This window comes from Urocitellus parryii, chromosome 2 (genome assembly GCF_045843805.1).
Source record: "Urocitellus parryii isolate mUroPar1 chromosome 2, mUroPar1.hap1, whole genome shotgun sequence".
Classification (NCBI taxonomy): Eukaryota; Metazoa; Chordata; class Mammalia; order Rodentia; family Sciuridae; genus Urocitellus; species Urocitellus parryii.
The window spans coordinates 39349296-39493474 of NC_135532.1; the positions used below are offsets into that span (position 1 = coordinate 39349296).

At 36.9% G+C, this 144179-nt stretch overlaps 3 protein-coding genes across 5 annotated transcripts; 2 read left to right on the forward strand and 1 right to left on the reverse strand.

Annotated features, from left to right (window-relative positions):
* The first annotated feature begins 13721 nt into the window (after window positions 1–13721).
* On the forward strand, window positions 13722–28951 carry Med4 (mediator complex subunit 4). The gene is made up of 7 exons (XM_026393692.2): window positions 13722–13863; window positions 17274–17340; window positions 20470–20640; window positions 23087–23144; window positions 24752–24838; window positions 26267–26398; window positions 28239–28951. Exons 1-7 carry the CDS (start codon window positions 13739–13741, stop codon window positions 28409–28411), a joined length of 813 nt encoding a protein of 270 aa, XP_026249477.1. The 5' UTR covers window positions 13722–13738; the 3' UTR covers window positions 28412–28951.
* A 7487-nt stretch (window positions 28952–36438) lies between these two features.
* Nudt15 (nudix hydrolase 15) lies at window positions 36439–44994 on the reverse strand. Its single transcript, XM_026393693.2, has 3 exons — window positions 44792–44994; window positions 40909–41105; window positions 36439–37649 (listed from the first exon to the last, which is right to left on the reverse strand). The coding sequence occupies exons 1-3, from the start codon at window positions 44950–44952 to the stop codon at window positions 37510–37512; spliced, it is 498 nt and encodes a 165-aa protein (XP_026249478.1). The 5' UTR covers window positions 44953–44994; the 3' UTR covers window positions 36439–37509.
* A 25785-nt stretch (window positions 44995–70779) lies between these two features.
* Sucla2 (succinate-CoA ligase ADP-forming subunit beta) lies at window positions 70780–116625 on the forward strand. Of its 3 annotated transcripts, XM_077792529.1 has the most exons (12): window positions 70780–70902; window positions 75469–75649; window positions 80893–80992; window positions 81150–81312; window positions 95308–95436; window positions 97770–97908; window positions 107562–107723; window positions 107818–107960; window positions 110821–110941; window positions 111388–111476; window positions 115219–115305; window positions 115863–116625. In XM_077792529.1, exons 1-12 carry the CDS (start codon window positions 70813–70815, stop codon window positions 115935–115937), a joined length of 1479 nt encoding a protein of 492 aa, XP_077648655.1. In that variant the 5' UTR covers window positions 70780–70812; the 3' UTR covers window positions 115938–116625. The 3 variants fall into 3 exon arrangements, with proteins under 3 accessions (XP_077648655.1, XP_077648668.1, XP_026249484.1); XM_077792542.1 differs by lacking the exons at window positions 115219–115305; window positions 115863–116625 and adding an exon at window positions 111852–111941; XM_026393699.2 differs by lacking the exon at window positions 115219–115305 and having other exon boundaries at window positions 70781–70902.
* Window positions 116626–144179: the final 27554 nt, after the last annotated feature.

The window sequence follows — 144179 nt, forward strand, 5'->3', positions numbered from 1 at the left end:
CATAGCTTGGCTATTGTGAATTGAGCAGCTGTAAACATTGATGTGGCTGAGTCACTGTAGTATGCTGATTTTAAGTCCCATGGGTATATGCTGAGGAGTGGGATAACTGGGTCAAATGGTGGTTTCATTCTCCAAGTCTCTTTTTGATAATCATTGGGATTACCATATTGCAAAGCAGTTGATCCATACACATGAACACATGTGATCACTCACAAGTTATATTTCTCATTTTAACTATCTTAGCCGGGTGTGGTGGTGCCTGCCTGTAATCCCAGAGACTCTGGAGGTGAAGACAGGAGGATTGCAAGTTCAAAGTCAGCCTCAGCAAAAAGCAAGGCACTAAACAACTCAGTGAGACCCTGTCTCTAAATAAAACACACAAAAAATCATTTTAACTATCTTAATTTGCATTGAGGAATTATCTTATATAAAATAATTACTGTTTCACATAGATTTTTTTACATTGCAAGAAAAAAAATCAAGTTAGCTTGTACATAGATGGGAGAGGCCACCGCATGTGGGGCAAAACTGGAGACAGGGATCAAGGAAATTCATGAACATGAACCTTCAGGCAACTGAACTTAGAAAGTTGCCAAGAACCAGGCCATTTCTAGAAAATGCCACTGACCCCTCCTTTCCTCTTTTGTGGGCACTTGGCCTCTTCTTCTTACTACCTTTTTCCCCCCAGACAGTACTCCATAGCTTTTGTCTTGCTTATAGCATTTACATATTCTTGGAAGGACTTCTTTATAAAATTTGGTTTATGTAGACCATCGTGGCCTCTTCAACTTTTCTCTGCATCAATTTCATTCCAGGTAATTTTGTTGGCTTGGTTTCCTTAGAAAATTGGCTCCAGGTTATCTTTTTAAGCCTTAGATAAATATATGTATAATCGGCCTACTTTGCTTCATCCCTTGGCAAATATTTTGATCAAATAGCTGTCATCTCTCACTTGAATTAGTACAATACCTTCTAATGTCTTTTGCAAACACTATCTATCCTGCTCCCGTTAGAGATTTCCTATTGTTAGAATACAGTTAGCTGAACACCCTGACAGGACTCCTCGGGTCCTCACCTTTTGACTTGGTCCCTGGGCACATTCTAATTCCCAGCCTCACTTCTCGCCTCTCAAGCTTGCACTCTGCCTCCCACCACAGTGGAATCAGTTCACTTGTGTAAATACACCAGGTAACCTCTCTCATCCCGTGGGAGCCATTCCTTCCTTCTGGAAAACTTTCCATCTTCCTTGACAACTGGCCTTTTCCTAGGCAATCTTCAGCTCACCTTAAGCATCCCTTACTCCAAGAAGCCTTCTTTCACCGGGTTCCTTGACTGTGCTGCTCTGTGTTTCCAAAGCACTGCGCTCTCCCCATCATCTCAACATGATTCATTTTGTCTGCATTTAGCCGTCAGTCTTTTGGGTAGAATGTAAGTTTCATGATAACCAGGACTGCATCTGTCTTGCTCACGGGTCTATCCCTACTAGATCACAGGTACTTAAATATTTGATAAATGAGTGATAAATAGCCCAGGTCACTGGTGCTGTTAGATATTGGAGTGGGCAGTTCATGACAAATATGTGTTCTTTCATCCCAACTGAGACACCTTAAGCAGATCAATGAGAAGAGAAGCATCCTTAGCAGGGGCTATGACCCTGATAGGTAACATGATCAAAATGTTTAGCATTGGAATCTAATCTGTTTTTGTGAACTGAAAAAGGTGACCCTGGATGTAGAAGGACTTTATCAGGCTGTAGGCCTCTCATGAAGCTTGACTCAGAGCAACCTACTGCCCTCATCCACTTTCATTGTAACAAGAAAAAAAAGACCAATCCCTTGCGATGATCTGCAAAGGCCTCTGTTTAATGCTCGCCTTGTCCCATCTACTCTGGCTTACCCTGTCCCAGCCTTCTTGTTTCCTCACAAACCCCCACATCAACCTATCCAGAGCCTTGGGTTCACTCTGTTTGGAACTCTCCTCCTTCGATCATGGGACAGCGAGGCCCTCCCTTTCGTCCCTTGGTTCTTAGTTAAAGCACCATAGTCTTATTCAGCTTTTTTCACTGCTGTGACTAAAAGGATCTGACCAGAACAACTGTAGAGGAGGAAAAGTCTATTTGAGGGCTCACGATTTCGGAGAGATCAGAGTCCGTAGAAGGCCGGCTCCACTCCTTGGGGCTCCAGGTGAGGTGAACATCATGGCGGGAAAGTATGGCAGAGGGAAGTGGCTTACATGATGCTCAGGAAGCAGCAAGAGAGAAAGAGACTCCACACTCCAGATACAAAATATATACCCTATAGCCATGCCCCCAATATCCCTCATCCTCCAAACACACTCCACCTGCTTTCAGTTACCATTCAATTACTCACAGCAGGTGATTAATCCACTGACTGAGTTAAGGCTCTCATAATCCAATCATTTCTATTCTGAACCTTCTTGCATTGTCTCACGCATGAACTTTTGGAGGACACCTCACATCCAAACCACAACAACTGCCTCCTCAAAGAGGCTTTCTGCGGCTACCTGATGCAATGTGGCCCTCATCCCTTCATACCATTTATCACAAACTAAATTGATCTGGTACGTTCTGCCTCCCCATTAGAAAGTAGGAGGATAGGGAATTGTTTGGCTTATCCTCTCCTGGAACATCAGAATCTACAACTGTGTGCTTAGGACCACGGTTGCTCAATAAATACACTGAATGACTGAATAAATGCGTTCAGGAACGCTTGTGCTCAGAGTTGGGCACAAACTTTCTTTCAATTTGAGCTCTCTTCAATTTCTACCACCACATTCAGTTTCTTAAGAGCAATGCAAGAAAGAGACAGTTGATCTAGGAGTGCACAGCTCTGCCTGCTAGAGCCTCTTGCAGAGTCTGCTCTGCCCTGTGGAATTCTCCCTCACCTCTCCCCTGCCAGCCTCTGACCTTGACCCTTTTTCATGAGGGCTCAGGACAGAGGAAGTCCCAGCAGATTTTCTTTCTCCCTTTTCCCTGGGGCCACCCAGGTCTCAGAGGACATGCCAAACAGAAATTGTAAGCATACCAAGTATTACCTGAAATAAGAGAGGATGAATTAGAGTTTTATAATTTCTAGACTTTTTTTTTTAAACCTCATTGTCCTTGATGATGAATATGGACCAGGCTCTTCATTCATGCTGGGGATATAAAATTTGCTGACCAAGGGCTGGGGATGTGGCTCAAGCGGTGGCACGCTCGCCTGGCATGCATGCTGCCCAGGTTCGATCCTCAGCACCACATACAAACAAAGATGTTGTGTCCGCCGAAAACTGAAAAATAAATAAAATTCTCTCTCTCTCTCTCTCTCTCTCTCTCTCTCTCTCTCTTTAAAAAAGTGGTTTAAAAAATACAGCATCCCTTAAAAAAAAATTTGCTGACCAACACCTTAGACTGCAAACAAGCCAAAAAAGGCACAGTTTGGCCAACAGATTCAAATATGCATCTGACAGAGCACTCACTTGTCAAATGATGTTTGTGTTCTGTAATTTCACCACTTTACTTTTAAATCCATGCTCTGTGGGTTTGGTGTCTGAAGACTTAGAGAAGAACCATTGATCTAAACTCTCTTTGAAATTGTAAGGTTTTTGTTGAGGAACGTCAGTCACAGTGTCCTGCCAGAACCTGAGAAATACCTCTGGGGTGCTTTGCCACAGCACATTGGTGGGACAGGAGCATTGTGTCCAAGCAGATCTTGGAAATGGATTGCCTGGTCATCCAGCAAGTGAAGCATTTTGTGTTTGTCTGGTTGAGAAGAGATAAAAAGCTGGATCAGACAGAGTGAACTGCGGCCAATGTTTGGCAAGGACTTTCCATGGAAAATAAAAGGTCTTAACAAAGACCAAGGCATGCTATTTCAGATCTCCTAGGAGAGAGAATTTGGTGTCTGTAATTAGAAATTTTATATCAGGTGTTACATTCACGACATGGGCAGACAACTTTCTGGAAGCCTCACTGCTGGGGACAGGGAGTCACTGTGTGCATTGCTGCTTTGGGGGCTGCCCCAAGGGAAGAACTTATGGGGAGGTTTGAGAACCAGACCTGGCTGAGGCCCAGCATGTCGAAGAGCAACATGTTATCCAAGAAGAGGCAAGGGCCAAGCACCAGAGAATCTGAAAAGACAAAGAAGCCACTGTTCTGCTCTGATAAGTGCCAAGAAGCCTGCTTTAACCTTATTGCATTTACTCAAACATGTAGCAGTAAATTCATCTTTATGCCTTTAATGGAAAAAAATCTGGCCAGGGTCAGAGTCTGATAACATGAGTTTGGATGCATTTGAAAGTAAATAGAAACATGGTAAATAATAATGATATAGTTATTGAGAAGGTTAAATGGGTTGGGAATTTTGTGGTTTTGAGGTGGATTCAATTCTTCATTTCCTGGCACTCCGATGTTTATCTCTGTGCCTTTGTGAGGGGATATAGTGACTCATTTGCACATAGGGTCATATGGTACTTTCTGGATGGTGATAAATATTCAGCAATAAGGTTGAGGCAATCTAAAGCAAATTTTGCCAATTGAACTGCAGTGTTTTTTCTCATAAAGCATTTTTCTAAATAAAATCAAATCTGTAAACATGTATCAAGCATCTGTCTATCCTCTAAGAGGCTAACACACAAAACCAAACAGATTTGAAATGCAAGGAAATGAAAAACAAACCAGCAACACCGAGATCATAGTCAATCTTTTCTGAATTGTCTCCACAGAGTTAGAGACAGGAAGTAAACTAACTTACTAATAGCCCAAAGGGAACTTTTTTCTGGGAAATCTCCCTCAATATAGCCAAAACAAATATTTTGATCTGGAAGAAAACAAAGGTTGAAACGAATATAAAATTGACCTTCACATTAAGATGCTAGATAAGTCAAACCACTTCAATAGGAAACTACTAACGCTTACAAGGTAGTAGGTACAATTTGTACAAAGTCAAAAAGATATGAGTGACATCCATAGAGACAAATTTAAACATGTATTATTCTATGCAAAATAGGTATTATTCTATACAAAATTTTTTGTTTCCTGATCTTCAAGCCTCTGTAGTGGCACCCCCTCCTCCACAAAAAATCTTAACTGGGCTTTTCCAGAAATCTTCACTGTGGCTGATTTTAGGACTGTCAGCAAAAGAGTCTCTACAAAAGAGTTCAATGTAGATAACCTTTCAGTTTTCCTGTTGTCCTGTTTTACTTGGCCACTGGCCGGGAAGAAATCGGCACTCCAGTGCTGGACACCCCCTTACTAGTTTTTCACAGACGTGTATCCAGTATAGTACTTTGTAGAAATGTATAAACAGGCCTCTGGCCTTGAGATGGGCTTCACAGAGATGTCTACATTTCTAAGATAAGAGAAGTTACCAATCGGGCTCCATGGTCACAACTGGCAGAGGAGGAAAGAAAGGGGAGAAGAAGCTCTCCCCTTCTCAGGTGTTGACCTTGAAGAGTTAACTTGCCCAGAAGAGTGAAAGAAAAAGCTGCTTTTATGTGAACTTCTACAGACTATGAACTTCTGAGCCCTTCCCCTTACATGCTGGGTATAAAAATTTGAAACTACCTGAAATCAGGGTTCAGGGGATTGATTGATTACAGCAAAAGCTGTGCCCTCTGAACTTGACTGCAGCCAAATAAAACTGTTTCCTGCTATCTTTAGTGCCTTTCTTTGTCCCTACAACACCTCTATTTTCTTTTCTTTTCTTTTTTTGCTATTGGTTAGAAGTATTGGAGTGAGAAGAATAAAAAGTTATTGTATGTGAAGTTCATGAATTTGAATTTGGTAAAGTTTGTCATGGATTTTGTGTCCATAATATGAAGAAATGATGGATTTGTATTGTACTCTGACAGCACTGATTTATTGATCAATGAATGCGGAGAGCAATTAGTCTCCACATTAAGTCCCTGAATCCAGAAGCATCTTGAAGGCATCAAGCCTCTTGGGACTTGTCTGAGGCCATTTTGTGCTGCAATAACCAAATACTATAGACTGGGTAATTATAATGAACAAAAATGTTTCAGAGAACCATTCTGGAGGATAGGAAGTCCAAAATCAAGTCCAGTCTCTTGACACATTTGAATGAAGAAGTGGAGGAGATATTTTGATTCTCTTGCTGATGTTGATTCCTTGATCTAGTCCTTTTTCTTTCTCTTCAAGCTCCTCTTCAATGCTTATCCCAGTGAACTTCCATCTCAAAAGAGTTTTTGCTTCTGTTCCTTGAGGAAGTCTTTCTTGACCACTGTAGACTTATTTAACCTCTCCAGGCACAGCACTTACTGTGGTCCCTAGCACATAAACACAGCTTATTAAATATTTACTGAAATAATAAGTGAATATATCAAAGGAGGCCAGTGATGATGTACATCTTTCTTATGAATTACTGGCAACTGGGAAGTTTTTAATGATGCTCAGAAATTTTCAGGGAGAAGATGAAACTATTTTTAGGTCTGATTAACTCTCAAATATCTTTTCTGCTGAAACCACACCACAAATATTTAAAAGGAAGGAGAAGTAAAACCTAAACTGTTTTTTTTTAATGTCAAGGAACAAGTATGTAGGGAGTTGAAGGCAAATGCTCCACTTACTGCAGGGCTAAGAATTTTAATTACCACTGAGCAATTTTGGACAGTGGGAGTTTTTTTGTTGTTTTTGAGAGGAGGATGGGGATTCTTCTGATGAGAGCTGCAGGGTAACTAGCTGGCAGGGTAAAGGAGATCCGGGGTCTTACTCAGATGGGGAACCTTCTCAATGCAGAGCAGCCCCAGTTATATTTAGCCAGGATAACTTGGTTTATGAAAAACAGTTCAAATGACTCGCTTTGAGGCTTTATCATTGATTTTAAAATTGGATTTGCTGCTTTAAAAGACAGCAATTTCCTGGAAACCCATCCTTTTCCCTGGTAACTTTTTGATGGGTGATAGATACATGACTTCAGAAACTGTAAATGGTCTTTCTTTATATAGAAGCTTGATGCGGAATGGAGTGATGTTTGCAATAGTGGGGATTGAACCCAGGGGTGCTTTACCACTGAGCTACATCCCATAACCCTTTTTATTTTTCATTCTGAGACAGGTTCTCATGAAATTGCCCAGGCTGACCTCAAACTTGCAATCCTCCTGTCTTCAGCCTCTCAGAGCCACTGGGACTTCAGTAATGGACCACCAAGGCTGGTTTGAATAGGGTGTTATTTTTACCTGGGATTAGAGCTTTTGAGGCCCAAGCCTTGAGGTAGATTCTTAAGGTTTTCTGTTTCTTGGAGAAGGGAGTTCATGAATGCAGTGGGTGTGTTTTCCTTCCCTCACAGCCTGGCAACCAGAAAGGAATGCCTAATTCTGACTCTCCGCCTTACCCTTGACCTTGAACATGAACCTTTAAACTGAGAGCTGGCTCAGGAAAAAACATCCAGAACAGAAAAAAGCTTAGATGAGCTAGTGTTTCTGGAGTTACACGGTTCTGGGACAGTGCCCACCACCACAGCTGTGAAATATTTCATTTTGGGTTGAGGATGTTACACATTTTTGAAAATTGCTTTTAAGAATATCAAAATATATGAAGGAAAAGCATTGAAAACAAGGTTTTGTTATTTAGAGGCACACAATAGGTAACCATAGATAATCATGATCTGTTTTGGGTGTCTTTTTATTCTCTTTTGTCCTGGCCTTCAGTGATTTCAGCAGCTCTGTCAACAACAAATTAATATTTATTAGTGTCCAGTTGGTTCACTATTCACATGCAGTAAACACACTCTATGCAGTAAAACAGCAGGATTTCTGAGTCCAGTGCAAACATGGCAGCCTCTGGGCACCGGCACCATGCCAGGGTGTTAGTACGTTCTGTGCTGATATAATATGTGCCTGTTATAATGGACAGAAATTTATTTGGCTTATGGTTCTGGAGGCTGGGAAGCCCAGGAGCAAAGGGCTATATCTGGTGTTGCACACCCCCTGACAGAAGAGTCTAGAAGGGCACACCTGCCAGAGGGAAGGGGGCCACTCCACAATGACTAACTTCCTCCTGCAACAGCAGAATTAATCCATTCGTAATAGCTTCTAATCACCTCCTGAAGTTCCCACAGTTGCAGGGGTCATTCGTTCGTGTGCAGAACAGACAGCAGAACCTGTGGGTGCAACGTGTGTGGCTGGGGGGCGTGTTGAACAAGATGGTGACAGTCTATGGAAGTCTTCTTCCCTGATTTCATCTCTCTCTTTTTTTTTTTTTCAGTGAATCAAATGAAGCAAGATCCTAAATTGAGAAAGGGGAGAGGAACTGAGCTGCCGAGTGTTTGGAGAGAGGCAACAACATGAAATCATGTCGACGACCGTGGAGAGAAATTGGAACAAGGACACACAAGTCTGATTACCCAGTAGCACTATGAGCCCCCTGGAAATTTGGAGTTTAGAGTCCTGCATTTCAGGTATGACTAGGTTTTTAGCAGAAGGGGTCCAGGAAAGTCTTAAGAAAGGAGGATCTGAATTTGGAACCATCTAGATTTTGTGTGTGTATGTGTGTGTGTGTGTGTGTGTGTGTGTGTGTGTGTGTGTGTTTGCCAGAGATTGAACCAGAGAGTATTTAACCACTGAGCCACATCCCCAGACCTTTTTATTTATTTATTTTAAAAAATTTTTTTTAGTTGCAGTTGAACACAACACCTTCATTTTATTTATTTATTTTTATGTGGTGCTGAGGATTGAACCCAGAGTCCCGCACGTGCTAGGCAAGCGCTCCAACCCTGAGCCACAACCCCAACCCCAGCCCCTTTTTTTTATTTAGAAACAGGGTCTTTCTGAATTGCTTAGGGCCTCACTAAGTCGCTGAAGCTGGCTTTGAACTTATGATCCTTCTGCCTCAGCCTCCCAGATCACTGGGATTACAGGCGTGTGCCACCTTCCAGATTTTGACATTCAATTTAGGAAGAATTGCAGTAAGCAAGACACATGTAAATATTTACCTAGGGGCAGTAAAAGAGTTCATGTTCAGAATGTGGGCAACCTTTACCTCTCAGAGGAGACAGTGTTATGTCCACGTTGAGCTCTCTGATTATGTGTATGATTTAGCAGGTGGGTCATTGTTAGATTTTGATGATTTAGAAAATGTTTACCAACTTTCTTGGAGTTGAAGTCACATGGCAACCAAGTCCCAAAGCAGCCACTCTATACTTAAAGGTCAGAATGTTCCTCTTGGTGGAAGAGTCTAGCCATTAATCACTTGTGGACACATTGTCTAAGTCCTCAGGTAGATGATATTTTAAGAATAATAGGCCTAATCTCTTACAAGTGTACACTGAATGTTCTGTTTAATCATAGAAGCAAGCTCAACATAAGCTATCATGCTTTTAGATTTCTCCATTTACTAAGCGTCTCTCCCCATAGGCCCATTTTATTTTACCTCTGTCAAAGAGACTGGCTTGTGTTTTTCTCCAGCCATATTACACTGCATTGGTACAGGGCTGTTGGAGGCAAAGCTGCACGTTACCCAGTGTGTGGTCTTACTAAGGCAGTAAGACGAATCAAGATGGGGCAAGGGAGTCAAAGGAACATGCCAGGCAGGGATTAGAAATATCCAGATTCCTATAACATTCAATGATGCCATATTAGCCGCTAGGTCTACCCTAAAATAAATCTCACAGCCTGAGTGGCTTAAGCACCAGATATTTATTTTCTCATGTTTTGAAGATCAGTAGACTAAGATCAAAGCATCATAGGTTTGCTTTTCCTGAGATCTTTCTCTTTGGCTTGTCCTTATAAGGACAGCAGTCAGATTAAACTAGAGCCCACCAGACAGGCCTCCCTTTAAATTAGTCACCTCTTCAGAGGTCCTATCTGCAAAGTTTTCAGACTTTTCCATACACTGTAAAAAATGCATTTTACATTGGCCCTAGTACATGTATACACAAATGTATACCTAAGAATGTTCCCACAGAGCCGTGACACATATTCTGTATCAGGCATTTTCTGTTCTCATTCGTTTTATTTTTAAAAATCTCTACAGCAAAAAAACAAAAAACAAACAAACAAACAAAAAACCCAAAACTCTACAGAGCCATTAGATAGAAATCTTAAGCAAGTAATAATTACATAGTTGTATGTGATAATAGCATAATAATGTAAGCACTGAGTATTGATTTAACAACAACAACAACAACAAAATGAGTCCTGCCTACTGAGAGAATAGAGGAAGAAAAATGGGACATGGAAATAAATACATTTATAAGTGTTGAATAGAGATATAGAATATATGCATATTACTTAAAAATATGGGAGCAAAAGGTAAAATAAAGTTAAAAATATTGAGAATTGTCTCTAAGATAGGATGTGATAGGATGTGATGTAGCAGGTTAACTTTTATTTTCGTTAGAAGTTTTTGAACACAATTTGCTTTTTTTTCTTGCCAAAGTTCAGAATCATTTATTTGTTTATTTTAATTTAAATTTTTCTTAACTGACATATAAAAACATAAAAATTATGCATATTAATGGGATAACAGGTGATGTTTTTGGATCAGTTTACCGATATCTCCATAAATCTTTATAATTTTTTTGTGGAGAAAACATTTAAAATATTTACTGCCAGCTTTTTGAACAATTTGACTTTTAAACTATGTGTACATGTATTTGAAGAAAGTTAAAAATAAAACAAAAAACTTATACTGGATGCAGCTGTCTATCTTGCTGATTCTTAGGGACTGGTCTGGTTGAGTTTCTGCTTGCACCCCCAACTCTCTACCAACTATTTGTAGCTTTTCCCCCCAGCCCTCAGAATACCAAGCTGTGCATTTGACAGTGTTTGCATTTGGATGAGAAGTTCCCAATCCTTTCTCAGTACATAAAGACGTATTTTCATTAAAAAGAGGTCAGAATAACCAAGAGGACAGACAGCTAGGGGCATGACAGATGCCTAAAATCCCAGAGACTCTGAAGGCTTAGGCTGGCAGATTGAAAATTTGAGATCAGTCTCAGCAATTTAGCAAGACCCTGTCTCAAAATAAAAAATAAAAAGGGTTAGAGATGTAGCTCAGTGGTTAAGTGCCCCTCAGTTCAATCCCTAGTATCAATCAATCAATCAATCAATAGCATAGACTCCAGGTTTCATTCACTGTACCTCAGCTGGTCTCTGAATCTCTTTTCCACCACTTCCATTATTTGAATCACAGGGATAATAAATGTACTTATTTCATAAGAGTGTTATGAAAACTAAATGAGTTAATATTTTAAAGTACTTAAAGCAGTGCTTGGCATGTTAAACAAATAAATTTTCACAAGAAGGGATTAGCATCCTCTTTGGATGTATAGATTAATACTTTATACTTGAAGTTACTGTGAATTCAGGAATGCTTAACAAAATAATTAAAATTTTGTTAATCACACCAGGATCTGTGCAAATTGCATGAGAGTTTATTTGTGGGAGATGCTGTTACTTTTCAGTCTGTAGATACTGTTCAGTGTGCAGATGAATTTGCAATAAATCTGAGGAGGCCTGGAGTTCATAATACACATACATCCTCCATATACTGATCCTCACTGTCTGCAAAGTAGCACCTGTAATTGGTCATAACTGATTCGACCCTGCCCTGAATTTTTATGTGGAAGCTATACCAATATGATCTCTTCTCTCCCTCTGCAAGAAATGTGGTCCAAGATGAGCCTGTAAGAACTGAGTAAACAAAACCAACTCATACTGTAGGAGTTTGGCATCCTGGAAACTTAACATAAGAAATTATTGACTAGGATACTGGTAGGATAATGCTCAGAATGCAATTCAAATTAAATAAGTTTGTATTTAATTTATTCCATTGCCTGAGAATTGACTGCATTAATAGTGGAGTTGGCTCAGAGCAGAAGCGGGGGATGGTCAGCAAAAAAAGGTGTCTATGGGTCTTTTGCATTGTTTAGGGGAGAAGGCACCTGACCTATGAACCCAAACATTCCATCTCCTTAACACAAATATCCATGCACTGTGAAGATACATGGACTAATTACTGCATCATTAATTTTTTAAACTGTCTTCATTTATTCTCATTCAAGTTCATTAGACAACATGCTAGTGATAACTGGCTTTTCCCATATAGGTTTGTCTAAGAGAAAAATGTGCTTAGTATTATTACTTTTCATTTTCATAAACTAGCATTCTGGATTATGCAGCTGTTACCATGAGCGAATTTACGCAATGAGTCCCTTAGGGAACTGTCAATTATAGGTGCTCAGAAGGAGTCAGCATTTAAATGAAAGATGATAGGGTGAGACTTGTGTCTGTAGGTGGCATCTTCATCTTGTCTTTTATAACAGCAACATAGCCCAGGCAGAAACCCTAACTCTCAATAGAGTTGTAACTCTGGGTTTTCATGGTAAGGAAAGTTCCCTACTTCATTGATCTCCCCAGGAAAAGTGTGCTAAGTGTATTTTTAGCTTTGACACCCAGTTCTGGTTTTAAATCGGTGCTGTATCAATTATTTACATTTTTCATTAACTGCCACTCACATACTATATTGACTCATTCAGTTGAACAATCATCCATCAATGATCAAAACATTTTGTTGGGAGAGGTATGGGTACAGAGTTGAATCATAAAAATCACAGAAGTGACAGGGCCAGTAGTGCATGCCTATGATCCCAGTGACTCCTAAGGATTGTAAATTAGAGGACAGCCTCAGCAATTTAGTGAGACCCTGTCTCAAAATTAAAAATGGGTGTTGGGGCTGAGGATGTATCTCAGTGGTAGGGTGTTCCTGGGTGGTTCCATTCCCAGGAATGAATACACACACACACACACACACACACACACACACACACACACACACACACACAAAATACCCGTTGAAGCAAACTTAGTGTCTATTGTCAGATATATGGATAAGCAAAATATGGAGTGTATGTGTGTGTGCATGCGCGTGCATGCATACACACACAATAGAATATTATTCAAACTTAAAAAGGAAGGATATTCTGACACATGCTGAAACACAGATGAACCTTGAGGGCATTATGCTAAGTGATATAAACCAGTGAGAAAAAGATAAATACTGTGATTCCACTCATACACGGTTCTTAGAGTAGTCAGACTCATAGAGTAGTGGCTAGGGGGTGTAAGGAGGTTAGATAGGGGAGCTGGTGTTTCATGAGTATAGAATTTCAATTTTACAAATGAAAAAAGAGTTTTGGGGATGGATGGTTGCTTAACAGTAGGAATGTCTTTAATACCCAGTTAGCACTATATTTACAATGGTTAACGACGGTAAATTTTATGCCACCTGGGTTTTCCTGGGGGGTGGAGGGGACATGGTTCCTGTTCTAAGGTGCCTACCGCAGCCTCCCAGTGGGGCCCAACAGGAGGGTTGGAATAACATGATGGAGTTACAGACTGAAGAGAGGTTAATACGGAGGAGACCCATCTCATATGAAGAAACTGACGCAAAAGGTAGACAATTAAGTAATTCCCTAAGATGCTTAAAACCTGTTGATCAGAAACCTCTTATTGCTGCTGGAAAAACAGAAGTCCCAGGAGAACCAGCCCACGCTGTCTCCTGGTTTTGGTCCAGCAATTACTCCCAGAATTTAGATCCAAGAAGCCCTCCCTAAACCAGCAGATGGCGCCGGCGCCCGCAGTGCACCTCCAGAAGCAAAGAGGGCGCTCTGGCCTGGCCTCTCTACCCCTCGCCTCGGCGATCCTTTTTTCCGCTTTCCCAGCGTGCCTCTCGCGGCGCCAGCGCATATTGCGCATGCTTCGGTTACTGGCCCGCTGGAACATGGCGGCTTCTTCGAGTGGAGAGAAGGAGAAAGAAAGGCTGGCGGGTGGCTCGGTATCGTCTGGCGGTAACAGCACGAGGGAGCGGCTGTTGTCTGCTCTTGAAGACCTGGAGGTCCTTTCGAGGTAATGTTCCGGCCTGAGAGCCCAGATAGAGCAGGTTCCGGCAGTGGAGGTGCTCAGTGTCAAGAGGGAGACAGATGTGTAAACAAGGACGGGCACAGGGGCTGTTGTTAGAAGAAAGATGAGCACAGGGACCGGGTACCTGCTCCGGCCGTGGTCAGGGCAGACTTCCTGGAAAGGACTGCTTGGGAAGAGTTCGCCAGACCCATTAGGAGGCAGGGAGATGGCACAGCAAGTGCCGAAGCCTGGAAACATGAGTTTGCCCGACGTGGTGGAATTTAAAGTTGTTTGTGTTGGCTGAAGTGTTGCCTGTGTGGCAGAGATAGGAGATAAATGGGATGTCATTGTCCATATTCGTTTACCTTTCACGATAAACCTTTCAAATTGGAGGCTTTCTTAACGGCTTTATTTTAACATGGTTGTTAAATTGCATTACTTCTGTTTCCAGATTTGCCCTTTCATTCCTATCCCACTGTCATGCAGGCCCCTAACAGTTTTACTTGCTTTCATACTTCTGTATTTTATTCTTCTGTTATAACCAATATTAGATTGTGTGTTTAAAAGGGCATCTCATATCACTTTCCTACTAAAAATGATATTTGGTAGAGTACCATTGTCCAATGAGCTGAAGTGCCAATACCTTAGCCACAGATGGACTGAATATGGTTATATGCACTGGTGGTCTGATAAGACCATAATGGAGCAGAAAAAAATTTATTACCTAACATTGTAATGCAAAACTTTACTTATATGGTCATCATGATGCTGGTGTAAACAAATCCATTGTACTGCTGGTTATAGAAAAGGATATCACGCTTATCTACAGCTGATATCTATAGCTGATAATGAAAAGTAAAGGACATTGTTACTGTGTATTCTTTACTGTCCTTTAGAAACCATGTTGATAGGAGTCCTGAGTTTTCCACACCAGGCTCTTAATTATTTACCTATAATTTACTTGAAGTGTAGTGCCACCAGTAAAATAGGCTCTAAATTCTATGTTAATTATAGTCTCTGGGGGAAGGTTTCTGGATTCTAATTTGTTATGCCAGGAATAGACCTTCTTCCTCTGTGTCAGGACAGGGCTCTTACCTTCACACCTATAACCAGAGAATGGGCAGGGAAGTTCCTTCAGCTTGTTTTCATAATTAAGGAGGACAGAAGTTTTTTCTTTGTCCTAGGGACTGCTATGGAACAGCACTAAATCTTAGCTCCCCTACCCCCTGACTCCTATGCCTAAGGTGAGCCCTTGGAAGACTTTCTATAAATGCTTACTCCCAGATTTGCAAGAAAAACAGGAAAAGACTTATTCTCCATTTCCCACTACACTCTCCCTTCCCTAATTACCACTACTGTACCTGAAAGCACCTCTTATGAAGTTATCATCTATTACTCATCTCTGGGGTCCAGCAAAAGGTTGATATAATTCTTCATGTAATGTCACTTTAATTTATCAGCAAGTTCTGTCAGCTCTGCCTTCCAATTATATCCTAATCTGTCCGTGTTCTCCCCATTTTTATTACTAAATCCTAAAGGTTACACCCTAGTCAAAACTAGTATCATCTTTGCCTGCAATACCTAACTTGCTTCCCATCCTGGCCCTATTACGGTCAATTCAGTGGTTGTTTACAAGTATAAACCAGGTCACAGTTTTCCTTGTTTAAAATGATCCAGTGTCTCTTTGCATTCAGAGTGAAACACTAGTCATGTACCAGTACTATGACTATAAAGTCCTACAAACCTACCTTTTTTCACTTAGTATCCCTCTCCTCAGTGTTCAGAGGATCTTTGGGCTACTGAATTAGCTGTGTCTTCTGTTCAGTATTCTTTCCTCCCAGAGCTCAAGGCTGGCTCCTGTCATTTAATTCATATCTTGCCTCAAAAAAAAATTCCCTTAGAGAGGCCTTCCCTGACCATTCAGTTTAAGTGTCCAACTCACCTAACACTCTGCTTTATTTTCTATTCAACTTTTATCATTCTGGCTTTATTTCTGTCTTCTGTATTAGAATTTAAGTACTATTGTTCATTTTTATAACCTAAGCATCAAGCAAATGCTTGGCACATAAATATTTGATGAATGAGTAGATGAATGAATGAAGACTTTGCATTTCCATATCCACTTTTTTCACTCATTAATTAATTCATACACAATGATATGGGGAAGTAGTGGAGAGAATTCAGTTTACTTGGCACCAGTCAGAAAAATGGTATGAAGCTAGCAGGAAAGGAAGGCAGGTAAAAATACTGTGGCAGCTAAGGAGAAGGTTCAAACACTAGGTCTAACCAGAGCAGTGTCAGGTAGGTAGCCATGAAGCTGTCCTCTCTCACATAATTTTGAAAACTCCCAAATATCAGAAAGTTTGAAAGTAATACAAAATATCACCTGTTACATTTTTCCTAATTTCATACTAATTTTCATATAGGAAAATTGGCATATCTATTAAGATGGAGTTTTTAAAGATTTTTTTTTTTTAGTTGTCAGTGGACCTTTATTTTGTTTATTTATATGTGGTGCTAAAAATCGAACCGAGTGCCTCACACATGCTAGGCAAGGCTCTACCACTGAGAGTTTTGTTATATGTAAGCATCCTTCTTACCTCGTGGATGTTTAGCTAGTAAATTCAGTTAAAGTGGAGAATCATTAAAAAATGATTCATGCATTCCTTAATTGCTTTGTTTTACTTTAAAACAAAAACTTATGTTTCATTGCTTATCTTTCATATAAGACAGGAGTCAGAAAGCTCTTTGGTAAAGGGTCAGATAGTAAGTATTTATTCTTTTTCAGGCCATATGGTCCATCCTGCAGACTACTCAGCTCTACCCTTGTAGAGGGGCAACAATCAAGGACATACATAAGTCACTAGGCATAACTGTCTTCCAAGAAAACATTGTTTACAAAAACTGCAGCTTGCTCAATTTGGCCTGCAGACCTCTGATGTAGGTGTTTTCCACTCATAATGCATTGTCCACATTTTCTACTTGGTTTTCTTTGAAGGGAAATGAGAATTTAGCCTTTCATCAGGCAGACTTTCCTTGAGCTTTTCTGACTTTTCCCTGGTTCTTCACAGTTGTCCTTTGCAAACCTCTGTCGAATCTTTATAAGCATTCAGCTTAGGTTTAATGGAAAGGCTTCTTTCTATTCATAGTCGTATTTTATTGGCATTTATGTAATGGATATATATAACTGTGGCAATAAGTAAAACTTGTATAAATAAGTTAACACACACAGCCAAAATCTTGGTGAGAGCTCAGTGCGGCTGGTAAGACATAGTCACTACAGGGCAGCAGCCATGAGTGTCCAGCATGCTGTGAGTACATTGAACCAACTTTGTTGGCTTGAGAGCAGTTAAGGAAATTTCTATTGTATTTACTTTGCCAATTTTTTTTTTTTTTTTTTTTGGTTTTTGTTTTAGGGAACTTATAGAAATGCTGGCTATTTCAAGAAACCAAAAATTGTTACAGTCTGGAGAGGAAAACCAGGTAGGTGGTTTCTTTCTTAATTAAGAGTGTGTGTGTGTGTGTGTGTGTGTGTGTGTGAGAGAGAGAGAGAGAGAGAGAGAGAGAGAATTTCTGTTTCCCATCTTTGGTTACTTTGTGTGGGAACAGAAGGTTTTTCTTGAAACCTTTAATATTTCCTTTATATCACATAAGTTTAATTGTGCTTAAAAATATTTTATTATTTACCCTTATAATTCTAGTTATAGATTTTTATTTTGTCTTTTGAATTAGCCAACAAAGATTTGTTAAATAGAAATTTAAATAATTTGTTAAATCAAAAGGAATGTTCTCATAAACTTAGCTCTTTATTGTATGCATGATTCCCTTTAATGCAACTTGAAAATGAATGGAAATACAAGAGCATACAACTGTAAATACAGGTTATTTTGTGAGTGTTGAATTTACAGGTAGTTTTTATTATTTTTTTAATACTTTCCAGTTTTCTTTAGTGCAAAGATTTTTTTTTCTGATTCTGAAATGTTTTAGGAGGTTTAAAGGAATAATAAAATTTATGTTTTCCCCACAGTCATTTTAAACAGAAAATTAATGGGGAAGATTAACCTTCTTTAAAAAGAGGTAAAAATATAAGAGGAGACAGTATAATAGACGGTATAATAGACTTCCCCATCATCTGCCTCATGATTATCTTTGTTTTATCTTTCAGCATGCTTTGAGGGCAGAGAAATTTGATGACTCAATAGAGTAGTGTTAGAGAACCTGTTTTCTTTGAGGGGAGAGGGAATTCAGATAAGGCCACAAGTGAGAGAACCTTAGGGATGCAGTATTATGGTTTTTGTTTTGTTTTTAGAAAAAGAAAAGATTAAACACATTTATTGTATTAAGATACCTCATTTCAAATAGTCTTTTAATAAATACCTATGAGATTAAGTAGGAATTTAACCTCAACCCCTGTGTGCAGCAAATGAAATCTAAGTCCTGACTTTATTTCCTAGGCACTTATTAAATGCTTGCTATGAATCAGGCACACAGAGATTGTTCAGAATGCAATCAAAATAGAACTAAGACCTGTATAATCAGCACTAACCTTCTTAAAGTTTTTAAGGAGTAGCAATTCTGCCAATTGTTTTCTTGTACTTAGGACTATGGATTACTGTGTTATTTTCATTGAAACTTGTAAATGTTAGTGAGGCATATACCCATTTGAGAGTTTTCTAGCCACTGTTTTATTTGAATTTTTATAATTTCATATAGAACCTTAGAGTTAGAAAGGATCTTAATGATCTTCAGTTTAACCTCCTGCAAGATTGAGCTCCAGGGTGAACAAATGAACTAGTGGTTATGGGAAGTGGAACTAGAACCTGGGTTTTCTGACTTTAGTTGAATAAATTTTCCCTGCTGAGCAAACTGAAGAGAGAATGTTTTTCTCTAGTAGCATACAAATTAGGTCAAACTGTAAACTTCTTGAAAGTTGTCATGGAACTAATGTGTACTATTTGCTTTGATAGAAATGGAAACTTAGCTTTTACCTCCTGTGACTTGGGAAAAATGGAAATTATTGGTCTACTAGATACTATAGTTTATTTTATTTTTTACCCCAGAAAAAGCTTTAAGTTGTTATTTGAAATATTCTTAATACATGAATAGAATTTGCAGCTTAATTTTCTGACTTTTATTGGTAGAGGTTCTTTAAAATGAGAGGAATTTGATGTCAAAAGTAACTTGAAAAAGCATGCCTGCAGATATTAGTCTTCAGTGAATTTTTAAAAATAGTTTAAAAATTGATTTTGGATATTTATTTATTTATTGGGGGTGGTTGTAGATGGATAGCATGCCTTTATTTTATTTGTTTATTTTTATGTGGTACTGAGGATTGAACCCAGTGCCTCACATGTGTAAGGCAAGCACTCTGCCACTGAGCTACAGCTCCAACCCTGATTTTGGATTTTTTTTTTTTTTTGAAGAGAGAGTGAGAGAGGAGAGAGGAGAGAGAGAGAGAGAGAGAGAGAGAGAGAGAGAGAGAGAGAGAGAGAGAGAATTTTTAATATTTATTTTTTAGTTCTCGGCGGACACAACATCTTTGTTGGTATGTGGTGCTGAGGATCGAACCCGGGTCGCACGCATACGAGGCGAGCGCGCTACCGCTTGAGCCACATCCCCAGCCCTGATTTTGGATTTTTGATAGCCATTTCCTTTCTGAGGTTTTATTAAATAAAGTAAGACTTGCATCTTAATTCTGTAATAGGTAGTGATGGCAGTAACTAGCCTTTGCCAAGCTCTCTGTATACTTAACAGAGACCCTTATATCATGAGTTCTCAAATAACTTATGTGATGGGTACTACTAGTTTATCCCTTTTTCTAAGCGGGGTAAGTCTGAGGAGGTAAAGTCTCTCGGGCTTGGAGAAGTTGGTGACTTTTCCTAAGTCACACTTGCTAGTAAATGAGAGACTAGAAATTGAACCCCAGACTTTCTGTTTTATGCATTTTAACCTTCATAGCCTTTTGCCTTATCCATTTAGCACCTATTTATGCACATAATTACTGTACTTTGAAATTACTCTTTTTTAGACCATATTTATCCTAAGCAGTTATTTTTTTTTCTAATATATATTCATACAAAGTATAATTATAAGAGTAAGTTCTTGGTGCCACCTAAAATCATCTCAAATACCAAATAATGGAAGAACTTCATTACATTGTATTTTTTAAATATTTTTTTAATTGTAGATGGATACAGTATCTTTATTTATTTTTATGTGGTGCTGAGGATCGAACCCAGTGCCTCATGCAAGCAAGGCAAGTTTTCTACCACTGTGCCACAACCCCAGCCCATCATTACATTGTATTTTAAAGAATAAACTTAAAATTTTTTTTCTTCTCTGGGAAATAAATAAACCTGCTTATTTTGGCATATTGCTAGTTCTGAAAGACTAGTTTTACTTTGCGTGAAAGAAGATCAGAAAAAGTAGAAAATCTTGATATTAAATCTGCTTCCCAAAATAATCATTGGTAGGCTATTTTTATTATTAACATACTGTTTCAGAGATGTTAAAATTTTATAGTCTGGCTAATTCAGGAATGGATTCTTTGTCTCAGTGAAATGTAGCCTTTCAATTTTCTATTGTCTGATTCAGTCAACTATTACATGACAGGTCCTGGAATTATTAATTCACCGGGATGGGGAATTTCAAGAACTAATGAAATTGGCACTTAATCAGGGGAAAATCCATCATGAAATGCAAGTTTTAGAAAAAGAAGTAGAAAAGAGAGACAGTGATATTCAGCAACTACAGAAACAACTAAAGGAAGCAGAACAAATACTGGTAAGTTGGCAGTTGGTTCTTAAAGAGAAAGGGATGTTATTAATTTATTTCTGAAAAATAGCTCTATTGTAAGTATTCTGAAGAGCAAAAACCTTGACTTTCGAAGTCTGAAAGTGACATTCTGTGAGTAAAGGCCATTATCATTTCCTTTTATACTTACTATTTTCAGATAGTCTGAAAATTAGTAGTAAAATTGTTACTTTCTAACTACATTTTCATGATTTAAAGATTTCATAATATTGAATTGTAGAAATGAGAAGTTTTACTTTTATCCTGGTCTAATGTAAGTTTTAATTGTTAACAGGCTAAATCTGCAGTTTTTAAAATATTTCAAAATCAGTAAAATATGTACTACTTTCATAAATTTCATAAATTTACATTAATTGATTTGGTCTTCTATCTTAAACCAGGTGGGATTTAGATAATCTGTGAAAGATGTTTAATCTTTCCTTTGCTATTCTTGGCTACTATTTTGAAGAGGCAATTTATTTGCTGCTATTATTATTTATATATATTTTTTAGTTGTTGATAGATTTTTACATTATTTATTTATATGCGGTGCTGAGAATCAAGCCCAGTGCCTCACACATGCTAGGCAAGTGCTCTACCACTGGGCCACAAACCCAGACCTTATTTGCTATTATTGGTCCAGTTTGTTCACTAAATACTAACTAATGAATTGCAATTTTATGGTAATACAGAAACAGCTGAGTTTGATTTTCATATGGATCAGTCATTGCTGGCATTCTTATCACTGTCGAACCCCTTCAAAAATGTGTCAAAACAGATTCCAGTATGTAGTCTGAGCAGTTCAGGGATAACTTAACCAACCCTACTGAAGAAACACCCTCATGCTTTTTAAAAAAATATGTCTATAATGAAATCTGTTTTTCTTTTGAAAGTAATATTTGACTATCAAAAGAAATTATAAAAGTACAGAAAACTGGAAAGAAAGAAAAATTACCTTTAATCCCACAGCTTGTATAATGCCACCATTCACAGTTTGACCTATTTCCTTTGAGTTTCAGTTGTATTTGGTATTTTACCTTATTGTAATTAGCAGGGTGCTGACAGATTTTCAAGTACTTTTTCTTGCAACTTGAATGTTCATTTTCCATATAATTATATCCTTTTTGTTTAGTTTTTAAATTTGTGTTATAACAAATGTTTTGAGGAATATCCTTGCAGATAAAGGGTTTTTCAGAATTTTGGATTATATTCTTTTATTATTATTTTTAATATGCTAGGATTGAACTCAGGGGTGCTCTACTCCCAGCCCTTTTTATTTTGAGACAGAGTCTCACTGAATGCTAAGGCTGGTCTCTAACTTGGGATCCTCATGCCTTAGCCTCCCAAGTTGCTGGGATTTATAGGCACACCCCACCATGCCTAGCTTGGATTTAATTCTTTTGATTCGATTTCTGAAAATATGATTATGTGCACAAGTACCATGAGAATGGATTTTTTTGGTTAGATAATTAATAGCAACTCAAATTGAGTACTTAGGTATTAGTCCCTATTCTTTTCATTTTATATGCATTATCTCAATCTTCGTAACAATTTATGCCAGTATTCAAATGAAGAAAAACAGGAAATGAGTAATTTGCCTAATGAGGCTAAAAAAGGAGAAGGGAATTAAACCTAGATCTCTCTGACTTCATACTTTTTAAAAATACCTTTATTTTATTTATTTATTTTTATGTGGTGCTGAGGATCGAACCTAGCACCTTGCACGTGCTAGGTGAGCGCTCTACTGCTGAGCCACAACCCCAGCCCCTGACTTCATAACTTTTAACCACAGTGTTTGTAGCTGAGGATATGCATATATTAGCTTAACTTTATTTTGTCTGTTGGTGTACCTTGGGTGATGAGGTATTGCTTTTGTGATGACAGTCATTAAATATTGAGGTGATGTATAAATGAGTAAGAAAATTAATCCAAGAATGTTGTTTGTAAACTAGAAAAACTTAACATCTATCCTTCAATTAGGTGCAAGAATAGGAATTCTGTGTGTGTGTATTTTTTTTTTTTTTTTTTTTTTTGGCTGGGGATCCAACCCAGGGCCTTGTGCATGAAAGGCAAGCACTCTACCAACTGAGCTATATCCTCAGCCCCAAGAATAAGAAATTTTTAAATGCATGATCTGTGTCTCTTTTGCAGAGATGATAAATGACAAAACAAATTAGCAAATCATTCAGTTTACACCTTATTTCTAACAACTATTTGTGTGTGGCAGGCTGGTTCATGAATATAATATTTCTTATAGTAAATATAACTACCTTAAATGATATCAAGTGGTGTTTCAGAATATGAAGAATAAATTTGGGGGATTTTCAAATTTAGCAGATTTTTCCAGTGAATATAATTGATCTTGTGAATTAAGCCCAAAACTATGCCTGACAAAGGTGAAAATAAATCATACTTCTTTTAATGTTGTTTAAATTAGGCAACAGCTGTTTACCAAGCAAAAGAGAAACTCAAGTCAATAGAAAAAGCAAGAAAAGGTTAGTACCATGGCAAGACTGGATGACCTGAGAAACCGAGTACTTGTTTCAAGAAGCTGATGAGAATATTACTGGTAATCATTTGCTGCTGTTGAAAAGATTCCCAATAAGTTTTCATTTTAAAGTGTGTGATATTCTACCACTGTAGGAAGCATCCTTAGGGAGGTAGAAGTATCACATCAGATGATAAGAAACAATAATAGAAGGCAATTTATGGCTGTATATGCAAATGTACAATAAATGGTGTATAAAATTGTTGAGAAGGAAATGAGAAGTGGGATTTGAATTGGATCTTGGAGGGCAGGATAGAGAGAATGAAAGAGAATGTCCATTGGACAATTTATATTGGGATATTTTGAAGTCAGAGCTAGCAACAGCTTTGAGATGTAAGCCATATTTAGTGATGTAGGAGCCCAGAGAGCCTTCCTGCCCTGGCCTCCCACTTTGTTATCCCTCTTTCTCTTTCTTTAAATATTGAAGCAGAAGGATCTCAAATTCAAAGCCATCCTCAGTAAAAGTTAGGTACTAAGCAATCCTAAATACAAAATAGGGCTGGGGATGTGGCTCAGTGGTCAATTGCCCCTGAGTTTGATCCCCAGTACCCCCTCCAAAAAAGTCAAATTACTTGCCTTTCGTGACTTGTAAACTTGATTTACATTTAATCACCTCAGATTTATTGTCTAATTTTCTTTCCTCTTTCTTTGGGAACTAACTTTCTGACTGTTACATATGAAAAAAATAGCTAATATACTGTGAGAGATGGGCCAGGCTTCTCTAGTAGGAAACAAATCTCCAAAACAGGTGATTGAGACTAACTTTCTGAAATCTAGTCCATAGTTTTGAGTTATTTTTAGTCCTCAAAATTTTCATACACTTACACAGTTACTTTGTTAATGGAAACAGATCTAAAGTTTATAGAATGAAAAGTAAGTTGCTCTAACTTCTCAGAGGTAGCTGCTGATGATATTTGGTGTGTGTATTTCCAGATTTTTTTCCTAGATCTGTGAATATGTATAATAAAAATGCAAATACACACATGCACATATAATAAAAATAAAAAATTAGGTTATGCTATACATATTCAGCAACTTAACTTTTCATCTAATAAATATGTTGCATACTTTTCTCTGGGTCTGTTCAGAGCTTAGAGCCATGTTAATCACAAAGAATAGTATGAACTGTCTGCTGATTTCATAGCTTAGATGACATTGGGAAATGAAACACTGTTTTCTCAATTTAATTTTTATCCACTGTTGCTTCCAGAGTAATGATATTTGATGGTAGTTAATAATTGAAATTAAATTATTGAGCATTATCATAGTTATTCTCCCAAATTTGTTTCTGTCAGTTGATTTTGCTGAATGAGTAATCTTGTTCCTTAGTTTGAAACTATGTGTAACTGTGTATTACTCAAACTAAGGAACAAGATTACTCAAGATAACATGCATATGTATGTGCATATGTCTGTAAATAAAATTTGGGAAGGCAGCTAGCTGAGATTATTCTATTTTCAGATATTTTAAGTATGATATGTGACTATTGTACATGTATTTCTAAACTTGTATGTTTATTAGACTAAATGGTCACATTGTCCCCTTCACCCTCAGGTGCTATCTCCTCTGAAGAAATAATTAAGTATGCACATAGGATCAGTGCAAGCAATGCCGTGTGTGCCCCACTGACCTGGGTTCCAGGTAAAAATACTTCTACTAGTTGTATGTGGTTTTGAAAATTTTTAGGAGTCTGAATACAAAGGTAGATTTAAATCCAAAATGGGTTTATCCTTAAAAACATCTGCTAATGAAGATGTTTTCATATCTTTAATGTCTTATAAATAATATATGTCTTCTAAATTTGGTTTTCTATAAAGCCATTTACACCAGTAACTGTATTTCTTCTCTTTTTTTTTTTTTTTTAAAGTAGCAGGGCACAGTAGCACATGCTTATGAGAAATCCCAGCGGCTTGGGAGGATGAATCAGGAGGATCTCAATTTCAAAGCCAGCCTCAGCAACCTAGCAAGGCCCTAAGCAACTTAGTGAAAGACCCTGTCTCAAAATAAAGTTAAAAAGGGTTGAGGCTGGGGCTCAGTGGTTAAGTGCCCCTGGGTTCAATCTCTGGTAGTTAATAACTTAAAAAATACAGGTTAATATGTGATGTTTCTTAAGCAATAGATTTATATGCTTATAAAACGTAGCCTGGCCAGAAGCTAATTCTTAAGAGCCGTTAGGATTTCACAAAGAATCTAGTCTGAGAAACTGACAATCTCAACCCTCTTACGTGCTAAATTTAGACAAAGCGCTGAGCACCCAATAGCAAACACAACAGGCCTAGAAAGAGCTGGAATAATTAGAAACAGCAAAGAGAGTAACAAGCTGCAATTACGTTGGCCATGGATAAACTATAAGAGATTTATGGTAGAGCTTCTTTGGAGGAATAAGAGTGTTATCTCAACTTCTGAAATTGATGTTTTACCATGATAAAAGCATGAAGGGAAATACAATTTTGGGGGGGAGTAATCTGGAGTTGGTAAGAAACATTACTAAAAAGTTGGTCCAAATCTGACCCTGTTTTTATCAACCCCAGACTGCCATTTAGTATGCTTTCATAATGGGAATGGCATTGCTCCTGATAGTCTACTAGGTAATTATTTTAAATGACAAGATCAAAAAGATAGAAAAAGGTTTTAATTTAGACAGCCCTTCCAATAAACATTTGAGTCCTTCCTATCTTAAAAGTATCCTGATTTCTTCTCCCTCAGAATATATATCTTTTTTTTTTAACTGGAAAACGCAGTTAAGAATTGAGAGCAGTATAATTTTCCTAAATTGTCATTTGGAATGTTTTCTAAAATGACTATCTTCTCATTTTGTTTCATATAGATAATGGTGTATTCTCGGGAAGATTCAGAGAAGAAACCAAAAACATGTATTTTATTATGCTTTCAATGGCAATTGATAAGATGACCTCATTCCAAAATTTAAAATGTAGCTTGAGTTTTTTATTATGGATCAAGGAAAATTAATACTTCAACAAACATTAATTGTTTACATTAATAATTATATACAATTATTTATATATAAAATTATATATGATTGAATTAAAAGTAGTCTTTAATTTTTAGGGGACCCACGTAGACCATACCCAACTGATTTAGAGATGAGAAGTGGATTATTGGGTCAGATGAACAATCCTTCCACTAACGGTGTGAATGGTCATTTACCAGGAGATGCCCTTGCAGCAGGCCGACTGCCAGGTAATGTTAATCAGAGGAATGTTTTCTAACAGACTAATGTTTTTCAGAGATGACAGTGATGGGCTGTTTGACTGCAAACATTTGAGATTCTAACCAATTTATTTTGATAGCTGGTTCTCTGCCAGTTTATCCTGCTCTCTGCCTATTCCATTTTAAAGACTCATTTCTACATGGAGCTTATGAAATTAGTCTTAGCTGTTTCTCTCTCTCATCTGTTAATATTCCACCACTTTCCTCGGGCATTAGACCTCTACATTTTTATTGTTATTGCTCTAAACATTATTTTTGTAGTTGTGAAATAGAATAATAAATACATATTTTGTAGATAACTTGTTTGATGTAGCAGAACATTGTAAAGTGGGAAAAGTCAAAAGGAAAAATGTATCCTTTCTGAAGCAGTCACTTTAAATATTTTTATTTCCTTTTTTAAATCCCTAGATCTTTGCACTGTTTTAAAAATAGTGCTATAGATACTGCTTTGTTTGCTTAACATTACATTTTAAGGATATTCTTACGTTATTAAAAATGCTTTATATGCATTATTTAGCTACCTAAAGTACAAATTTTGGGCAACTGTGCATATATTAATCTTAGGTACTCCTGATCTTTCTCACTGTGATTATACTGGGTTATATGCCAGTTACAATCTAGTAACTGGAGACAAACCACACCAGTTATTTGAGGAAGGAAAATTGAAAGAATTAATAACTATAGCAGGGTATTTCTAAGTTGTCAAGAGAGCTGTTTTTTCTTTTTTTTTTTTTTTTTTTTTTTAATAAGTACAGGAATAACAGACATGGGGAGCTGCTGCCTCACGTAGGCCCAAGACACAGGACCTAAGGAAAGGACAGAGTAGGAGAGGTTTTAGTACAGCTGTGTCATTCTGTGGCAGAGAAGTCAGATAAGGTTTTTGAGACCAGCACTTACAAGCAGGGAATTACCCACCAGGTTCCAGGGAGACTTAACTGGGAATCCACCTATGGTATTATGGTGAAAACTACCAGGAAACCACGTTTAAGGATGCCACTGAAAGTTGCTGAGACTTGAGGCCTGGAGAAGAAAAGGGGAGGGGGACCCCCCCCCCCCCCCCCCCCCCCGCCCTCTCCAGTCCCTGTTCTCTGGTTGTCTCACCGGTGCCCTCTACTGACAAAACTTGATATTGTGGCAGCTGGCAGAAGAGAAATGGTTTCAGAGTCCAGGGAAAGTAGATTTGAAGCCAACTAGCATACCTGTCTAGTTAATATTATAACACCCTTGTTTAACTCTTACATTTGACTTCTTTTTCTTTAGTCTTGAGCTATACCTATTTATGTGTTCTATTCATTTTCATAAATACAATGTTTCTTGGGCCTTTCCTTATATTTCTTATACACATATTGTCAGTCAACTGCTTTTTGATCAGAATCATTTATAATAACAGTTCTTCTAAGAAAGCATTCATTCTAAATTAAATATAATTTTAGTGTAGATTTTATTATTTGTTTATAATGTAGAAAAATGAATGATGAACATAAGTATTTCTGCATATAATAGCATGTAATATGTATATAGATGTAGGAAGTACTTGAGTTGTAATTGTAAATGTCTTGCAAAAGAAAAAATATGTCAATTGTTTGAAGTCTTTTAGTTGTGTGTTTTTTTTTAAGAAACGTTCCTAGTTTCTAAAAACATAGTTTTCCTTCATCTTTTTTAATTTGATCATCGTTAATGTGACCAAATGTGTATTTTAATTTTGAGCCCTAAAAACTTCACTTATTATTATTTGCATTAAGGGAAGAATAATTAGGAAGTAGATAAGTTACAAATAGAACTGTTCTTATATGCTTCTTTCTTTCTCTAGATGTGCTTGCTCCGCAGTATCCATGGCAGTCAAATGATATGTCAATGAATATGTTACCACCAAATCACAGTAATGACTTTTTGTTGGAACCTCCTGGACATAATAAAGAAAATGAAGATGATGTAGAAGTTATGTCAACTGACTCCTCAAGTAGTAGTAGTGACTCTGATTAAAACATGAGACAGCATACAGAATTGAATATTGTAGAATTCTGTTTCTTAAACACTAGCAGGGAAAGTGAATTGCTTACTTGTAAGCAGTAGCCACGTAAGTATTGGCTCTGATGGAATTGTGTAGCACATTAAAATCAAAGTGGATTTTTTTTTAAAGCCTAAACCCATCGTTTTTTGTAATCCACTAGAACAAATGTTTGGGATTAAACAAAATTTATTATTAAAGAAAAGATGATTCAGTAGTTCAGTGCTGCCCTACCTTGTTCTCTTCCAGTTGTGCTGGATTTATATGTAGTAGTTCCGGAAATAAGATTTGAGGCAAATGACCCATGTACATATTACTAATAGGCTTCTAGCAATTATTCAAAAGGTATTTTTTTAAAAAAGCAGAGGATTACTGAATCTGCATCATATTTCAGAATAAAACCACTCATTTGAAAGTAAAGTCTCTTGGCTTCTGTTGCAAGAAAAGAAAAACTTGCCTCAATTTGTACTGTTTGTAATTATTATAATTTTTGTAAATAAAGTTGCTTTTGTTTATATGTTTCCTTTTTTAATTTAAATATGTTTTCAGTGTAAGTAAGATATTGTTGTGAGTCGAATGGCATTTTATAACATTTACATAGCATTCTGGAGTGAAAATGTACATGATATAATGAATATATCTGAACAAGTAATTACAGTCAATGGTAGGTTTCTCAGAGGCCCACACTTGTATTAGAAGAAATGCTTTTTAATAATTGAAAATATTTACCTTAGTCTTGTCTGATTTTAAGAATAAATTGTATGAAAGATTTTAGAACAGAAAGAAACTAACTCTTTCATCTTATTCCAGATTCCCCAAAGTAATCACTCTTAACTTGTGGTTAACCTCCATATTTAAATAAGATACTTGTATAGTTATTTCCGATTTGTCAGTTTTAGTGTGTCCTTTTTCTCACTGTAAAATGTAATTAAGCTTCTGTTGTGGAACAGTTAGTAAATATAGTGAAATACAAAGGAGAAAACTGTTAGCATTTTACCTAAAGTTAGTTCAATTAATATTAGGTAATATAATATTTTTCTTTTTAAAAATCTACATGGGGGGGCTGGAATTGTGGCTCAGTGGTGGAGTGTTTGCCTAGCATGTATGAGGTTCTGGGTTTGAACCTCAGCACCACATAAAAATAAATAAATAAAATAAAGGTTTTGTGTCTATCTACAACTAAAAAATATTTTTTGAAAAATCTACATGTATACTTTTCTTTAAAAAATGACAATAACATTTCCCGAGATGCTGCTATATGTTTTTGTTAGTAACCTGTATCTTGAATTGAGAATTCAGTATTTTCAATTTTTTATTACTTTTGATTTCTAGAAAAGAAAATAACATGTTATGGTTTGAGTATGAGGTGTCCCCCAAAGCTTCTGTTAATGAAGGAATATTCAGAAGTAAAATGATTGAGAGCTGAGACCGTTTTGATTAGGTTTGAAAGGACTGAATGGTAACTATAGGCAGGTGGAGCATGGCTGAAGGAGGTGAGTCACTGGGGAGTGTGCCTGGAAGAGTGCATCTTCCCTATTCCATAAGTTGTTCTCCTATGGTATTTTGATCACAGTGACGCAAAAGCTGACTAAAACATAGCATTTAAAGAAATCATAATTTTGCTATCTAGAATTAAGAACATGATATTGAATTTCTTTCCTTTTAGGAATATATTTTATGAATGGATAATAATTTTTTAAAAGTCTTGCCTTGTTGGTACAGTACTAGGAATATTTTTCCATTTGGATATGTGCTTTATAAATTTGCTGGCAGATATCCCATTACGTGGAATATGTCAAAATGTATCTGCTTTTTAATTACTGGGTATATATGATTTCTGTTGTAATATTTTATATATGAACTATTTTTAAAATGTAGGATACATTCAAAGGAATTTTTTTAAGTTTTTTTGATACTGTCTTTTCAGTTGCTGCTATAACACATTACATGTTGGCTTAAATTAACAGCACAGATTTACCTCAGTATACTGGGCAATAATCAATAGGCTTCATTGGGCAATAATCAATGGATAGGGTTGCTTTCTTTCCTGCAGGCTCTGGATGTTTCTTTTTCTTTTCCAGGTTTTTGAAGTTACCCTCATTCCATGACTCTTCTCATGCTTCATAACTGACTCTGTTCTACCTACTTACTCTTCCCTGTTTAAAGAATCCTTGCAATTATACTAGGCTGGATAATCCAGGATAATCCTTTTATCTAAAGTTAGCTGATTGTCAGCAACTTTATTCTGTTTGCTGTGTTGCTAAAGCTATGGTGTTCTGTAGGTTAGCTGTATTAGATACATTTTCCACTTAAAATATTTTCAGCTCACAATGGGTTTATTAGAATAAACATCATAAACCAAGGAGCATCTGTATAATAGTCTACTGATGGTTGGATGAGTAAGCAAAATATGACACAGGCACATAATTGAATATTATTCAGCCTTACCAAAAAAAAAAAAGTAACTTCTGAAACATACCATACGTGTGAAAGAAACCTGAGGACTTAAGGCTAAGTGAAATAAACGAGTCACAAAAGGATAAATGCTATATGGTTACATTTATATGAGGTAGTAATCAGATTCATAGAGGCAAAAAATAGGTGGTTATCAAGGACTGAGGGAAGGGGAAGTAGAGAGTGTTTAAAGGGCATGGAAAGATGAAAACAAAGCATTGGATATAGGTGGTGGTGTTGGATGTACAGCAGTGATATGATCAAAAAGATGTCTTGGTGTTATGGTTTAATATGAAGTGTCTCCCAAAAGCTTATGTCTGAGACAGTGCAAGAAAGTTCAGAAACAAAATGGCTAGAGAATCTTGACCTAATTTGTGCATTAATCCCTTGATTGGGATTAACTGGGTAGTAACATAGGCAAGTAGGGTGTGGCTGGAGGAGGTAGGTCACTGGGAGGTGTGCCTTTGGGATTTATATTTTGTCCCAGGTCTGCAGTGTCTGCTTCCTGGTGCCATGTCCTGAGCCACTTCCCTCTTCACACCCTTTTGGCATTATGTGCTGCCCTGGGCACAGCAACAGTGAGACTTCTGAAACCATGAACCCCAAATAAACTTTTCCTCCTCTAAAATTATTCTTGTCAGTTCTTTTGGTCACAGTCACAGTGGCAAAAAAAAAAAAAAAAAAAAAGAAAGGTGGGGGGTTAGGCTGGTGGTATAAAATGGGGCAGTCACTTTGGTAAACATTTGTTTATTCCTCAAAAGTTAACAGTTAAATGGTATGGCCCAGAAATTCCACTTTTAGGTATATGTCTAAGAATTGAAAACAAGTCTGCAAAAACTTGTTTCTAGATTGGTCAATTTAGTATGCCATAAAACAAGTATTCTGGTTTGAAATTCTGAGAGCATAAATATTTTACCTCAGTTCAATTTGTTTACTTTGTATTTACCAATACAAATTAGCTTTAATTTATAATACATAAATTTCACCATTTCATTATACAGTCAATAAAATATTAAGAAAGTCAGTACTATAAGAAAAAAGGAATGGAAAGGTGATAGATGAAGTAAATAAGGCAAATGTTGGTACTTGTTGAATGGGTTATAGGTATGTGGGGGGTTCACTGTATTATTTTCTATTTCTGGTATGTGTAAAGTTTTCTTGTAAAAAAAACTCCATAGCAAAAATTCCTCCCATTCCCTGTGTTTAAATGCCAGGGAATGGAAAAATTTGAACTCTTCTCAAAGCTTTGATGTTGCCAAAACTCCAATTCAGGATTGCAGACATGGAAGGAATGTTTTTTGATTCTATTATAATACTTTGAACAGAACTGCGAGATTTAGGCTACCTGTATTAGTTTGCAAAGGGTGCATAACAAAATACAATAGACTGGGTGGCTTATGCAACAGAAGTTTATTTTCTCACAATTTTGAAGTTCAGAAGTCCAAGATCAAAGTGTCAGCAGGGTTGGTTTCATGTGGGGCCTGTTTCCTTGGTTTGCAGGTGGCTGCCATCTCGCTGCATCTTCATATAGGTCTTTTATCTACACACATACATCTGGACTCTTGTATGTGTTCAGATTATTTTTGATAAGGACAAAAGTCAGAATGGAAGAGAGCCCATCCTAACGGCCTCATTTTAAACTTAATCACCTCTTTCAATATCTCACCTCCAAATATAATCACATTCTCAAATATTGGGGGTTAGGTCTTCAACATGTGATCTTTGGTGAGACACAGTTCATTCAGCACATAACATAGGCTAAGAGCCTATATAAATTACTAAATGTTTAAAGAATGTTTAACTTACTGAGATATTTGGTTTTTATTTTTGGGAATTGAACCCAGGGGTGCTTTAGCACTGAGCTATATCCCGGTCCTTTTTATTTTTAGATAGGGTCTTGCTAAGTTGCTTAGGCTGGCTTTAAACTTGTGATTCTTTTGCCCCAGTCTCCTGAGTTGCTGGGATTTAGTGTGTGCCAATGTACCTGGACATATTTTTTTTTAATATTTATTTTTTAGTTGTAGTTGGACACAATACCTTTATTTATTTATTTTTATGTGGTGCTGAGGATCTAACCCAGGGCCTCGCATGTGCTAGGCGAATGCTCTACCACTGAGCCACGACCCCAGCCCCTGGACATGTTTTTTAAAATTTTACATTTCATTTTATTATACGTATATTTGCATGTTGAGTTCCCCTGTATAAACAACTGATCTCAGGATCTTTTAAAGGAAAGTGGTTCTTACACTCCTTAAAAGAGGCACACTTTTCCTAAATCTTTTGTTTGAATCTCCCTTTTAAATAGCTACCTTACCTTTTGTTAGTCAGCTTTTTGTCATTGTAACCAAAATACCTGACAAGAACAACTTAGAGAAGGAAAAGTTTATTTTGGCTCATGATTTCAGAGGATTTGGTCCATGAACAGCTACACCAAGGCAGAAACATCATGGCAGAAGGCATTTGGAAGGGAAGCTGCTCAGCTCATGGCAGCCAGGAAGCAGAGAGAAAAGAAGGGGTTGAGGAAAAGATGGACCCTTCCGGGGTACATCTACACACAATGACCTACTTCCTTCAACTAGGTCCCGCCTCCCAGTAGTCCACCAATGAGGCCAGCAACCTCACGATATAATCATGGCCTAAAAGCCCCGCCTCTGAACCTTGCTGCACAAGGGACCGTAGGAACCTCGGGGGGGAAATTTCCAATCCAAACTATAATATCTTCTGTTTCATGGAATCAAAGAATATTAGCATTAGAGATCTTTGAGGTCCTGCACTTCAGGGATATGGAACAGGTTTCAATTATGTGTCCTTTCCCAATGAAAAGGCTTCCTAGGCTGATTTTGGGAGCAGTCAGTGAGAAAGAATATTTGCCATACCTGATGTAGCTTAGTGCCTTCAGAGGTGCCATCCAATCATTCATTCATTTATTGTAAATTAGAGCACCTCTTATGCTTTAGGCACTTCATTACATGCTGAGGGTAAGGAATTGAATAAGAGTAAGCCTGCCTTCCTGGAACTTATGAAACAGCAGGAAAAACAGATTACAAGCACATAAGTAAATAAATAAATAAAATGAATCCAGATAATTTTAAGTATAATGAAAAAGAACCAAGTTTCAAATTCAACAGTTACTGTAATAAGTTTGTTTATCAAAAGAAGGTAAAAATATACCTCCCAAGAGTTATGGAAAAGACGAGCAAAATATTCAAAAGCAAATAAATAGATATATACTATGTGGCTGGGGTTGTGGCTCAGCGGTAGAGCTCTTGCCTAGCACATGCAAGGCCCTAGGTTCGATCCTCAGCACCACATAAAAATAAATAAATAAATAAAGGTATTGTGTCCAATTACAACTAAAAAATAAAATATTGAAAATAACTATGATTAATGTTATATTTTATGATAAAAATTTTTATAGTTGATCACAAGGGTCTCTCATGAAGTGTAATCAAAAGTTTTCATAAACTTTTAAAACCAAAGCAAGAGGGGCCAGGTTGTGGTTCAGTGGTGGGTAGAGTGCTTGCCTAGCATGCCGTGAGGCACTGGGTTCAATCCCTGGCACCACATAAAAATAAAATAAAGGTATTATGTCCATCTTCAACTAAAAGAGAAAAAAAAAAAAAAAGCAAGAAATGTCATGCTTTTGGTGTGCTGCTTTTCCCATGCTAAAACATTCACCTTTGATCCTAGAGTACTTAAAAGGAAAAGTCCAAGACTCACGAACATTATACTTTTATCAAAATGAGTATTCCTGATCCTGCCTTTGATTCTATTGTGTGTAGCAAGTCTGAAAAAAGAAATATTTCTGAAAGGGAAAAAAGTGTGTCAAATAGAATAGTTACAAAGTCAACAATGAGGGTTAATCATTTCTCTGTCACTGAAAACACAGTTGTTTCACATTAGTATGAAAATACTCTCAGGCATTGCTATTAAGTGCTTTAAGGCATGGTGGCGCATGTCTGTAATTCCAGCAGCTCGGGAGGCTGAGGCAGGAGAATCGGGAGTTCAAAGCCAACCTCAGGAAAAGCAAGGTGGTAAGCAACTCAGTGAGACCCTGTCTCTAAATAAATACAAAATAGGGCTGGGGATGTGATTCAGTGGTCGAGTGTCCCTGACTTCAATCCCCAGTACCAAAAAAATAAAAATAAAAAAGAATGGACTTTTTCCAAATTTCCTCTGCTCAGTCTTATTCTAACCTGTTAAGTTCTATGTGCACAGAGTACTCTTTTTGATGAAATGTAATTAGTAATGTTGGTATTTCATCAAAGTTATTATAATGTGATTTTGTTACAAGTGTCAAAAGTTTCGTGTGCTTAGTAAGCTGGAGCTGCCTTTAGCAAAGCACACCTCATATTAAGAAAGTTAGACTTGTGCAAAGTACAATGGCTGCTATCTTAATTGTCGTATTTCTCAAAGTGTAGCCACAAGCCTTGCCAAAATCACCTGGGTATTTGTTAGAAGACAGGTTCAAGAACCTGCTCCCTGGCAGCTGAATAGCAATCTTCATGTGAGGCCTTATGCACAAAGTTTAGACACTCATGTCCTGATACCCTCTTAGTCACTGCCATTTATTATCTGAGAACCCTCTCTAGGAGTTCTCATTTATAAACCAAACTAGACAAAGAATATACCAACAAATATACTCAAACAGAAAAAAAAATGGACACTTTCCATTGTGCAAAATTCAGTGTGTCTAAAGCTGAGGAATACGCATTTATCAAACTTGAACTCCTCAAACATTCTGACATCAAAAATATGTAAAGCTACAACTCACAGAAAATGAGGTTTATAAATGTTAAATTATATACACGTAAAATTCTGAAAAAGCAACAATTAAAAAAAGAACTTTAAGGGCTGGGGTTGTGGTTCAGTGATAGAGCGCTTCCCTCCCATGCGTGAGGCACAGCGTTCCATCCTCAGCACCACATAAAAATAAATGAAATAAAGATATTGTGTCCATCTATAACAAAAAAATATTTTAAAAAAGAACTTAAAAATGATATTCACAGACTAGAAAAAGATTCCCGTGTAGCAGAAATACCAGAACCTTTTGAAAGCGCAAAATTCAAATGTAAACTTAAAAGACAAGCACAGGATTTTAAGAAGTGGGTTCATAAAGGATATGATCTTATGGTCTAATCCAGAAGTTTCAAATTTTTTGGTTTTCAATCCATTTGTACTTTTTTTTTGGCAGGGTAAGGGGGTACTAGGGATTGAACTCAGAAGCATTTGGCCATTAGCCACATCCCAAGCCCTATTTTATATTTTATTTAGACACAGGGTCTCACTGAGTTGCTTAGCACCTTGTTTTTGCTGAGGCTGGCTTTGAACTCTTATTCCTCCTGTCTCAGCCTCTCAAGCTGCTGGGATTCAGGCATGCGCCACTGTACACAGCTCCATTATACTTTTAAAAATTAAAGAGATTTTGTTTTTGTAGGATTTTTTGTTTTGTTTTGTAAGATTTCTATTTCAACTGAAACACTGTTCTATTATATCTACCCCATCTAGAGATATTTATCATATTAGAAATTAAAACAAAATAATTTGAATTTTTATTAATCATTTTCAAATAAAAACCTAATATATGTTAACATAATTTTTTGAAAGATAACTTTTTCTAAAACAAAAAAATCATTAGTAAGTACAGTGTCATACATTTTTGCAAATACCTTTAATATCTGACTTCATATTAAAAAGCAGGATTCTTATATCTGCTTTAACACGTAGTCTGTAACCATATCACACATCAAGCAGACTATGCAAGACTCCACTGTAAGCTCATAAAGGAATGAGAGTGAAAAAGTTAAATGATATCTTAGTATTATAATAATAGCTTTGGCTTTGAATACCCTGAAAGGTTCTTGAGGACCCACCTAGACCACAGTTTAAGAGCCACTGCCCTAAAGTACTCTCACTTTACATATAAGCCTACTGGATCTCAGCAGAGGAAGTGACACACTCACAACAACATGCATGTTAATGGCAGGGTACAGATCTTAGATGGTTTGTCTCACTTCTCTTAGTTTAGGTTCTCAATCAGGAACCTGGGAAATATGCCTTATTGGCCTATCCTGTTCTCTTTAGTTACAAAGTTGTCACAATCTAGTACCAAAAAAAGGTTTTTTAATGAAAAAGAGAAATCAACAAACATAATAAATCCTGCTATAGATATACTGTTTGAATTTAAATTATATCTGAATTTGAACTGAAACACTTATAAGGTAAGTTCCATTGTAATTATACCATGCAAACTGTAATGACAAACCACAGGAAATATCACAGATAAATATGGAAAGCAGATTAACCACAATATCCCTATTTATCCTACATTCTGTGTCTGAAATACACTACAATGACCTATTTCAGAAAGATCTTCCCAAGCAGATATTTAAGAGAATGCAAATAAACTGGCAATCTTATGGAACATTTTTAGATAAAATGAAGTTGTTCTGAAATGTATGTATTTTACATTCCCTAACTAGACCTTATTTTTGTCTTTTAAAAAATAAAATCAAGGAGTTTTCTTGGCACCTAGAGATTATTTCCCTTGTATCCTCATTCCCTAACTAGACCTTATTTTTGTCTTTTAAAAAATAAAATCAAGGAGTCTTCTTGGCACCTAGAGATTATTTCCCTTGTATCCTACCAGATGGTTCAAATCTTCTTTAAATGGATCATAGCCTTGCTTCTTTAAACAACGGAGGGCCCAGAAAAGTTGGTCTACTGGAGGAAATTCTTCCCATGGAACCCATTCCCAACCTAGAAAAGAAAGAGACCAAATCAATGTATTTACCTGACAGGGAATAAGCAGTACTTATTTTGGTAAGCTTTTTTTTTTTTTTTTTTTTTGGTACTAGGAATGGAGCCCAGAGTTGCTTAACCACTGAGCCACATCCTCAGCCTTTTTATTTTTTATTAAGAGATAATCTCACTAAGTTGCTGAGGCTGGCTTTGAACTTGCAATCCTCCTGCCTCAGCCTCCCAAGCCACTGGGATTACAGGAACGTGCCATGGTGCCTAGTTAGTAAGCTAATTTATATGTAGAGAAAAATGAATTAAACTTAAAAGTGATCTATTAATAAACTCCAACAGTGATATTCTGCATTAGCTTAACTATACAAATACAATTTGCATTTAAAATGAATATTTTAAAGAAGAGAATGATCATGTAAAACATTGTTATTTGAATAGGAAGTTTACAAATACCACATGATGATAAACCCAGATTTAGTATTTATTCATTGTTTATTCAAATATCTGTCTCAAAATGCAAAACACTTTATATAGTATAGGATATGCTACATTAAAATAGATCAGTTTCTTTCCCTGTAAAATAAGGTAGATTACAGTATTCTTAAATTCTCTTCCATCTTTTTTTAAAAAAAAAAACAACTAACAGAAGCTGCACAGAGCAATACTGTGCCTTAGAATATTTTCTATAGAAAGACAAATACAAAGGGAGCTGATTTAAAAGAATCCACTAAAAAAGGGAAGATCTAACAGTGTTTGTTAGTTTTAAAATGCATGAAATCCTAGAAAAAGATTCTAGGGAATGGTATTTTCTTTAATGATTTAGAAATAAATAACACAAAAGCACAGATACTCAGTTTTTTCATCTACACAGGAGAAACAATGACTTCCTTTTGCAGAGAATGATTATTCTGACAAAGGTGAACATAGAAATATTATTATATTAAGATGTACACTCCAGGTTCTAAATAGGACTTTTTATGATTACATGTTTTTACCTTTGTATGAGTGCTTTTTATTCTACTAAATATTTCTTTCTCTGCCTATGAAATACAGGTTATGTATTTTTAGTCTAATAAGGCATGAAACAAAGAAGCCATGAAACTGGAACAAATACAGAAAGAGTTGATTAGCCACCATGACTACACACTAACTACTAGAGAGAGATCAAGAGGAATAGAGACAGAGAAAGGGAGATGAGTGCCCAATAATGTGCTACAGATACTGAATTAACTGATCCTCAAGAGAGCTGTCTGTAGCTAGCGGGTGGTACATACCTGAAATTCTTAGTGAGAGCATATCTCAGAATAAAATAAAAAGAGCTGACATACATACATAACTCAGTGGTAGAGCACCTTTGAGTTCTATCCTCAGTACCTGGAGTGGGGTGAGGTGAAAGATTGCATGTGTGCTGAGTTTACCCCCATCTCCTAGAAAATAAAATGTTTGAGGAGCTGGAGTTGTGGCTCAGTGGTAGAGCGCTCGTCTTGCATTTGCAAGGCCCTGGGTTTGAATTGTTTCTTTAGCACCACATATAAATAAACAAACAAACAAACAAACAAAGAGATAGATAGATAGATGAAATAAAGGTATTGTATCTAACTCCAAAAAAATAAATTTAAAAAAATGTTTGAATGATTCTCCTAATATGAACACACAGCTGTTGGAAGGATGAAATAAATGGTAAATTGAAGTAGGCTCTCCAAATCCAGGACCCGAGGAACATGGGAAGGAGACTGCATCATTACACTACAAATAAACCCATTGCTATAGTTGATATGAATGAGTGGATCTAACAAATGATCCCATGCTAGAGGCTTGGTCCCCTGTATAGTGATGCTGAAACTGAAAGGTGGTGGAACCTTTATGTGGTGGGGCCTAGTGGGAGGCAATTAGGTTTTTAAGAGGGATGAATGCTTTTCTCATAGGTTCTCTATAGTGTATTGTTATAAAAAGAGTGAGCCTGGCCACTCTCTGGCCTCTTGTACTCTTGTTTGCACACATCTCTTCTGTATGTGGCTGCTTCCCTTTCCCCTTCTCTGCCATGTCTTCATTTTGGAGAAATTAAATGTTTACAGGGGATGTTCAGTACATGAGACCTCTCGGAGTGTGTATGTATATACCCATATATTAAAAATACATGCATTTAAAGATTTTGATTTGTTTCTTTAGTTTCTTGAATTATACAAGGTACAAGGTATTGAACCTAGGGGTGCTTTACCACCGAGCTATATCCCCAGTCCTTTTTATTTTTTGAAACATGGACTTGCTAAACTGCCCAGGCTAGCCTTGAATTTGTGATCTTCCTGTCTTATTCTCCCTAGTATGAGGGATTATAGGCATCAGCCACTGTGCTTGGCTTTCTTAGTTTCTTATGGAGAGAGGATACACATGAAGCCCTTAGAACAATGTTTTTGTCATTAAAGCTTTCAGAGTGTTCAATTAATATAGAAGGTAACAGACAACTGCTTTGTCAGAGTAATCATTCTCTGCAAAAGGAAGGTATTATTTCTCCTGTGTAGATGAGAAAACTGAGGAAATCATACACACAAAAAAATTTTCTTAAAAATCACAACCTGAGGGAAAAAAAATAAACACACACACAAAAAATGAACACTTACTGAGCACTTATTATGTCAACTAGGTTTATACGTTTATTAACTCATTTAATCCTTATAATACCCCATATAAAGGGGTTACTATTGCCGCAAATGAGAAAAGAGGCCCAGACATTAAATAACTTGCCCAAGGTCATAGTGCAGAGTGAAAAAACCAGGACACAAACCCAAACCAGCTGGTTTCTTATATTCCTCAGGATTTTAGCATATCTATATTGTCCAGTCTGTTTGGACTGCTGTAATACTATAGATTACTTTAGAATACTTTAGATTACGCATCTTACAGACAACAAAAATTTATTTTCTCAGAGTTCTGGAGGCTGGAAGTCCAAGATCAAGACACTGGCAGATCTGGTATCTGGCAAGGGCCCATTTCCTGGTTCATAGACAACCATCTTCTCTCTGAATCCTCCTATGGAGGAAGGGGTGAGGAGTCTATCTGGAGTCTTTTTTATAAGGGTATTAATCCCATTCAGGAGGCCTTACCTCCTGTTAGTATCACCTGGGTAACAAATTTCAGCATATGAATTTTGGGGGAACACAAATATGAAGAAAATATAATCCTCTTCATATGGCAACAGAATGTAATACTCCTTCCAATGATACGTCCTCCACAAAGAAAAATGCATTATTATATATAATTCTCTTACTTTCATTTTTTTCAGGTTCTACATTCTTTGGTTCTGAACCATGAGTCAAATCTACTTCTCCTTTCATTAATATAGTGACATAATGGTAATTCTCTTTCTCAATGAAAGAATTCACCACTGAGGCAAAGTGGACATTTTTCAGGCGAAGAGCTGCTTCTTCCCAGGTTTCCCTTTGAGCACATTCTTCCCAGGTCTCACTGGAAAACAGAAATGTACTATTGTAGTCAATTCTATTTATGTAAAATTCTTTACCACGAAATACTTGGTTAGAAATTTCTAGCACAAAGCAAATACAACTGCAATTAGTTTATACTTTAAAATGACATATCAACAACTCAGCCTTCAACATTCTGTACATCTTATATTTAGTTACCTAAATACCAGAAGGACTTCATGTTTTAAAAAAATTAACATTTAGCCAATTCAGCACTAATTCATAGGTCTGAAAGTAAGCCTGTGGCAACCAGGGGGAAATTTAGTGTATTAGTTAAGACTCTGTAGTCAGCTAGATCTTGGCTGGATATGAAAGTCCATTACTTGCTACTTTGGATTAGCAAAAAGAGGACTATTACCTTCTCATGGGGGTGTTATAAATGTATATGGAAGTATATTATGGCTTTTCCTACACTCACAGAATTTCAGTTTAAGCCTCAAAATGGAGGACAATAGGCAACTAGCACCTCTAAATTCTCATGAGTATAGCAGAAGAGCATGTCATCCACGCTCACCGGTTTGCTAAGGAAGGTAAGGCTAGTCTTCTGACCCTAATCCCACACAGGCTACGTAAGAAAGGCAGGAGATATTTAGGAGGGAGTAAAGTTGAGAATTTTCAGCCTAGTATGAACGTTTCTCCTCCTCCCAATGAGGGGTAGACTCTTTCCAACCATCTAAATGAGAGACTCTCCAGGAGAATCAGTTGAGATTGGGTATGACTCCCAAGAAGGAGATACTGATGTGTCCCTGCCAAAGACATCATGAGCTGCAGAAACCCAGCCCTACCCCAGTGCATCAGAGCACGGGTGACAGAAGGGTAAGAATTCTTGTATAAAACTGCAATGTGTTCCTTAGATTTTCCGTATGCATGTGAATACAGAGGTTGACACTTCTTCCTGCCTCAGGAATTTGGAAGGTGAGACTGGCTAGAGCGGTCATTCCGTGAAAGCTTAGCAAGGAAAGGGGGCAGCGGTGAAAAATCATCATTTCTATTACAGATTTCCTTTGGGCTAAGTGTATGTCACAAAAGACTGCTGGGTAATCTAACAGAAGACCTAGCAGGAAAAAAAATGCAGGGTGATGTACTAGAAGCAAGAGCTAGAGAAGGGGGACCAGTGTAAAAAAAAAAGTTGTCCCTGTCAAGGACAAAAATCCTTGTGGGATTTCCAACCAACTGTCAAACACAAACCAAGAAAGAAAGCACGAACTTGGATAGTGGATACCAACAGAGAGGGCACCAGTGGAGGGATTAAAGCTGCCCTAGTCACATAAAAAGTTCACCCCTTCTTCCTCCTCAACACACGGGAGAAGGAAAGTCAGAAACAGCAGAGTGAGGAGAGGAAGAGATGGAGAAAGAGCAAAACAATGGCTTTTATTTCCACATCACAGAAGGGATTAGACATGAGAAGTGAGACTGAAGGTTTAAACTGGCTTGAACTTTCAAATGTTTGGAAATAAATCATAATAACCAAAACATGATTTTTAATGAAATAAATAATAGAATTTACAGGAAAAGTCACTGAAACAGAGATAGGAAAAGATAACTCAAGTCTGAAGACTGTGGAAGGAGAAAAGAAACCAATTTTCTACTTGCTCCCCCATCGAAGTTAGCTCATTCAGTATACAGTTATATAAAGATCAAGTGAAAGGGTACCTGAGAGGAGCTTAGCATGCTATCTAGGGCTTCATTCAAGTACAATGTTATGATCACCTGGTAACTGAGACTCCTACACTTTCTTATGTTAAGATAGTTATCTCTAGCCATTACTCCAGTAATTATAATTCTAGACTGTATTTAGTTTGTGATCTAAATTTGGATAATCCCACTAAATTTGGATAATAAATCTTGGTACATCAACAAAGTACAATGTGTAGCTTGTACATCAACAAAATACAATGTGTAGCTATGTGAGCAACTGGTTCATAATCTAAGAAACTGTATTAATGGTTTATGTTAATTATCTGAAAATGATAAACATCAATGCTTTTTTTAAATCCTGAAGACCATTTAAAAAACTGTATATGCTAAAAGAACATGAATTTTATATTTTATGAAGGACAAATTCTGATTAAGCATCAGACCTATACTACTACTACTTCTTTTTTTTTTTAATTGTTGTTGATGGACCTTTATTTTATATGTTTATAGCAGTGCTGAGAATAGAACCCAGTGCCACACATGCTAGGTATGCTCTACCACTGAGCCACCACCTCAGCCCCAGACTTATACTTCTAACTATCATTTTGTAAGAAATATGAGTGGACTAGAAAAACATGGACATAACTACATAAATTCTTCAGAAACATGCCCCATATTCTTCAACAAATAAATGGCATGAGCAAAAGGGGATGGAGGATTACTTTTAGAGTGAGAAATAATGCAATATGATTCATTTGATCCTGATTGGTACAAAAGAGTGAAAAGACATTTTAAAGAAAACCGAGGAGGACCATACACAGACTATCAGAAGATACTAAAGAATTATTTTGAGCCAGATGCAGTGGGCCACATCTGTAATCCCAGCAACTCTGGGGGATGAGGCAGGATTCCAAGTCCCAGGCCAGCCCTCAACAATTTAGTGCAGTCCTAAGCAACTTAGAGAGACCCTGTCTCAAAATAAAAAATATGTATATAAATTAAAAGGAGTGGGGATGTAGCTTAGTGGTAAAGCACCCCAGGTTCAAGCCTTAGTACCAAAAATAAAATAAATTTATTTTGCAGATCACACTGAATTATTTAGGGATAATATAATGGAACATCTGAGATTTCGCGTAACATTGCCTACAAAAGGAGATGTGTGAGGTCTGTATTTTGGGTGGGCAATGGAGGAGCAGTTAGATGGAACAAGAACAAGCTCTGTGGAGTTTCTAAGGATTCACTCGTTTCTCCATTTTATGTATGCTGGATTTTCAAAAATAAACACTAAAGATAAAACACGCTGGATTTGGAGACTTTAGAAGACGCTGTTTAACTATTCTTGATTTTAACCTTCTCACTTCAGAATTCATTTTTTGCAACCCATGTTTTCTTCACTTTCGTGTAGAACACTTAATTGCCCAACTCCCTCTGTCCGTCTGATATACTTTATTTTTTTTCATTGTTTATTTTTTTATTATGCTCGCTTCCCTTTTATTAGTTGCTCATGACAATACAATGATCTTGATATATCCGTCTGATATATTTTACAATCACAGAATGTCAAGGCAGACAGGAACGTTAAAAAACATTTCGCCCACCGTCCCCATTTTAAAGACGAAGAAACTGAGGGGCAGAGTCTCACTAGATCTTTTGCTCAGAGTGTAACGCAACCAGTGGATATTAAATATACCTGTGCACGTCTAAATAGCACGGGAACCGTGCAAATGTGGTGACAACACTCGAATGCTCGAGGTTTAGAAACGCCCACTGTCCTCTCGGTGATGCCCACTAAGAAGCCCTTTTCACAGAACAATTCTCAGCAGCCACCAAGCAAGGTCAGCCTTCCTTCCTCAGCCCAGCGACCCCTCGCGGCCGGCGCCTGCGGGGCGCAAAGAGGAACCCGGAAACGAGAGAGAAACGACGCGACATCAGCGCGAACAAGCGCACGTGAACGTGCGCGGCGCACGCATGGCGCGAACGTGTCTTGTAGCGCACGTTCCGTTTTCCAGGGTCGAAACGGGGGCTGCTCACCCGAATTCCAAATGACCCCCTGGAAGCTGAAAGCTGCCGTCTCCAAACGACCCTTTCCTCTTCCCCAGGAGGACGCAACGAGGATGCTCGCAGCTCGTCACCACCACTCCGACCCCTACCCCGGGCCGCCGCCGCCCAGGCGGCTCAGCGCTGGCCGTCATAGCGCAGGTGGGCGGGCCTGGCAGGGCAGGAAGTGACGTGCTCCCTGCGCTCCTGCGGGCTCCAATCTCTGTGTGAGCTAGTGCTGGCGGCAGAGTCAAAACAAGAACCTGTCCGCCCTGTCTCTGGTCTGTGTCCAGGTTGTCACTACCTCTCTTGGGTTATCAGCTTGTGAAGCTGTGTTTCCTCTTCGAGGACGGCGGACCACCAATTTAAACTAAGGCCACTTACCGTCTCTTTTTTTGAGGTAGGCTTGAAGACATAAAGAAGGAGACATGGGGGACAACGCAGCAGTGGCCAGATTTAAGTCACTTTCACATACCTTGGTTACAAACAGCAATATTAAATCAATTATTGGACCTTATCTACAGGCACATTATTGTAATGCTGTGTTCAAAAAGCAGAATGCATCAAAAACAAGAAAGGAAATAATACCCGATCCCAGTAATGGACCGCCTGTCAGTAAGTGCGCCCCCCCATCCTGATATGATCAACCTATCTGTGAATGGCTCCCCTAATCCTGGTAATGGGGGACCTGCCCAGTTACCAATACAGAAGAAGTAAAAACTACCTCTTAGAGCATATCCCTATATTAGTGATCTTACCTGTGTAAATAAGCCTCGTTAATGATAGGGAACAGACATTTAGTAGTGGGAACATGAGGTGAAGGAAATAATTCTATAAACTGGGCCCACTATGCTGACCCCCCCCACTCCCCACGTGCTTTCACTTTTAAAAAGCCTGAAGCCTGCCTGGCTTAAGTCAGCAAGATATGTTACATTTTTCAGCAAACTGCCTATTATCTGTAGGGGAAATGGAGGTCTGAAATGTCCATTAAAAAAGAACACAAGTTACCCTGAAGTGGGGATGGGTGGACTTTCGTGACTCTTATACAGACCAGATCCCAGAACCTAGGGAGATAAGGATAATTCCTCCTGACCATAAAATCTTTTAAGAACAGGTTCCAATTAGAACTAATCAGCATGGGCCAAAGTGACTCAGAGTTGTCATGCCCTTGTGGGGTCTTGAAAGTTTAATGTCATCCTGCCATCAGTCAAAAGTCAAGAGGTGGACCTGGGCAGGATTCTGGAAACTTCCCTGGGATTCCTGCCCAATAAAACTGGAGGGTAGGAGGATCATGCCCTTCCTGTCCTCTGAGAAAACCCAGTCTCTCCCTTGAGAAGGTCTCCCATTTTTTTCTTTGTAATTCCTTCTGATAAATTCATGCGTGTCGGGGGGGCTGGGGTTGTGGCTCAGTGGTAAAGCACTGGCCTAGCACGTGTGAGGCTCTGGGTTGGATCCTCAGTACCTCATAATGATAAATAAATAATGGTGTTGTGTCCATCTACAACTAAAAAATATATTAAAAAAATTTATGCGTGTTATTTTGAGCTACATATCTGAAATCTTTCTGGCATGATTGAAAGAATTGGAGTGAAAGGGGCCTCTGCCCTGTAACAGTTAAGAAGTAGTTAATGTGTTCTCCAAACCCTGATTCTCAGTGCACTTCTTTCTTTCTCTCAATAAATTCATCCATCTTTAAATTCCTTTTCGCATGGATGTAAAGGATCCTCACCACTTGAGTTGAGGTCCACTTCCCTTTTGGAGTACTTCATCAGGGCCCTCATCTAGGTGACACTTTTAGCACTCATTTATTTACTCCAACCCAATGTTTATAAGATCCCTCTAAACCAATGTGCCATTGCACATTGTTTTTTCCATAAATGACCTCCTCCACACCAGAGAACTTATTCTCACTATGTTTCAAATCAGTGAAGTATACCAGGGCAAGGACAAATTGTGAAGAAACATCCCCATATAAATTATGACTTGAGAGCACGCATAAGTGTTTTGGGGGAGTAAAGTAATCTATTTAAAAAATAAATTGTGCTAAGACAAGTTATTTACCAATATGAGAGGGAAAAAGATACTATTTCAAATGTTTGTACATCATGCACCAAATAAAAATAAAATATAAATGAAGAAAAATCCTGCTAAATGAAAGAGCTATAATTAAAATTAAAAACAAATGACTAAATCTTGGGATGGTGAGTATTTAAAATATATAAATTTATATTTCCACTCAATGGACATGTACATTATTTAAAAAGTCAGAGGGTACAAAAATTGCATTAACAGTTCTAATCAGTAGTTCTACTTTGAGAGACAGTTTTATTCTTTGAACTATTATTTCATTATTTGCTTAGTTACTTCTAAGTATATGCTTATTCTGTATCCTGAAAAGTCCATTAAAAAAGTTACTAGTACAACTAAATGAGTTTAGCAAGATCATAAATTTCAAAGTTAATATACAAAGTCAATTGTATATAGCAAAGAATGATCAGAAAATTGGATTTTAAAACCATCTATAAAAGCATAGAAAACATAAATAAGGATAAATTTAGCAAAAGATATGTGTTCATCTTATTAAGTCTTAAAATTTAAATTAAAAAAAATATTATGATCATGGATCAGAAGATTTAATATTGTTAAGATGACAGTTATTTCCCAATTGATTTATATACATTCAGTGTAATCCCAACCAAACACCAGACGGTTTTTTGTTTCTATCCCTATTCCCCACAATGGTAGAAATTGATAACTAGCCTGATTCGAAAATTTATTTGGATAGACAAAGGTTGAAAATAGTCAAAATAATTTTTTCACATGAAAAATTCAGAGGATACACACATATACACAAGAAATTAAAAGATCCTCAAATGGTACTTGGGACCATAAATAAAAATTAACACAAAATGAATTGTAGATAGAAAAACATATGAAAGTATAAAATTTCTAGAGGAAAATCTTTGCGATTCAGGTTAGAGTTAGGCCTAGATTTCTCAGCATGACATCAAAAGCATGATCCTTAAAAGAAAAATTGGTAACTTGTATATTATCAAAATTAAAAATTCATGGGACTGGGTTCTGGCTCAGTGGTAGAGCACTTGCTTGGCATGTGTGAGGTCCTGGGTTTAATCCTCAGCAACACATATAAATAAACAAAGTAAAAAAATCCATTGGCAACTAAAACATTTTTTAAAAATTTAAAAAATTCATTCTCTTCAAGAGAAATTGCTATGGATTGAGTTGTGTGGTACTTTCAGATTCATATATTGAAACCCTCCCCCCTAACATGAGATAATTTGAAAATGAGGACTAATCTAATGGGGACATCTAATTAACTTAGATGAGGTCATAAGACTGGGAGCTCTTGTAGGATTAGGGCCCTTATAAGAAGAGATCAGAATCCTTCTACTCTGGCCCCAATCCTCCAGGTACAACAAGAAGTTGACTATACAGGAGCCAGGAGAAAGTCCTCACTTTGGACTGAATTTACCAGCACCTTGATCATTGACTAAACAAACTCTAGAACTATGAGAAAGAGATATCTTGTTTATGCCACAAAGTTTGCGGTATTTTTTTTATAGAGTCCAAGCTAACCAAGATGCTAAGAGAATAAAAAGACTGGGAGAAAATAGTTGCAAAGTACATTATCTGATAAGGGAATGGATGTAGAATATATAAAAATTCTCCAAAACTCAGTAATAAAGCAACTGAAAATAAATGGTTAAAATAATTGAATAGATATTTCACTAAAAAGAGGTTGAATGGAAAATAAGTACGTGAAAATATGCTAAATGTCATGAATTGTTAGAAAAATGGAAATTTAAATTACAGTGAGATTCTTCAATGCCTGTATTAGAATGAATAAGATTACCACACACTCAAGTGCTCCCCCCCATACCCAAAACACTGCTAAAGATACAGAGCAGTTAGAACTCTCATGAGCTGGTGGTGGGAATGCAAAATGGTACAATCACTTTGGAAAACAATTCATTGTCTCAAAAAATGTTAAGTATATGATTATCATACTACTTAACAGCTCACTCCTAGATAATTACCTGAGATAAATGAAAGCTTATACAAAGATCTCTTATAGCTATTATAGTGGCTTTATTTGAAATCATTAAAAACTGGAAACAACTCAAATATTTCTTCCACTGGTGAATGAATAATCAGGGTGGTACATTCATAAATGGAAAATTACTCCACAATATAGAGGAACAAAGTTCAGATAACCACTGTGACATAAATGAATTGCAGTTACATTAGGCTAAGTGAAAGAAATCAGATGTAAAAGGCTACATGCTGAATGATTCTGAGAGGAGGGGCAAAAGGTTAGTCAGTGTAGGTAATAATTGGGCCTGATCAAAAAGATAGGGGCTGGGGCCTGAGTGGTGTCTCAGTGGTAGAGCACTTGCCTGCAATGCGTGAGGCACTGGGTTTGATCCCCCGCACCACATAAAAATAAAATAAAGGTATTGTGTCCATCTACAACTAAAAGAAAAGAAAGAAAGAAAGATGGGGGTTGACTCAAGAGGAAAGGAAATAAAATGCAATGTCTCCAAAGCCTTACCCCTTCTCCTGCAACTGGTTGCCAAGGCAAAAGCAAAGATAATATGGATAGGTCCAACTCTAGTCACAGAAAACAGGTCAGTGTTTTCCTGGGACTAAAGATACAGAAAAGGGTTAACTATGAAAGGGCATAGACATTTTCTATGGTCATTGAGGGATTCTATAAGATGGCAGTGACTTGACTATGTGTTTGTAACTGAGGATTATGTATTTAAAAGGGTGAATTTTACTATGTATATATTAAACTTCAATACAACTGACATTTTAAAAAAAGCAAAATAGAACAATGTAATGTTTGCTTGCAGAAAGGATAAGCCAGGATGTAGTTTAGCAGTGAAGAGGGTCCAGACAGTGCATAACTAAACTGTTGCACTTAATATCAAAATTTGTCATCCTTGTGAGGCTGGGGCACAAGGACAGTCAGTGTAGGTAATTAAGGACTGGATCAGGAAGATGGGGGTTGATTCAAGAGAAAATAAAATGCTAATACTTCCAGAGCACTTTCCCCTCCTGCAAACTGTTGCGGAGGTTACCTGCCTCCAGGGAATTGTTCCCCTCAGCAAGGAGTTGTTAATAAGTAGTCGCTGGGTGGCTCCATTCCTGTCTGTATCCCTGGGTATCTTCATCCTCCCCCTCTTGGATCACTCTATCCTTGGGGTCACATAGGCAGAATGGGAAGAGGGGGCATGAGAGCAAAGGAAATCTGAAATCTATAAAAGGAGTAGGATACCTACCCCCCCATTCCCTTGGGCACCAACTTAGACCCCCTCTTCTGTAGAGGAGTCTCTCTCTATCTCTGTTCTATCATTTAAATAAAACTTTTGCCCTTGCCTTGGCATTTCTCTGGTGTTCAGTCTTCAACAGTGGGGATATGGGACTCAACACGAGTTTTATCTCTGGTCTCACTTGTGTGTAGAGTCATGTCTCTGAAGATTATATTTCTGTGTAAGCTAGCCTTTGCTTGAGCTATCTGGAGGCAGGCTCCTTCTCTCACTGGGCCTTGGAGGAGTTGAGGGACTGGTGGTATTTATCATAGGCATTCCTATTAAAGAGAGCAGGCTGCTCCTAAAACATAGTAAGAAGTTGTGGGCTAAGAGTGTGCAGGTATGTGAGGAGGACAGCCTATGACATTCAGGATAAGTCACATTCAGTGGTTGGTTTCGAGTTTTCCTTTACTGCATTGTAATTCCATTTTATAAAGTCTTGAATGAAGTCTAACTATATGTTACTACCTGATTTTAGCCATGCTTTGAAGAGATGGAATGGACAAGAGTCTACCTTGCATAAAGGAAAGACCAAAGAGGAACATCAATGCAGAGAAGAATTGAGATCAAGGAGGAGGTCTTTGAGCTCTGTATTCCCAATACCCTGAACAGGGACTAACACATAAGTACCCTTAAATGAATGCCTGAATGAAAGCTGCTCTCTATACCAATGAAGAAGAATAGTTTCAATGTATATACACAAGCTAGTAATTGATTTTTCCTGAAAACTTTATGCTGTATGTAAAAAGATTGCATAAGTCACACCATGCACAAATGGTTATGAAAGGAAAAGACATCATACTGAAAAATGTGAATCAGGTAAGAGAAATACAAACCAACCCATTTTAGATGTTACTCACTCTAATTATTAGAGAATCCACATATCAAATTCCCTTCTATAGGGTCCCAACCAATTGAACAGGATACACAGTAATTACTGCAGCATTAGATCCTAACAGTGTCGGAGTCCAGCTCCAACAGGGGGTCTCAGGAGACGAACGGATGGTGAGGAGTCGGCGAAAGCGGGTGGAGAAACAACACAGACACCACAGTGAAGGTGCTGAATCCCAATCTTTACTTGTGAAGTTGATCATATATACTTTTCATTTTGGAAGGCTCTCAGTACTTTGTGGTTACAAAACAGGAATCATTATTCAAAGAAACAAAATATTATGTAGCTACAATTAGAATAGAAGAATGTATCTTGGCTTATGCATAAGCAAGCATTTTTCCTTTCAGTTCGAGTTTTGCTTCGAGCTGTTTCTGTTTAGTTAACTTTTAATAATAGTTAGAAATGTCCCAACTATTGGCCTATACCTTGACTATTCTTTCTTGACTTACTGACTGGAACCAGTGCCATGGTTACGGCAAGTGGTTAACTTGTTATTAATTTTAATCAAACAAGAGTAAGAACACAAACCATTGTGCACAGGAACAAGAACAGGTTGCCCAGTACTAAGCACTAATCTGTCTTCTTAACATTAATTCTTCTTCTCTAGATTTTAATTTAATTTTTCAAAAGCTTCCTTGACAGGAATACAGGGAGTTTTTCATTAGACATTAACAATTTATGCTCCACAGCTGAATCATTGCATTTAGAGCAAACAGATCTATTCTTATAAGTAGTTGCATTAATTGGGAAAGTCATGTTTTTTCCTTCATACTTAATGGTCATATGAGAAATCTCAACTATACTTATTAAAGGAATACAAAAACAAACCAGCCCATTCCCAGAAACATACTGCGCTCCTCCAGAGGATGGACGCCTTGCGCCATCCACCTCAGTAGGGCCTTGCCATTGCCTGAGTCAGGGGAGGGGCACAGCATAACAGAGCTTCCTTTCTAGTTTATCCACATTCTCAGCTGAAGGGTAGAGGCCCAGACACAGGGGTCCCACTTTGGCTTAACTCCAGGATTTTTCCAAGTGTGAGCCCTTCTTCCTTCCCCTTTACACAGAAATTTTGTATTCTCATTCTGCAGGATGCTGAAATTCTCCCCAAACTGACTCTGGTTCTGCTCTAATATATCCTTGTTTTAATGACAGTTTATCTGTTTATTTTCCATTCATCTTATTTATCTATTAAGTCTGTTCTTAAATCTGAAAGTATCTTACTTAGCAATTTACACAAAATAAAGATCTCCTCCTTGGAAATATTCCTAGCAATGAATTACGAACAGGACTTCCTTTACTTTCCTGAAAGTTACCCTACTAATACAGTTAGGATAGAAGATGAAATGATTCAATTAAGGTAATGTTGCCGAATTCCTCCTTCCTTCACTCATAACACCTCAGGGCACTGATTTGGGAGAGATCCCAGCATCGATTTCTTCATTCTACCCTGCCCTACACAACCTTGTCCTGACTGAATATTCTTGGTTTTTCTCCTGCCTCAGCCTCTGGCTTGAACTGAACCAGTTTCTTTTTCCTCCTTCCTCTTGGCAAGTCCCTGCGTTTGACATTTGAAACTCAATGTAATTTAAAACCCATCTTGCAGTTTTCTGTAGTACTGTATGGTGCCTATTATAACTGAATTGATATGAAAAGCTCAGTACTCTTTCCCAGTAGTAAGAGGAAAAATGAGGAGGAGGAGGAGAGGGAGGAGGGGGAATAGGAGGAGGAGGAAGAGGAGGATATTGCTTTGCTAGCAAAGGAGAAACAGAAGGGACTCCTGCCCCAGAGGCTATGATTCTATCAGCCAGCAGGAACAGTGGACTTTTAAAGAAGGGACATAAAGGCTACATTCCAGTTGTTCCCTGACGGGAGTTATATTTCATTTATAGCCTTGAGAGATAGCTATTTCTTAGATCCACAGGTGCTACCCACAAGTCTGGATTCTTTCATTCCTGTGGTCTGTGAGCCAAAGGACAGATAACTCTGGAGGACACATTACTCAACCTAGGACTGGAAGAAAGTTAATCTTGCTTCCCCTGTGATTACAGTGGGGGGGAAAGAATGAGGAAAGAAAAAATGTTAATTTTATTTATTATTTTTTTTGCCATGAACCTTGTCTCAGAACAATGTTTTTTTGTTGTTGTTGTTTGTATGTGGTGCTGAGGATCAAACCCAGGGCCTTGCATGTGCTAGGCAAGCACTCTACCACTGAGCCACAACCCCAGCCCTTAATTTTAAAAGAAGCAGAAAGGGTTATATTGAAAGCATGAAGTGGGCCCCTGTTAGAAAATCACATATTCAAATTATACCACAATTCAGATGTCCAAAGAAAATGATCTCTTATTCTCTCTCTGTCTAGCCTTTCCCCCAACATTCTTCATCACTAGCTGAAATGTGAGTCTGTGCAGAATTAAGTAAATATTCATTATGATTTAACTTGGTATAATCAAATAATGTAATCAGTCCCTTTAAGTCATGTTCTGTCTTGATTAAATGATTGAACTTTCAGCTTTATCTTCCTTGTGTTTCTTTACTACAGATGCCCTAGATGTATGAGGTTTTTGTTGTGGCTCATACAACATTGTAATGCTTTGAGAAGAAAGTATCATTTAATTAATATGCATTCAGCATGGATTCCATAGACCAGCAAGGGATCAGAAGAATCCGTTACTCATTTTCAAAGTGGCTGTACAACTTTGCATTTCCATCAGTGATGTATGAGAGTTCCAGTTTGTTCTACTTCATTGCTGACACTTGATATCACCAGTCTTTTTAATTTTAATCATCCTAATATGTCTGTAGGAATAATTCATGCCTATAGTTTGGATGTGTCACCTCCAAAATTCATGTTTTGGAAACTTACTCCCCAGTATGACAATACTGGGAGGTAGGGCCAAATGGGAGGTATGTCAGTCTTGAGGGCCCTGCCCTCATGAATGAATTAGTGGTACTATAAAAAAGTGCTTGTGGATGTGGATCTCTCTCTCTTCTTCTCTTTTTCCATGTGAGGGCATGGTGTTCCTCTCCGCTGCAGAACTCAGTGCTCAAGGTACCATTTTTGAAGCAGAGACTGGGCTTTAGTGTGCCAGTGCCACTTCTCAGCTTCCATAACAGGGACAAATAAATTTCTGTTCTTTACAAATTACTCAATCTCAGGTATTTTGTTATAGCAGCACAAACCAGACTGAGGTACTCATTGTGATTTTAACTTGCATTTCCCTAACAATGATGATGTTGTTAATTTGTGTGTGCATGTATTCTTGTTTGCCATTCATTTATCTGCTTTAGTAAAGTGACTTTTCAAATCTTTTGTACATTTAAAAATTGATATTTGTATTCTTACTTTAGAGTTCTTTATTCTAGATGAAGGCCTTTATCAAACATTTGCTTTGAAAACTGGATGAGATCAGCAAGGGAATGAGAGCATTTAGAAAAGGGAAATAGTTCAAAAACCAACAAAGGGAGCTAGGGTTATAGCTCAGTAGTAGAGCGCTTGCCTAGCATGTGTGAGGCAGTGGGTTCCATCCTCAGCACCATGTAAAAGAGTAAAATAAATATAATAAAATTTTAAAACAACAACAACAAAGGGAAACTAAGGAGAGTCCTAAAATATGAAAAGAAAACTAGGGGATGATAGTGTTCCAGAATCGAAGTTCAGAGAATGTTTCAGGGATACTGATCTTCTGTGTTCAATCCTCCAGTGGATACTGTGAAGTGAGAAAAGCAGACCATTTGACTTAGAAGTGTGGAAACCAAAGGCAAAAGTAGTTTGGATACTTGAATAAGTACAATTTTGATGAAATGCTAGAGAACTAGAAAGGCTCCTCTTATGATTATTACAATCATGAAGAATTATGAATGGATTAATAATGGGAAGAAGAATAATGGATTTAAAGTGGAATTAAAATCTTCAAGAAAATGAAGGTATGTTAATTAGTGTAAAATTCAGTTGTAAAAAAATCAGGAAAGTGGCTTAAAGAATAACAACCAAGGAGCTGGGGTTGTGGCTTAGTGGTAGAGCTCTTGCCTGGCATGTGTGAGGCACTGGGTTCGATTCTTAGCACCACATATAAATAAATGAGCAAAATAAAGGTCCATCAATGTCTAAAAAAATATTTTTTTTAAAAAAAGAACAACAACCAAAAAAAATTGTTTCTTTTTACTAACAGACTCAATGTGAAGGGTCTATGTTGGTGCGATCGCTCTGATGCCCAGGATCTTCTAGGGACCCAGATGCATACCAGTAGTTACTGTCAGCTCCCAGGGCCACATCAAGGTGTATATAGAACAGCACTGAGCAGTCTGCTGAGATGTCCTTGCTTATTATATGCCCTCTTTATGGTAGATATTTTTGCTAAGGTCTTTACTCCCTTTGAAGAAAATCTTCTAAACTTTCAACACTATTCATGAGCCAGGTTTTGAAATTCCTTATATTGTCCACTATACAAGGTTCCTGTCAAGTTTAGAACAATCTCAGGATTAGGGGTGAGGATAAATAGATGGCAGGCTACACACATATTGAGGAGGAAAAAGAAGAGCAGATAATTATTTCATGGCAAGGCAGAAAAGAAATATGGTATTGTGAGGAACATTCTGCAATTAGAGTCAGAAAATCTAGTTTTGAATGCAACTCCATTGCTTATTAGCTAAGACAGTAAGCAGAGTATTTCAGTGAGCTCAAAGGCTGTTTTCTTGTGTGTGTGAAAAAATATACAGTATTACCTACAATCTAAAAAGTGTTATAAGGACCAAATGAGGTAACCCATGAGAAATTGTATGATAAGTTGCTATACAAAACCACATTTGGGGGGTTGTTCTCAACATTTATGACTTGACTAATTTCTTTCTACAGTGTTTTGTCTAGAGGTTCTCAAAGTGTGGTTCACAGACACTTGGGGGCCATGAGACCCTTTCAAGGGATCCACAACACCAAAACTGTTCTCATAATAGTACAAAGATATATTTATTTTGCCCCATTATTTGCATTGATGATAAAAAGCAGTGGTGGGTAAAATTGCTAGAGCTTAGCAGGAATCAAGACTATGACATAAAACCATTCAATTATTATTGAATCCCTCACCACCATACCCATGCAATGTAAGAAGCATACTAATTTTTACCTAAGATTTTCCTTAATGAAACAGTAAAGATTAAGTCCATTAAAACAATCTATAAGAACATATCTGTTCAATCTTCTGTGTGATGAAATGGAAGATGGTTCATGGTTATCTTAAGGAAAAGCAATGTGTGGTTGAGTTGTAAGCTGAACTAGCTGCTTTCTTCAGGCATCACCATTTTAATATTTGAACAGTTTTGTTGAGATAGAATAGGCATATCATGTTTAAAGTGTATAATTTGATAAACTTGACATAAATACCCAACTGTGAAATTATCACTGCAATCAAAATGGTAAACATGTCCATCACTCCCAGAAATTTCCTCCTGCCTCCCACTCCTCTCTATTCTAATAGGTGTGTAGTGCTCTCTACAGTCATTTTAAGGTGCATTTCTCTAAGGACTAATGGCATTAACCATCTTTCATGGATTTACTTATATCTTTTTAGTGAAGTATTCATTTTTTGTTACTAAGTACCAAGTAAATTGAATTATTTCTAAAGCTACTTTTATAATCAGGAAAAAGTAAATGTTCATTCATTGTAATGAAATTTTAAAGACTTACAAAAGTAAGAAAATTTCCCATAATCCCATCAGAAATTCAAACATAATTATACTGCAGTTTGTTGTTTTTTCCTAGTCTATCCCATAAACAGCTTAGTCAATCCTTTTGTTTGTTCATTCATTCAACATACATCTGTTGTCGGTGTTTTGAAAGCCAGGTGCTCATCTAGAAGGGACCAAAGCCCTGAACAAAGCCCTGCTGTCCTGGTGCTAATAGCAGCAAGATCATTTTGCCTCATACCCATGAGTCCCTTTTCACTTAATTTTCATCTCATACTGTTTTTTCTCTTTTTTAAAATTTAGTACTGGGTAATGAATCTGGTTACATGAAGCATTTTTAAGACTGCTATGTTTTGCAAAATTGCTTTCCCAAAAGATGTTCTAAGTTTCTTACCTCTCCCCTCAACCATGGATAGAGAATGGATATTTTTATAAAGTAGTTCCACAGATGGATTACTTGCCCTCTTCCTGCCATTCATTCACTTATTGTACTTATTGCAGAAAGGCTGATGGCAAAGGACAAGCGACCATGGAAGGAGCATAGGTGGGGAGCTGGCCTCCATAGATGTAATGTGGCCCTGTGCCTGCCTTGTCCTTTCTGGACTGTGAACCCAGGCAGGTCCCTATTCATACTGTACACCTGCAAGAGCTCTCAGTCTGTCATACTTGTACCTGTCTGACTACACAGACAAACTTCTTGCCATCTGCCCTCTGAAGGAAGACAGCTCCATTGAAAACATCATCACCAACCTTCTGTTAGGTCTGCAGAGTGTCTGGAGTGGAATTGGAGATGTGGCCATAGACACACAGGACATGCTGATTAACATACTGCCAGGGTTAGCCATCCATCTTGGGGCTGCAGCTGGCCTCCTCTGCACTGAGTGTAGCAGCAGTCACCGTGATGGCAGCACCTGCTGTCAGATGGACAGGCCAGCAAGTGGGTGCAGGCAGGGAGCTCTCCTGGCCATCCTCCCTTGTCAGGACTACAGGTGAGTGAGTCCTAAGGAGCCAGTGCCCTTCAGCCAAAGTTTGATTTCAAGGCTGGGAAAGAATCCCACTGGCCCCTGTGTGCTCTGCACAGCTTCTATCCTTGGCCATGCTCAGGCAGGGTCCCTACGTGATGGCTTCACTCTTTGAGTCTCTGGGTCCAGCCTCATATTCACCATTTTTACTTCAAAAAAGGACTGACCAGCTGGGGATGGTGGTGCATGCCTATAATCCCAGCTCAGGAGGCTGAGACAGAAGGATGGCAAGCTCAAGACCAGACTCAGCAACTTAGTGAGTCCCTAAGCAACTTAGACTGTTTTTAAAAAGGGCGGTGGTGGGCAGTGGCTTGGGATGTTGCTCTGTGGTAAAGTGCCCCTGGGTTAAATCCCCAGTGCCTAAAACAAAACAAATAATAAGGACTGTCAGACAAACTGATTTTCAGACTTAGGTATCTGGTAGACATTGTCTCAAAAATCAATAAAGTGAACCTGTCATTTCAAGGTAAACAACTGATACTATTTCTTGCCAAAATGGCATAATTCAAACTTTCAAGTGAATGTTAGAATTTTGGGAACTTATTTGCCACCCTAAGCTTTACAACTTCCTAATATGTAAAGGCTTTTATAATGATATGAGATGACTATGTGTATCTGTATGTATGTATTCACACGTGTACACAAACACACATAAAAATTTGTGTGTGTGTGTGTGTGTGTGTGTGTGTGTGTGTATGTAATACTGTAATACTGGGGATCTAACCTAGTGCCTGTGCATGTTAGGCAAGCACTCTACCACTGAGCTACATCCTCAGTCCAAGATGGTGATCTCAATGAATGTCATTTTAAAAATATTTTATGGGGCTGGGGTTGTGGCTCAGTGGTAGAGTGCTCACCTAGCACATGCGAGGGTTCGATCTTCAGCACCACATAAAAATAAATAAAGAAAGATATTGTGTCCAACTAAAAAATAAATATTTAAAAAAATATTTTACAATGGAATATGTCCACATTGAGAAGGGCTACATAACTCAGTGAACCAGTACTTTTCCCAAATAATCATTGGTGGTACAAAATTATAGATGGGTAAAGATTCATTCAACATTCATAATAGACCAGTGGATTTTAAAGTAACAGGATGAAAAATTTATTGGTATGATTTTAGATTCCACAGTGAAGCAAATCGTAAGAAACTAGTAATTACCAAGTTTTGGTATCAAAGAAAAATATATATTCCCTTTTTCTTAACTATTTATTTGTATATATTTCTTCATGTATTTCATCTCAGAAATATTATAGCCAGAATCTAGCTGTCTTCTACTGACAGCTATTTAGCATAAGTTCTTTACGGGTATAAATAAATTTAAGAGTTTTTAAAGAACCCTTAGACCAAAATGTTTGAGAATTGCTGTTTGGTACTGGTTTGTATTTCTAGATACTTACAGCAAGGGTTCCTCATTTGGAATTCTTGATGATTCCCAGTGCCCACACAAAGAGTTGTGGCTACACCAGCTGGCACTGTTACTATTCATAGAAGATGGAGTGGACACTGGAGCCTTTTCTTGCCTGTCTCTGTCCTTCACTGAAGGTGCTAATGGGCCAATGAGTGGAGCAGCCAAGCCTGTGGTTACAGGGAAGACGTCCTCTGCTTCAGTGAGATTGGTTTCTAGTTGTAAAGCCAGCTGGAAATGTCTGATGGGGACTTTTTAGATAAGCTTTCCTAAATAAGTGAATAATTTAAAGACTCATTCACAGATAAGATTTAGGCGTAATTTCTTTCTTTCTTGTTTTTTTTTTTTTTTTTTTTTTTTTTTTTTTAGATAATGTGCACAAGCTTAAGGTATATTATTTTAGGAACAGAACAAGAATAAAGATGTCAAAGTGGAAAGAATGCAGTCATCTTGATACTCTCACTTCAACCAAAATGATGATATTATCCCATGTAAGTGAAGATATATGTGCATATGAATTTTCTTAATCTGCTCTTAGGCATTTTTTAAATATATATATATATATATATATATATATATATATATATATATATATATATATTTAGTTGTAGTTGAGCACAATACCTTTGTTTTATTTATTTTTATGTGGTGCTGAGAATCAAACCCAGGGCCTTGCATGTGCTAAGTGAGCGCTCTACCGCTGAGTCACAACCCCAGCTCCTATGCACAATTTTAATGTCTCATACTCCAGTGAGAGTTAAATAAACCTCACTATGTCCATTTTAAAAAACTGATTTGTTTACCCAGTTCAAGGTCCTGAAGAATGTCCTCCTGCTTGTTTCAGTTACAGTTTAGTGTTTTATATTTTAGCATGTGATCCACTTTGAGTGAATTTTTGTATGAGGTGAGAGTCTTTGGTGGAGGTCTGTGTTGTTTGGTTTGTTTGCTTAAGGATATCCAAGTGCTCTAGCACCATTTGTTTAAAACATGATCTTTTCTCTGTTGAGTTGCTTTTGCATCTTTGTCAAAAGTCAGTGGAACAGGTAGAAGAGAGAGATTCTGTTCAGTTCCATCAACTGTGTGTCTTCCCTGCTACCAATACTACACCATCTTGATCCTTGTACCTATGTACTAAGTGCAAGACTCAGGTAGACTATTTCTACTCAGGTAGGGTCTTCCAATTTATGAACATGTTCTACCTCTGCACCTGTTTCAAAATTGCTTTAGGTATTTGTTAAGGTTCCATATTAGTGTCCCCAAAAGCTTATGTATGAGACAATGCAAGAAAGTTCAGAGGTGAAATAATTGGGTTATGAGAGCTTTAACCTAATCAGGGTTTTAATCTCCTCCTAGGTATTAACTAGTTGGTAGCTGTAGGCAGCTGTAGGCTGGAGGAGGTGGGTTGCTGGGGGTGTGCCTTTGGGGTTATGTTTTGTTCATGGTGAGAGGAATCTCTCTCTTCTCCCTGTTCCATGTCCTGCGCTGCTTTCTTCTGCCACACTCTTCTGCCATGCCTCACCCTCTGGCCCTGATAAATGGAGTCAGCCATCTAAAGACAGAGACTTCTGAAACATGAGCCTCCCAAATAAACTTTTCCTCCTATAATTGTTCTTGTCAGGTCTTTTGGTTACAGCAATGAAAAAAGCTGACTAAAACAATATTCTAGTTTCTTTGCCTCTATTCTTCCATATACATTTCAGAATACTCTCATCTATGTGTACAAAAAAGTCTTGCTTGGATTCTGATAGGAATGATGTTAAATCTCTATATTGACTTGGTGAGAATTTATGTTTTTACTATGTCAAGTCTTCCAATTTATGAACATGTTCTACCTCTGCACTTATTTACCTTTTTTATTTCCTTAGTATTTCTTTAATTGTTCTCATGTAGTTTTGAACACACAAGTACTAAATATTTTATTATAAATTTCATTTTGGAGCAATTGCAAATGATATATTTAATTTAATTTATCTTTTTTTGTGGTACTGGGATTAAACCCAGGGACATTCTACCACTGAGCTATATTCCTAGCCCTTTATTTTTTATTTTTCAGACAGGGTCTTTCTAAGTTGCCCAGGCTGGCTTTAAACTTGTTATTCTTCTTTCCTCAGTCTCCACAGTCTCTGGGATTACAGACAAGCACCACCATGCCCAGCTATATTTTTAATATGTGTCCACATGTTTGTTGCTAGTACACAGAAATAAAATAGATTTAAAAAAATATCCTGAGATCTTGTTGAGTTCACTTATTAATTCAAGAAGATTTGGGTAGAATCGTTGACCATAATGTCACCTGTAACATGATAGACACTTTAATTTCTTTTTTTTCCAGTCTGTATGCATTTCTAGAATTTCTACCTAGTTCCTACTTGTATATTTTTGCTGAGAATTTTCTTCACCTGTCTCAAGCATGTTTATAATTGCCTGAAGCATCTTTATTTTGGCTGCTTTAAAATTTTTGTCCAATAATTCTAACACTGTCATTTCAGTGTTTGCATCTATTTATTTTTCCTTTTCTTTCTTTGGTGCTGGGGATTGAACCAGAGGCACTTTATCACTGAGCTACATCCCTAGTCCTTTTTATTTTTTTTAAATTTTGAGATAGGGTCTCACTTAGTTGCGGAGGGTCTTGCTAAATTACTGAGGCTGATCTTGAATTTATGAACCTTCTGCCTCAGCCTCCTGAGTTACTGAGATTACAGTGTATATATACCACCACCTGGCTGCATCTATTAATTGTCTTTTTTTTCTTGTACCAGGGATTGAACTCAGGGATACTTAACCTCTGATCCACTTCCCCATCCCTATTTAAAAAAATATTTAGAGTCAAGTTCTCCCTGAGTTGCTTTAGGCCTTGCCACATGCTGAGGCTGGCTTTGAACCTGCAAACCTCCTGCCTCAGCCTTCAGAACTGCTGGGATTACACGTGTATGACACTACACCTGGCTTTATTTTGTGTGTGTGTGTGTGTGTGTGTGTGTGTGTATTTTGCCCCAGTTTGAGATCCTTCTGGTTATTGGTGTAATGAGAGATTTTTCTACTGAAATCTGGATGTTTAATATTATGTTAGGAGATTTTGATCTTATTTAACCCTTCAATTTTAGCTGGCTGCTTCTGACACTGCTCTGGCAGGGAAAGGGAGAAATATTGTCTAGGCACTTCTAGGTAGAGGTAGAAGTACAGGTTCACCTTTTGGTTCACAAGTATCCCGAAGGTATACTTGTGGGTTTCTCATTACTGCTGGACAGGTATGAGAATGACAGTTTCCACTGACACTATAGTAAGGATGGCTAGAATGGTGAAAACCTTGTCTCTCCATTGGCCTCCTCAGAAGGGGAGAAGTACCTTGTTGATGGGTTGGAACAGAAGTCCAGGCTTTCTACGTGGCCTCCACTGACATTGTAGGAGGAAGGGAGTTCTTTACTAGTCACTGGGGATAAGATTCTCAGAGTTCTCTGATGCCACACTCCATGGGATGTTGGAGTACCTCTTTCAGCCTGTGGGGTTGGAATTCTTGGCTCCCCTTGGATCCTACTGATCATTGAGATGGGACAGTAGTTTTATCTGTGATGTTGGGCCAGAGTAGAGCAGTCTTGCTGGGCTACATTCTTCCTAGTCCCTCACCAAAAGAGAAGAATGTTTGGGGCTTCTTTTTCTATACCCAGATAGTATTTTCAGTTTGCTGGATCCCTGAGCACCTATTTTGGGAACTATAAGGCAAAGAGAAAACAGGGAACTCAACACCATGTAGTTCCTTGGTTCCAGAGGTTCCTACCTTACTAGCTTCCCTGTTCCTGTCAGAGGCATCATGTGTTTATTTAATATATAATGTCTACTACAGTGTTTAATTGTACTAAGAAAAAGTAATAGAAAAAATATAGCTACTCCGTCTTCCCTACATTTATTTACTATCTTGTGCAAATTGTCTCATAATTGGCCAATGGGAGCTCTTTCAAATTGACTTCTAAATATTTGTTACACATTCATGTCATTCTTTGAGTACATTCTTATTTTTTGGCTCAACAAAATATTCCAGGCTTATCTTTTTTAAAAAAAAATATATATTTTTTAGTTGTCAATGGACCTTTATTTTATTTTTGATACATGGTGCTGAGAATTGAACCCAGTGCCTCACACATGCTAGGCAAGTGCTCTGCCAAGCCACAACTCCAGCCCTTCCAGGCTTATCTTATAATTTTCCTGCCAAATCCTGTAATCAACTATTTCTCCAGAAAGTTCTGGTTCCATTCAGTGGAGAAAGCTATTAGAATTCAAGATCTTGGATGGGGGTGTGGATCAGTGGTAGAGTGTTTGCCTAGCATGCGTGAGGCCCTGAATTTCATCCCTAGCACTACAAAACATACAGAAAAACAAAAAGCCCAAACCAACACATATAAAGGGAATTCAAGAACTGGAAACTAGGTATGCTTTATTGTTATTGAATGTTTCTGTTCCCAGGGCCTTTCAGCATACTAAGCGCACACATGCGTGCATACACATACACACACATTTTTACCTGTGATGATTAATTTTTTGTGTCAACCTGACTGGACCACAATACTCAAATATTTGGTCAAACATTATTCTGAATGTTTCTATGAAGGTGTTTCTGAATGAGATTTATATATGTGTTGGTGGACTCTGAGTAAAGCAGATGGCCCTCCGTAAGACCTCTCCTGAGCCAGAGGGTATTCTTCATCTTGATGGCCTTTCAACTTCAAATGCAATATTGGCTCTTCCTTGGATCCCTGCTAGCCTGCCTTGCAGATTTGGGGTTTGCCAACCTCCAAAATATCATGAGAAATTCCTTAAAATAAATCTCTCTATATATACATCCTATTGGTTCTTTTTCTCTGGAGAGCCCTAATATGATATCTATATTTATGTGTATCCCTATTTCTACATATTGAAGACCATGAATTTACACTAATGTTTAATTCCTGAATAACTTCATAGTGTTCATTCTAATTTTGTTCTTTCCATATTTGTAACTCCCTCCTCTGGTAGAAACCTGGCTCCCACTAGTAATATATTTCCTTATTTGCTCAATTCCTTTTACACTATGTTTTTGAGACTGTAGAACACATTTTTATCAATTTTCCGACAGCTAGGAGTAAATGTCTTGAGAAAATGATCTCTTGATTATTTATTATTTACTGCTACTGGGGATTCAATTCTCACAGAAACTCTATGACTCAGCTACATCCCCAGACCTTTTTTTAAATTTTGACATAAGGTCTCATCAAGTTGCTGAGCCGGGCAATCCTTTTGCCTCAGCCTCTCAAGTCCTCTTATTGTAGGTGTACACCACTGTGCTGGTGTCCACTCACTTTTAATTTTCTTGCTTTTTTTTTGGTACCAGGAATTAAACCCAGGGGTACTTAATCATGGAACCACATCCTCAGCTCATTTTTGCCCTTTTTTTTGGGGGGGGGGAGAGTGTACCAGGGATTGAACTCAGGGGCACTCAACCACTGAGCCACATCCCCAGCCCTATTTTATACCTTATTTAGAGACAGGGTCTCACTGAGTTGCTTAGCACCTTGCTTTTGCTGAGGCTGGCTTTGAACTCTCAATCCTCCCGTCTCAGCCTCCAGAGCCGTTGGCATTATAGGTGTGTGCCACTGTGCCTGGCTGCTTTTCATTTTCACAAATGACAGTATAGAACTGGGATAGACCTGGCTCTGCCTCAGGGGGGATGTTCTGGAACTGCAGAAGTGAAGTGCCAGGACTGCCAGGGGCCCAGCACACCTAATTCATTAGGTATTTAAATCTGAGTCACACAAAAAAACGGTAATAATGATTACAAATTGCATAACATTTTAAGGTGCTTTAATATCTTACTTGTTTCTAACTATGACCCTGCAAGGTGGACAGGATATTCATTATTAGCCCCACTGTTGCAGACTAATAATGGCCTTCTGAAGCATGTCCAGGTCATAATGCCTGGAACCTGTGAATGTTATCTTCTATGTCAGAAAAGGAGTTTGCAGATGTTATTAAATTAAGGATCTTGAAATAGGGACACTATATTGGATTATGGTGTACCTAAGTGCAATCACATGTATCCTTATAAAAGGGCAACCAAAGGAGATTTGACAAGGAAACAGAGATGGATGAAAGCAATCATAAGCTAAGGCATGCCAGTAGCCACAGGGAACAGGAAAAGGCAAGGAACTGATCTTCCTTAGGGCTTCCAGAGGGAGCATGGCCCTGCTGACACCTTGAACTGGACCAGTGATAATGAGTTTGGATTCACTATCCAGAATCCAGAGCTGTGAGAGAATGAATTTCTGTGCTTTTTAAATCATCATGTGCAATTTGTTACAGCAGCTAATTCATCCTTTACAGCGAATGTGGAACCTGAAACTCGGAGGGTAAGTGACTTACTTAAGACTGCACAGCTAACATGGAGCAGAGCTAGAAGTCAAATCTAGATCTAAGGACTTTAAATCCAGTGCTCATCCATGGTGGCTTCCTCTTCTCCTACTGACTGCTCCCTTCCAATGAGATGGAGAGGATAACAGAAAGAGCAGGACAAGAGTGGTTGTCATTCCTGAGTACTCATTAGAAATACTAGGGAAACATTTATAAAATACTACCATAGGTCCCACAACAGGCAACTAAATTATAATCCTTGGTGATAGGGCCCAAGCAAAGATATTTAAAAAAATTTTTTTAGTTGTCAATGGACCTTTATTTTGTTTATTTACACGTGGTGTGGAGAATCGAACCCAGTGCCTCACACATGCTAGGTAAGTGCTCTACCACTGAGTCACAACCCCAGCCCAAAGGTATTTTTTAATAAGCTTTCCAGGTGATTCTTGGATACAGTCAGAGTTTAGAACCAGTGATGCAATGATACCAAGTTCATTCTATATGTTCACCTGTATGAGAAATATGGCTTATTTTTCTACATCTGAATTTGAACTCCAGCATTAATCCTTCTTATACCAATTGCCAGAAACTTAATGTCTGTTAAATCAGGATCTGTTCTCTTTCCATAAACCTTAGATATGGGAAATATATGTTTCAATAGATCAAAGGTAACATCTAGCCCTTGGTTTAATTATCTAAGGTGATGTCTATTGACATACCCCCCTTACCATCTACTCTGGGTCATTGTTCATTACAGGTATAATCCATATTTTTACCTTTGGAAGCATCAAACTTATCTCCACAGCTCTTAAGAGCACTGAAAGCCTAGGCCTCCCCACTCTGTTGAGTAGGTATAAATCCCAGCAATATGATTTAGCTTCATTTACAAGGAAACACCCGCCTACTAGGTTTTCATTTCTTCCCTGTGCTCAAGACATTTTGAGATCTTGAGTGTCCCTTCAGTGTGCTCTTTGTTCTAGATTCCCAAATCTCTCTAGGGGTGGACTTGCCCTTTGTCCTAGACACAGTGGCTCTTGGGAATACACAGCACAGGCACCCTTCTTGGGGAAACGTCACTAAGTTTCTTGCTTCCCTTCTTATTCTCTTCTCCCCATTCTCCCTAGGGGTGAGGTAATTCCAATTCTATTTCTGACACATAATTTTTCCTGGAGTCTGAATCCTTGTGGACTTTGACTTTTTGAAACTCAAAGTCCAGTCTCTTGCAATTCAAAGTACAATATGTTTATTTGCAACTTCAAACCTATCCTCTATCATTCTTTCCTTTAGGTGGTGAATATTATTAATTAAATGGCATGAAAGATAAGGGGCAAAAAAATGAAAAAGAGAGGCATGAATCTCAATTATAATCTCAAATTTTCTTCCTATCATGCTGAATTGGGAAGTAACCAAAATAAAAATTGTGTTACTAGGAAAATTATGTATTGTTTCTAAACCTCTATTTTTCCTTCTGTAAAATGTAGGATTGTTGTCAGGACTAACTCAGAATATTTATGTAAGAATGTGACTAAGTGTTCAATAAATGGCTATTATTCATCTTAGCCCTAAGTAGAAGTTTGGGTAAGCAAATCTTGTGGTGGTGTTTCTACAGCACTTTGTATTATTAATTCTAAAGTTAACAGTAAAACATATCAGCTAAGGCTTTGTCTCTGGTCATCAAACTGTGGAGGGTATAAAAATTTAAAATGATTTAAAGGATTGGGGGGATATTAAAATCTTCTCCCCCCTCAGGAAATTTCTTTTCTCTTTTTTCCTGCAAGCAGAACTCTGTGCCCTTACTTTCCTAGTGAAAGCAAATATAGAGAAAGGTCAAAGGTAGGAATTCCATTGTACTTGGAGAACAACTAATTTTCTCTTCTTCCTTGCAGCTCCCCACACCAAACAAAAAAAACAACTCAGTATCTAATGCACTCATTATATTCTGCTGTCCTGTACTTCCCACTACTAATTTCTAAGATCATTATGTATAAGAATTGCAAGTTTTTGCTGTGAAAAAATAGCTTCTGTGTAAAGCTTCTGTGTTAATTTTTATATTAACACACAGTAACTGTACATATTAATGGGACTCACTGTGATATTTCCATACATGATACTTCGTGCACAGATCAAATCCAATCTCTTGTTTTCCATACTCCACTCCCCTACTTGCTAGTAATCACTATTTTGCTTTTGAGTGAACTTTTTAAGCTTCCATTTACCAGAGAGAACATAGTGTACTTGTCTTTCTGAGTCTGGCTTGTTTCACTTAACATAATGTCCCCCAGTTCCAGATTGTCTAAAAATATAACAAGGTTAGCAGGTGGGAGGCTCATCTTGATTTTTTTAAAGAATTTTTTAAAGTATTTATTTTTTAGTTGTAGTTGGACACAATACCTTTATTTTTATGTGGTGCTGAGGATCGAACCCAGGGCGCGCACATGCTAGGCAAGTGCTCTACCACTGAGCCACAACCCCGGCCCTTGAATTCTTTTTTTAAAAAAATTCGTTCTAAGTATTTATACATGACACATCGTACCTAAATGGGGTATAACTTCTCATTCTTCTGGTTGTAGTTGATGGAGAATTACACCAGTCATGTAATCATACATGTACATAAGATAATAATGTCTGATTAATTCTACTATCCCTCCCTTCATTCTCCTCTGTCTAATCCAAAGTACCTCTATTCTTCTATACCTACCACCAATTGTGAATTAGCATCTGTATATCAGAGAAAACATTCAGCTCTTGTTTCTTTGGGATTGACTTATTTCACCTAGTAAGATGTTCTCTAGCTCAATCCATTTACTGGCTAATGCCATAATTTCATTCTTCTTTAAGGCTGAGTAGTAGTCCATTGTGTATATATACCACATTTTCTTTATTCATTCATCTATTGAAGGGTACCTAGGTTGGTTCCATAGTTCAGCTAGAGTGATTGAGCTTCTATAAACATTGATGTGGCTGCATTACTGTAATATGCTGATTTTAAGTTCTTTGGGCATAAACTGAGGAGTGGGATAGTTAGGTGAAATTGTGGATTCATTCCAAGTTTTCTGAGGAATCTCCATATTGCTTTCCATAGTGGTTGCACCAATTTGCAATCCCACCAGCAATGTATGAGTGAACCTTTTCCCCCATGTGCTTGCCAACATTTATTGTTGCTTGTATTTTTGATAATTGTCATTCTGACTGGAGTGAGATGAAGTCTCAGTTTTGATTTGCATTTCTGTAATTGCTAGAGATTTTGAACATGTTTTCATAATTTTTTGGATCAATTGTATTTCTTCTTCTGTGAAGTGTCTGTTCAGTTCCTTAGCCCATTTATTGATTAGGTTATTTATGTTTTTGGTGTTAAGTTTTTGAGTTCTTTATATATCGTGGAAATTACTGCTCTATCTGAGGTGCATGTGGTAAAGATTTTTCTCCCATTCTGTAGGCTCTCTTCACATTATGATCGTTTCCTTTGCTGAGAAGAAGCTTATTAATTTGAATCCATCCCATTTATTGACTATTGATTTTATTTCTTGACCTTTATGGGTCTTGTTCAGAAATTCAGTTCCTAAGCCAACATGGTGGAGGTTTGGTTTCACTTTTTTTTCTATTAGATGTAGGGTCTCTGTTGTAGTGCCTAAGTCCTTGATCCGCTTTGTGTTGATTTTTGTGCAGGCTAAGAGATAGAGATTTAATTTCATTTTGCTACATATGGATTTCCAGTTTTCCCAGCACCATTTGTTGTAAAGGCTATCTTTTCTCCAATATGTGTTTTCAATGCCTTTGTCTAGTATGAGATAACTGTATTTATGTGGATTTGTCTCTGTGCCTTCTATTCTGTACCATTGGTCTATGCATCTGTTTTGGTGCCAATATTTTGCCATTTTTGTTACTATCACTCTGTAGTATAATTTAAGTTCTGGTATTGTGATGCCTCCTGCTTTACTTTTCTTGCTAAGGATTGCTTTGGCTATTCTTATTTTTCCAAATGAATTTCATGACTGCTTTTTCTATTTCTATAAAGAATGCCATTGGGATTTTAATAGAAATTGTATTAAATCTGTATAACACTTTTGATAGTATGGCCTTTTTCACAATGTTAATTCTGCCTATCCAAGAGCATGAGAGATCTTTCCATCTTCTAAGCTAGACTTCTTCAATTTCTTTCTTTAGTTTCTGTAGTTTTCTTGTAGAGGTCTTTCATCTCTTTTATTAGGTTGATTCCCAAATATTTCATTTATAGATAGTATCATGATGTCCAGAACTTTATTCTGGGTTTAACTACTTGTCCTTAAAATACCTGCTTTTGGGGGCTGGGGATGTGGCTCAAGCGGTAGCGCCCTCGCCTGGCATGCGTGCGGCTCGGGTTCGATCCTCAGCACCACATACCAACAAAGATGTTGTGTCCGCCGAGAACTAAATAAAATAAAAAATATTAAAAATTCTCCCTCTCTCTCTCTCTCTCTCTCTCTCTCTCTCTCTCTCTCTCTCTCTCCTCTCTCACTCTCTATTTAAAAAAAAAAAACAAAAAAAAACCCCTGCTTTTGGACTCAGATGGTTGGTTGTGTGGTCCTATGTGATGGCTCAACTGCTGTCTTTATTACCAATTACAAAAGAGAGCTGGGTTGACAGTAAGTGCAACCTCTTTATATGTGATCACTTGTGAGGCACTGATTTCGAGCCTCAGCACCACATGAAAATAAATTAAAATAATAAAAAAAAGAAAAGAAAAGAACTCCCAGAAACACAAGTGTCCTCACTCCCCTAAGCGGGGGTTATATTTGTAAAAGGTTTTCCAGCTGATTTCACTGTGCCCTCAGCTTTGGTAACTAGTACTCCATTTCTTCTTCCCGAGCGTCAGAAAAGCTGTTTTTTCCCCCCTCCCTAACTATTGTATCCGCATCAGCGCGGTGTTTAACACAAAGCAGACATTCAGTAATCATTTCTTGAATGAACCCCATTTTACGGAAGATGCAACCGAGGCTCGAAGTTAAGGTCGCCTAAGTAGCGACGCTGGTCATCTTTTCACTGCCATTCGTTAGGGAACGTTCACCTCGCCTTCAGGCTTCACGTTTAATAAGAGGCTGCAGTGAAACTTCCAAAGGTCAAAGCTAGCTTTGCGCAGGTCAAATCCAGCTTAACTTGTGCAGGGAAGACACTGCTTTTCCCAGGCACTGGAAGCCTGGCTGTAGCAGTTAACCCGAGGCCCCGCCTCCGACGCGTGGTGGGCGGGGCGTGAGCGCCTCGGGCCGCAGCGCGCCTTTGCGCCTGCGTTAGGAGCGAGGGTACCCAGTCGAACTCAGAAATGGCGGCCTCCATATTCTACAGCCGGCTGTTGGCCGCCGCCGCCCTTAGGAGCCACCGGCCCCGGACGGCGCTTCGGGCCGCCGCCCAGGTATTGCTGCTTAGACTGCTTTCACCTCAGGGGTCGACAGGAGAAAGGGCGAGGTGGGACTCGTGGCCCCTGTGGCCGGAATATGAGGGGACCCAGGGCCCGGCTCGGGGTCACTTCGCCGGCGATGACATTTCCTGGGTGCCCTGGCGGGCCCGTGGGCGGCTTGCCCGGGAGTGCTGCTAGCCAGGACTGCGAACAGGCCCGCGAACAGGCCCATGTTGGCGCCGCTTGTCTCCAGCCCTCGGTCGGCTAGGAGGTCCCGCCTCTGCTGCTCCGGTACTTTCTGAGGAGACCGTGGGGGAGTGGGCGGGCTCGGAATGGAAGTGAAGGGGCCGGGGTAGTTTCTGCCGCCACTCCACGTCCCGGGCGGCCGGCCGACGCCTCTGTGGCCCCTCTTTGGGGGGGGGGGGGATGCCCTTCAAGTGTACTCTGTGTCTCTGGGGAGCTGTCACAGGTGGGAAAGACTGAAGACGACCAGCAGTGACTGCCGAGTTGCCCTCCCCGAAGTACTGATATTATTGTTGTGTTGGTTAGTAGAAGTTCAACAGTTGGGGAAGGAAAATAATCTTTTGAATCACTTAATTTCTGGACAGACTGTAACTTAGTAGCCACTTTTGTTGTTTTGTTTTTAAGTATTCATAGTGTGTCAGATAGTGTGCTACTAATACTAAGCGCATTAGCTTTTTCAGCAGCACTGAGAGACAGTAAGACCTGCGTGGGTGGTTGATACTGTGACTGTGGCTAAGAGAACTAGTAATTTGGGTCAGGTAACCTAGCAGGTAAGGTGGAAGCTGAGAACTTTTAATTTCAGAACTGTCTGGTTCAGAAGCCAAAGTGCTTGAGTCTGCTCTAAAACAGCAGGAACATAAAATTGGCCTATTGTTTCCCATACTTAACACCAAGAACGATGGAAGAGTATGAACCACTTCCAGAGTATTAGGTTATTTTTTGAAAGAACTTTTCAGACATACCATGAATGAATAGACTTAGGCTTCTTTTTCCCCCCAAGCTATTTGTACTTTCAGTTTAGGGGTAGTGAGTTCTATGAGTTTGTTTCCTAATAGAAGTGATTTTTTTTTTTAATTTCTTTTTGGCCTTCTTAAAGAGTGCTGCCTAGTTTGTAGATAATAGGGATTTGGAGAACAAGTATGTTTTCATTTTAATCATAATCTTTGTCCTTTTGGAAATTCCTTTAAAATAATCTTTGTTTCTCCATATGGTGATGCCTAATATATTGTCTTTATAACAGCTTTGCTTCGTTGCCACCCTGGCATTAAGATATTTAGCTTTAGAGTTTCCAAAGACATTGGTCTAAACTCTCGATTTTTGAATGGGGACACAGAGTGCATAGTCCCAGGAAATGTGTTCAAGGTCACACATTGAGTTTAGCATTTCTCTTCAACATTTTGTGTAGTCCTCATTCTGTTTTTTTTTTTTTTTGTATATTTGTTGAAATAGTCCATGTTATGAGCATATAATTAAGAGATTTTCTTGAATTTGACCAGGAATTGTTAACCTTTTGGCAGTGGGATTTTTTTAAAAGTTTTATTTTCTATTTAGTTGGCACATAATTTTATATATTTTTGAGGTTTAGTGTGATGTTTGAGTGTGTATATATGTATATATACACACATACATACACACACACACACACACACACACACACACATACATTCAATATAAGTCTACCAGGGTAAGTAGCATATCCATCACCATATACATTTTTCATTTCTTTGTGGTAAGAATATTAAAAAATCCTCTCTTCTAGCTGTTTTAAAATAAATAATACATTGTTGTTAATCACAATCACCCTGCTGTGTGATAGTCACTAGAACATACTCCTACTATCTAATTGTAACTTTGTACTAGTTGAGCAACCTCTTCTTTCTGGGGGCAGGAATCTTTTCTTCTGATCCATTTAGCTAATTAGGTGCAACCAGTAACTTATCTACTACGGACATAGCGTTCTGTATATATTACTATTGTTTATTTACGTATCTGTGAACTCTATGGCTGGGACCAAGTTGGCCTTGGTTTTTAGCACACTTTCTGTTATACTGATATTCAAAAACTATTTGAGTGTATGATCATTTTCGCCAGGCTTATACTAAGTACTCACTTGCTGCCCCCTGCCTCTTTAACCACAATCCAGATCAAGATATATAATGTTTTCAGCTCAGAAAACCTCTAGGTTCCCTCTCTTTATCAATATTCTCCTACAGAAGGTCACCACTAATTATGACTTCTACCATCATAGATTATTATTGACTGATTTTGAACTATATAAAAAGATATATAGGAGTGTATTTTTGTGTCTGGCATCTTTCCTTCAACATTATGTTTGTGTGATTAATCTACTGATAGATGAGCAATAGTTCTTTTTTTGTTGTTTGTTTATTGCTCTTTAGTATCCTATTATATGAATGTAACACAAACAAATGGATAATTCCCTTGTTGATGGACAGTCAGGTCATTTACCTTTTGTCTGTTTCGTAAAAGCTTACTATGGTCATTCTTATATATGTCTGTTGGTAGACATCTGTCTCATTTCTGGTGATACATACCCTGGAATGAAATTTCTGGGTCAGAAGATAGATGTTAAGAAAAGCTTGGGAGGTTGCTGACCTTTAATATTGAAGTGACAGTATCAAGGAATTGAGTTCTCCAGCTGAAATGTTAGTCAGGATTTTAGCATACCAAATGAATCATAAATGAGCTGCTATATACTGTAGGGTCCTTAAGAATCAACTGAGTGAATTGTTACTAATGCAGGTTTCCTTAGGCCCAGTTCAGAGATTCTAATTTTTTAGATGAGGCCTCGGCCCAGGAATCTGCATTTTTAGAAACAGATTTAATTTTGATGCAATGGATCATGATCCTACTCTAAGAAACAGACTTTATATTAGACTCCTTTAAATTCAGTTCTTGTGATATTGTGTGTTTCATATGAACCATGTTTCAGTATATTGCATTCTGTGTGGACATAATGAAAGTATGTGGCTAAACCTTAAAGTGATTCCACTGTAGTCTTCTTGCATAGTACTTAATTTGTTCTGTATATTGCTTTGCAAAGGTGATAGGATTGAGGAGTTTGAAAAAAGAATGAAGGTGTTTCAACATGTTATATGATATGTTAAGCCTGGGCTGTACCTTGGTAGAGACTTTGGGACGAATAGATGATGGAGATCTTGCTGATGGTCATCCTTCTTTAGGTTTTCCATGTTGTGGCCCTGATATGGGAAACTGAAAGTCTAACCCTCATATTCCTTTTTCTTTAGGCAGTAAGATAAACTATTTCCTACTTCTTTTTGTAAGAGTAATTCTGACTCAGCTATACTCAGGGAAATATTAGTTTTCTTTTCCCTGTTTAAAACAGCACTCCCTCATCTTTATTTTCTTTTTACTGTTTCTTACTGCCATCTGGCATAATGTTTATTTATGGTCTGTCCCTGTCCCTAGTATTCTAAATGTACACACTAGAATGTAAATCTTAAGGGATAGAGTTATATAGTTTGGTTTACTGCTCTGTTTCTAGTATCTAGATGCTCAATAAATATTTGATATGATGAATGCATGTTCAACATAGACTGAAAAGCAAAGAGTTTTTACTTGGCCTTCTTGGAAGCTTTTCTACTCCAATTGTGAAGGACAAACACCTGGATTGGTCTTGTAAAAGAGGTACTAGGTAAGGGATATTTTGGAAGGATACCTTAAAGATGGTGTTGCAGATTGGTGCTGAGCTTTGAAGACTGAGGTAGAGAGTTGTGTGGAAGAAATTTATTGGAAAGTGGTCGCTGAATCAAAACCTGTTGGAGAGTGAAGACAGGAGAATTGACTAGTGGGAGTAGAATTGTGAGGCAGTTGTAACAGACCTGCCATTCCTGTGGGAGATTTGAAACCAGGATGGCTATTCTAAATTGTCCCTAGTTGGAATGAGGTGCCAGGTCTTTATATTCCTCCCTCTACTCCTATTGATGTCATTGTATGCAAGCTGCCCGTAGGAAGAGGTGTGATTTTGGCCAAAGAGTTGCCAATGAGAGGACTTACCTTGGAGCTGTCAGCAGTCAGTGCTCCCAGCAGCTATGGCTATAAGTGCCTAGTCCTGAAGGAAGGATCTGGGCAGCACACCACAGTATGCACTACAGGTGAAGCCAAGGTTTCTGAGTCTTTGAGGGTTTGAAAAGTGATCATACCAAATCATTCAGTCATTACATATTTAGTGCCAGATGATTTGTTAGGTGCTGGGGAAATGGTAGAGGGGAAAGTTGGGAAGGATTTTTTGGTTTGGTGTAAAAGATGAAATTGTTGTTAGATCTGCTGAATTTGCCATTCAGGTAAAAATTACCAGTCATTAGAGATGATAGTAAAGCTCAAATGTAAGATAAGAACTTGAGATAATGAGGAAATAGTTAAAACTGTAAGAATAATGTTTGATAATTAGCTAATAACAGTTTTATTATGCTTATGAAGAACCAAGTACTCTATATAAACAAATTATTTCAAAAGGTGTTTCTAACAATAACTGCCCAGTCATTGTCGTACATAATATGTTCCTAATTTCTCTAGGTTCTGGGAAGTTCTGGATTGTTTAATAACCATGGACTCCAAATACAGCAGCAACAGCAAAGGAATCTCTCATTGCATGAATACATGAGTATGGAATTGTTGCAAGAAGCTGGTGTCTCCGTTCCCAAAGGATATGTGGCAAAGTCATCAGATGAAGCTTATGCAATTGCCAAAAAATTAGGTACTAAATTAAAAAACAAACAAACAAAAAACAAAACAAAACTTATGCCACCTTGACATGGATGTTTTTTTTTTTTCTTTTTTTGGTACCAGGGATTGAATCCAGGAGTGGCTTAACCATAGAGCCACATCCCTAGCCTTACTTATTTTTTATTTTGAGACAGGGTCTCATTAAGTTGGACCTCTTAGGACCTTGCTAAGTTGCTGAGCCTTGCCTAAAACTTGTGATGCTCTTGCCTCAGCCTCATGAGTTGCTGGGATTATGGGCATGTACCACCAATACTGGCCTTGATATGAAATTTTGATAAGATGTGAACTTTACTTTTGGTTTGATGACAACTTTTAGCTTTTATTTAAAAAATAAATTTCATTTACTTAAACGGAAGAGTTTCATATTACTTGAAATTCTAAAATTATTATGAAACAATTTTGAGCTCCTGTAGTGCTGATGACTTAGGAGTCACTTCTGTTGGCATTGGGAAGTTGAAATCCTGTTTTTAGTTGGAATATAATTATGGGGAAAAATATTTTGCTTACTACTTTGTTGCATGAGGGATTGGTGGCCGTGATGATTTTCAGGGAAATGATGAAGGAAAAATCTTAGTTGTTTATGTGGTTATAGAGGCCCCAGTACATTCCTCCTTGGGTCCCCCTAGGAGTGCAGTACCACTGAGCTACATCTCCAGCCCTGCCCTCCTCTTTAAAATTTATTTTTTGTGGAGCTAGGTATTGAACACAGGGACTCAATATGCTAGGCAAGTGCTCTACCACTGAACCACTTCCCAGCCCTTTTATTTTGAGCAGTGTCTGAAAAAGTTGCCCAGGCTGGATTTAAGCTTGTGATTCTCCTGCCCCAGTTTCTGGGAAATATAGGCATGTACCACCATGCCTGGTTTCCTCCTTGTTTTTGATGTGAAAAACATGAACTCATGGGAGAAAAAAGTAGTTGAGCTCTAGAATGTAAGCTCCATGAGAGCAGGGTTTTTTTGTCTTATTCATTCACTGATATATATCAAAGTCTTAGAAGAATGCCTGACACTTAGGAAATCAGATATTAATATATATTAAATTAATTAAATATATGCTTATGTTTATTAGAAGATTCTTTTATTGATGACGGAAACTTTAATAACTTTGTTATTTTGAACTTGTATTAATCTCTTAAAAAGCCAATTTTTGACTTTAGAAAATAACATGAGAACATAATAATGAAATAATGTACTAGTTATGCACTGCCTTTCATCCCACCTTATGTACACAGTTTAGCAAAACTAATCTCTCTTGAAAACACATTTGATTAATATGGATTTAAGTATGCTTTGGTTAAGACTTTGCTCTTATTAGTTTTTCAAGAAAGATAAAGAAAATTAAAGAAATGTTTAAACTTTAAAGTTTTCATCTTGATTTGTATGTATTTGTTTCTTGAATGGGATTTTCTCTGAACAGTGAGGGCATATACAACTTCAGAAAATTATTACATAAGCTCTGTTTTTGAATGAGTTGTCCATGATTTCCTTGATTTGGAAGCATAATTTTTCTTTTATAGTTTTTTGTTTTGATTAATAATCACAAACCCTTTTATTCAGTTTAGAAACAAAGTTCTTTTTTCTTCAGTAAAGCTTTAAGTTCATATTAATGTTAGTGAAATTTTTGTTAACTAAAGGTGACTTGTAGTTTGAATTTGTGTGTGGTTAATATTAATAGGACTTGGTTTATATATCATGAGGTCAGTAAAAACTTTCTCTATTTCCAAATCATTTATAATTGATTTTCTTTAACTACTTTTCTGTATGTTTTACCTTTAGTCAAATTTTATTGTTCTGTCAGAAAAAATAATTTTTGTAAAAATTTGTTCATAAAAATGCACAGGATTTATTCTGATGCCAGTCTTTTGATTTACTCTTTATCAAAACCTTTAATAATTCTTAGGCACAGAAGAAAGAACAGTTAATACATGCAGGATAAACTATAACTGAGTATTTCTGGCAAGTTCTCTGGGACCAGGATTTACAAGTAGTAAGGAACAGGAGCAGGTAGGAGCTCTGATTTTGAGCCCCTTGGAACAGGGGGATATCTTATTAATTGAGAAAGTGTGTTCTTGTCACAAAATACTGTAAAAATGTTTATAGTATGGGTATGGGATTATTGAATAATGAAGACCATTAAATCTTTTTTTTTTTTGAGAATTTTTTAATATTTATTTTGTAGTTTTTGGTGGACACAACATCTTTATTTTATTTTTTATGTGGTGCTGAGGATCGAACCCAGCGCCCTGCACATGCCAGGCGAACATGCTACTGCTTGAGCCACATCCCCAGCCCCCAGACCTTTAAATCTTGAGGAGCAGAAGTGCTGCTTTTAAGAGACATATTTAGTAACTAATTTGAAGACATTGAGGACAGTTTGTATTTTTGGTGTGCCATTATGTATCAGAAGATACTCATTATGGGATCTAAATACACAAGAGTGTGGTATGGTTTTATTGATCTATATAGTAATTCCCAATGCTGATTTTTGGCCATTTCAGGATTATTTTGGCTTCTTAAGTTACTGCAAAACTGACGTAATGCTAATTCTCATTTATTAAAAACTTTTTTTAAACTTTTTTTATATATTTATTTTTTAGTTACAGTTGGACACAATATTTTTGTTTTATTTATTTATTTTTATGTGGTGTTGAGGATCAAACCCAGGGCCTTGCATGTGCTAGGTGAGTGCTCTATTGCCGAGCCACAACCCCAGCCCATATTAAAAACTTTTACCAAGAGTTCTAGTCATCAAAGGATATAATAGGGCATAAATGATTGCAGATTTGCCAAACCATTGCTTCCTTTCAGTCCTATAGGTGGTAGGAGATGCTGAGGTAGCATGGAGTCTGTGGCCACCAGATTCTACAAGTGGGCTTCTGAGATGGACCCCCTTCCTCAGTATTTCCTACAAATTTTATCATTTTCTGTGTGTCTTATTATATAAAAAAGTTGGGAAGTATTGTCTTGCAGGAGGTTAGGAATGGAAGAATGGTTAGAAAGAATCTAATGCTAATTTTAAAAAGACATATATATGAGTCCACAAAATGTAAGTTGGTGAACTTGAGGATTATTAAGAAGTTTCTGGAATTATTAGAGGGATTAATTCTTAAGCGCAGACCAATGAAGGACTTGTAATTTGGGGTCAGTTGTTAAGAGCAATTTACTATCACTTTCTCAAAGTTAGTTGCTAGTTCACACAAATAGGATTTCAGTAAAGCATTTGGCAGAGTTCTGAATTGACCATGGAAAGATAGTTTGTCTTTTGCTGTAATTAGAGTCTCTAGTTTAGTAAATGTGCAAATTAATGAATGTCAGCTTGGAGAGAGATTTTTAATGGCTTAATACAGAACTTTGCTTTCTTTTTTCTTTTCAGTATTTTGCTAGATGACTATATTATGAGGAATATTTAAAGAGTATTCAAAAGATTAAAGCTAAGATGGATAGTGAATATATTTTAAAGATAGTGTTGGGATCCAAAAAAGATCTTGGACCTTGTCTGACTAGAGCGTCGTGCCAAATCTGTAGTATAAGCAGAAGACTATAAGCTCTAGGAGGGCCTGTTAGGCCTCTCTTGCTCATTGTTGTATTTACATTTCCAGCACAGTATCTGGTATGTACGTGAATCTGTTGAATGAATTAATGGAGTTGAATACAATATTTGTTTTAATTAGTTGTCCTCTGACTTCTAATCCTCCCCTTAACAATTGATGAGATTCTGTCATTAATTCTTATTTATTAGGCTTTTATTTAGCTATCAAGGGCTGTTTTATTTATTTTTTGCAGTGCTAGGGGTTGAACCTATGCTAGGGAAGCCCTCTACTTACCACTGAGCCACATCCCCCACCCACTGAAGGACTGTTTTAGAAGGTACTTTGAAGAACCATCTTTTGCCCCTAAAGACTTTATATTCCTAAATAAAAAAAATTGACATTTTTGATGAAGAGTTCTTTTGTCTTATAAAATGTTTATGAAAAAAGAGCTTCCTTACTCAACAGGTCAATATGTTAAGTTCCCAGTTTAATGATTAAGAATGATTGAATTTAGTTCAGTTCACTGATTTATTGACCAATTGCCATATAACATTTATTTTTTATTTTTCAGTATTGGGGGTTGAATATCCCCAGCCCTTTATATTTTTTATTTTTTGAGACAGGGCCTTGCTAAGTTACTTAAGGCCTCTCTAAGTTGCTGAGGCTAGCTTTGGACTTGGAATCTTCTGTCTCAGCCTTCCAAGTTGCTTATAGTCTTGTAAGCTTATAGTCTTCTAGTATACTACAGATTTGGCACTACTCTCTAGTCAGACAAGGTCCAGGATCTTTTTTTAGATCCCAATACTGTCTTTAAAAATACTACAGGCATGTGCCGCCACATGTAAATGTGGCTATGTTACATTTACATTGTTTGTATTACAGTTATCTTCTTTGGATATAAGTGAATATTTTTAAAGTACTACAAAATCAGGACTTGGCAGGTAACCAGCAACAGGTAAAATAAATAGTGCCTGCTCCTTTTTGGACATTATTTCTCTAATTTTCTGTAGCCCCTGAGACTACTAGTTGTCTTCTCAATAAGAAAGTTATTGTTGGTTTTAATGAAATTTTTAAATTGCCTCTAATCTTTACCTAATATTGGATGTTGAAATACTTGTGAATGATAGAGAATGTGGCCTATTGAAAAGGTTGATCTTATCTAAACAAAATGCTTTTAATCACAATCCTGCTCTCGTTGCAGGATTATGGGCCCAAATTTTCAATTCTGAGTTTTTGTAAGAGCAGTGATAAAGTCTAGATTTACAAGAATTCTGTCCCATTTTTGTAATGTCCTGTCTGTCATATTTGTTCAGATTGTCTCAGGATAGCAAGTTTACATGTGAGAGACAGGGAGGCATTAAGAAAACATCTGAGTATCAGTTTTGTACTTTTAATACCTTCCAAAGCACTAGTAGTTTGAAATGTTAAGGAGTGGTTAAATTATTTTCAATATATACTACTTTAAGAAATGATTTGAGTGACTAATTTTTTAAAAGTCATGGATCTTTTAGATGATGAATGTTATACTTTTTGATTCAAGAAAATCTGTGTACATTGAATGCCTCATTTTTTGATATTATGACTAAATAAGACTATTAACATCTATTGCTGTGTATATTAAGTAAAATACCGTGTCTTGCATGTGGCTCCCTGCTTGACATCTAATAGGAGTGTTTTTCTTCTAGGTTCAAAAGATGTTGTAATAAAGGCACAGGTTTTAGCTGGTGGTAGAGGAAAAGGAACATTTGAAAGTGGCCTTAAAGGTGGAGTAAAGATAGTTTTCTCGTAAGTCACATTTTTTTTTTAAAGAAAAATCATCATTATTAAAGATTGATTAACTTAGCTGATAAAAAACTGAGATTTAAATTTTAAATGAGATAGGTTTTGACTGTGATGTCTCAATTGGAAGACAAAGGAATTTGAGTTCTTTTTTTTATTTTAGTCCAGAAGAAGCAAAAGCTGTTTCCTCACAGATGATTGGGAAAAAATTGTTTACCAAGCAAACAGGAGAAAAGGGCAGAATATGCAATCAAGTTTTGGTCTGTGAGCGAAAATATCCCAGGAGAGAATACTACTTTGCAATAACGATGGAAAGGTCATTTCAGGTGAGTATAGACATGACACAATTAGGACAAATTTATGACATTCTTTTCCAAAATTGAATATATGGGAAAGATTTTTAGATTTTTCAAGTATTATGCAATCAATATGTATAGCAGCTCAATTCACAATAGCTAAACTATGGAACCCAACCTAGGTGATGAATGGATAAAGAAAATGTGGTATATATATTCAATGGAATATTATTCAACTTTAAAGAAGAATGAAATTATGGCATTTGCCAGTAAATGGATGGAGTTGGAGAATATCATGCTAAGCGAAATAAGCAAATCCCGAAAACCAAAAACCAAATGTTTTCTCTAATATGTGGATGCTAAGGTGGGGGGGCACTAGAGAAGAATAGTGTTACCTTAGATTAGAAAGAGGGAAGTGAAGGGAGGGGAGGGGAGAGGAGAGGATATGGGAATAGGAAAGATAGTGGAATGAAATAGACATTATTACTATATGTATATACATGACTGCATGACCAATATGATTCTGCAACATCTACACTCAGAAAAATGATAAATTACATTCCATCTATGTATAATATATCAAAGTCCATAAATGCATTTTACTGTCTTATATAACTAAAATAAAAAATTAAAAAAAGAAATATCTTTATCAAAAATAAGTGTTATGCATGAATCCATTTGTTTATGTCATGAGCATAATATTTATGTTATTTAAAAAACAGCATGATAAATGCTATAAAATTTGATATGTAATATTGTGATTAAAAACACTAAGCCAGGTGTGGTGGAACACGCCTGTAATCCCCAGAGGCTTGGGAGGCTGAGGCTGGAGGATTGCAAGATCAAAGCCAACCACAGCAACTTAGTGAGGGCCTAAGAACTTAGTGACACCCTGTCTCTAAATAAAGTTTCAAAAAGGGCTGGGGATGTGACTCAATGGTTAAGTGCTGCTGGGTTCAATCCTTGGTACTTAAACTATAGGAAAACCCCTGCTGTAATAAATATGGAATTTCCAAATTATTAATTCACTGAGATCAACTTAAATCATCTCTGGATCATCTTTGATTCTGAGATTTTGTTGATGGAATATCATTTCTAGCAAAGAATCTAGTAAGGTGTATCTATGGCTTCATCTTTTTCTTTTTCCACCTCTTGGTATTTTTTATATTTTGGTTTCTGTTTCACCACATGATTTGGTACTTGGTAAATTGAAGGTGACATTAAGTAGCAAACAGTATAGTTTTAAAGAACATGACTGTAGCCCTGCTATTTTTTCTTTATGGAGACTAAAATTCTAGCATTGGATATAGTCATCAAGCTCAGTGAAAATCCTTTGTAGACTTGGTGTTTAGAGAGAGTATTAATAATCATTTTATACTATAATTATCTGCCTCCTTGAATGCATTCATCAGGTGTTATAAGCTGAATCTCTGTTAACTAGCTTTTCTTGGAAACAAACTGGGTACATATGAGGAAGTCTTCATAATTTGATGTAGAATATTACTATATTTAATTTAGAATAATAAATTTTGAGGGTCCTGAAAATAGTTTCTTATGTAAAAAACAAAACTTTTTTTTTAAATAAAATATTGATGGGCCTTTATTTTATTCATTTATTTATATGCGGTGCTGAGGATTGAACCCAGTGCCTCATACATGCTAGCCAAGTGCTCTACCACTGAGCCACAACCCCAGCCCCCCCGAAAAAACTTTAAAAAAATATTTTTTTAATCATTTTTTCTTAAACTTATCATATAACAGGCATCTTTCCTATACAATAAATACTGATGTTCATTATTAAATTTTTAAGTAGATTTTCCTTATTGTTATTAACATGTTAATTGTATATATAAATGGGATTCATTGGGATATTTTCATACATGTATAATTACGTATCTATCATGTCCATCTAAATTTCTTCTAAATTCCATCCCCTACACCTACTGATATCTTTCCTAGTCTCTATTCCCTAGTAATCCCTCTTCTACTTTTAGGTTGCCCTTTTTTTCCTTTTTTCCCTCCGGTTTCTACATGTAAGAGAAAATGAGTTAACTTGTTTCTCTGTGTCTGGCTTATTTTGCTTTAACATGAAGTCCTTCAGTTCCATCCATTTTGTTGAAAATGACAGGATTTCATTCTTTATGTCTTTATCTATTCATCTCTAGACAGGCATTTATTTCCAAACTATTGTCAATAGTGCCCCAGTAAACATGGGTATGTAGGTGTCTTTTTTTTTTACACTGAGCTGACTTCATTTACTTTGTATATATATGTGTGATAGCTAGATCATATGGTAGTTCCATTTTTAGTGTTTTGAGGAACCTCTATACTGTTTTCCATAGTGCCTTACTAGTTTACATTCCTACCAACAGTGTATAATGTTATTTTTTTTTACATGTTTTTGTCAGCATTTGTTATTTATTTATTTATTGATAATAGCCATTCTAATTTGGGTGAGATGGTGTCTCATTATAGCTTTGGCTTTGCATTTCCCTATGACTAATGATATTGAGGATTTTTTCCCATAGACTTATTGGCCTTTGCACTGCTTTTGAGCATGTGTGTTCAGATCTTTTGCCCATTTTTTAACTGGAATTATTGATTTTTGTTGTTAAGGTTTTTGAGTTCTATATTCTATATTCTGTATATTAGCCCTCTGTCTGGTGAATAGCTGGCAGAATATTTTCTCCCATTCTGTAGGTGGTCTTTTTATTATGTTGATTGTTTATTTTGCTGTCAGAAGAAATTTCACAACAATTTCTTTATTGTTTATACCAATATCTTTTTTCTTTTTTTTGGTACTAAGGATTGAACTCAGGGGCACTTAACCTCTGAGCCATATTCCCAGCTGTTTTTTGTATTTTATTTAGAGACAGGGTCTCACTGATTTGCTTAGGGCCTCACTACATTGCTGAGGTTGGCTTTGAACTCTCAGTCCTCCTTCCTCAGCCTCCTGAGCTGCTGGGATTACAGGCGTGCACCCGGCCTATATCAATATCTTGAAATGATTCCCTTTTGTTTTCCTCTAGTTGTTTCAGAGTTTCAAGAGTTACATATAGGTCTTATATTAAAACAACTTTTTTTAAATAGCAATTTTTAGACCAGGTTCAGTGGTGCACAGAGACTTGGGAGTTGAGGCAGGAGGATCTTTCTCAAGTTGGAGTGGAGGTCAGCCTTAACAATTTAGCAAGACCCTGTTTAAACCAAACCAAAAAAAATCCAAAAAACTCCATAATTTTTTTCTATATTGTTTTTCCCCTTGCAATTATATTTTCAGGTAAAAGTGTCCTTTGCAATTTTCAATTTTTATAGGAAAGTATTTCTAAAGATATACACTAGGTGGTAGTAAAAACCCACTCAGAATACAAGATAAAATGTTTTATTCTTAAGCAATAATTTTATCTCTATAGGTTTTTATGTGGTAGAATTTAGTTTTATAAGTTATTTTAGAAATTAAATGACACAAATCTTATATATTATACAAATTTGCAGAAATTATATTTTTTACACTTATTTATTTTCACAACAATTTCTTTTCCTTTTCATTAATGTTATTTATCAGCACCTATCATTTTCTTAGTTATGTTTTTATATTTGTTATAGCCAGAACCAAGGTGAAAATGTCTGGACAAATTGAGATAGGTGTTCTATCCAGAGTAATCATCTTGATTGCAGTCAATGTAGCAAATGGAATATTATTAAATATACATTAGAATGTTTGGGAGGTAGATCAAATTTGAGTTCATTTTAAGAACTTGAATTTTCAGAGAACTATTTGAGTCTTGTTGAGGAAAAAATGTTATTTCAGTTATAAAAGCATTACAGGATCACATGATTGTAATAATTCAGGCTAACTAGCATAATATTAGTAAAACTATTTGGCCAAAGATATTATAATGTTTTTTGATATTGTCACACTTGTTCAGAGTAGAATTGTGGTTGTTGCTTTTTGGAGTATAGCCAACCTTTATTTTTTTTTTTTTTGAATCTCTGTGAATAGGTCTCTGTTAAATGACAAAAATCAGTTTGCTATTTAAACCAAAACAGAAAGAGAATTTTTGATTTAATTAAAATCCTATGCATACAAATTTACTGATCACTAAAAATTGCTTTTGTTACCTGTTTCTAAGAGATGAATTATAAGCTCAACTGGTCTTCTTTAGTATCCATATCATACCTGGGTATATATCTATAATAGGGTTGGTGTACCAAAAAGATCAGTTTAAGTGCCTACTCTTTTTGGCATTTTTGTTAAATCAGATTTGTTAACACTTGCCTAGTGCCTGTTAGTACTTACTTTGGGTCTTAGACAAATCTAATTTAACAAACCACATTTGCTATTTTCATTTTCTACTGAAACATTATGGTCTGCTGAAAATGAGTGGCACATTTAACTATGTCAGTTTTTAACTTTGCTTAAAATAGATATAAAGTGTGCTACAGCAATGCCAAAACTTTCTTTTTAAAAAAAGTATCTTTATTATATTAAGTGGCTGCTTTATCATATACTATTTTTTTATTAAAAAAAAATTTTGTTACCAGGGAATGAATCCAGTGGAGCTTAATCACTGAGCCTCATCCTCAGCCCTTTTTTATTTTGAGTCAGGGTCTTTCTAAGTTGCTTAGGGCCTCTCTAAATTTCTGAGGCTGGCTTTGAACTTGTGATCCTCCTGCCACGGCCTCCCACGCCATTAGGATTACAGGCATGTACCACTGTATCAGGTTTATCATACATTTAAAAAAAAATCTATTTATTTTTTAGTTGTAGTTGGACACAATACCTTTATTTATTTATTTTTATGTGGTTCTGAGGATCGAACCCAGGTTCTCGCACGTGCTTTGTGAGAGGTCTACCACTGAGTCACAATCCCAGCCCCCTAGCATACACTTTTAAATTCAGATCTCGTTTAAGGCAAACATTTTTTGCAAAACCAATAAGAAAAATTTAGGTTAAGATTATGAAAATAGCATTACTAGTTTATTTGAAATTATAACTATTTGCTTAAACTAATTTGGTTTGAAAATTTATTTCTAAGGTTTAAAAATTAAACTAATATTCTGTATTGATTTTCAAATTCAGATCTATACTCATTGTTTTAACTGATCCTTTATTTAATCAATGCAAGTGGTTGTAGAATTAGCATAAATAAAGGTTGTTCACTTTCTTTTATATAATTTTATATATTTTTAAAGCCTTAACCCTAGCTTTGTTAGATACTTATTATTTTAGTGAGACTTTAATATTATCTTTTTCCTGCCAGTAGTGCTGCCCTTAGTGCCAGTAGTGAGACCCTTTATTTCTTTTATCAGTTTATATAAAAAATAAAACTAAAATAAATGTTCAAATTCTTTGAAAGTTTGTTGGTCTCTACCTCTCATATTGAACATATTTTATAGTTATTTGTAGATTTAATTTATCTGTATCCTACTTCAGTAGCATGTTAATAATTGGATAGGCTCTTCTTAAATATGACTCTTCCTGTTCTCTAGACCTTTGTAAAAGCCTATAATTATGAACTGCCTTGCAAGAGAGGAAATGACGAATACCCTTCCATTTGAAATTTATAGAGGATCTTCAAATTAGACCATAATTGCAAGCATTCTCTTTCCTTAGACTTGCTAGTATATTTTCTCCTTTAGTTTCAAAAGGCTCAGTGAATTCTTAAAACCTTGGTAGGAGAGCAGTTAACTGTAATGACTTCAGATACTAAATACCCAGAGTTAGACCAAACTTCAGAGGATAAGGTATAGTCCTGCATATGACACCTCTCATGTCAGACACCAGCCTCAAGTTTGGGGATCCCCACTTCTGACCAGCTGACCACAAATTCTGGGGTACCCACTATCCCTCTGATTTAAGGACTTCAAGAGCTCAAGAAAATGCTATTGTTAGGATTATAGTTTTATTGTAGCCAAAGGATACAAATCAGAATCAGCTAATTGGAGGGACATATAGGGCAATGTCTGGGAGAGTCTCCGATATGAAGCTTTCTTTGTTCTCAAGAATATATTACCCCCTTGGCTTCTAGATGTGTGACAATATCACCAGACTTCTGGGGTTCAGAAGTTTTGTTTTTCTTTTCTTTTTTTTTTTTTTTTTAATATTTTTAGTTGTCAATAGACTTTTTTTACTTTGTTTATTTATATGTGGTACTGAGGATTGAACCCCAGGCCTTACACACGCCAGGCAAATGCTCTACCACTGAGCCACAACCCTAGCCCAGAGGTTTTCTTATTTAAAGAAAATGTTTTAAATTGTGGTTAAAAACACAACATAAAATTTATCATCCTACCCATTTCAAAAAATTATTTTTATTGATACATTATAACTACATAATAGTGGGATTCATTATGTCATATTTATACATGCACATAAAATAATTTGGTCAATCTCATTCCTAGTTCCTTTTTTTCCCTTCCATTTTTGAGTATACAGTATGGCAGTATGGTTTTATGTACTTTTTTTTTCTAGATGCATATTTTGTGTGACAGATCACAAGAACTCTTTTGTCTTGCAAAATTGAAACTATGTAATTGAGCAACTCACCTTCCCCCATGCCTCCATTCCCTAGTAACAACTCTTCTACTTTCTAAGAGTTTGATTATTTTAGAATACCTTTATGTGAATGGAATCAGGAAATTTTTGTCTTTTTTAAAATATATTTTAAATTGTTGATGGACCTTTACTTTATTAACTTATTTATATGTGGTGTTGAAAATTGAACCCAGTGCCTCAAACATGCTAGGTAGGCACTCTACCACTGACTCACAACCTTAGCCCAGTTTTTGTCTTTTTGTGACTGGTTTATTTCATTCATGATGTAGCATATGACAGGATTTCATTTTTAAAGACTAAATACTATTCCAGTGTGTGTGTGTGTGTGTGTGTGTGTGTGTGTGTGTGTGTATGTATGAGGTTTTCTTTATCTGTTCATCTTTTGATGGATATTCGGGTTGCTTCTACCTCTTTGTTGTGATTAATGCTACAATGAGTATTTAAAGTCTTTAAGGTCTGTTTTCTTTTTCTTTTCCGTTTTTTTGGATATTACCTAGAAGTGGGATTACTGGTATTTCAATTTTCAATTTTTTGAGGAACCTGAAGTGTTTTTCCATAGCAGTGCACAGGGATTCCAATTTTTCCTTTTCCTTGTCAAACTTATTTTCTGTTTTTTTTTTTCCCCCTGATAGTGGCTCTCCTAAAGAGTGTGATGTGATATCGCATTGTGTTTTGATTTACATTTCCCTAAGGATTAGTGAAATTGAATGACTTTTCATAAGTTTACCAGTGATTTGTACTTTTTTTTTTTTTTTTTTTGAGAAATGCCAGATGTTCAAGTCTTTAGCTAATTTTTTAATTGGACTGTGTGGTTTGCAAATATTTTCTTCCATTCTGTAGATTGCTTTTTTACTTTGTTGATCATTTCCTTTGCTGTGTAGAAGTTTTTAAGTGATATAATCATATTGGTTTATTATTGCTTTTGATGTCATATATAAGAAATCATTACCAAAATCCAACATCATGGAGCTTTTCTTGTTTTCTTCTAGCAATTTTATAGTTTGGGGTTTTTATGTTTAAATTTTTAATTATTTTAAGTCAATTTTTGAATATAGTATAAAGTACAGGTCCAGCATCATTCTTTGGTATATGGATACCCAATTTTTCCTGCACCATTTGTTGAAGAGACTTATTTTCTTCCTCATTGTGTATCCTTACCACCTTGTTGAAATCATTTAATAATATATGTGACAGATTATTTCTGGGCTCTTTTCTCTTTAGTTGGTCTTTACATCTGTCTTTATGCCAGTATGATACTGTTTTGAGTACTGTAGTTTGTGTTATGTTGTTGAAACCAGAAAGTGTGAGGCCTCCAGCTTTTTATTTCTTATGAGTTTTTCGACTGTTTTAAGTCTTTTTGAGGTTACCTATGAATTTTAGGGTGGGTTTTTTCCTGTTTCTACAAAAAATGCCTTTGGGCTTTTCATAGGGATTGCCTAGAATCTGTAGATTAAAAATGGTAATATGCACATTTTAACAACATGCACCTTCCTATCCATGAAAACAGGAATCTTTTCATTTGTTTGTGTCTTCTTTGATTTCTTGCAATAATGTTTTGTAGTTTTCAGTGCATAAGCCATGTTGGTTAAATTTATTTTTAAATATTTTATTCTTCTTGAATTTATGTAAATAGGATTGTTTCCTTAATTACCTTTTCAAATTGTTTGTTGTTAATATACTGAAATACAATTAATTTTTTTTCATTTTTTTCACATTTTTTATTGTTATATTATAGTTGTACATAATGATGGGATTTGTTGTTATATATTTACACATGCACATAATATTAACAATATAATTTGGCCAGTATAACTCCCCAGCACTTCCCACCTCCCTCTGTTTCTCCCACTGACTGGTCTCTCTCTCTCCTTTTTTTTGTTCCAGTCTTTATTATTTCTTTTTACTAATTTTGGGTTTAGTTTTTTTCTGTTTTTTTTTTTATTTTTATTTTTTTTAGTTTTTTGGGTTTTTTTAGTTGATTTTATTTTTTTAAATACAGACAGTGACTGGTTTCTTTCCTCTACTGATCTCCCCTTGATTTTCATGAGATCTGCTTCCACCTTTCTTTTCCTTTTTCTCTCTAGCATCCACATATATCTGTTGACCTTCTGAGTTTGACTTATTTTGTTTAACATCATGGTCTCAAGTTTCACTCATTTTCCTGCAAATGACATAATTTAATTTTTCTTTCTGGCTGAATAAAACTCCAGTGTGTGTGTGTGTGTGTGTGTGTGTGTGTGTGTGTGTGTGTCATTTTCTTTATCCATTCATCCATCGAAGGACACCTAGGCTTGGTTTCGTAGTCTGGCTATTGTGAATTGTGCTGCATGTATCACTGTAGTATGATGACTTTAATTCTTCAGGATAAATACCAAGGAGTGGTATAGCTGGGTCACATGGTTTCTCTTTTGAGGAACCACCATACTGATTTCCATAGTTGTTGTATTAATTTATAATCTCACCAACAGTGTCAAAGTGTCCCTGTTTCCCCACATCCTCCCCAGCATTTATTATTGTTTATGTTATTGATAACTGCTATTCTGACTTGTGTGTTGTAAAAGCTCAGTGTTGTTTTAATTTGTACTTTCCTAACTGCTAATGATGTTGAACATTTTTAAATTTGTTTGTTGGCCATTTGTATTTCTCCTTTAGAGAAGTGTCTGTTTAATTCCTTTTGCCCATTTATTCATTGGGTTATTTGATTTTTTTGGTGTAAATATTGTGAGTTCTTTATGTATTCTAGATATTAATCCTGTATCAGAAGAGTAACAAAGATTTTCTCCCATTCTGTATGATCTCCCTTCACATTCTTATTTGTCTCCTTTGCTGTGTAGAGGCTTTTTAATTTGATGGCATCTAATTTATTAACACTTGGCATTATTTCTTGAGGGGTCCTATTGAGGAAGTTGCTGTCTGTGCCTTTATGCTGGGGTTTGTTAACCCTATATTTTTTTCTAGGAGTTGCATAGGTTCTAGTGTAATTCCTAGGTCTTTGCTTTTTTTTTTTTTTTTTTTTCTTTTTGGTATTTTGCTACTGGGGATTGAACCTAGGGGTGCTTAACCATGGAGCCACATCGTAACCCCCCCACCCTTTTTTTTTTTTTTTTAAATTTTGAGACAGGGTCTTGCTAAGTTCCTAAGGGCCTTGCTGAACTGCTGAGGTCCTCCTGCCTCAGGTTCCTGAGTGCTGGGTACTGGGATTGTAGGTGTGCACCAGCACATCTAGCCTTTGATTCATTTTGAGTTGATTTTTGTGGAAGGTGAGAGATAAGTGCCTAGTGTCATTCTTCTACTTGTGGATAACCAGTTGTTCCAGCACCATTTATTAAAAAGTCTGTTTTTTCTCCAGTGTATGTTTTTGGCACCTTTGTCAAGGATCAAATGACTATAGATGTGTGGGCTTGTCTCTGCGTCTTCAATTCTGTACCATTGGTTTATGTGTCTTTTTTTTTTTTTTTGCCAGTACCATGCAGATTTTTTTTTTTTTTAAAGAGAGAGTGAGAGAGTAGAGAGAGAGAGAGAATTTTTTTAATATTTATTTTTTAGTTCTTGGCGGACTCAACATCTTTGTTGGTATGTGGTGCTGAGGATCGAACCCGGGCCGCACGCATGGCAGGCGAGCGCGCTACCGCTTGAGCCACATCCCCAGCCCCTGCAGATTTTGTTACTATAGCTCTGTAGTGTAATTTGAAGTCAGGTATTGTGATGCTGTCAACATTGCTTTTTTGGCTTAAAGTTGCTTTGGCTCTTGTGGGCCTTTTATTATTCTTTCAAATGAACTTTAGGACTGTTTTTTTTTTTTTTTCTATTTTTGTGAAGAATATCATTGGTATTTGATGGGGATTGCATTGAATTTGTAAATTGCTTTTGGTAGTATGGCCATTTTCATAATATTCTGCCTATCCATGAACATGAGAGGTCTTCCATCTTCTGAGGTCTTATTCAATTTCTTTCTTAAATGTTCTGTAGTTTTCATTGCAGAGATCTGTCACCTCTTTGCTTAGTGTTATTCCTAGGTATTTGTTTTTTAGTCTATTGTGATTTGAATTGTTTTCCTGATTTCTTTCTCAGCAGATTCATTGTTGGTATATAGGAAAGTATTGATTTTTGTATGTTGATTTTTGTAACCTGCTACCTCACCAAATTTGTTTATTAATTCCTTTTGTTAGAATTTTTTGGATCTTTTATGTATAGAACCATATCCTGTGCAAACAGTGATAATTTTACTTCTTCCTTTCCTATTTTTATCCCTGTTTTTCCCTATTTTTTTAATCCCATTATTTCCTTCTTGCCTAATTTCTCTGGCTAGAATTTCTAGCACTATGTTAATTAGGAGTGGTAAGAGTGGACATCCTTGTCTTGTCCTAGATTTTAAAGGAAATGCTTTCAGTTTTTCCCCATTTACTATAAGGTTGGCTTTGGTTTTTCATCTATAGCTTTTATGATGTTGAGGTAGGTTCTGTCTGTCCCTAGTTTCTTCAGTGTTTTTATCATAAATGGGTGGTAAATTTTGTCAAAGGCCTTTTCTGCATCTGTTGAGATAACCAACTGATTTTTGTCCTTTATTCTGTTTACTTGATGAATTACATTTATTTGAATATATTAAACAATCCTTGCATCTGTGGAATAAAACCAACTTGGTCATAGTGTTAATATGTTAATGCAACTGATTTTTGGTTGTTTGTTTTATTTCCTACAATTTTGCTGAACTTGTTTAGTTTTTTTTTTTTTTCCTGTTGGGATTGTCAGGAGTTTTTATATACATTTGTGAAAAAGATAATTTTTTTATGTACACTTGTGAAAGAGATCATTTTAATTTTCTTTTTTTTTTGGGGGGCGGGGGTGTTTTTTGTTTCTTTTTCTTATCAGATTTTTCTGTCCAGGACTTCTAGTACTATGTTGAATACAAGTAGAGAGAGCTGACAACCTTTGTATCTGATGTTAGAGGGAAAGCTTTCAAAAGGTTTTGTATGACTTAGTGTGATGTTGACTGAGCTTTTTGCATATAGTCATTACTATATTGTATTTTATCCTGAAAGTGTTGAATTTTGTCTACTGTTTTTTTCTGCATCAATTAAAATGTTTGTGGTGTTTGTCCTTCATTCTGTTACTATAGCATATTTATCTTTTGATTTTCATATATCAAACCATTCTTGCATTCCAGGAATAAATTTCACTTGATTATGATGTGTAATTCTTTACTTGTTATTTAATTGGGTTTGCTGTTATTTTGTTGAGAATTTATGCACCAGTGTTCATGAGGGATATTGGCCTATGGTTTTGTTTTCTTGTAGTGTCTTTGTCTGATTCAGGGTACTGTTTGCTTCATAAAATGGGTATATAAGTTTTCCATCCTTTTCACTTATTTTGAAGAATTTGAAAAGAGTTGGTATTAATTCTTCTTTAAATGTTTGGCAGAATTCTGTAGTGAAGCAGTCCTTTCCTAGACTTTTCTTTGCTGGGAGGTTTTTGATTAGTTGATGCAATGTCATTCCTCTTTATCGGTCTGTTCTCTCTCTCTCTTTTTTTTTTTATCTCTTCTTGGTTCAGTCTTCATAGTATGTCAGTTTCATATTACTATAATGAAATGCCTGAGATAATCAACTTATAAAGAGAAAAGCTTTATTTAGTTCATTGTTTTGGAGTTTCCAGTCTAAGATCTGGCAGCTAAATTGTTTTGGGCCAGACAGCAACAATGGGGAGTGGGGTGACAGTGAACTGCTAACATTACCAGTTAGGAAGCAGAGCAAGAGAAGAATACCAAGGGCCTGTGATCCCCTCTAAGGACATATCATCAATGACCTCTGGGCCTGCCACAACGCCTCACCTCCTCAAGGTTCTACCACCTTCCAAAAGCACTGCTGTGGGGGACCAGGCCTTCAACACCCAGACTTTTTCAGGGACACTCATCCAAACAATAGCAGTAGACTGTATTTCTAGGAATTTATCTATTTCTTTTAGGTTATGCAGTGTTTTTTGGTGTATAATTGTTCATAGTAATCTTATTCATGTTCTTTCTATTTCTATATTATTAGTAGAAATATCTCCTCTTTTATTTCTGATTTTTGTTAATTGAGTCTTTTGTTTTCTCAGTTAATCTAGTTAAAGGTTGATTTAGTTAGTCTTTCACCAAGTCAGCTTTTTGTTTTGTTGATTTTTTTTCCTGTTTTTTGAATCTTTGTTTCTTTTATGATTTGCCTCCTTTGCTAACTTTAAGCTTAGTTGTTCTTTTTCTATTTCCTTGTGGTATAAATAAAAAGTCATGAGCTGGTGCTTTTTCTCAATCATGGTGAGCTATGTCAGTTTCTGGTGAGGATATGAAAGTTTTCTGGTGCTGCCACAAACCTCTACATTCTCTTTTGTTCTCAGTGGCCCCCAGACATCCAAAGTGTGCTGGTTCTCCATCTGCATGTGGAGTCAGGTGAGACAGAAACCAGTCCCTTGGACAGCTCCTGAAGAGCCAGAGTGTTGAAAATATGTTCCACTCTTTTCTTTCACTCTCAGGGGAGAAGGCTTGTGTTTTCTTTTGTGATCCCAAGCTGAGTATGTTATGGAAACAGTAGATCCTAGAATAGAACCCTGAGATTAGTCTTTAAATTTAATAGAAGTCATGTTCTTCTTTTCTGAATGTAAAACTGTTTATTATAAATATTTTTTGAAAATACTTTAAAAATAACATCTATCTTTTTATATTTTATTTCTCTCCTTTGTGTCAAACACTATGTTAAAAAACAGTTGAGAATATACTCTAGGATTTTATCTTTTTTTACATAACTCTGTGTGTGTGTACATATATATCTCCCACCATTGATCAGTATTTTCCTATGTGATTTGATAATATTTAGTAATGGAATTTTACCATTTCCCTGTTTTGCATGGATTAGCAAATCTACTAGATAATTTGCTTTAAGATTTGTTTGATTGGTTTTAGAGGACTTTGTATTTACATCTTCACTTTTTACATTGTTCAAGATAATAGCCAGAGATATTCCTTTTCTTTCAAGGTGTTTAGCTTTCTTTCTTATGAGTTATAGTAGAGCTAAAGCTCAGAAAACCTACAACTTTTTCCTTATAATTTCTCTTTCAAATATCAATCCCTTATACATGATTTTCTGATGTTTCTACTTTAAGTACTACTTTAATGTCTCTTTAGTTCTTAAGAAAAATATGTAGGTTGTATTTAATATTTTATTTTTAATGTATTTTCCTGTAAGTTTTTGTGTGTATTTTTAATCTTTTTTTCCTTCTCAGGCAAGTCATCATCTTTGTCTTCTTTTTACTTCTCCATGGTTTCATTTAAGCATTTATAAGGACACTGTGTGGGAGATGAGACAAATTCTAAGGAAATTTTAAAATGAGAGTAGGAAATAGTAGATGTTTAAGTCTAATAGTGTGTACAGATAATTTAAAAAATTTTATTGATGAATCCAAAATAAAATCTAAATATTTTGGCTATTTCCCCTTGTCAGGGTCCTGTATTAATAGGAAGTTCACAAGGTGGTGTTAACATTGAAGATGTTGCTGCTGAGACTCCTGATGCCATAGTTAAAGAACCTGTTGATATTATAGAAGGCATCAAAAAGGAACAAGCTGTTCGGGTATGTTATATTCTGAAAAATGTTTAGTTTGTAACTAGATAATTGTAAGTAAAGATAATCAACTTTCTGTAAATGAAATAATTGTCAAACCTCAGTTGTCAGGATAAGTATATTGAAATTGCAATTTTTAGAAGTATCCACAATATTTTTCTTTATATCCTCCATAAATATTTCAGTTTATATCATGAAATTATAAGGATTCCTTTAAAAGTGTTACTATACCATTACCGTGTCTCGTAACATTAACAATAATTCCTTATTATCGTTGTTTATCCTGCCACTCAATTTTTCCTAATTGTCTCAGATTATTGCTTCTTATATAGTTTGAGTCAGGATTCATGTAAGTCTTCCATTGCTATTGGCTAATATGTCTTGTAGGTCTTTTCCAAATTTATAGGTTTCCCTTTTCTCACTCTTTCCATCCTTTTTCCATTTAATTGTTGAAGAAACTGAGGTGATTATCTTTTATCATTTATAGATTTTTGAGCTTCCCAGTATGCCATTTTAAATGTTCCTGTGTCCCCTTTATTTCCTGTAAATTGTACAGAATGGTAGGAAGACTCTCTCATATATCTTTGTAAGAGATCAGTTGTTTTATTTTGGGGGTGTTATGGATACTATTAAGAATTTCATGAAGTCTATGGATTTTCTTTCAGGGTATCCACATATACAATAAATTTTTGCTTATAATTTCACTATTTTTCTGTATTGTCCTTCTCTAGCCCCTCTCAAAAATCATGATAATATTTTAATTCTGCTATTGAATTAAATTATTCAGTTTGATTATAAAAATAAGTGACTAATCATAAAAGTTTGAATATTAAACTTTGAATGAAATTAGCCTCTGTTAGAAAACAATGTCAGAATAAGTTTATGGTATTGAAGTACAGCAAGAGCAAGAATTTTGACTGGCACAAGATTTAAAGGAGATAGTGATATTTTCCTGATGAATAGTGAAGCCAATAATTTAGGCAAATGAATAGTATAAATGTTTGAAAGGGACAGAGATTTGACTCATTAGGTAGTTGTATGAGAGTATGCCTGCAGAGGAAAATTTATATGAGGAAGAAAATACTTGATTTACAAGAATACTTGAAAGAATAATCTAGTGAGATTATATATCATCTTGACTAATGAGCAGAAATGATGCCTAGCACAGTGTTTGCAAATTAATGTCATAATGATTTATCAGAATTATGTTGCAATTTTCAAATATTTAAACCTATGAAAGTAATAAGTCACAACCTTGCAGTGAAATGGCATTTTATTTTTTATTATTCTTTATTCAAAATATCTTAACCAAAAATTATATTTTTTTGCTTGGTCAGCCAGTTATTTATTGGCATTTGACTCTTTGCAAAAATCATACTTACCCTCATAGTTTCATATTTTCTGTTACTGAAAGTTAAAAGAATGTGTTGTAGGCTTAAGTAGCAGTTGAAAATGAGGAAGGAATTCTCAGTGGTGTTCTTGAGCAGTGATGGCACCATTAGGATAAACATACAGATACATATTCTCTGTAGCAGTGTTTCAAAATTGCTTGTGGAACTTTAAAGTGATAGATGCTTGGTCTGCTGTAGAATTTGTGAACCAGAACTTATGGGTTGGGATATTGATATTTTGTTTAAAAAGCTCTATAATATGGTGGAAGGAGGTAGACATCATTATCCTAAGTATATGTATGAAGACATGAATGGTGTAAAAATACTTTGTGTATAATCAGTGTCTAATACTCTAATTAGAAATCTCTGCTCAAGACTGTAAACTCTTCTACTAGGTTAAATAGTTAAATTTCTGTATCTTTTGGTTTTTGGCACAGTGCCTGGCATATGTTAGGTATTCAGTAGATTTTTAAATGAACAGGATAATATTCATTTGACTGTATGTGTCCTAAATTACCTAAAAGGGGAAATAGAGTGTTTTAATATTTTGTCTATTGTTAGAACCATTGGGATTGTCAAATAATTCTTTATATATATTTTAATAAAATGTAAGCCTCTCTTTTGAGTTTAGGTTGGCCATTAGGCTTAGTGGCAGTATGGAGGCTATGGAAACAAATTGTAGTCTAGGTGAATGGCAAGTCACTTGACTTTTCATTTATCATATGTGAAATGAGCATAATACCTGCCTTGTCAGGTATTAATACTTTAAGTATTAAGTTTTGTTTAACTATGTAGTGATAGAAGCTGCAATTCCAGTGATTAATGTTTGACTATGAGTGACTCATGCTTATTTTTTTAAATGATAAATTACAAGGTTTTTTATTTATAGTACTTTAATGCTGACTGAGCATATACAGAGTACTTAAAATAAAAAAGACAAATTGCTTTCAGCTTGCACAGAAGATGGGATTTCCACCTAATGTTGTGGATTCTGCAGCAGAAAACATGGTCAAGCTTTATAATCTGTTTCTGAAATACGATGCAACTATGGTAGAAATAAATCCAATGGTAGAAGATTCAGATGGCGCTGGTAAAGTATCTTCTTTTATCAAACATTGATTATGCATTTATGTCTCTGTCACATGCTTCACTAAGGAAGTTGAACTCATAAGGAAGTAAACTCATTCCTATGTAGAAGCTTATTTTATAATGAATTGAAAGTGAATAAATCTGAGAGAAACCCATTAAAATAAACACTGTATACACATACACAGATCAGAGTTCTTTAATATGTTAACCATCATCCACATGTGGCTATTTTAATTAAAATTATATAAGATTTAAAAATTCACTTCCTTAGTCATACTAGTCATATTTGAAGTGTTCAGTAACTAAACTGGGTAGCATATATAGAGAACATTTCCATCATTGCAGAAGGTTTTATTGGGCAATGCCGGGTTAGAATATTAAGTGTGGTGGTAGTAAATAGCTTTAGTTTGGGGGAATTAGCCATCTGGGTCTCCGTGAGATTTATACTTCAGAGATGGTGGATCTTTGCTGTTCAAAAGGATATGTTCAGATGCTGGAGTAGTATTTTTAGCTACTAGAGAAATAAGATTAGCTTGTCACTTTGATGGCTTTTCTCTTGCATATGCTTAAAAGGTAAATCAGATTTGAATCATCATCCCTTCCATGTGTAGTTTTTTTTTAAAATATGTTGCTCTATTCTAGTCTATTTTTCTTGTTATTTTATATTATCTGCTTCTGCTTTAATTTATTGTTTCTTTGGGCAATTCTAATCTTCTTAAGCATTTGTAGCCTGTTTTTCACTTTTATATTTCTAATAAGTTCTGTTCTTTATCAAAGAAATCAACTTTCAGTTGGTCATAATATGATAGTATAAATAATGAGTAAATTCTGTTGTGATAATATAGTCTATAAAACTGAACATAATTAAACTTTTTGAAGAGTGTGGTATAAGACACATTCTAAAAATGCATTCAGTGAAGAATTACCTGTGTAAAACACATTTCTTACCATTTTCCTGATTATGTAACTTTAGAGAGACCAATTAACATTGAAAGCAAGCCCACTGAATACTTTACAACTGTGAAATTCAGTAGTCACATAAAGAATGTTTTTGTCTGGAGTATTATGCAGCACTAAGAAATGACAAAATCATAGAATTTGCAGGGAAATGGATGGCATTAGAGCAGATTATGCTAAGTGAAGCTAGCCAAGCCCTAAAAAACAAATGCCAAATGTCTTCTTTGATATAAAGAGAGCAACTAAGAACAGAACAGGAAGGAAGAGCATGAGGAAAAGACTAACAGTAAACAAAGACGAATGGGGGGAGAGAAAGGGAGAGAGAAGGGAAAGGATATGCAAATGGTAGGAGACCTTCAATGATACACAAAAGTATAAGAGGTTATGATGGGCAAGGGGGAGGGGGGAAAAAATGGAGAGAATTGAACAACAGCAAAGGAGGCAGAGAGGGAAGGTGGGAGGGGAGGGGAGGGGGGATAGTAGGGGATAGGAAAGGTAGCAGATTACAACAGTCACTAATATGCCATTAGGTAAAAATGTGAGTATGTAACAGATGTGATTCTGCTATCTGTATTTGGGGTAGAAATGGGAGTTCAAAACCCAATGGAGTCAAATGTATGAAAGATGATTTATCAAGAGCTCTGTAATGTTTGGAACAATCAATAAAAAAAAAAAGAATGTTTTTGTCCTCTTAATAACTATTTTTTCTATGTATCCAGGTTTTTTCCTTTTTCTAGTACACATTTATATATGTTTAGAGGTATTTTTTTCCCTAATACAGGAATATGTTTATTATAGAAAATTTTCAGAATGCAGATATAGGTATAAAGAAATATAGGTATTAAAAAAACCCTTATTTTGTTTTTTTAAAGAGAGAAAGAGAGAGAATTTTTTAATATTTATTTTTTAGTTTTCGGTGGACACAACACCTTTGTTGGTATGTGGTGCTGAGGATCGAACCCGGGCCGCACGCATGCCAGGCGAGCGAGCTACCACTTGAGCCATATCCCCAGCCCCTCATATAAATTCTTAGAAGCAAGATTTTTGGATCAAAGAGTAGTAGTATTTTTAATATATGTTTAATTTTTGTGTCAGACTTATAACATTTTAGATATATTTTACCAGGTAGTTTTTTCTTCTTTCCCCTTCCCTTTGCTTGTTGTTGTAATATATACCCAGAGTGTCTGTCTCGTTGCATACTCTGACAGACATTGAGTTTAATCTCCATCAAACTGATAATGAAGAAAGGGTGACTTGTTTGGGTGGTTTTTTGTTTGTTTGTTTGTTTAGTTCTTTGATTTTAGGATGTTGAGACTTTTTCATTGAACTCTTTTCCTTCTGTGAATTTTCTGTTTATATCCTTAGCTACATGTTTTAGTTCCCTGTGGTTGTTATAACACATTAGTATAAATTTAGGTCACTTAAAACAACAAATTTTTTCTCTCCAGTTCTGGAGGCCAGAAGTCAAAACTTGGTATGACATGAATTCAAAGTATCACTGTCTAGAGGCACAAGGGAAAGAATCTGTTCCTTGCTCCTTCCCCCTTCTGGTGGCATTCCTTTGCCCTGGTCTCTTCATTTCAATCTCTGCCTCTGTCTTACAAGGATATCTGTGATGTCTTTTAGAGCCCTCTTAGATAATCCAGGGAAATCTCCTCTTCTCAAAATCCTATTTTAATCAGATCTGTAGAAATGTTGCCTTATATATAAAGTAACATTCATAGGTTCAATGATTAGGACCTGGAATCTTTGGGTGGTCATTATGTAGCTTCCTATAGTAAACACACACACATACACACACACACACACACACACAAACATGGGTAGTTTTTCTCATTAATATCATGAGGTTGTTATTTCTTTTTTATTTTAATTTATTTATATGATTAAAAATACATATAATGAATTTCTGCCCATCTTATTCCTTTACTGGGAAATTTAGTCTTTCCATCCTTATTTACTTCCATTCTCTTTATCCACCCCCCCTGTCTTTTTTTGTTTGTTTATTTATTGTTTATTTTTACCTAGTGTTTATTTTAGCAAGTACAGAAAAGCTTGCAAACTATACAATTTGCATCTTGCTTTATTTATCTAATGACAGATTCTGGTGATTTTCCCATGTGAATGGGCTTTTATTTATTAAGACTGTTACTTGTTGTCTGGCACATGGCATGAATATTTTTTTTTTCTGAGTTTGTCCTTTGTTGTTTAATATTGTTTGCTTTTTTTTGAGGGGGCTACATACTAAACCTTTTTGTTTTGCATATAGTCAGATCTCACTTTGACTTCCATTAGTTTCTCATGCTGTTATTTTTTCCTAAAATCAGCAACTGTTCATCCTCAATGTGTGTGTTTTTGTTTAAGACTTTAACTAGATTTAAAGATTTCACTTTAGCATTACTTCTTTTTTCTAACAGCCAGCTTTTAAAATTATTGTCAAATAAAGTGTTAAACACAGTATACTTTCCCAACTGATTTTTGGTGCCCTCTCCCTTCATTTTCAAGTATTATTTCACAGATCTGATTGTTTTTGTACGGTAATTTCCTTCTTTAGAAATTATCTTTGACAACACAGATGAACCTCTAGTACATTCTGTTAAGTGAAATAAGTCAGACACAGAAAGACAGTATTGCATGATTTTACTTACATATGGAACTTTCAAAATGTTGAGCTTATAGAAAAAGAGAGGGATGGTTACCAGGGTCAGGGGATGGGGAAAATTGGGAGATGCTGGTTAAATAGTACAGACTTTTAGTTTTAAAATGAATAAATTTGGAGCCTAATGTACAACATGATAACTATAGTTAATTGCTTAGATACTAGATCTTAAATATTCTTATCACACACAAAAATGTGTGTGTGAATTGATGGATATATTTATTAGCTTGATTGTGGTAATCATTTCACAGCGTATACAAATATCAAAATGTCATGTGTATACCTTAAATATGTACAATTTTTATTTGTCAGTTATACTTCCATAAAGCTGGAAAAGATAAATCCCTATTCCCCTCAAAACCAACCCAACAAAAAATTATTTAAAGGAGGGCCAGGTTTTATTTACTCTTCTAGATTTATAGGTCAATAACTTTTAGAAAAATAGATGAAAACTGCATGAAACCAAGTAACGTCACCCAAGGAAAATGCACCAGTATTTTCATGTGAGCTTGTACACATGCAGAAACTCTTGAAACCTGTAGTCCTATAATTGTTTCTTGATGTGAAATTACTAATCCATTGTGTTTAGTCTTTCTGATTCTAAAACAAAATACCTGACACTGAGTAATAATGTATAAAGAAGAGAAGTTTGCTTAGTTCACAGTTTTAAATGCTAAAAGTCCAGAACCATATCTATATGGTATTTTCTTTTAGAGACCTTTATGACGATGGTGGGAGTGCATTTATAAAAGATCACATGGCAGGATAGGAAACCAGAGGGATTCAGGGGCCAAACTTTTTTTTATTATATTTCACTTTCAGAGGTACTAACTAGTGTTCCATGAGAACTATGTTAATTAATTGTTCATCCCGTTGGAGGTCACTGCCACCAGTGACCTAATTAAATTTGATTAGACACCACCTTTTAAAGTTTCTGTCACTATCTCAGCACTACCACACTGCAGACCAAGCCTCTAGGATGTGAGCCTTTTGAAGACATATTCAAACCATATTCGAATTTTAACATTCCTATGCCTAAGTAACCTTCAAAATCCTTTGATTAGAGAGTGATGTATTGGCAGTATTTGTATAGGAAGAGATTAAAGGTAGGGGTAAGTTGTAGCTATAGTCTTAGTAGAAGGTCACATAGACAGTGGAAATGGAAAAGGAAGAACTTGGACAGATGAGTCCAAACTACATTTTTTCCAGTACCCTTTTTATTTATTTTCAATGGAAACTTTAGACCAATGTAAACTATGTAATTATAAAGAATACAGATTTGTAGATTTCTTTTATAAGATACATATTTGATTTCAAAAGTAATAATTAAAAATTTAGATATTTGTCTCCTTTTGTACTGTTGCCATATGACAAGATTAAATATAAATTTGAAGGACATTTTCGTAATCTTCCTTAAAATAGTAGTTTAAGGACATTTTGAAAAACTAAATTTGCAATTACTTCTTTTGTATACCTTTTTTTAAAATCATCTCTTAATTTGTACTGGTTTAGTTTAAATAATAGTAAGATAGGAACTTATTGACTCTTTCCCAGTAATGCTCTAAAACACAGGATAATATTAAAAATACTATATTTGAATAGAATTGCTTAAATAGCTTATCACACCATTGGGATCTCTGAAAAGTCCTCCGTGATTACCCTCCTTTCTCTCCCATAATTTTAATCAAACTGGATCTGACAACTGAATTACAGAATTAGATAGAGTTACTCTACCTACTGTAGACCATAATAGGGTAGTCTTTTCTGGGAGAGAATCTGCCCAGGAAATAAGAGCGGTAGATGGGAAGCTCACTCCCTGTGTGGTTTTATAATATCCAGATTTAGCAGGTAGGTAATCCACATCCACTCTTCTGAGAAGAAGTGAGTATACAGAGAATCCAGAGTTGCTTTACCACTGAGCTACATTCTCAGCCCTTTTTACTTTATTTTGAGATGGGGACTTCCTAAGTTGCCTAGGCTGGCCTTGAACTTATGATCCTCCTGTCTCAGCCTTCTGAGCACCTGGGACTACAGGCATGTGCCACTCTGTCTGGCCTAACTTTTAATTTTGAGATAAATATAAACCAATAGGAAATTGTATAAGAGTTCAAAGGATCTGTGTCCCCTTCACCCATTGGTGGCATTTAATACAGCTGTGTATATCTAAACAGCTAGTTGATGATCAGTTTTTGTACAATTGTATATAGATAATTTTATCCCACAAATAGATTTGTGTAACTACCACCACAATCAGTATACAACTATTCCATCATCACAGAAAGATCTCTCTCTTGTACACCCTTGTATTCATATCTTCTGTCTTATTTCCTATCCTGTCCTGGTGCTCTAGAAATCACTGGTCTGTTTTCCATTCTTTATAGTTTAGTATTTTAAAATGTGTGTATAAATGTGGTCATAGAATATGTAATCTTTTGAGATCGGCTGTTTTGCTAACACATAATGTATTTGAGGCCTATTCGGGTTGTGCATGTGCCAATAGTTCATTCCTTTTTATTGCTGAGTAGTGTTCCGTTGTTTATGTACACTTGAATGTTTTTAGCCGTTCACCCTTTGAGGGATATTTGGGTTGTTTTCAATATTTTGCTACTACTAATAAACTGATGGGAACATTTGTGTATAAATTTTATGACCATAAACTCTTCCTTTGTCCTTTTGACTTGCCCCTATTGTTCTTTGAGTACTTCTCTACTTTTTGTGCAACAAGATATTTACGGTTTCAATATTTACTTTCCTTTTAATAACTCTGGAATCATCCTTTTCTCGAAAGAGCCCTAGTTCCTTTTTGTGGAAAAGTATATTTAGGCACCAAGAAGTACACGCTATCTATACTTATTGCTGTTAATGTGTCATGGCTAGGGCTTCTGAGCAGAGCCAAAAGGTAGGTAGGGTGTGTGTGTGTGTGTGTGTGTGTGTGTGTGTGTGTGTGTGTGAGAGTGAGTGAGAGAGAGAGAGAGAGAGAGACAGACATAAAAGACATGTTTATGTCTATCTCTTTTTTAAAATCTACATTTTTGCGTGTGTGTGTGTGTGTGTGTGTGTGTGTGTGTGTGTGTGTTTTTTTTTCTGGAGATTAAACCCTGGGGTGCTTTACCCACTGAGTTACATTCTAGCCCATCCTCTGTCTGTTTATCTATCTATGAATGACAGAATTTTGCTTAGTTGCTAAGGGTCTTGCCAAGTTGCTGAGGCTGACCTGGAGTGTGTGATCCTCTTGAATCAACCTCCCAAGTAGTTGGGATTATAGGCATGCACCACCACCCCAGGCCAAAATATCTGAAATTTATACTGATATCTCTAATTCTAATCTAATTCCTAGAGGTTCATTCTAGTTCTTCCATTTTTGATATTTGACATTCTGTTATACAACATTTATAAAACTGACTTTCATTATCTTCATTTGCTTATCTACTTCTGGTCTTTTTTCCTACCACAGAGTATTAGTCTTGGGCCTATTGACATTTTGGGATAGATTATTTTTTGTTAGGGAGGGCTATTCTATGCATTTTAGGGTATTTAACAGGATGTTTACTAAATGGCACTTAAGACATTTATAGATGTCCCCTGTGAGTCAGAATTGCTCCTGATTGTGAGAACCACTGCTATGATCTGAGTTTTCACATGTTATATCCCTTGACCCTGAAGAATTTCCTGTAAGCATTTCTCTTAATGTAAATCTGCTAGTGATGGATTTTGTTTCCGTTTACTTGAAAGTGTTTTTAGTTTGCCTTTCTTTTAAAGCATATTTTGAGTGGATATAGAATTCTAGCTTAATAAATTTTTCTTTCACCCTTTTTCTCCTCTATTCTTCTCCTTTTGCCTTCCAGTTTTATATAGACTTCTTGATACTATGCAATAGGTCACCAAGGTATGTTTTTTTCCTCCTCCTTCAGATAGGACAACTTCTCTACATTCACTGACCCATTACAGATCTGTTAAGGCTATCCAATGAATTTTTCACTTCAAGATATTGTACTTTTTAGTTCTAGATTTTTCATTTGGTTTTCTGCTGAGATTATCTAACTATTCATTTGTTATAACCATGTTTTCCCTTAAATCCTAAACATGTAAAATAATTATTTTGTGGTCCTGATAATTTCAAATCTGGGTCATCATGGGTTTGGTTTTATATGACTGCTTTTAATTATATATTGTATGTTTGGGGAGAAATGGATTCTGTCATCTTCCTCTGAAAGAATATTGATTTTTTTTTCTATTGTTGGCTATTAACTGGACTCAAAACTATCTCCAGTGTTGTGTGGCAATTGAAACTGTTCATGTCTTCAGCCATCTGTCGTTCAGGAACTGCAGAGAATATTGTAATTAAAAAGGAAATGAGGGTTGGGGTTGTGGCTTAGTGGTAGAGTATCTACCTTGCACATGTGAGGCCCTGGGTTCGATCCTCAGCACCACATAAAGATAAATAAATAAAGGTATTGTGTCTATCTACAACTTAAAAAAAAAAAGGAATGAGGAAAGGTCAGAGTACTTACTGAAAAATGAGATTAGAGGAGTGACCTTCAGGAGAGCCATTTTGATTGTGTGCTGGAGGTAAAAGCTAATAGGAGTGGGTGTGAGAGAGAATGGCAAGAGAGGATTTTGGTATAAGAAGTCTCAGCATAGGAGTTGGTAGTTTATAAGTATTTGAGATTACATGGGCCACATATGATTTTGCATTCTACTATTTTTCCCCTTACTTTTGTTTTTCTTCCTTTCCACCTCTTTTTTCTTTATAATCCTTTAAAAATATAAGTCCTATTCTTATTTCGTAGGCCATAATAGAAACAGGCACAGGTCTAATCTGGCCCATGGGCTATAGTTTGTTGACCCCTCTTTTAAACAGGTAAGTTTTCTAAGGAGTTCTGCTCTTTAGGAAGCAAAGAAGAAGGGGAAGGTAGAGTTGGGTAATATTTTTTCTTTATATTAAGGTGGAGAAATAATAGTATTTTTACAAGTCGGAGGGATTTAACCACTAGAAAAGTGGAGAGAGAGGAGTCTGTACTGCCCCCCTGGAACTGAGGATTGAACCCAGGGGTACTTAACTGCTACCACATTCCCATCCCTTTTTTTTTTTTGTTTGTTTATTAAGAAGGTATGATTGAGTTGCTTAGGGCCTCCTGAAGTTTCTGAGGCTGACCTTGAACTCACAATCACCCTGTCTCAGCCTCAAAAGCCCCTGGGATTATAGGCATGCACCACCTCTCTCATGGTGAGGGAGGGGATTTTTAATTGGCAAAGATAGAATTGCTAGAACAGTGTACCTGAGTGATGAGTGGCGATATATGATATGGGGCCCAAGTGAAGGGGTAGCTAGGAACATGGGCAGTAAATCCTGGAAAGTTTTTAAAAATTTTAAATGTTTTGGAGATTTTTAAAAAATTATTTGCATCTTTATCTAGTGCTCAGGATATAGAAACAGCAACTGTGGAGCATGATGTAGTGGCACATGATTATAATCCCAGCAATTTGGGCTGGGGATGTGGCTCAAGCGGTAGCGCGCTCGCCTGGCATGCGTGCGGCCCGGGTTCGATCCTCAGCACCACATACCAACAAAGATGTTGTGTCCGCCGAGAACTAAAAAATAAATATTAAAAAGATTCATATTCTCTCTCTCTCTCTCTCTCTCTCTCTCTCTCTCTCTCTCTCCTCTCTCACTCTCTCTTTAAAAAAAAAAAAAAATCCCAGCAATTTGGGAGGCTGAGGCTTGAGGATTGAAAATTCGAGGCCAGACTCAACAATTTAGCAAAGCCCTAAGGAACTTAGCAAGACACTATCTCAAAATAAAAAATAATTAAAAAAGCGGGGAGGGTGGCGCTGGTAATGTGGCCCAAGGTTGCATTAAGCACCCTTTGGTTTAATATCCCCAGTACCAAAAAAAAAAAAAAAAAAATTCATTGTGAACATAAATTGAAATACTTAAGAAGCTAAATTACAATGTGCTTTCTCCCTAAACAATGTTATTGGATAGTTCATTGTGTCTGTCTTGACATTAATTGTTTTCTTTTTTTTCCCCTTCAAAGTGTTATGTATGGACGCAAAGATCAATTTTGATTCTAATTCAGCCTATCGCCAAAAGAAAATCTTTGACCTTCGGGACTGGACCCAAGAAGATGAGAGGGACAAAGATGCAGCTAAGGCAGATCTCAACTATATTGGCCTTGATGGAAATATAGGCTGTCTAGGTATCACGAGTCTTTATGTTGGAGTTGGTCTCGATAATCTTAATTTGTTTTCTCTGTGTTTGTTGCTTATACAAATCTTTTTTCCTCCTAATAGTAAATGGTGCTGGTTTGGCTATGGCCACAATGGATATAATAAAACTTCATGGAGGGACTCCAGCCAACTTTCTTGATGTTGGTGGTGGCGCCACGGTTCATCAAGTAACAGAGGCATTTAAGCTTATCACTTCAGATAAAAAGGTAAGCTCAGGGCTTATGTTTTAGAATTTGAATTGTGAGAAGAAACTTGATTAATTATTAGATGTTATCATTGTGATAGTTGGGCTAAAATTCGAAAGACCTCAACAGTTTGGAAGAATTGAAATTAGTGCAATAAAAGAGAATTTTTGGCAAAGTTGTCCAGTTAGCTTTGTGATTTAGCAAACCAGGTAAAGAATTACTAGGTGATATTATAAGTGGTGATGGTGATCTGGCATGGGAGCTTTCCATATAGGAGATGATTTCATAATTCCTATTTGTTTTCTTCTGTAACTCTCATTTAGTTGACCATGAAAGCCCAGGAATTAGAAAAATATATAAAGCTACAAAGAAGAAAGTTTAAAAAAAAAAAAAATCACCTTTGGTCTGGCGTTGTAGCTCAGAGGTAGAGCATTTGCCTCGTACGTGTGAGGCACTGGGTTCAATTTCCAGCACCACATATAAATAAGCAAAAAAATAAAGGTCCATCAATAACTAAAAAAATATTTTAAAAAAATCACCTTTAATTCTATCTAGAGATAACTTTAATTATTATTGATTTGATGTTTTCTTTAAGGCTTGTTAATAGATATGTATTTCACACACAAACACATCACATATTACTTTATAAAAACTATCATAAGATATAATTCACATAGTACACACTTTACACATTTGTATGTTTGTTTGTTTTTGTGGTACTGAGGATTTAACCCAGGATATTTTATCACTGAGGTACATCCCCAACCCTTTTTATTTTTTATTTTGAGACAAGATCTCACTGAGTTACTGAGGCTGACCTTGAATTTGTGATCCTCGTTTCTCATCCTCCTAGTCCCCGGGATTACCACCATGTACCACCATGCGCAACTTGTATATATCTTTTAATACATACACACACACACACACACACACACACGCACACACATAGAGAGTCTTTATTTTTATTACTAACATATCTTGAACACTTTTTGCAACACTAATGTATTTTCCAAAACTTATTTTGATGTCTGTATCTATCTTATAGATGTGCCATTATTTACAATTATGCATTTATAAACAATTATTGAAATAAAAGGGATATGAATCATCATAATCTAGAAGACACATATATTGTTACCCATCAGATATTTGTTAAGGAGTATATCTATTGTGTGACCAGTGTGAATTTTGTAAGGAAAATTATATGCTAAAAGTGGGACACATATTTATGGAGAGAGTTGAAGTCATGAGGCAGACTGCTGAAAGAATTGCAGATGAATCATTGTTGATTCTTCAGGTAATGCTAGTGTTTCAGGGTTTATTCATTTTTAAACATTTTTGCTTTTACTTGAAGTTAGGATGGATAAAGTTGGCTAGAATTGTTCAAAGATGTAGTGTTTGAACTGGGTCAGTGAAGGAAATGGTGTGACAGTATTGATCAGGCAAGGGACAGTGTCATTGAATGACTGCTTTATAGGATACATGCTCTAGAGTGAAGAAAGGTCAGTTGAGAGCTGATAGACCAGGAGATTGGAAAGGTATTGAGGGGCTAGAGAAAGAATTTTAAGAAGAAAAGATTGGGTTTGATGGAGTTAGAGGGGAAAGGCACTATAGGTGAAAGTGGAGGACATTAAGCAGAGAGTGAGATTTACACATTTGATATTCTGGAGATGTTCATTTTGGTCAAGTCTAGAATTAATCCTTGGTAGTATTTAGCAAGTAGAAATGGTCTGAGGTAAAAGTGGCGTGGTAGAGATCCAATAACTTTTAAACTCAGAGTATTAGATGATGTTTTATGATGAATATTGATGCTATCCAGAATGAAATGGGAAGGAATAAGAAAGGAGCCAAAGTCCACTACAAGTTCTAGTCTATTGGAAATTCTAGAGCTCATTTTCTGAAGGTCTAGAAATAATAGCGGCAAAGAAAAGGAAGGTGTAATATAGGTCATTGTGATTCATTGATTTTCACAACATGACAATCATAGAAAATATTTCAGTGGGTCCTAGAGATTGGGAAGGTTGCTAATAGTAGAATCCTTTGACCTAAATTCTTCAGCTGTCCCAGAGCCTTCCTAGCAGCCATAAAGTTGAGGGAAACAGTATTTTGACATATCTGTAAACATTTGTATTTACCACTTGAGAGGCTCAGTAATAGCTAATTGAACTAAATCTCTTTAAAATTTTTTTGGGGGAGGTGGTGGAGCAGAAGAACACTGATTCAGAAGTATCAGTGTGATGGTAAAAGAATGTTGACCCAAATAGGCCCCGAGGTTTAGAGCTTTAGTGTAGCCAAGAGTGGGCATACAGAAGTTGTGATTCTGATGGGCAGTGAAGAGAATGATAGGTAATGGACTCTAATGGAGATCATGCATGTTGGTGAATGGTTATATTTAATAGGAAAAAGTAAGTGAAACTAGGGAGATACAGTAGAAAAGAGAATATAAACCAGGTGTTGAAATTACCCAGGAAAGTGGAAATAAGTTCTGGTGGGCAGTGGACTAAGAGCTAGAAGATGAAATGGTGGTTTGGTATGAAAATATTTCCATGGAATAAATTTTTATAAGGCACAGAACCTAGTATTTTCTTGTGAGGCAAGGACAAATACTTACTCCTTTAAATTTTTTTTTTTTTGGGGGGGGGGTCGGGTATCAGGGATTGAACTCAGGGGCACTCAGCCACCAAGCCACAACCCCAGCCCTATTTTGTATTTTATTTAGAGACAGGGTCTTACTGAGTTACTTATCACCTTGCTTTTGCTGAGGCTGGCTTTGAATTCACGGTCCTCCTATCTCAGCCTCTTGAGCTGTTGGGATTACAGGTGTGCGCCATTATGTCTGGCTCCTTTAAATTTTTAATTTGCTAAAAACACTTTATTACAGGTACAAGCCATTCTGGTCAACATTTTTGGAGGAATCATGCGATGTGATGTCATTGCACAGGGTATTGTCATGGCAGTAAAAGATTTAGAAATTAAAATACCTGTTGTGGTACGGTTACAAGGTGAGTATTAATGATATTTGATAATTATTTTTCCTAATTGCTAAGAAATTCATAATTCCAAGGAGTTCAGTTCATTACAGTTTACAAATAGTCGTGTCTTTTAGGTGAAAGCATTATATAATATGAAATTCAAAACCTATGTTTTAAAAACAATTTGTACATTGGGGCCAAAATGTTTATAGTTTTAATTAATGTAATTTGATATATTTTTTATTGTGATTTATCTGGAATTCTGACTTGCCTTAATTACCATGAACATGGTGAGGTGAAATATTTTATGAGATAATTCCAGGCTTTTGTAGTATTTTCTTTGATTTATGATAAATGATGGAAGTATTTGTATGTTGAAGTTTCATACTTATTACTTGTTGTAGCAGAGATTTTTAAATGCTTTTGTGTATATATTTAAAACAATATTTATTTATATTTGCAAAAATCATTTTTAGGTACACGAGTTGATGATGCTAAGGCACTGATAGCAGACAGTGGACTTAAAATCCTTGCTTGTGATGACTTGGATGAAGCTGCTAGAATGGTAAATGGGCTTTGTTGATCCAAGGACAAATTTTTAGTGTGTAAAGAATTTATAAGCCCTTTGATTCTAAAATGGACCAGCTAATTGTTAATATTACTAATAATTATTGCTTCAGCTAAATATTATATAATAAACTGTTAAAATTATTCATATTGGTTAAAAATGGTAAGGCAAATTTTATTCAGGAGGAGTATTACAATAAATACAGAGACTGATGAGATGACGTTTTGCAGGGGGAAATAAAGATGGTGCTCAACTCCAGACACAACAAGAAAAAGTGAGAATTTATAACCAAGGAGTAGGGTGGGGGTCAGTAGATGGAAAATTACTTAAACATTATGGGTAAGGTTGAATTTTGGCTAAACTGTTACTCAGATTGGACAATGCAGAGTCAGACATGGAAGTCCAAAAGTCAGTGCCCAGCTAAAAAGAGTTTGGAGGAGCCTATGAGAATTTGCTGAAGAAGAATATCTTTCTCAGAACCTCTTGTACCTATGATCCATCTTAGACAATAATTCATGCCCAGTATGATCTCATCTGTATTCTTTCCTACTTTTCCCCCTACCATGATAATTTTGAAGTAAGTCCCACATGTTTTATCATTTTATCTCGTATCTGTAAAAGATAAAATGTTGGTCATGATATAAAAGAATTACTGTTATTTGTTTTAAGGAGAATAATGGTATTAGGGTTATATTTTATTAAAAAGAATCTACTCAGTATTGCAATTTCTCTGGTTATCTTATTTTTTTTTTTTTGTCCACATTCTTATTGGATCAAAATAAGTCTCTCATTGCAGTTGGTTAATAAGTCATTACATTTCTTTCTTTCTTTTTTTGGTATTGGAGATTTAACCTAGGGGCATTTTACCACTGAGCCACATCCTTAGCCCTTTTTGTTTTTTATTTTTATTTTTAAAAATATTTATTTATTTATTTTTTAGTTGTAGGTAGACACAATATTTTATTTTTATGTGGTGCTAAGGATTGAACCCAGGGCCTCATGTTGGCTAGGCGAACACTCTACCACTGAGCTACAACCCCAGCCCATGTTTTTTATTTTGAAACAGAGTCTTAACTGAGTTGCTTAGGCTAGTCTTAAACTTGAGATCCCCCAGCCTCCTGAGCTGCTGGGATTATAGGCCTGTGCTACCATGCCCAGCTACATTTCTTAATCTATAGGTCCTTCCCTCCTTTTAAAATTCTTCTCCAGCATACTTGTCAGAAAATTCATGTCAATGATCCTGTAGAGTTTTCCATAATCTCAGTTTTAATAGTTGCATTCCTGGGTGTCATGCATTTAGCATGTTACTCTGCCTCCTGTATCTCCTCTAAACTGGTAGTTCAATCTATAATATTGGCCATGTTTGTATTAGACTAGGGGAAGTAGGAAACACTAATATTTTATAGTTGGTTGGTATTTTTCAATTCCATAGGAGGTATATAATGTATAATTATTTCTCTTTTAGTGGTGTTAGCAGCCACTGATGATCATACTTTAGAGCCAGTATTTTGTTTTTCGTTCTAAGGCAGTGATAGTCTAATTATCATTCTTCTTTTAGAATGTGCCTAAAAAGTTAAACTTTCTTAGATAAACTATTTGTTACCATGAAGTGCTTTTTTTTTTTTTTAAATAGAAAATTCATGATAATTACTTGAATCTTTGCCTTTATTGGCCAGGTTTCAAAATAGTGGTTTTGCTCCATTATGTCCTATAAAGGTGACCCAGCTCTTTTAGTTTTTACTTTTTGTATTTTGGGTTTTTTTTTTGTTTGTTTGTTTTCATGTGTTCATTTCCATTCTGGTGGCAGACACATGTTGTCATGGATTAATATATTACGTGAGGTTGATAAATTTCATTTATTGTTATTGATGCAAATTGTCTTTTTTTGGTCAGTGGGAACCTCTTCAGGTTGGTACCTCAGTCCTTCTAACATACTCTCTGATATGCTTTCTGGTATGATGAGATGTTTCAGGTTCATCTTTGTATTATTGGTTCAGGCCTACAAAAGCCAGATGTAGAGACCACAATTCAACTTAATGAGTATTCATGTCTACTTAATTTAGTTATTGTTTCAGGGTTTTTTAAGCCTAGGAAACATTTTTTAAGGAGATAGATTCTAACATAAATTCATGCTAATATTTCCAAAGCAAATGTAGGAAGACAGGTTTTTGTCTGACATGTATTTCTCCTATGCCATACCATAATCATTATTCAATTGCTTTGTCTCTCAGCACAGATATGACAGTTTTACAATAGAAATATCAAAGTACGTTTTAATTTTATCGGAGGTTCTTTGTGTCTTTTAGGGTATTTCTCACAACTTTATTGGATTTTTAAATTCATGTGGAATAGTTCTCTGTGAGTTTTGCCTCAGCTTGATCTAGTTAATTTTATTTTTAAAGGTTGCTTTAAAAAATAAAACCTTTGTTTTATGTAAATATTTACATGAATCCAAAATCAAGGTATGTTTAGAGAATTTGGCTTATTATATCTTTTCGTATTTTGCTTTTTTCACAGGTGTGTAACCATTAGTTTCTTTTTTTTTTTTTTTTTTTGGTACCAGGGATTGAACTCAGGAGCACTAAAGCACTGAGCCACATTCCTAGCTCTTGAGACAGGGCTCTGCTAAGTCACTGAGGCTGATCTCAAAGTGGTGATCCTCCTGAGTTGCTGGGATTACAGGCATGCGCTGTCCAGCATTGTTTTTTAAAAATAGTTTTTGGTTTGTCCTGTAGTTATTTTTATACCTAATGAAATTTTAAGTGTGTATATGCATGTTTGTGCATGGATGTATGTGTGGATGGGCATAGATGAGAAGCCCTCCCCTCCCTTACCTTCAGTGAATGGTAGCACATACTTTACTTTTGCTTACCAACAATAAATCTTGGAGAACATTTACAGCAAATACAGGGATGTTTCTAGATGACAGCTTTTGACTTTCTTCTATTTTCGTGGATATTTTATTGAGTTGTCTTTGGGGCTCTGTGGTTTAATCAATAATAGACTCTTGAGACTTGCTGAATTAATGTGTCACTTCACAAGAATAATAATGTTTTATGTCCTTCTTTGGGAAAGTTACCTATTACCAAATAAAATTTGGAATTTATATTCAATCCTGAGTTAAAATTAAAGATTATGAGTAGGAAAATGGTAGGGGGAAAGTGTTTCAGAAAGCTTGTTTTTTGACATCAAGGTGTGAGATAAGTTGGAGAAGACATGAGGGGGATAGTAGGATTTTGTTTAGTGTAATAATTAGATACAAAGTAAGGCAAAGGTAAGGAATACATTACAATTTCTGAAAACATATGTTTGCAATGAAATCCTGAATTTTGAAAAGCTAGATGGCCTTGGAAAGAAAGGAAAAAAATCAGTAGGACCTTGATTAATAGACTACACTAGATGAAAATTGCACAGTTGATTTAAGTTGTAATTGCAGGCTTTTAGTGATTGGGGGCTTTTTAATTTTGTTTTGTTTTTAAAAGTAACACTAAAATGTTTCTTACTTATAGAAGTCATGTCAATAATAAATGTGATGATGATGATATTAGCAACTGCTATGTGCTACCATTTTTTGAGTATTTATGTACATGCAATAGGTTATTTTTTCTAGGATTTAATATAAGTTTGGTGATAAATTTTTTTTTATAGACCAGTAAGTTAACCTATTCAGAGTCATATGTCATAATCATCAGAATGTGATTTGAATCCAAGATGTCTATCTTTAAACTCTTTCTTGCAGTGTTGGGGATCAAATCCTTGTGCATGGTGGGCAAGTGTTCTACCACTGAGTATACATAAGCCTCCAATCCTTTTTTTTTTTTTTTTTGTAAGTACTCTGTGGGAAAGAGAGAAGCTAAATCATTTTTTGATTTAAATATGTCTAATTTGTGATATTTTATATGGAAATAGATAGATATTCTCAGACAGATTGTAGAGGGCACTGGTATTTTATATAGAAATTACTAAATTACTGATAGAAAGTAAAATACTCCTTTATTTGAACTCCTACCCAATAAGCTAAGATTGTACACATTTTTCAAAATAAATTTTTATTTAGATGTGCTTTGAATTGTGGGGTATCCAACAAAGACACTTACTGTTCTGTAAGATAAAATTTAAAAAGATATGTGCATACTTAATCATCTACATATCTATCTTTATCAGAAAGTATTTATTTGCAGTATGGGTTATGGGGTGTATCAGACTTGACTGTCCTATTTTAGTGTCAGTTTCTTGTAAGAATGCAATGTGATTTATAAGAATGTCAGAATAGCGCTGATGTTTTAAATGGAAAAGATTGTGGATTAATTTACATTGAGCTATAGTTCTGAATTTACCCTTTTATGAAAATAGAGACAAAGATGCTCTGTTCTTTCTTTTCAGGTTGTAAAACTCTCTGAAATAGTGACCTTAGCCAAGCAAGCTCATGTGGATGTGAAATTTCAGTTGCCAATCTGATCTGAGATGCCAGCGGATGGGCTAAAGGTGTTAAAATGTGCTATAATCCTTAAAAATACTGTGTCCTATGTTATTGTTCTTTTTAGTATGTGGAGATTGTAATTGCCATGTAGGCCCACAAAACTTTAAAAGCATTTGGTCTACATTTAATTCTGCTGTTCAGAATGGACTGCTTGCATAAAGAATGCATAATGCAGAGTTTCTTTTGTTGGCAGCCATCTTTCTTCTACAGAATGTCACTTGGATTATGCCTGTTTATTGTTGTTGGATACAAAGTTCTTCCTGATAAGAGTCCTATAAAGAAAATAAATATGATGATAGAGCTTTATTCTTTAGCATTAAAATATATTATATCAAATAACTAGCTTCATTAGTAGAGCAGTGTATTAAAACAATGTTTTATATAAGAAGTGTTTATCTTCAGCACCAAATACATAATAAATGTATCAATCACTATTTATAAACAGAGCTTTCAAACACTCCTCAGAATGTTGTTTTAAGTATTTCAGTGAAGTAACTTGTTAATTATTTGAACATTGTTTTAATTATTACAAAACAATGATGACTGCAAGTCTCTGTGATTCTGTGGTAAGAAACTTCTGTAGGTTTGTATCAAATAAAGGCATTTTTGCCAAGGACTTGGTAGATAAAATTTAAAATGTCAATTTAAGTTAATAAAAGTTTCTCAATGTGATTTGTATTAATGTTTGCTTTTGTTTTGGGGTTTTATTCTGTTTTATTTTTTTTAATTTGAAGCAAACATAGTAGAAGATAATATGTTCCTCATTTCATTAAATAGGTCTAAGGGACCAATTTGTAGATCATATACATGACATGACAGTACATATTATAAAGCTATCTACAGAGTTCACTGGAATTCTTCTATTTAGGTGCATGCCATATGATACATCTTCTAAAGGAAACACTGTCCTTTGTGCCCATATGTGTGTATAGTTTTTATTTATTGCATAAAATAGTGTTATTATTTAACTAATACTACAAAAGAGAACTTCTCCCTATTTTGTTGTTCTTAAAGTGTGATTAGATGTTTGTACTATGAGAGAGAGAGAGTATCACAGAGTGATTATGAGCACAAAATTTGGCTTCACTACTTACTAGATAAGAGTTTTGTTGAGAGCCACAGCCAAAGGGGCCCCAGCAAACTTCCAGCTGCAGGCTGATGATTGGCTCACAGCGGCCCCAGCAACATCTAGCTGATTGGCTCCTCTGCAGTGATGTTTATTGGGCTCCCCCCCCCTCCGCCCTTCAGACTGCAAAGCTGATGATTGGCTCACAGCGGCCCCAGCAACATCTAGCTGATTGGCTCCTCTGCGGTGATGCTCATTGGGCTGTTTCCCTGCCCTTTCAGACCACGGAGCTGCTCATTGGGGGACTTCTTTGGCTCTGCCCACACGACCCAGCCAATCTGCCTCAAGAGCAGGAGGATTGTGGGAGGTGGAGAGGCTTGTGTGGGTGAGAGGCTTGTGGGAAGCCGGTGGTGCCAGTTGGGCTCTGAGGGTTTTTTCCTGAGGAGCTGTTTTGTTTGGTGTTTGTAGTTCTAAAAATAGTTTCTTTTGACAAGTGGCTCCTGAATTGTGCCCAGCCAGACTGTGGCAAGTTTGGTTAGGTGTGGTAATATTAGTGTACCTTAGTTTCCTTAGCTTCTTTCTCACCAATAGAACTACTTATAGGGAAGAGAGAGAGAGAGAGAGAATAGTGAGAGAGAAGGAACACATGAGATAATTCATATAGAGAAAACAAAATATGGCCAGGTGCTACATGCCTATAATCTCAGAGGCTCTGGAGGTTAAGGCAGGAGGATCCCAAGTTCAAAGCTAGCCTCAGCAACTTAGGGGTTGGGGATGTGGCTTAGTGTTTAGTGCCTCTGGGTTCAATCCCTCGTGCCATTCTGACTGGAGTGAGATGAAATTTTCTTTATTTATCTACTGAAGGGCACAATTCAAAGCACATCTTAAAAAAAAGGAAGAAAAAATATTCATTTAAGCCAAATATATGTTTGACAGTTCAGTTGAGATGTATGAAATATATCATGTTGTAGGAATGGAAAGTTGAATGGTTTATGCCATAAACCATTTAAACTTATGATAAAGCTATAACTAAAAGTCTAGTCCTTTAGCCTTAATTTTTAAAAATGAATACCAAAGAATGCTGGCCAGTGATTATCCCAGAAAACACTGACATTTGTATTAGTTGGGGTTTAGTCAGGAACTAAGAGCAATGCTTGGTATTCAGAGACGGTATAATACAGAGTATTGGTAACACTAGTGTTTTGGTTATCTACTCTTGAACAACTGTCCCAAAAGTTAGTGATTTATTTAATTTCCTGGGGATCATAAATTTGGAAGCAGTGTAACTGAGATGGTTCTGGTACTGCAGTCATTTGAAGATGTTAACCTGGAGAACCCACTTCCAAAATGGCTCACTCACATGGCTGATAGTTAGAGGTCTTGGTTTTTTACCATGTGGGCCTTTCCACAGTGCTGCTTTGGTGTCTGTAACATGACAGCTGGCTTCTTCCCAGCATGTAATCCAAAGGGACAAAGGGTAAGCCATAGCGCCTTTTATGTTCTAACCTGTCACGTATGTCACAGTTTATTACAAATGAGTTTCTAAGTCCAGCTCATAAACAGGAAGAATTAAGGTCCACTTATTGAAGGGTGATGTCTAAAAGAAGTTGTAACATGTTTCAAAACCATCACAACTCATGTTGGCAAATTGAAGAAACAAATAGTAAATTCTGACTTAACCTGGAAATTTTATAGCTACTGGAACTTAGGTAGTAATTTGAATCTAGGAACTTGGAAGACTTCTGATGCTTGGGCAGTGCTGTAAGATCACAATATTAGGGAAGGCAAGGAAGAATGTTTCAGGGACTGAGTGATCAATAGTGTCAAATTGCCAGATACTTGTGATACATGCCTGTAATTCTAGGGATTGAGATGGGAGGATTATAAATTCAAGGACAGCCATAGCAATTTAGCAAGGCCTCAGGCAACTTAGACCTTGTCTCAAAAAGGGGGTGGTGGTGGTGGTGGTTTGCTGGGGATGTATCCCCACTACCCCCTCTCCAAAAAAAAAAGTGTCAAATATAGATGTCAAGATTAAGAGTAAAAAGTTGTAGTGAAATTGAAACAAGGTGTAACTAATCTTGGTAAGAATGATTATACTGAAACAATAGGGGAGAAAGTGTTGCATAGAATGAAAAGTTGAAGCAACTACCTGGTAGTCTTTATTTTTTTTTATTATTTGTTCTAATTAGTTATACATGGCAGCAGAATGCATTTCAATTCATAGTACACAAATGGAGCACAATTTTTCATTTCTCTGATTATACACAGAGTCACACCATTCATGTCATCATACAAGTACCTAGGGTAATGATGTCCATCTCATTCCACCATCTTTCCTACCCCCATTTCTCCTACCTTCCTCTCTCTCCCCTTTGCCCTATCCAAAGTTCTTCCATTTCTCCCATGCTCCCCCACCCACCCTGTTATGGATCAGCATCTACTTATCAGAGAAAACATTCAGCATTTGTGTTTTGGGGATTGGCTTACTTCACTTAGCATAATGTTCTCCAACTCCATCCATTTACCTGTAAATGCCATGATTTTATTCTCTTTTAATGCTGAGTAATATTCAATTGTGTATATATACTACATTTTCTTCATTCATCTACTGAAGGCATCTAGGTTGGTCCCACAATTTAGCTATTGTGAAATGTGCTGCTATAAACATTGATGTGGCTGCGTCACTATAGTATGCTGTCCTTCGGGCATAAACCGAGGAGTGGGATAGCTGGGTCAAATGGTGGTTCCATTCCAAGTTTTCTAAGGAATCTCCATACTGCTTTCCAGATTGGTTGCACCAATTTGCAGTTTCACCAGCAATTTAAGATTGTGCCTTCCCCCCACCCCCACATCCTCGACAACACTTATTGTTGTTTGTATTCTTGATAACTGCCATTCTGACTGGAGTAAATGAAATTTTATAGTAGCTTTGATTTGCATTTCTCTAATTGCTAGAGATGTTGCACATTTTTTCATATATTTGTTGATTGATTGAATATCATCTGAGAAGTATTTGTTCAGGTCCTTAGCCCATTTATTGGTTGGGTTATGTGTTTTTTTTTTTTTTTTTTTTGGTGTTAAGTTTTTTGAGTTCTTTATATATTCTGGAGATTAGTGCTCTATCTGATGTGCGTGTGGTAAAGATTTGCTCCCATTCTGTAGGCTCTGTCTTCACCCCATTGGTTGTTTCTTTTGCTGAGAAGAAGCTTTTTAGTTTGAACTCATCCCATTTATTAATTTTTGATTTTATTTCTTACACTTTAAGAATCTTGTTAAGGAAGTCAGATCCTAATCTAACATGATGAAGATTTTGGCCTACTTTTCCTTCTGTTAGTTGCAGGGTCTCTGGTCTAATTCTTAGGTCCTTGATCCACTCTAAGTTGAGTTTTGGGCAGAGTAATAGATAGGGGTTTAATTTCAGTTTGCTGCATACGGATTTCCAGTTATCCCAGCACCATTTGTTAAAGAGGTTATCTTTTCTCCAATATATGTTTTTGTCTAGTATGAGATAACTGTATTTATGTGTTTGTCTTTCTGACCTCTATTCTGTACCATTGTTCTTCAAGTCTATTTTGGTGCCAATACCATGCTGTTTTTGTTACTGTTGCTCTGTAGTATAGTTTAAGGTCTGATATAGTGATGCTACCTGCTTCACTCTTATTGCTAAGGATTGTTTTGGCTATTCTGGGTCTCTCATTTTTCCAGGTGAATTTCATGATTGCTTTTTCTATTCTATGCGGAATGTCACTGGGAATTTGATTGGAATTGCATTAAATCTGTATAGTGCTTTTGATATATGGTCACTTTAACAATACTAATTCTGCCTATTAAAGAACAAGGAAGATCTTTCCATCTTCTAAGGTCTTCTTTAATTTCTTTCTTTAGCATTCTATAGTTTTCACTGTAGAGGTCTTTCCCCTTTTTTGTTAGGTTGATTTCCAAGTATTTTATTCTTGTTTTTTTTTTTTTTTGAGCTGGTAGCTCTTTATATACCTGCTGCTCCCCCATCCTCTAAACACATTCCTCTTCAGTATTCTTCAGTATTCTTTCTTTTTCTCCCTCCCTCCTTTCCGTCCTTTTTTCCCTTCTTCCCTCCTTTCCTTCTCTTTTCCTCCCTTCCTTCTTTTTTAATTTCTTTCCTTCTTTCCTCTCTTTTATTTCCTTCCTTCCTTCCTTTCATTTTTAAAATTTCCTCCCTCCCTCCCTCCCTCCCTTCTTTCCTTCCTTCCTTCCTTCCTCCCTCCCTCCCTCCCTCCTTTCCTCCCTCCCTCCCTCCCTCCCTCCCTCCCTCCCTCCCTCCCTTCCTTCCTTCCTTCCTTCCTTCCTTCCTTCCTTCCTTCCTTCCTTCCTTCCTTCCTTCCTTCCTTCTCTATCCAGAAGCTCTTTACAACTAAGCTACATCCCCAGCCCTGTTTGTGTTTTTATTTTTAGACAGGGGTTACTCAGTTACCTAGGGCCTCACTAAGTTGCTGAAGCTGGCCTTAAATTTGTCATCCTCCTGCCTTAGCCTCTCAAGCTTCTGGATTACAGGTGTGCACCACCCCTTCCAGCTCACTCTTCAGTATTCTTTATGCAGGTTGGTATTTTTTTCCCTATTACATTATTTAGTTCAGATGAAAAAAACCCTACTTTACATTTGAATTCTCTGATTCAACTATACAGACAACTATAACTTCATTAGAGACTGTAACCAGTTATGACCTTAAAAAGTTTTTAAAATTTTGTTGTGGGTATTGAACCCAGGAACATAGGTATGTATTCTAGGCAAGTGCTTGACTGCCCTAACTTCGACTATTATATCAACTTAACAGTTACAAAGTGTAGGATACCAGGTTTGCTTGATTGTGATTTGTAGCAGGTACACATGTTAAGGGGGAAAGTAAGCAAAATCAGAAGAGGCAACCAAACTTCACAAGTCCATCAGGACATTGAAGCTGTTAACATTATGGTGATTAGTTTCTGTCTGGCAAATAATTCTATTTAAAGAAATTTTAAAATCACAAGTGTAAATGTTAGGTAATGGGGCAAGTGTAGAGTGCTGTAATCAGAATTATACATGCATCCTGTGGAAAGTAAAGGGGTGAGAAAATTCCTGTGGCAAAATCAATTTTCAGATTTCTGCAATTTAATGTGTAGTGGTGAAAGACAAGATTTAGAGGTTTGCCAAATGAAGACAAGTACAAGATAGGTAAATCAGTTTTTGTTTAAAGTTGGATTTAAAATGAAGAGACAAAAGTAAAGGAATAAGAATACTATCATATCTATTGCTGCTCTAGGTAAATTTTATAAGCCAGCTCCTCCCAACCTGAGAGGGAAGTATTTATTTAAAAATTGGAAATTAGGGGCTGGGGTTGTGGCTTAGTGGTAGAGTGCTTGCCTAGCACATGTGAGTCCTTGGGTTCGATCCTCAGCACCACATAAAAATAAATTAATAAAAATAGGTATTGTGTCCAACTACAACAAAAAATAAAATTAAAAAATTGGAAATTTAAAAAAATTAATATTTCACTTTTTTAAATAAAATACAAAAAAGTGATTACTAGAAAACTGAAACTTTAAAAAGTATGAAAAATATAAGCTAATTTATTTTTTATTCAACAGCACAAAATTACTCTATCAAATTGCTATACATGTTTTTAAATGTTGGGCTGGGGATGTAACTCAGTTGTAGAACACAGGCTTAACATGTGTGAGTCCTTGGGTTTTTTTCCCCCAGAACCAGGGGGAAAAAAAAATCTAAATATCTGTTTATCTCTTGCAGTCTTATGAGCTGTTTGTGAATCAGCAAAATCCACAGATTTCTTTTTAAGCAGGACTGAAGAAAGCTCCATCAAGTCCAATTTATGAGGATGTAAACACACAAATAGGAAGTAGGCCATAAACATATATCTAGGGAATGAGAGGCTTGGCATCAAATAGTTTGTAGTCAACATTATGGTACTCACTGTGTGGTAAATCTGTGAAGCAATTGTCAAAAAAGCAATTAATCAAAAAAGCCGCATGTTTGTTGTATACTGTAGAGTCTAGTCAATGCCAGTACAGTAACACAGAAAATACTAAGCTTAGCAAGTTGGAGGATGCATTGAAAGGGCCAAGGCTCACCTGAACATTCTGATTTGGTTTGTTTGTTGCCATACTGAACACAAACATCTAATGTATTTGATAGTTGATTGACCACCAGTTGAGCAATTTGGATGACAGTTCCAGAGAGGTGGGATGGGCATGTGGTGAGAAAAATACTGTAGAAAATTCATGATTGTTCCTATGATTAGTTCCCAAAGTAGAAAAGTATATTGTTTTTGATAGTGTTTCATCAAACTAGCATCATTTTAGAAAGAGACCTTTGTCTTAATAAAAATGATGTATTTTCATCATAAAAAGAATTAAAATACCTCCAAACTAAAAAGTAACAAAAAAGTACAAAGACAAGTGTTAGAACCCCTACATACTTAGGGAATATTAAGTTTGAAGCCTTTTATTGTTTTTAAAATTTAGAAAGAAGAGATATCTTTTCATGATTTAGCATAAATCCATTCAATGTGCAAGTCTCTGGAGCTATTTGTTCCTGATTTGCAGCCAGGTGCAGATCTTTGTTAGAATGTAAGTCACTGAGTACACTGTTTAGTCTACCTGATGTATATTTTTCTTTTGGTAACAAGATTTAGTCAGTGAAGGAAGCTTTAGCGCTTTCATTTATGTTGTAGTATAAGTTTTTGTTGCTGGTGTGTGACAAGTAGATTTGAGTAGCACTGCCTAATGCCATGTAAGCCTTACAGTATTTAAATAGCATAGCTGTGGATAGTGGGATGTCCCTCTCCATGACCCTGGGTGGTCAACTCCAAATACCAACTCTGTTCACTGGGCCTTGCTTTTATAAAAGCTGCCAAAATTCATGCTCACTGTTTGACTTACTTTATTTTCTCTGCTGAGCCTTCCCAACAAAGGAAGTGCCAGTGAAAAGAAAAACCAGTTAGCTTGCCCAGAGAAGAGGACTAACCTTTAGTCTCTGGATTGAACATGAAGTTTGTTTGAAAATGGGAATATGGACCAGCAAGATTTCCCTCAAAGAACTTGAAGCTGAGTCTTCTTGGAATCTCATTAGCACTTTGACATCAATTTAGAAGAAATAATTTGTTATTACTAATGTATCTACAATTATTTTCTGTAGATTAAATTGCCTCAAGTCTAAAAATTGTTCAACATAATGGGCAGACAATAAAAATCAAATAATATCTGAAAGAATTGCCAAGTTCTCTTCTCCTGAAAGACATATGATTCTAGAATTCTTTCAAGTGCAGAATTATTTCAGAGATTGATTTCCAGTATTCATTTGACAAATATTAATTGTACACTCCTATGTGCCACACAAGGTGCCATTGATCAATGAGAGATAGGCTTCCTTGTGGTGTTTATAATGCAGTGGGGGAGATAGACATTAAGTAATTAAATCAAAACCAGCATATGAATTAATATATGACCAATGAACTATGAGCCTAAAAGGAAAATAGATTAATAATCATCAAGTATAAATTTCAGTGTAATTGAATTCAGAAAATGATTTTTGAGCATTGACTTTGTACCAGGTCCTAAGCTTAGTCTTATAAATACTGAGATGAGTGGGAGAACATTCTTGTCCTTTAATCTACTAGTGAATGTACCTAAATAACACCTATACCTGTCCTAATTTCCATTTGACTTTGTGGATTGATTTATGTAGGTTTGGCTATTTTACCTACTGTTCATCCTACACTCTTTGTATGTGTAGGATACCAACTTTCTTGTACCCATTTGTCTGGTTGTAGAATCATCCTTGTATGTTTGTGAATTGGATTTGAAAATCTTTAAATGGTTGTTGACTTTGAGACCCTCAAATGAGGTGCTAAATTGACATGTATTCAGTAAGAACTGAGAGTTATCATCCAACATACCTGTCATGAAATTTTAGTCTTCTATTCAAAGTGATCACAGGGTATGTCATTTCTTTATTTTTCATATCAAAGTGCTTTCTTTGTGCACGGTATGGACAAGGCACAGGATTATATCAGTGAACAAAACAGATGTATATCCTTGCCCTGTGGAACTACATGTTTTGACCCAACATCTAATGGTCTCCGGACAGTAGATCAATCCTTTCAGTATAACGATTTCACTATCAGTGAGCTCATTCTCTTATTGAACAGCTCTAATTATTGGAAAGATTCTTATTATATTGATACAAGCCTTTTTTGCCTGTAACTTTTACCCTGTAGTCTGAATATCTATCTCTGAACCACTCTGTATATACCTAATTCCTCTTGCATATGGTGGCCCTTTGAATATTTGAAAAATACACATGTCCCTTTTTAGGCTTCCCATTTTGTTTTTTTGATATGTAGAAATAATTGTTAAAAATGTACATGAATATAATTTAATCACGTATCTTGATTTTGCTTGTTGGGTGTATTTATCCTTTAGTTCTTAGAATCCTTGAACTATAGGCATATTAACTGTTTTCCACCCATGACTGAAGTAAAAACTGACCTTTTCATGTGCATAGTCATTTGGTGCTAACCACAATCCTGCATAATTGTTGTCCACTTAACAGGTGAGAACAAATGGAAAGTTAAGTGACTTACCCAGAGTCTCATAGTGCTGTGGCCTGAACCAGTTCTGTGGTTTTCATACTGTTCTATTGCACGTCTCCTCCATAACCTTACTGGTTTTCAAATGAAAATGATATTAGGCTTTAGGATATTTTTTTCCTTTGATAATCATTACTGGAAGAATCTTGAACTCAACCCCCAAATGTCCCCTTTCTGAATATAAGGAGAACCATGGCATCTTCTGCTAATACATTGGTTTTAATCTTATAGATTGGTAAGGTAAGTCCCCTCAGATTGGCAGGAGCAGGGACCAAACCCTACCCACTCTGAATTTGCAGGGGGTGGGGTTGCAATGATAAACATTTTTGTTAAGTCACCAAATGGAAACATTTGGGGGAAATTGCTTCAGCTATAGATTTTATGCTCCAGAGGATAGGAGGTGATGTGAAAAAAAGGAAAATATACTTCTTGGTAAATATAGCGAAGTTGAAGTATTATAAGGACACAGACACCAAACTTACAAGGGGGTGGTGTTTTACAATCACATTCTAGAAAAGCTGTTAATGTTGCACAAGAGTAGGAAGAACACCAGACCTCATGAGGTGGAAGGTGACATGAACTCCCCCAAGGTGGCAAAATCAAATATATCGTCCCTTAATTTGCAAGGATAAGAAACTTCCATCTCCAGCTAAAAGTAACTCAAGTAACTCATGGCCACTGTAGCTCTCATCAGCAAAGAATATGCATCTGGGGAGTAAATATGATTTATGGATAAAACCTGCTTTCATGTCACTATATACTGTCACCCTAGTTCAGCACTGCTCAATATACTGCTTTTCCACTTCTTGACAAGACAGTGCTCCAATTAAGCACCCAATAATTAGTTGCTTTTTCTCATGTGAAAATCTCAGTCTCCTTGCAAGACAGCACCAGAGTTTATTTTCCTCTCATCAAACTGTGTAGTTCATTATCAGTTAAAGTTCTCTTTCTGATTTTCTACTATGACACCTAGCTAGGCTGGTGACATTAGCATCAAAATGGCATTTGTAAGGAAGGATTGTTTCTCTTTCTGAGAAGGAGAGCTACAGCTCATACCCACTGTGTTTCATATTTCAATTTTATTTACAGTCTTTTTCCACAAAAGGATTTCTGGTGGCTTATAACAACACACAGTAGGAGCTGTGTAGGAGCTGGGGGTACAAAGATGGCTAAGGCACGATCTCGCCCTCTAGGTTAGAGGGGAAAGCAGGAAAAAATAATCCACTGATTTTACTGTAATTTTCCACAAGTTCAAGAGCAGGATGAGGGTGCTGGAGAAGAGATGCCGCCTAGAGACCCCACAGTGCTCCACTCTGGGAGACCAGAAAATCTTTAAAATAATTTATTTCTTTCTCTTTCATTCATTCTTTCAATTCCCTTTCTCTTTCCTTCTTTCATTTGCTTTCTTTCTCCTTTTTCCCCCTCCTTCCCCTCCCCTCCCCCTCCTTCGACAGGGTTGGGCTATGTTTCCCAGGATGGTTTAGGGAACTTTGAGATTCTCCTGCCTTAGCCTTTGGAGGATCTGGGATTTCAGGTGTGTGCTGCCTCTGTCCAGGCCCCCCGGGAAGGTTTTTGAAGCTCGATCTTGAAGAAGTTATCTACCCCATGATGGTATCTCAGTTAAAGGGCTTCACTGGCCAGGGAGTGACCTGAGATGCTTTGGAGAGAGAAACCCTTCAGGTAATAGGCAACCGACTCCTTATCTAGTTTGGAAGTAGGACTTGGCAATGGAGGTGGGCGAGGTAGCTCCTGGGTGGTGAAACGAGAAGGTAGCTGTGTTCTTCACTCGTTTCTAAGCTTCTTGGCAGCCAGGAAAGCCTGGGGCTCAAGGGAGCATTAGGGTCTGAGGAAAGACCTAATTTTATTTTATTTTCCCAATGGCTACCCATCGTTATCTCAAGGGTTATAGTATTATTCACTACAGATGACTCTTTGCTTCAGTGATTTGACATATCACGTTTATTATCTGCTTGATCTTTAAATGTAGTTTAGATCTGTTTCTGAACCTTCCCTTCTATTTCTTCAATCTGTTCATGTCCTCATGTGCCAGTGCTCTACTGTTTTCATTATAGAGACTTTTAATGTGTTTTAATATCTGGTTGGATTAGTCCCACAAGTAGTTGTGTTTTCTTGATCGTTCTTGTGTGTTTACTTTTATTATCAGCTTTTATCAGACATTTAAATTCTTGATTGTGTTTACTCTTGAGGATGTTCTGGGATTTATTATTAGAAAGGGTTAGTCTCTATGAATCTTGTTCCCTCTGCCCCATGAAAATAGCTACAGAGATGGGAACCTCTTACTGATGACGTGCTTCACGTCTTTCAGGGATGTTGGGCAATAGAATAATAAATCCTAACTTTGGCTACAGAATAGACTCACCTGAAAGGCTTTTAAGACTCACAGATTAAATTAGAATCTCTCAGGGTGAGTTCAGTGACATTAGCATTTTGAAAATGCTCTTCAGGTTGTAACTCTACATCGTGTATAACCAGAAGAATAAGTTATACTCCATTTATGTATGATGTGTCAAAATAATTCTACATGTATAATTAATTAGAACAAATAAAATTTTTAAAAGCTCTTCAGGTTATTCTAGTGTGCAGCTGGGTTGAAGCCCCTGGTTTCAGAGACATAACTGGGAATGACTATAATTTTCTAAGTTGTTCAAGGACATAGAACATTTCATGTCATGGGCTGTGGTGTAGAGATACAGCCAGAATGATTAGTGCCAGAGGACACTGGAGATGACAGAGCTAGTAGAAAGTGATAGAATAATGATATTTGGGAGAGAAAATTATGAGAACTACTAAGGTGGCCCAGGATATAGAACGTAAAACTTCATACTACTATCTTTGCCAAACAGTGTTTCTGTTATAACCATTTCTTCAAATCACTCATGGTACACACGTTTTTCTGTAACTTCAGATATTCCCTATTTGAAGTGCTGAAACGTGGATTTACATGTGTGTGGGGGGAGAAGGTAAAGGTGTCTTCCCAAACAATAACTTGAGGGAATTCTCTTGACATTAGGCTAACCAGGAGCTGCTTTCGTGATAACAAGAACTCCTATTTGTTTCCTAGGAGTATGGGTCTGGTGAGACTTCGTGCCTCCTGGTTCTCTTCTGGAAGAATTCCATAGCACTCTAGGTCATCATTGTTGGAAAGTCTATAACATCTGACCAACAAGTAACAAAGATCATTCTGATTTTCATGCTGCATACTTGTGTTTTATCAGGAAATCTTCTTTGTAAAGTAGTTCTTATCATTTTATCTATAGTTTCACCAATTGTGGCTAAGAAATATTTAAGGAGAAATAGAAAAAAGGAATGAGAATATTTTTGTTTTTTGGGTGTTGGGGATTGAATCCAGGAGTGCTTAACCACTGAGATGTATCTCTGGCCCTTTATTTTTTAAGTTTTAATTTTGAGACAGGATCTTGCTAAGTTGCTGAGACTGTCATCTAAATTGGGATTCTCCTGCCTCAGCCTCCCAAATTGCTGGGATTACATGTGTGGACTATCATACCCACCTATAATTGAGAATGTTTTGGAATTTTTTTTTAAAATAAATTGAAGAGCAGTTTCCAGGAGTATGCTTGCTCACTGTAAACTTTTGTAGGATAGTGGGGGCCACATCCACAGTTTGATTAGAAAACAAGTCTTCCTTTCTGCATATTTCTTTGAAGTACATCCTCTGGCTGAGAGGTGATTGAGCTGTCCCTTGCTTTTAAATCAGGAGGTGAGTTGCAGGAGTGGTGTGTTTGGGTTTAAGGAGGTTTAAGGAGATGGAAATGCCAATGACCTTGATTTGATCATTACACATTGCACGCATGCATCAAATTATCACGGCGTACTCCACAAGGGCATACAATTATTGTATGCCAATTAAAAGAAAAGAAAACAACATGTTGCTTTTCATTCCTTTTTATTTTATTCAGTCTCTGGTGCAGTATGTCACCTAATTAACACAGCAAATGTAATTTAATGTGAGTTTACCTCTTTTCATGGTTCATTATTTTCCTCCAATATAGGAAACTTCTGTTTACATCATTTCTTATTCTCCATCTACTAAAAAACATGTCCAATTTGAAAGATATTTTCTTTAGTTTACTTATGTAAAGGCCCTCTCATGACCTTCTTGCCAACAAAAGAACTATTTCCTGACCAGCAACAGCAATCAGCTCCTTTACGGTCAATGCTGGATTATTAGGTAATGACTTAAGTGCATGTAACTTTAAAGAAAAATGCAAATAAATGTACTTTTGCAAAGAAAAGCAGTTCATTTTCTGCTGTTTTTAAGGCAGTAGCCAAGGGTATGATGTGGTTTCTAAAGAAAGCTCACACCACAACCCACCATCAGACAGTTCCTTCATATCCTCTGCTGAAATCCAGTTCCCATTATGGAATTTCAGGAGAGACGGTCACGGCTTAGAGGAAAGTGTGCCAGATGTTAAGAGACCTAGAAAAAATATCCTGTTGGGACTCTTGCAAAAGTCTAGATTGATGTAAAGAAGATCAGATCTGGCAGGCATGATGACCATCGTCATATATTTGAAAAGCTATTTTGTTTTGAAAAATAGGCTTGTTCTGTTTTACTTTAGAAGCATGGTAGATATAGAAATAAGGCAGATGATGGTAAGGACACCTTACAAGTTAGTGGGTTGCTTCTTGTCATCTGAAAGGATTTGCAGGACTGTTGTGAAGGGATTTCCTGTACTGGGTGGGTATCTATGATTTTCCTATGGGCACACTGTTTTTCTTGAGGTGTACTTTGTCAATTTACAATGGTTTAAAGAAGTCTTGTGTCCTTTCACATAGCAAAAAGTGGGGTAAAATTTTGGGTTGCAGATAGATTGTTCCTCTAAGAGCAGAATAATTTTTTCAAGATAAAATTTTAATTAATTTTGGGTTATTGCTTACAAGTGTTCCTAAAATTCCATTCTAGATATGATTACAAATGCTGTAGATGGTGTGATTTCTCTGGCCGTATTCATTCAGCCTCAGAGAATGGCAGTTATAACTCAAAGATTCCTACATAAGTCATAAGTCCTGGGAATCCTAAACCAAGATTTATCCAATGCATAAACTTCAAGAGACTGGCCTTTTCTATTTTTTTTGGAGTGGGTACTGGGAATTGGACTCAGGGTCACTTGACCACTGAGCCACATCTCCAGCCCTATTTTGTATTTTATTTAGAGATAGCATCTCACTGAGGTGCTTAGTGCCCCACTTTTGCAGAGGCTGGCTTTGAACTCAAGATTCTCCTGTCTCAGCCTCCTGAGTTTCTGGGATTACAGTCAGCGCCACCGAGCCTGGCTTGGCCTTTTCTCTTAACAAGACACTTTCTCAAATCCCTGACATGTTGTGTTCAAAGTAAACATCTGTTGTCTTTTGAAAATGCCTTCTTTATATGGATGATGTGGAGCTAGTTCAAGGTACCACCTCAATCCTCGAAAATGTTTTTTTTTTTTTTGAGAAGGTCCAGGATTTCATAAAATAAAAAATTGTTGCTCCATTAAAAGTGAAGAAAAAGAGATATTTCCCACCTGTCTTTCCTGACATCTAGAAGACCTTTCCTGTGGTCTGATAAACTTTTTGGCCTCTTTGGATCTTTCTTATTTATAGCTTATTATTGATAAATATCCATACTTACTACTCCTCATTCAAAAAATCCAAACATCCTAAAGACAATGTTTATTGTTATCTGCTTTAGAGGGAGGGTCTAGATAGGGCATCCATGGTATGTTACACTCTTGGCTCTCACTTTTCTAGTAATAGCAGTAAGATAAGTAAGATAATTTATGGGTGTTTTTTTTTAAACTTGAGATGTCATAGGGAAATGCAATATGATAAGTTGACTGGTTCCATAGAGTGGATAAACCTCCACCTCAACAACACAAAAAATTCATTGTTTAAACCAAGGTAAACCCTGAATAAACCTCTCAACTTAACTCACTTTACCTACTTCTCCTCCTTCTTCTTTTGGCACTGGGGATTGAACCTAGGATACTCTACCACTGAGCTATACCCCCAGCCCTTTTAATTTTTTATTTTGAGATAGGGTCTGGTTAAATTGTCCAGGCTGGCCTCAAACTTGTGATCCTTTTGCCTCAGCCTCCTGAGCAGCTGGGATTGCAGGTTCGTGCCACGTGCCTGGTTTCAACTTTTAATTAACTTCCAATCACTTTTCCCTGTTCCTCTCACAAATACTCCCAAGTCCTATATTGAAGGAGGCAGATGTGGGGCTTGAGTTTCATGTCTTCTCATACTTGGCTGTCCCGTGAACAAACTTGTTCTTTTGTAGGACTCTTCATATGGCAAAGTAGGCCAGCCTAGTTCAGTAATGATTTCTCAGGAAGCAAGTCCTGACAGACATTTTGCCTGTGGCTGGTTGACCTCTTCCTGGTATTGATTATCTATAGATGATTTCTGCTTGTGTCTTTTATCCCAGGACATTCCCAGCCTGGTGCCCCTGCTCTTCAGACAATGTCACTTTTGCAATAGAGAGATGGTTTTTGGATTTGTAAGACATCTTATTTGGTGAGTAACTTCAGTATAAGTGAATTCTTATTTCTATTCCCTCTGGTTTAGACTTTATTGTGATGGTCTTGGTTAATGGTCATTAGATATTTGACTTTGAAAGGAAGTCTTACTTTGGCCTTCTTTGCGAGGGGCCTGGTTTGGGGATGCCCAATGTTTGGGAAGGATTAGGGAATCTCCACTCACAGAAGTTCTCTTGGTTTTATTTGGTTTCTGAAATCTAGTTCTAGGTGCACCATAAGTAACATGAGTATATACTTTTGATGAACAGTGTCTGAATTCTGAATCAACAGGAAGTGTTAACGTGAGCCCCACATGCGGCCCATTGGATTGCATTCTCTAAAATGGAGTGAATTTCCATTAGTTCCTGGCCCCCATTTTCTTTGGAATCAGGAGACATATGGCCTGAGAATGAGTCCTAGAGATGGTACTGGGCAGAATTCAATTTAAACCATCAAGGTAAGCTGCCACTAGAATTCCTAGGAATACTTTTAGTGGGGGGTTCTCATGGCTGCTCTGCTTTTGTTAGGCAGGAATTTTTTTTTTCTGGTGAATTCACTTCAGGTTCTTTATATATTTTTATTGGCATGCTTAATTTAAATATTTATTGTGAATGCCTTCAGTATAGCAGCAGACCAACAGTCCTAACTGCAGAATTCTATGGTCTTTAAATTAAGGTTGATCTATGAGTAATTGTTTTGCTTCAAAAAAGAAACCCACTTTGGGCCTCCCCAGCCCCACTACCCAAGCTACTAGTACAGCTACAGTTAGATGCCATCTTGCCTTAGGGGCAAAGCGTGGGGCCAGTGCATGCTTTACTAGGCAGAAAACAGTCCCCTTCAAGGTAATTTTTACACAGCAATTGTGGGGGTAACACAAAAGGATTTTAGCCTTCTGAGTCTATTGAATTTTTGCTTGAAAGTTTGTTATTTGAGCCAGTTTTAGCAGAAATCCAAACATCTAAGAATTAACTTTTAAATATTATTATAAGAGACTTAAAAATATATTATTATTATAAGAGACTTTAAAAAAAAAAGAAAAAAAGCCAAGCCATTATGGGCCTGCTTAACCTGAAAAATTTGGTATATAGTCTGCATGAGACTGGCAAATAAATCCTATAAATTTGTTGGTAAAATGACAATTTCTTCAAAATATTTAGCATCCTCCTCCTGCCCCTGTGGCCCCCTGCCACGCCCTGGTTGTCTAGTGGTTAAGATTCGGTGCTCTTGCTGCCAGGACTGGGTTTGATTCCCAGTTAGGGAACCGTGACAGTTTTTGGTAATACAGATGAAAAGGTCTGGCTGCTCCCTGAGCCCCTCTGTTTTTTTTCCTTCTCTGAGTCCCTGCTTTTCTAACCCCCTCAAGGCAACCCTTTTAACCTCCCATAGCAGTGCCCCCAGAATTCACAGGCAGTTTCTCTGTTTCATTAGAAATGCTTTAGGAGAGATTGAAACGTAATGAACCTGGGCAGGTAGACTCCATCTGGATCCATTTTCCTGTTTTTAACCTACTGCTGGAGATTAATGTCCTCCTAGAGGGCTGAAGCCATTCAGAGTGAGGGTTTCGAATCTTCTTATGAGCAACCCATAGCATTCCAAGTGGGGCCTGTTCTAGGTTCTCCTTTCTGCTTGTCCCCACTATACCACTCCTTCTTGGTGGGGATTTCTTAGCAGGAAATGTTAGCGTTGAGTTTTTATCAAAGTGGGGATTTAAAAAAAAATTATTCACTCTTTTTTAATTATACATGACAGTAGAAAGTATTTTGACATATCATATATACATGGAGTATAACTTCCAATTTTTATGGTTATACATGATGTAGAGTTACACTGGTCATGTATTCATATATGAACATAGGAATGTTATGTCCAATTCATTCTGCTTATCTTTCCCATTTCCATCCCCCCCCCACTCCACCCTATCCAATCCAGTGAAACCCTCACTCATCCCCCACCACTGTGGGTCAGCATTTGCATATCAGAACATTCAGCCTTTGGTTTTTTGTTTTTTTTTTTTTTAGTTTTTTAGGATTGGCTTATTTCACTTAGTGTGATAGTTTCCAGTTCCATCCATTTAGTGGCAAATGGCATAATTTTATTCTTCTTTATGGCCAAGTAATATTTCACTGGGTATATATACCACTTTCTTTTTTATTCATTTATCTGTTGAAGGGCACCTAGGTTTGTCCCATAGCTTAGCTATTGTGAATTGAGGCACTCTAAACATTGATGTGGCCACATCACTATAGTATACTTATTTTAAGTCCTTTGGGTTTATACTGAGGAAGGGAATAAAGGGGTAAAATGGTGGTTCCATTCCAGATTTTCTGAGGAATCTCCATACTACTTTCCAGAGTGGTTGCACCAATTTGCAGTCCCACCAGCAATATATGAGTGTACCATTTTAAAGTGGGGAATGTTATGACACCTTCAGCAAAAAGAGAAAAACTTTTTGAAAGCTAGTGAATGAAAAATCTAAACGAAAGCTTTAAGATTTTTTGACCTGTCTGAATTTTTATGGGTATGTGTATATTGGGTGTTATGTCTTCATGATACCAGATCAACTTAGAAATAAAAGAGCACTCATAAATTGAATCCCACATGCTTTTTACTCAAATGTTTTAAAATAAGACTTGTCTTAATGTTGGTTTAAGAAAAATATCCAATAATCTTCTGAGCACCAACACACCTATGTTTTGTGAGACCCTAGATCTTCAATATCATAAGGACAGTGGCTAGCTAGCTTGGTTTATGGCTCAAAGCTTCAACGGTCTGAGTGATTCAGACCATTGCTGTGAAGAAAATGAGATATGTTTTATAAAAGAGTTATAGAACACGAGATGGGGAAAGAGGTCAACAAAACTAATGGCTTAGATGGAATGAAAGATTGTAGAAAGTTATAAAAGGGGTTTTGAGAGGAAGTGAATCTTATGAAAGATTTGATACATGATCAAGTGGGCAACTTTATTCATAGGTTATTCTAGAGGCTGAGCATTGATATTAAAGGCACATTGATGCAAAACTGCTTAAATGATAGTTTTCTTGGAGTGTTGATCTTCTTTTAATAGGAAATTGTGATAGGATTAGGTTTTCCTTGTTTTGTCACCTCCGTTTTCTTTTTGGTCTAGAACTAAATTATTTATTTTAAAAGTTATGGATTTGTTTTGCTCTTGTTGGTTGTTTTTTGTTGTAAACTTTGTCCTAATGGAATAATGCTGGCCCAGCGTTCTGAGATGATACCCATCACCTACCAAACAGAGAATTGAGCTCAAAGTGGGCCCCAGGTAAGCTTAGCTTGAGAACCATACCTCAGGAATAAACCTTCTCTTTTGCAAGATTCATCATTTCAGTGATTGGTGTACTGTGTGGCATGCAAAATAGGCCCAGTTTGGTGACATTTATAAGCAAAGCACTCTTAGATCTCTTGTGATTATTTTGATGTTCAAATTAAGTTGAAACTATTTAGCATTTGTGTGCTGCATTAGGTGCGTTTAATCTTTTTGCCTTTATTCCTCTCAATGAATCATGAAGTATATATTATTATTCTTTCTTTGTCGGTAAGGAAACAGGCTTGGGGAAACCAAATAACTTGCCTAAATCCACACAGCTGGTAAACAATGGCTCTAATCCCTGTAACTCTGAAGCTGACACTTCTCCCATTGTCAAAGAATTGGTTAAATTAGGCAATATGTTAGATGCCCATCAGGTTGATGTCCACAATCTCCTTTCTACTAGTCCCCCCAGGCACATACTCGGCAATCCATCCACACAATTTTGTTAGGAGTTGTTATGTTGACCTTGACTCTCCTAAAGCATTGTTTTTGGTCTGGAGCAATTGATCCATGATCAAGAAGTTAGTTCCTGCAAGGCATAGTGGACAGTGCCTGTAATACCAGCAGCTTGGGAGGCGGTGGCAGGAGGATTGAGAGTTCAAAGCCAGCCTCAGCAACAGCAAGGTGCTAAGCAACTCAGTGAGACTCTGTCTCTAAATAAAATACAAAATAGGGCTGGGGATGTGGCTCAGTGGTCAAGTGCCCCTGAGTTTAATCCCTGGTACCAAAAAAAAAAAAAAAAGAAAAGAAAAAAGAATTCAGTTTTTTCCCTGGGGTACCAGGTTTGGAAGTAAAAGCTGGAGATAAGCTTCATGTTGGATGCGTGCTCTAGAATGTATGTATCTGGAAGTGGTGATGTCCTGTCCCACCATGTGAATGGAATGTAGGAGGCTAGTCTGTAATGGGAAGGGTGGAATAGAGGCCTATGGAAGAGGAGAGGGAGTAGTGCAGAGAGGGGCCTCCAGCTTCCCGCCAAGGCTCTCTCCAGTGTGGTTCCATTCCTGGGGTTGGCTGCATCACTCTCTCGGAGTTTTGTGAGACCCTAGATCTTCACAATGAATTTGTCTTTTTCACTTAAGCTGGTTTGAAGTAGATTACTTTATTGTAACCAAGAGCCCTAACTGTTAATAATATAGGATTTATTGAAAAGACACTGGAGCTGTTCACAGAAGGGAAAGAGGAATGGTACCTGTGTGGGGCAGGTGGAGAGCAGGTGACTCAGAGTTATCAACAACAGGCCCCATGCAGTGACATGGCCCTGTCTCCTCATCTGTGTCCACATTGGAGCTTCACATTCCCCAAGAAGAGAGTCAGATAAGCACCTCCGTGCCTCTGTTCATCCCTGTTGTTGGCTGGGGTTGTGTGGGATCTTTCCTGGAGAAAAGGGAGAAGTACTAGCTGAGAAGACTGGAAGCCACTCTGTGCCTGGACCTGATTTGTTCCCTGAAAACACTTTGCACATCAGTGTATTAGTTGCTTGGTTGCCAGAGGAAAGAAAGTTGTGCCTGTACCTGAAGTACTATCTCTTACCAAGAAATATAAAGCCCGGAGCAGAGGAATCTGGAAAATTATCCCCGACCCTTGACACCTTTCTGTCCCTCCACTCTGGAAAGATCCGCTTCAGCATCCTGACACACTCACCTGCAGTGTGTTCTTCTTGAGCAAAGCATGTCATTACTCTGTAAAGTGGTGAGAATAACTTTATCTACCTTATAAAGTTGTCAGCATTCAGTGAGGTTGTGTTTGTAAAATGCCTTGTTTAGAACTGGCACCTAGAAAGGGCATCACAGATGGTAATTGATCATTATTTTCACTTGCACATGCTTCAGTTATGGTCTCAGAGTTCTCAGCTGTCTGGAATACTAAACACAGAGGCCTGAGAGCTCTGACTTGAGCTCCCTAATCAGAATATTCCTTATTCCTCACTGTTTTGAGAGTGAAGTCCTCCTCCCCAGAATCCCCTGTCTTAAATTTAAAAACAAAACAAAACAAAACAAAACAAAACCTCCCTCCCTCCCTCCCTCTCTCTCTCTCTCTCTCTCTCTCTCACACACACACACACACACACTGGTAACAGTGGTGCATGACTGTAATCCCAGTGACTCAGAAGGCTAAGGCAGGAGGATCGCAAGTTCAAGTCCAGACTCAGCAGTTAGCAAGGCCCTAAGCAACTTCACAAGACCCTGTCTTGAAATAAAAAATAAAAAGGGCTAGGGTTGAGGCTCAGTTGTTAAGTGCCCCTGGGTTCAATCCCCAGTACTAATAAATAAAATATACATTCAGAAAAAACAAATTATAATTATATAATATAATTTTTAAAAAATCTTTTGAAGTTTTATCTATCTATCTATCTATCTACTCATATAATCACTATTAGGAAAAATATTTAGAACATTTCCAGCATCCTGCAAAGTTCCTCAACATCTCCTTCCAGTTGATGCCCACCTCTCTCCAAGAGGTAGCTCCTGTTCTGACCTCTTCACCACTGATTCCAGTTTCTACTTCTTAAAGCTAATGAAATTATAACTTGTAGGTTTTTGGTGCCTATCTACTTTCACTCAATGTTATATCTGTATTGTTGGATATAAAAGTAGTTTCTTCTTCTATTGCTATGTAATAACATGAATATGCCACTGTTTGCTTAGCTTTTGTACGTCAATGAGCATTTGGGTTGTGTCTACATCTTGCCTCTTGTGAGCACGGGACTTCTGGAAGAGAGATGCACTTGCTTTTTTGGGGCATAGACTGCAGTGGAATTGCTGGGTCATGGGGTCTGCAAAAGTTAGCTTTTGCAGATTTGATCATACAGTTTTTCTGAGCCTCATTTGAACCCAGAGACTTTGCCCCAGGGAGCCTCTGATTCCTCAGTTTCTTTCCATTGCTGGGAGAGGAGAGGAAGGGTAACAACTGGGAGCTAAATGGCAGCTTAGCTGGAAGTCTGTGGGAACTGGCAGGGATCCCAGGAGCCACTGCAGCCTCGACCTATGGCCCCCACAGGTCAGGCAGGGTAAGGCAGGTGACTCCTGAACTTTGTGAGAAAGCCAAATCCCAGAGAAGTGACTTGTCCCATTCAGGCCAGGCCAGGAAAGAGCTCCAGTGGCTCCATCCCAAGCTCAGTGTGAGACAAGGCAAATCAACAAACCTTGATCTGTCTGGATAAACCGACGGGGAAGTGTGGTTTCAGCTGTCAGTCCTCCAACAGAAGATCCCTACAGGGCACTGGGAAGCATGTTCCAGTTCACCTGTGTATCCTCACTTCAGAAGATCCAACAGGAAATGTGCTAAATGTGCTTTGGTTCTGATGGTGGCATCTCTGCCAAACTTGAGGATGGACATACGTTCTGATACTTAGTTTTCACAGTTATCAGAATTTGTTTTTTGAACAAGATATTTTAGCTCTTTTCACTGCACATATTTATTTTCCCAACTGTTCTCATTTGCCAAACAGAAGCTTTACAAAGTGTCTCAGAATTTGTAATGGTAAAACTTTTTAAAGTGAATTTGGTTTTATGAGTTAAGCTAACACAACATAATTACTCTGATAAATTAAAAGTTCCTGGCTTTGTTGTTGCCTGAATAATTTCTACCCTAAATTATTTAGCTCTTTCTGTCAGTCTCCCTGGAGCGGTTGCCAGAAAAGAACAGGGGTCCCAGACCAGTTCTGTTATTTTAGGGATGATGTATACAACCTTTTTCAGACAAATGGACATTAAGGTAAATCTAAAATATTGTTGTTTAGTTTAGAGTTAGAAACTTTGTATTTTCTTCCTTACTACTATTCATTTAAAAAGAAAAGTCTTTTTTGGCATTCCTCCAGAGAAATCTGTTCTCATATTATAGTCAAAATGGCTGGGTTCAAATCCTGCATTTGCCATCTGCTAACTTCTGATATCCAAACAGGTGTTTCCACATCTGTGGAAGTTTGGATACTATTCTAGGGTGCTATGCATTTAAGCAACAACAATAACGAAGGTTTCTGCTAATTAAATGTCAGTAATTGTTAGATTGATATCCATAAATTATTTGTATTAAATTTGCACCATTTTAGAACTTTGTGTGATTTATATAATGTCACTTGTGTCAGTTCAGGGTTTACTCAATAATGATGGACATGAAGGACCTCGTAAGTGTTAGAAACTGTGTGTGTTCTGGCCCTGGCTCCTGGGAAAGCTGGGAAAGCAAGGAGCTGACAATTTCAGCTTCCCAGTGAGGGGTGGGTATTCTCCTGTATTAGTTTGCTACAGCTGCTGAACAAAATACCAAACTACTGATGGCTTCAATAAAAGAAATTTATTCTGTCACAGTTCTGGATGTTGGAAAAATTTCCAATCTGTGACACTTTAATGATGTATCCTTAATAATCGTCACAGTCTTATGTGGGCTACAGATTGTTTTTTATGAATATTAACCAAAATGGATTGAAGAAACTGAAGCTATAACACTTTCAGAGCTGGTAAGAACCTGAGAGCTTGACCCAGTTCTTTATTCCTGGGAAAATAAAACATAGAGGGTCAAGAGAAGCCTCATGACTTGTCTAAGTTCATGCAGCAAAGACAGAACGAACCCTTGTCCAGGGCTCTTCCTCTAGGACACACACCCTCCATTATGTATATATATATTTTTTTAACAGCTGGTTCCTTCCAGGTCCAAGCACCTTCTTCACTTTTGCACAAATCCCAGGCCCTGTTTCTGATTATTTAATAGGATTGTCCCCAGAAGACCTGACACCCACATGCTGTAGCCTTGGGTGACAGCCAGATGCTGGCTGGCAGGCAGCTATTTGTCCTGAGATTGCTCTGAGGGTTGATGGGCAGTCCTGGCCCTGGCTGTGGGGCAAGGGTGATTTAGGAGACATGCCGAGTCAGCTTCTGGAAGGGACGGCTTTCCTTAAGAAAGAAGGAGAGGACCCTGGAAGGACAAGCCACAGGCTTTCTCTCCTGGAGATGGACATAAATAAAGAGCATTTTCAAAAGGAATATTTAGCGGGGGGTGGGGGGCTGGGGGGATCTTTATGCTTTGTTTTCTGCTAAGAGCATGATCCTGGTGTCCAGCTTTCATTTTTGTCACTTAGAAATGAGGGCCCTGGGCTTCCCGGATGGAAGGCTACCTTCCCAGGGCGGCTGGTAGTGCTTCAGCGCCCTGTCGCTAGATGTGTGTGGGACCTAGATTTTTAAGATGTTGAGATAGAATATTTAGTCTTTCTTTCATTTTAACGTGGTCAGTGGGTAAGGATCTATGAGCATAGAATGGCTTCAGAAGATGGTCGTCTCTGACAGGTTGTTCATTATAAAAATATGACAAGCTCCAGACCTGTCTGTCCTTTTCACCCTTTCCCTAGCTCCCTTCTCCCCCAATTTCATCGTATTTTTATCCAGCTGGGTTCCTTGGATTTGAGAGTCCTCCCATTTCCATGCTTTTCTAGGCATATCTAAGAATATTAAGAGCATGCTTTGAAACCTGTTCTCTTCCACTGAGTTAATCAAGGCCCTAGGGAAGGAAGTCATTCCAATGTTTTAATGGTTCTTTTTTCCTTCCTCAGTTGTCTTCCCCTTGGAGGTGGGGAATTCCTCACAGGGAATGGCTCCTCCTTTAACTCTGTAGGCACGGCTAATCTAAGTATATGGATTTCTACACATTACTTTTCTTCCTTCATATGCCTACTGGTGGCTTATTACCCTCCAGGAGAGACTGAGAGAGTTGAGATTCCTGTCACATGGGAGAAGGGAGATCTTGTGTTTTTGGCTGAAGTTGGATTTTCGATTGATCTGTCCTCCCCACCACCTCCCAACCTCTGTGACCTTGGAGAATTAAATATGCTTTGCCAGGGCCTCTCATTGTAATGGGCATTCAGTCAATGTTTGTTATATTGAGTTGCATTTGATGAGCCAAGGCATAGATAGAGCCTGAGTGAATTGGCAGAACATCAGAAGAACCAGAGGATGTTCCGGGGCTTCCTGTTAAGGAAGTCCTTTTGCTGGACAATTTAAGGTTAACAATTGGTCTGTTACCATATGTGCTGATTTTCTAGGGGTGCTGTAACAATATACCACAGCCTGGGGAGCTTCAACACAGGAATTTATGTCTCACAGCTCTGGGTGCTATGATAGTGGGTTGGTTTCTCATGAGACCTCTCACCTTGGTTTGCAGGTGGTTGCTTTGTTGCTGTGTCCTCACGTGACCTTTCAGCTATAGGTGCACATCCCAGGTGTTTCTCTTTGTGTCCTAATTTCTTCTTATAAGGACACAGTCGGAGTGGATAAAGATCCACTCAAATGACCTTAACCGTAATGCCCCTTTAAAGCCTCCTATCTCCAAAAAAGATTCACATTCTGAGATCCTGGGACCAGGGCCTCAACAGATGAAATTTGGGGATGATGGGACAAAATTATTCAATCCATATGCCATATTTTTTTTTCTTGTTTTGTTTTTGGTATTTCCTACATCAAGAAGTCAGAGACTACCTTTTGGTATGATATCTGACTTCATTTATATAACATGATAAATAGTACTGTTTTTTCATATGCATTTCTCTGATGCATCTCAAAAATATTTGCATACTCCAAGACATTAGCAGATTTCTATATACAATATTCACTAGAGAGGGCTGGGGATGTGGCTCAAGTGGTAGTGCGCTCGCCTGGCATGTGTGCGGCCCGGGTTCAATCCTCAGCACCACATACAAACAAAGATGTTGTGTCCTCCGAAAACTAAAAAATAAATATTAAAAAATTCTCTCTCTCTTAAAAAAAATATTCACTAGAGAAACAGTAGTTATTTCTGAAATCTATAATGCCCTTTTCTTGCAGTTATTTTTTGAAATATCTGAAATAATTAGGATGCACTTAGTGATAATTAGCATATAGTAAGTGCCCAATAAATATTTGTGAAAAGGATAAAGAAATAATAAGAGCATTTATATAATCTGTACAATATGGTATGTGGTATTTCATCATTTTAGCTACAACTTATTGAGTATTATAACTATCTTACTATGTGGGTAAAATATGATGGCCCAATAATAAATAAATTTTAATGCTGCATTGTTAGTAATTCACCAAACAAATTTTTGAAAACAGACACTGTGATGTGTGGATTTTGTTAACTATTATATTATGAATGAATGAAGTTAAGTAAATGAATAATTGGAACTACATACTTGCTTAGGGTGCCTATCATTCATTGTTAATAAAACATTTAGCTATATAAAATTTTACTATTGTATGTCACATTATGATTTAATGAAATTTTGATAAAATCTATATTAATAATGCTGAAGTCTCTTATTGAGTCTTATATCAGTTTATGAAATAAACATGCTATATGTGAATAAAAAAAAAGAAGTCAGAGACTATTAAGTAAGAATTGACTTTAGACATCTAGTTCCCCGCCAGTTTCTTTACAGATAAGAAACTGACTGCATTAAAGAAGAGAAACTGAAACTTCTTAATGTTCATAGTTATGATGCCATTCTATGCAGGGACCAGGGTTATCCAGGAGGCAGAGTGAGTAATGGGAACTCATAGGTAAGAGGTTCTAATGTGGAGAGGAACAGGTGAGGCAGGGCAAATGGCTTTGGTTTGTCGAGTCTGAATGATTTCTGTGGACTCTGGGGTGTAGGGATTTTCTCTGTCTGGCTTCTTACTGGGGGTGATCCGGGTAGGGAAAGGGTAGCTCCAAGAGTGGAATTCAGACGGAGGAGGTGGTAGGGGAATGGGCTATGGATTCCCTGGAAAGTGCATTTGCAGGCTGTTATTTACTGGCTCTCGGAATTGGCTAGCCTGGGGAGGGCAGTCCCTATGGGGTCAGTGAGGCCTCAGATGACAAACATCAGAAACACATAAAATGAAAATGTATAATTACCACAGCAATGAGAGCCCAGGAGTAGCATGTCTTTTCCTTTGTACCCTGTGACTGGAACATAAAAGACATTCAATATTTGCTTATGGAATGAGCGAATTTCTTATTTCCTCACCACCACTCAACCTGATCACACCTTGCCATTGGTCTGATTATTGAGAGGCCACCAATGGTTACATGCGGACTTGTGAGGTAAGAACTCCAGGTCTCCACTTCTTTTCTCAGTTCTGAACATCTTTTCAGTGCCTACTCCATGCTGGGCATTAGACAGGAGCATACTCCCTGTTCTCAAGGAGGTCATCGCGGTGCTACAGAGCTGGGGTATTATTTGTCTTTTCCATTTGACATCATAGTTTGGGTAAAATAGAGACTTGAAGTTCCAGTGCTGCACATACTAGGCTTTTTAAGTTGTATTGAGAGGTTAGCTTGGCGTGTGTCCTTCTGATGTCTTGAGGAAACTCTGGCATTGTGGTGCAGAGGGTCAGATGAGAAAATCTGCCTCACCTGATCCTTTGTGGTTTGTGACTGGAAATCCATTTTGAGTCTCAATTTCCAGGCTAGTCATAGCTTCAGTATCCTCCAGTGTTGTCTGTTTTAGGGGGAGAAGACTGAGTCTTTTCATGACAGTACTGCACTTATTGCTCACTTCTCAAATTAATATGCCGGGTTTTAAAAATATAATTTTCATTATGGTATCAGGGAGGGATAAATCTTGTGCCAAGAACCTTTTTTGGATATATATTGCCGGGTTTGTGCAGTTCTGTCTGTGATGAACCTGGGGTTGGGCCATGAGGAGAGGGAA

Coding starts and splice junctions, on each gene's coding strand:
- Med4 (XM_026393692.2), top strand. CDS start 13,739: ATGGCGGCTTCTTCGAGTGGAGAGAAGGAGAAAGAAAGGCTGGCGGGT. Junction 17,341..20,469: donor AGTCTGGAGAGGAAAACCAG/GTAGGTGGTTTC, acceptor ATTACATGACAG/GTCCTGGAATTATTAATTCA. Junction 20,641..23,086: donor AGGAAGCAGAACAAATACTG/GTAAGTTGGCAG, acceptor TGTTTAAATTAG/GCAACAGCTGTTTACCAAGC.
- Nudt15 (XM_026393693.2), bottom strand. CDS start 44,952: ATGACGGCCAGCGCTGAGCCGCCTGGGCGGCGGCGGCCCGGGGTAGGG. Junction 41,106..44,791: donor GGGGGTCATTTGGAATTCGG/GTGAGCAGCCCC, acceptor TCTGTTTTCCAG/TGAGACCTGGGAAGAATGTG. Junction 37,650..40,908: donor AGAACCTGAAAAAAATGAAA/GTAAGAGAATTA, acceptor TTTCTTTTCTAG/GTTGGGAATGGGTTCCATGG.
- Sucla2 (XM_077792529.1), top strand. CDS start 70,813: ATGGCGGCCTCCATATTCTACAGCCGGCTGTTGGCCGCCGCCGCCCTT. Junction 97,909..107,561: donor AGAAGATTCAGATGGCGCTG/GTAAAGTATCTT, acceptor TCCCCTTCAAAG/TGTTATGTATGGACGCAAAG. Junction 107,724..107,817: donor TGGAAATATAGGCTGTCTAG/GTATCACGAGTC, acceptor TCCTCCTAATAG/TAAATGGTGCTGGTTTGGCT.